At 39.2% G+C, this 144,179-nt stretch overlaps 3 protein-coding genes across 7 annotated transcripts in view; 2 read left to right on the top strand and 1 right to left on the bottom strand.

The window, feature by feature from the left end:
* LOC104653730 (histone H2A-Bbd type 2/3) overlaps positions 1-536 on the top strand; it is a 2,144-nt gene extending 1,608 nt beyond the window's left edge. Inside the window, exon 1 of one of the 2 annotated variants that reach the window (XM_010352811.2) lies at positions 1-536. This exon is cut by the window's left edge and continues 555 nt beyond it. In XM_010352811.2, the coding sequence (XP_010351113.1) occupies positions 15-362 (348 nt within the window). In that variant the 5' untranslated portion in view covers positions 1-14 and the 3' untranslated portion in view covers positions 363-536. The other variant, XM_030933741.1, reaches the window with a different exon arrangement.
* A 723-nt stretch (positions 537-1,259) lies between these two features.
* LOC115898657 (factor VIII intron 22 protein) lies at positions 1,260-3,090 on the top strand. Its single transcript, XM_030933740.1, has one exon. It carries the CDS (start codon positions 1,397-1,399, stop codon positions 2,513-2,515), a length of 1,119 nt encoding a protein of 372 aa, XP_030789600.1. The 5' UTR covers positions 1,260-1,396; the 3' UTR covers positions 2,516-3,090.
* A 26,924-nt stretch (positions 3,091-30,014) lies between these two features.
* TMLHE (trimethyllysine hydroxylase, epsilon) lies at positions 30,015-138,905 on the bottom strand. Of its 4 annotated transcripts, none has more exons than XM_030934097.1 (8): positions 138,736-138,905; positions 77,997-78,178; positions 56,775-56,951; positions 52,362-52,641; positions 50,518-50,637; positions 46,673-46,909; positions 33,359-33,497; positions 30,015-32,672 (listed from the first exon to the last, which is right to left on the bottom strand). In XM_030934097.1, exons 2-8 carry the CDS (start codon positions 78,175-78,177, stop codon positions 32,541-32,543), a joined length of 1,266 nt encoding a protein of 421 aa, XP_030789957.1. In that variant the 5' UTR covers position 78,178; positions 138,736-138,905; the 3' UTR covers positions 30,015-32,540. The 4 variants fall into 4 exon arrangements, with proteins under 4 accessions (XP_030789957.1, XP_030789958.1, XP_030789960.1 ...); XM_030934098.1 differs by lacking the exons at positions 77,997-78,178; positions 138,736-138,905 and adding exons at positions 65,290-65,291; positions 68,938-68,942; XM_030934100.1 differs by lacking the exon at positions 46,673-46,909.
* Between the last annotated feature and the right edge of the window lie 5,274 nt (positions 138,906-144,179).

Below are 144,179 nucleotides of genomic sequence, written 5' to 3'. Positions count from 1 at the left end.
CCTCAACACCCAGCATGTCGGGGAGGAGGAGCCATCGCCGGTCCTCCGGGGCTGGCGGCCGGGGGCGGACCTGCTCTCGCACCGTCCGAGTGGAGCTTTCGTTTTCGGTGAGCCAGGTGGAGCGCGGTCTACGGGAGGGCCACTACGCTCAGCGCCTGAGTCCCACGGCGCCGGTCTACCTCGCTGCGGTTATCGAGTACCTGACCGCCAAGGTCCTGGAGCTGGCGGGGAACGAGGCCCAGAACCACGGAGAGAGGAACATCACTCCACTGCTACTGGACATGGCGGTTCACAACGACAGCCTGCTGAGCACCCTCTTTGACACAACCACTATCTCTCAAGTGGCCCCCGGCGGGGACTAGCTTCTGACGCCCAGCCCCTGGGACCTGGCAGGTCCACTCGTCCACCCACCGAGCCCCAAACTCCCGGCCTCAAATCCCTCGGCCCGAACCCCCGGCCTTAAACACCCCCCACCACCCGGGCCCCAAAGTCTTGGGCCTTCATTAATTCTGCCAATAAAATGTTTAAAGGAACCCACCTGCCTGCTTCAGTCACTTTGCCTTGGGGTGGGGGTGGGGTGGGCGGTGACATGGGGTGGGGGGCTGGGCGGTGACATGGGGTGTATTGGGGGCATGGGCGGTGAGATGGGGTGGGGGGTTGTGAGACCTCCACAGCTGGAGGGATGGAGAGGTGGTGGGGGTCTGGGGTTGGGTGGGAGGCAGGGATGGCACAGAGGAGCGGTCCCTCCCCGTGACAGTGCAGGGGACTGGCCCTGGGTGGGAAGGGGACACCCCCGCTGGTTCTGAGCAAGTCAGGGCCTGCCCGGGAAAGTCCTCAGCATGATGGCGTTCGTTGGGGCGGGTGGGCCTCAAGACCATGACTGCAGCGTTGCGACAGGATGGACTCCTAAAGGCAACCGGGCTGGGGACGGAGAGGTGGACCCGGCGGTTGGCAAGGGGCCCTGGACAGGAAGATGGAGGAGTGAGCGGTGGGGGGAAAACAGTCGAGAAATGCACAGATACGGAATTAGGGTCACGAGTTTAGTTTGGGTCATGTTCAGATGGAGAGGCTGTGGGAGGCCTTGAGCAAGCGAGACCATCTGCATTGCAGCCGAGCTAGCAGCAGCTGGCGCCCGGCCAGGCCCCGAGTACCTTCCCAGGGTCTTGGCTCCGCATCCCCGAGACCCTGGATTTGCATGCGCCGCTCACAGCCCGGCCAGGCCCCGCCTCCGATCCCGCTCTTTGCACATCACCAGGGCAAGGGGCAGGCTCGGGCTGGGGAGCGGGCGCGGGCACGCCGGCAGCCCGCCAAGGGGGACGCAGGGCACGTCGCCCCGCCCCGCCCCGCCCGTCCGCCAGCTGCGGCAGCGCGTCCGGAAGTGCGTGGGGCGGCGAGCATGGCGGCAGCGGCGGCCGGCCTGGTCGGCGGCGCCGGCCCGGGACCCGAGGCCGGGGACTTCCTGGCCCGCTACCGGCTGGTATCGAACAAGCTGAAGAAGCGGTTCCTGCGGAAGCCGAACGTGGCGGAGGCCGGCGAGCAGTTCGGACAGCTGGGCCGGGAGCTGCGCGCCCAGGAGTGTCTGCCGTACGCGGCCTGGTGCCAGCTGGCGGTGGCGCGCTGCCAGCAGGCGCTCTTCCACGGGCCCGGGGAGGCGCTGGCCCTCACCGAGGCCGCCCGCCTCTTCCTGCGGCAGGAGCGCGACGCGCGCCAGCGCCTGGTCTGCCCCGCCGCCTACGGGGAGCCGCTGCAGGCCGCCGCCAGCGCCCTGGGCGCCGCGGTGCGTCTGCACCTCGAGCTGGGCCAGCCGGCCGCCGCCGCCGCCCTCTGCCTCGAGCTGGCCGCCGCCCTGCGCGACCTGGGCCAGCCGGCCGCCGCCGCCGGTCACTTCCAGCGCGCCGCCCAGCTCCAGCTGCCCCAGCTGCCCCTGGCCGCGCTGCAGGCGCTCGGCGAGGCCGCCTCCTGCCAGCTGCTGGCGCGCGACTACACCGGCGCCCTGGCGGTCTTCACGCGCATGCAGCGCCTGGCGCGGGAGCACGGCAGCCACCCGGTGCAGTCACTGCCGCCGCCCCCGCCGCCGGGGCCCCAGCCCGGGCCCGGGACCGGGGCGACGCCCGCCCTACCGGCCGCGCTGCTTCCTCCGAACTCCGGCTCGGCGGCGCCCTCTCCCGCCGCCCTGGGCGCCTTCTCGGACGTGCTGGTCCGCTGCGAGGTGTCCCGCGTGCTGCTGCTGCTCCTCCTGCAACCACCGCCGGCCAAGCTGCTGCCGGAGCACGCCCAGACCCTGGAGAAGTACTCCTGGGAGGCTTTTGACAGCCACGGGCAGGAGAGCAGCGGCCAGCTTCCCGAGGAGCTCTTTCTGCTGCTCCAGTCTTTGGTCATGGCTACCCACGAAAAGGACACGGAAGCCATCAAGTCGCTGCAGGTGGAGATGTGGCCACTGTTGACTGCTGAGCAGAACCACCTCCTTCACCTCGTTCTGCAAGAAACCATCTCCCCCTCAGGACAGGGAGTCTGATCCATCCCATTCACCCAGTGACTTTTTGCCCAGACCGGGAGGGGAGTCCCATCAGTCACGTGAACCAGATGACTTTGCCTGTTACCAAACCTCACGCATCCACATTTGCGTCTGGGGAGGAATAAAAAGACATCGTTCCCGCTTCTGCGTTTTGTTATTCCTATTGCCGCCATAGGAATTATTTCGTTGGCTGAACGTTACCTGCATCCCAAGAACACATTTTGATAGAATCAGAGTAGAGGACACGGCCGTCTTCTAAAAAGCCACGACATGAAAACGACAGTCCCTTTCGTCTCCTTCCTCTGCTGCTTCCACCCAACGCAGCCTCCTGCCTCCGCCTTTGTTTCATAGTGAGGATTTTATTTTGCACGGCACTCTCCCTCTAAATACCTACCCTAGGTGATTTCATCCTGCCCCTCATTTCTGAACGTATTTCTGTGTCTTTGTAATGGCCAAATTTCTCCTTCCACTCGTCCGCACAGTACGTCTTCGTGGCAGGGGAGTCATTTTATTCCTTACAGCTTCCTTGTAACCACAGCCCTAAATCCATGATAAAGCTACTCTTGCACTCCTCATGTGTGGTTTTGGTGTCCCTCGTCTATAAAATGTGACTCTTACCTACTTGTCAGGAAGCCAGAAGCAGAACCAGATAGCTCTTTGGGCTCCAGGATGTGTTCGTTCCTTTGAAATTTGCACTATGCCTGCCTCCTATGTGGGCAATGAACCTGCAGAGATCATCTGTGATGTGCTCCGTACTGGGGTGACTGCAATGCAAACATGTCCAGTGCAGCGGGTCCGATGCCGATGCATCAATTTGCATTGGAATTCACGGTTCCGGTTCTTTTCCCAGAGGTATATGCAGTGTGGATCACAACAGCTTTTATTTGTAATAGGGATTCCGCCCCCCCATCCCCGAGATGGAGTCTCACTCTGTCACCCAGGCTGGAGCACAGTGGCGTGATCTCGGCTCACTGCAACCTCCGCCTCCTGGGTTCAAGCGATTCTCCTACCTCAGCCTCCAGAGTACCTGGGATTACAGGCGCGCACCACCATGCTAGGCTAATTTTTGTATTTTTAATAGAGACGGGATCTCACCATGTTGGCCAAGCTGGTCTCCAACTCCTGACCTCAAATGAGCCACCCTCCTCGGCCTCCCAAAGTGCTGGGATTACAGGCATGAGCCACCACGCCTGGCCTGTAATAGGGATTTTGCTGCAACTTTGAGTTAAGTGGGTGAAATCAGAGTGCATGGCCGTTTGGTGGTGTGCGATCACGTGACTGCAAGGCGGCCTCCGTGTTCCCCAAAAGCAGGATGGCGTTCCATTTGAAAACACTGAAGTTTCCAAGGCTTTCTGGCTCAAATGGAGCATGCAACCCAACTAAGCTGTTTTCTTATTTATTGTGTCTTTGTAATCCTTTTGATGGGGACAACAAGAACTCTTCAGAATATAGCCTCTTTCTCAGACTTTCAACCCTGGGGAAATGCATCCTTTGGGCCGAAGTTGCACACAATACTGATCTTCAGGGCTGAGATAGAAGGGCACAGTTTGGAGTAGGTGTTTTTGTTATGCATAGTCTTTTTGCGGGGGAGAGGTGTGGAGGGTTGTCACTGTGAGTTGAGTGCCTCAAAATGGGTGGGACTTGTAGGGTGTTCTTTTCTGCTTCTATTTCTATTTCAACAGTGTGGAAGTAACGGGAAGCACCGTCATTCCTCTTTCTCTCACTTGGCTGCCAGGAAGGGTCCTACGGAGCCCTGAACGCCTAGCTCGAATTACTGTATAAGCGGTTGAAGGGCTCATGGTCCTTTGCTCTTTGGCTCTTTCCTGGTATGTTCCTCTTAACCCGGGCTGCAGACCTGGCCGGCTGGCTTATTGTCAGGTTTAGGAGTTACGGAGCATGACTGGTGACCAGTTTGGGATTTGGGCTTCAGGAGAAGCCCCCTTAGGCCTCTGGTCCAAACTCCTTGCATCAGGAAGGTGAAGGGAAGGATAACCAGACAGTCAGGTACTGGGTAGCTGAGCATAATTCTAGGAAACACTAAAACTCCTCGTTTTCCATTTGCCGTGGGCTCATTCATGTATGTCCCTCAGAAACTTAAGAGCAGTGATAACTGGGCCGAGGCCAGATTTCAGCATTTTTGAGAATTCCCTCGTAATGTACCACATCAATATCAAAAGTCAACACTGATTTCTAGCATGCCAAAAGCAAATACTTTCAGAGGACATGATTCGTTTGCTTTTTAACCTGAAAACAATTCCAGATTCACATTTAAAACAGTGTGAACCGTCGGAAATGGTGGCAGCGAAGCAGTGAACCCTTAAAGGGTGTTGGGGTTCCCCTTCTCCCCATTATGAGGTACTCCTAAAAGGAGAAGTGTTGCTTATGAAAGAATATTTTATACGCGAATAGTACAAAGACAAAGACGTTTGAGAACCGCTACGCCGGAGGAAGGTGATCAAGACTGAAATTAGTGTATTAGGCAAGATCTGGTTCCTAGGTGCTGAGGATTCTGGTGCCAAGGATTAATGTTAACCGTGTAGGCATCTCTACCACCGTTAGAGGAGATCAGCAGCCCACAGACTCTTTCTGTCAAGGGCCAGATAGAAATGTGTTAGTCTTTACAGACCACAGATGGTCTCTGTCGCACAGTCTTCTTTGTTTCTTTGTATGTTTGTCTTTGCAATCCTTTAAACGTGTAAAAACTATTCTTAATTCACAGTCCGTACAAAAGCAGGCTGTGGGCCAAATTCTGGGGCTATAGTTTGCCCACCCCTGAATTAGAGCCCAGAACGTAGTAGTTGCTCAATAACTGTTTAATTTTTTTTTTATTTCAATAACTTTTGGCTTACAAGTGGTTTTTGGTTAAATGGATGGATTATATAGTGGTAAATTCTGAGATTTTAGTGCACTCATCACCCGAGTAGTGTACATTGTACCCAATATGTAGTTTTTTTTATCCCATACCCTCACACTCTCCCCCTTCTGTGTTTCCAAAGTCCGTTATTTCACTCTGTGTGTCTTTGCATTCTCATAGCTTAGCTCCCACTTACGGGTGAGAACATAGGGTAATTTGGTCTTCCATTCCTGAGTTCCTTCACTTAGAATAATGGCCTCCAGCTCCATCCAAGTTGCTGCAAATGACATTATTCTGTTCCTCTTTATGGCTGAGTAGTTCTCCACGGTGTATACATACCACATTTTCTGTATCTACTCATTGGTTGGTTGGTGCTTAGGTTCATTCCATATCTTTGCAATTGTGAATTGTGCTGAAATAAACATATGTGTGCATATGTCTTTTTCATATAATGACTTTTTTTCCTTTGGGCAGATACCCAGTAGTGGGATTGCTGGATCGCGTGGTAGATCTACTTTTAGTTCTTTAAGGAATCTCCATACTGTTTTCCATAGAGGTTATACATTCCCACCTAGCAGTGTATGCACCATCCCTTTTCACCACATCCGCGCCAACGTCTATTGCTTTTTGACTTTTTAATAATGGCCATTCTTGCAGGAGTAAGGTGGTATCTCATTGTGGTTTTAATGTGCATTTCCCTGATGATTAGTGATGTTGAGTATTTTTTCATATGTTTTGTGGCCATTTGTATATCTGCTTCTGATGAATGTTTATTCATGTTATTTGCTTACTCTTTGATGGGATTATTTTCATTTTTTCTTGCTGATTTGTTGCGTTCATTATAGATTCTATATACTAGTCCTTTGTTGGCTGCATAATTTGCAAATATTTCCTCCCATTCTGTGGGTTATCAGTTTACTCTGATGATTATTTCTTTTGCTGTGCATAGTGTTTTAGTTTAATTAGGTCCCATTTATTTTTGTTTCTGTTGCATTTGCTTTTGGGGTTTTAGTCGTGAATTCTTTCTCTAGGCCAATATCCAGAGACATTTTTTAAGGTTATCTTTTATAATTTGTATGGTTTCAGGTCTTAAATTTAAGTCTTTGTTCCATCTTGAATTGATTTTTGTATAAGGTAAAAAATAGGGATCCAGTTTCATTCTTCTACATGTGGCTAGCCAGTTTTCCTAGCACCGTGTATTAAATAGAGTGTCCTTTCCCCAATTTATGTTTTTGTATGCTTTTTTGAGGATTAGTTCGTTGTAAATATTTGGCTTTATTTCTGGGTTCTCTATTCTGTCCCATTGTTCTATGTGCCTACTTTTATACCAGTTCCATGCTGTTTTAGTAACTATAGCCTTGTATTATAAATTGAAGTCCAGGAATGTCATGCCTCCATATTTTTATTTTTAATTATGATTGCTCTGGCTATTTGGGCTCTTTTTTGGTTCCATATGAATTTTAGGATTGTTTTTTTCTAAATCTTTGAAAAGCAATGTTAGCATTTTGATGGGAATTGCACTGAATCTCTAGATTCCTTCGGGCAGTATGGTCATTTTCACAATATTGATTCTTCAAATCCATGAGCATAGGATGTGTTTCCATTTGTTTGTGTCATCTGTGATTTCTTTCACCGGTGTTTTGTAATTCTCCTGGTAGAGATTTTTCACCTCTTTGGTTAAGTATATTCCTAGGTATTAAATGGTTAAGTATATTCATAGGTATTAAATGTTTTGCAGCTGTTGTAAAAGAGATTGAGTTTTCTATTTGATTTTCAGCTTGGTAATTGTTGGTGTATAGTAGTGCTACCAATTTGTGTACATTGATTTTGTAACCTGAGACTTTACTGAACTTGTTTATCAAATCTAGGTGTCTTTTGGAGGAGTCTTCTAGGTATATGGCCGTATCATTAAGAAACAGTGATAATTTGACTTTTTCTTTTTAAATTTGGATGACCTTTATTTATTTCTCTTGCTTGATTGCTCTGACTAGGACTTCCAGTACTATGTTGAATAGAAGTGGTGAAAGTGGGCATGTTCCAGTTCTCAGGGGGCATGTTTTCACCTTTTCCTATTCAGTTTGATATTGGCTATGGGTTTGTCATATATAGCTTTTTTTTTTTTTTTTTTTTTTTTAAGACAAATCCCTTCTATGCCTATTTTGCTGGGGGGTTTTATCATAAAGGGATGCTGGATTTCATCAAATGCTTTTTGTGCCTCTATTGAGATGATCATATGGTTTTTGTTTTTAATTCCGTTTATATTGTGTATCACATTTATTGACTTGTGTATGTTAAACCTTCCCTGCATCCTTGGGAAACCCAGTTGATCATGGTGTATTGTGTTTTTGATGTGCTGTTGGATTTGTTTAGCTGGTATTTTGTTGAGGATTTTTCCATCTGTGTTCATCAGGGATATTGGTCTGTAATTTTATTTTTTTGTTATGTTCTTTCCTGGTTTTGGTATTCGAATGATACTGACATCATAGAATAATTTAGGGAGGATCCCTTTTTCTCTATCTTTTGCAATATTTTCAGTGGGATTGGTACCAATTCTTTGAATGTCTGGTAAAATTCAGCTGTGAATCTATCTGGACCTGGGTGTTTTTGGTTGGCAATATATTTTTTATTACTGATTCAGTCTTTCTGCTTGTGATTGGTCTGTTCAGGGTTTCTATGTATTCCTTATTTTGAGACAGAGTTTCACTCTTGTTGCCCAGGCTGGAGTGCAATGGCACAATCTCAGCTCACTGCAACCTCCGTCTCCCAGGTTCAAACAATTCTCCTGCCTCAGCCTCCCAAGTAGCTGGGATTACAGGCACCTGCCACCATGCCTGGTTAATTTTTTTGTATTTTTAGTAGAGATGGGGTTTCACCATGTTGGCCAGGCTGGTCTTGATCTCCTGACCTCAGGTGATCTGCCCGCCTCGGCCTCCCAAAGTGCTGGGATTACAGGCATGAGCCACCGCTCCCATCCAGCTTCCAGTTTAATGGAATGGTTGTTGTGTCTCCTGGTGGCAGCATTCCTCCCTCTGGGACTAAGACTTCTAGGCCAGCAGAATGTAATGTTGTGGGAACAGGAAGCAAAAATTTTGCTTCACTAGGGGTGATGGTGAGTGGTGCCACTTCCACTTCCACCCCTTGATTCCTGGACCCGTGAATCCTGGCTATGGGAGAAACAGTACCATATATTGGATGCTGATTCAGAGCATACATGGCCTTCTGGAGAACTTTGCCCCAGCCCTACAAGGTATTGTCACCTAGTTGATGTTGTATTTTATTTTCATTTGTTTCAATGATTTTTAATTCCCATCTTAATTTCTTCACTGACCCAATGATCTTTCTGAAGCATGTTGTTTAATTTCCATGTATCATATGGTTTCCAAAGTTGTTTTCTATTGATTTCTAATTTTTTTTCCACTGTGATCTGACAAGATGCTTGATATGACTTAATTATTTTAAAGTTTAAGACTTGTTTTGTGTCCCAACATATTGCCTGTTCTATAGAATGTTTCATGTGCTTTTGAGAAGAATATGTATTCTACAACTATTGGATGACATATTTTGCAAATGTCCGTTAGATCCATTTAGTTTAAAGCCTGATTTAAATCCGGTGTTTCAGCCAGGCATGGTGGCTCACACCTGTAATCCCAGAACTTTGGGAGGCCAAGGCAGGTGGATAACTTGAGCCCAGGAGCTCAGTGCTAGCCTGGGCAAATGGTAAAACCCTGTCTCTACCAAAAATACAAAAATTTGCCAGTCTTATAACACGGCCTCAAAATAAATAAATATATAAATGCAGTGTTTTAGATGATCTGTCTACTAAGAGTAGGGTGTTGAAATCCCTCACTATTATTACATTGACCCATGCTCTTTAGATCTAGTAATATTTGCTTCATGAATCTGAGTTCTCTAATATTGGGTGCGTGTATGTTTATAATTGTTAATCCTCTCCATGGATTGATCTCTTTTTCATGATATAATAATATTGGGGTTTGTTTTCTGTTTGTTTTTCTTTGAATGGTCTAGCCAGTCTTCTGTAGGGCTGCCATTTGCTGGGGGTTCACTCCAGACCCTACTTGCCTCAGTTACTCCCATACCTGGAGGTGTCACCAGTGAAGACTGCAAAACGGCAAAGATGGCATCCTGCCCCTTTCTCTGGAAGCTCCATCCCAGAGGGCTACTGATTTATTGCTGGTTCCAACAGGCCTGTAGGAGGTGGCTGGAGGCCCCAGTTGGAAGTTCTCACCCAGTCAGGAGGAACAGGATCAGGGACCCAGTTAAAGAAGCAGTCTGGCTGCTTTGTGGTAGAGCAGCTGTGCTGTGTTGGGGATCCTTTCAGCCCCCGTCTGGTTTGGGCTTTCCAAGTCCCAGAAGCTGGACTGGCTGAGAAGCCCAAATGGCTCAAGTGGTAACCTGCCTTGCCCCTCAGGCACTCTGTCTCAGGGAGAATTTAGAGCTCTGTTGGCCCCATAGAACATGGGTGGGGATGGCCAGAGGCTCTGACTTGGAGGACCCTGCTGGGAGGATCTGCCCCATGAGGAGGAGTGGATCGGAGTCCCACTTAAAGAAGCAGTCTGACCACACCTCAACAGAACAGCTGTGTCATGGTGGGGAACCACCTCTGTCCCTGTTGGCTTGGACTCTCCAAAGCTTGCAGGCTGGAACGGCTGAATCATCCAACTAACCTAGGTGGCAGCCCTCCCCTCCTCAGGGCACTCCATCCTAGAGAGAGTTCAGAGCTCTGTTCATAATATGTGCAAGCAGGCATGGCCAGAAGTCCCAGCTGGGAGGTCCTGCCCAGTGAGGAGGAATGGATTGGGCCCACTTAAAGAAGCAGTTTGGCCACAACATGGCAATGGAGGGACCCTTCCTGTCTGGACCATTTGGACTCTCCAAAGCCCGGAGGCTGGAACAGCTGAGTTGACCAAACAGCAGAGATGGTGCCCGCCCCTGCCCACAGGGGGCTCTGTCCAGCCTCAGGCAGGCTTCACCCACCTTGTTGCTGGTAGCTGGCTGGAATTCCAAGCCAGTGGGTCTTATCTTGTGAGGTGCCATGAAAGTGTGGCCCACAGAACAATGCTGTTCAGCTCCCTGGGTTCCACCCCCTTCCTAGGGGTATGTGCAGTTCTCTTGCCCTGCATGAGTTGCAGACATGTATGCTGGGGATCCTGGGGCTGGAGTATGTAAAGCTACTGGGTCTCTTTGTGTTCCTGAGCATCTGTTCTGCCAAGACTCCACACAACTCTGTGTGTCAGCCCCAAGGCCCTGATGGGCTCACAAGGGGATCTCCTGATCAGCAGATTGCAAAGATACATGGGAAGAGCGTGGTTTCCAGGGGTTGCACAATCACTCACTGCTTCCATTGGCTGGGGGTGGGGGTTCCCTTGGCTCAGTGTCGCTCCTGAGTGAGCCATTTCCCCACCCTGCTTATCTTCGTGCTCCATGGGTCGAGTTGTCCTAATCAGTCCCACTGCAAGAACCTGGATATTTCAGATGAAGTTGCTGTATTCACTTGCTTCTTTCATTCCTCTCTCTGAGTGCTGCAGACCACAGCTGCCTCTAATTAGCCATCTTGGCCCCTCTGACAAAGGACTCTTAGTAAGAGGACCTCAGCAGGGGTTAAAAACATGTTGAACTATGTTTAAATAGTAGCTTTACTACTTACTCTCTAGTATCTTCACCTTTCTGATCCTCATTGCTTTTCTTTTGAAAAAATGTGGATAATAATTTTACTGAGCTCATAGGGTATTTTTGAGGATTAAATGAGATAAGTTTGGCAATAAGCTTAGAATAGTAGGCTGCCTATATACTTCCTCAGTCAGAATTGGATGAGAAATTTGGGTAGAATGGATTTTGCTAGTAGAAGTTCAGGAAGAGAGAGGAATATTAATAGATTCACTTGGAGGGAAGACAAGAGGCAGAAGCAAAAGATAAGGATTTATAGTAACTTTTGCGATATCATGGCATGCGAAAGGTAGATATCTGTGTCACATGGCTGTCCCTAGTTTAAAAAGAGCCTGAAAAAGCAAGTGTCTCAGCTGGGGTTGAGTACATTATTACCACAAACAAAATTAAGGCTCCTATTAGTAAGAAAGGTAGAAATAATAAATACTGGGTAGTCAATAAAGTGTCTGACACAGTCTCATAAGATAGGCAATAATAGTATAGTGTGCTTGTTTTCAAAGTAGAAGTAAAAGGTGACTTCCAGAAATCACATTGTTCTCTATTTCGTTCAGACTCTACTTGGTGTTGTTTCTAATACTTTAAGAAATTTATTGTCAAGCTAGACATGGTTCACATGAGATTTTAAAGTATGGTGACAAGTTTGGAAATTACTTAGGAAGTTTCTCAATTTAGGTTGAGAAAGGAACAGATTGGATATGTAACTACCAGGACAAGGTAAATAAAATAAAAATAAAGAAATTAGTCCTAGATGGTTTTCTTACACCATTTGGATTAGAATTTGATCTTAGTTACATGATCTTAATTTGGCCAATTTCTTTCCTCTCTTATAATAATAGCTGACATTTATTGAATAGCTAATATGTGCCAGGTACGTTGCTTGGCACAGCATAAGCATTCTAGCCATTAATCTACATAATAACTCTATGAAGTAGGTACTATTTTTTAAACCATTTTAAGGATGAGGAAATAGAATCAGGTGGGTGAACTGATTCTCCTATAGCTCCACAGCTAGTAAGTGACAGAGGTCATTAGTGACCTAGATGGGAGCTAGACTAAGGGATCTACCAGTTGGAAAGCTTTCTGACTGACCTATTATTTTGTCTTATTCTGTTTAAAAAAACACACTCTCCATCTTTACTTTCTCAATAGAAATTCACTCAGTCTTATTTCTGATACCACCAGCTTCACTGAGGTCATTAATGATCTCCATGTTGTTAAATCTGATGGACACTTTGATGTCATTATCTGACCTAACTCCTTAGGTTTATTTGACACAGCCTACCAGTTTACCTTTTTTTAAACACTCAATTCCCTTGGTTTCCATGTTACCATGCTCTCTTGATTGTCTTCTTGCCATTCAGTGTGCCCTCTCCCATTTTAATCAGCCACAAATATTATTGAGCTATGTGGTATTCCTAATCATTTCCAGAGCCAGAGTACTCAGCTTGTCCATATAGAAAAATCTTTAATTTCTGTAGTAATTGGATTTGAACATTGTTTTTTGCTTAACTTGTGCTGGGAATAACTATCTCCATGAAATACAAAGAAATAAAATTTTGTGGATATAATTTGTTAATAGTCATAGAGCAAGTAAATGACAGCTATAATTCACAGTTTTAATTTTCATGTCTGATCTGTCTAGCTATCATCTATCTGTCTATATCTTTTCAGTGTTCATTGAATAGAACTTCTAGATGTGTCAGAGTAAAAAGAAACATTTTATTGAAAAGTAATTGTAAAATTCAATGGTGGAAATGATAACATTGTTGTGCACATCACATTTTTATTTCATAATCTCTCTTCTCTTCTCTTCATAAGAAACTCATGGATGAGTGCCAGGACCAACGCTGGTATCTGATATCTGTGAATAGTTGAGTATTTGGACCAGATCCATGTCCTGAGACATATAAGTAGCTTCTTGTGTCTTATAAGTGTAGACCAGGCAAGTTTCACAGAGGTATTTAAAATTAAGAGGGGATTTATCAAAAAAGATTGTAGTCCTGCATAGTTTGTGGACTCATTTCTAAGTGCTATGTCTGTGTTTTCATGTTTAGTAATTTTTAAATCAATGCATAATACCTTAAGCTGTATAACCCACAGACACAAAATACTTCTTGGTTACAGAGATATTTTATATTTTATAATTAGAGAAAGATCTGAAATCTATCCAAAAGTAAGAGCCACTTTCACTGTAATATCTCATTTTGTAATTTTTGGATTATAATCCTTCTGAAAATTGATTTCTGCAAGTTCAACTGACTCTATATTTATCCTCATTTTAAGGAAATTTAAACTGTCAATGCTTCCAGACAGCTTAAAAATATACATGTTGGAATATAGAGTTGAATTTGAAAGGTAAGCTAAAGTATCAGCCTTGTTTCCTAGAGAACTACCAAATAAAGACAATGTGTGAGAATGGCACGCTGAGGCTTCAGTGCAGAAATACATCTGTCCTGGCAATTTTCTCTGCAAGTTATGGCAAATTCTTAGGGGAAAACAGAAATGTGATATAATGAATAAAAATGGACCAGTCACAGGTATGTTGGAAATGGGAGACATGCAAAACCTGCAATAAAGTTTTTCAAATTATTTGTTTAATGTTAGTGGTTTACTGAGCTTTAAATAATTGACTAATATTGTCCAGATCACTATGATACTCAATATATGGGCAATGTAATGGGACCAGCATTATTTTGGTGTATAATGATATATACATTCTTAACTGGTTAAAATTATATTCTGAGTAAGAATATAATCTTGATCAGCTAGTTCATGGCCAAATAAATGTTGTTTTTGAAAGCTACACCTGATACGTATTTCTGGGCTGTTTCCCAGGACAGTGTGAGTAGAAAATACTGCTTGGTTCTTAAGCGTGCAAACTCAGTAGCTTCTTCCCAGTCCAGCTTATCCTAAAGTGTGTTCCACAGAAAAAAATTAACATTCTTAAGAATTCCATTGGAAAACCCAGTTATATTGACTTATTTTCAATTAATAATGCAACACTATATCACAGCATTATTGCTGTAGTGTGCTTCAGCATTAGCTATCATATACAGGGTCTATATGGAATTCTCAGTGATGTAAGTTCTATCTGTGGCCTAAATCCTTCTCATTTTTGGCAATGCTGCCCTGTAATTGTTACTGCATTGTATTAGTTCCTGCTTCTGGTATATTCATGATCTGTAGGATACAAATCTCTTGAATGCTTAGGCCACAAAGTTTTGAATAACCCTTATTGATTTGCCTCAACCTCAGTATAAAGAGGAAATCTTCATAAATATTTTTCATAATGCACGGGATTTTGTAGCTTTACCTCTAGTCCAGTAGTTCTCAACCAGCAGTGATTTTATACACCCTCCCCAAGTCGTTGGCTATGTCTGGAGATATATGTGATTGTCACAACTGAGGGGTAGGGAATGCTATAGGCATCTAGCAGGTAGAGTCCAGAAATGACTCTAAACATCCTACAATGCACAGAACAACACCCTATAACTAAGAGTTATTGGCCCCAAATGGCCCCTGAGGTTGAGAAATTCTGTCCTAGTGATAAGAGCATAGCAGATACCTCCAATCTAGCTCCTTCACCTACATTTCAATTACTTCTTCCATAACCAACAGAAGGAATTAAGCACTAAAATTCAAAATATTTCTTTTTTATTTTAGTCATCGTATTTTTCAAAGTTGCTTGGTAGCACTAATATCTTTAATTGCTAAATACGTATGGTTACCGAAAATCTAAAACAACACATTTTAAACTCTATATTTAGAGCAGTAAAAAATTGAGCTATTAGGAACGTGGAGAAAATTGGCAATTAAAACATTCATAAATAAAAATTGTACTGTACTTTTTCAAGTACAAGAAACTGCGAGAACTTGTTTTACTCATTTCAGAAGACAAAAACCCAACACTCATCATTATTTGATATTTGCCAATAACCTTGGAGGTGCTGTGGCACTGCTTTCTAAGGAAGATAAATTATGATGCCAGTCTCTCTGCACCAAAAAATAATTCTCAACCTGGCATAGCACTAAAGCCTGGCAGGATGACATGGTAGAAAAAAAACAAAATTACTCTTTCCATTTCACAATCATGTGCATTTGTTGTTGCTGTCAGCATGTTTTTTTCTGTCATCCCCACACCCTCAATTTCTTTGTAGAGAATTATCTCCTTTGGATATGGTCTAAAGGAACCAGGCCCTCTCCTAGCCAAAGAGTGGGTGTGCTAGCCAAGTCAGGCCAATCCAGCACATATTTCTTCCATGATATTTGCATCTCAAGCAAAGTGACAAAAATGTTAACAATATCCTGATTCATTTGCTTCAGTGGTGGCAACCTGAATAGACTGTTTTTACTGCAAGATCCTCTTTTTAGTTCTATTTCCTTGAGACCTCAAAGTATTTTGCATCAGTTTCTTTTTTATCTCTCTCGAGCCTGCATTACAGAAATATCAGTTATCATTCTGCTATCTATTTTACCTCCCTTTCAAGTTCCCAACCCTCAAATTATTTTTGTTTGTTCAAATCATTACCAACAGAGTGCTTCGTTCCTGGTGCTCTACAAGGACTATTGAGGCAACGTCAAAAGAAATAAAATCGGTTTATATAATACACCATATTAATGGTTGGTTCAACATGTGAAAATCAATTTATATAATACGCCATATTATATCTCAGAGTGAGGGCAGGGCCAGAGGTAAATATTAGGAGCTGTATCAATTGGGGTTGTTAGGTGCAAGCAGTAGAGGCCAATCCTAGCTGACTGAACAGAAAGGGAGTTTATTAAAGGACAGTAGAGATCTCACAGAAGTTGTTTAAGGGAATGTAGAACCTGGCTCAGCTATACCTAAGAAAATGCCTCAATTCACACCTTAGAATTCTCTGATTAGATACAAAAATTAGCTGGGCATGGTGGCGCGTACCTGTACTACCAGCTACTCAGGAGGCTGAGGCAGGAGAATCACTTGAACCAGGGAGGCAGAGCTTGCAGTGAGCCGAGATCGCGCCACTGCACTCCAGCCTGGCAACAGAGCGAGACTCTGTCTCAAAAAAAAAAAAAGTCTGATTAGAAAAATGATTACACCACTGCCACCAGAAAGAGAAATCTTATATCTTTAGTTTCCAAGTCAGTCTGGCACAGACACATCTGATTGAGGGAGCTTAGGTTATGTGGCCACTCCCTAGCTGTAATGCAGATTAGGCAAGTTAGCATCTAGAATTTTCATCCCTTGTAGTAGGAGGTACATTTTGCTTCCCACCAAAACCCATGAGGTGGGGTAATTTTGCATTCATAGAAAGGGATTAATATTTTGGGCAGCCAAAACAGTTGGCAATATCCAAAATAATCTAAGCTGTGATGTCTCAATTTCAAAATACACCCTTCACTGACTTAAAATGTTAAAGTCCCACCTAACCCAACATAGCTATCCCTTACATTTTTTCCAGCATTATTGAGGTATAATTGACAAAATCATATATATCCAAGGTGTACAGATTTGATATATGTATACTTTGTGCAATAATTACCACAATCAAATTTATTAACATAGCTGTCGTCATCATGTTGTATATGCATGTGCTAAGTGCATTTAAGTGTGTAAGGACACTTATAATCTGTTCTCTTACCAAATTTCAAATATTAACTGCAGCCACCATGCTGTACATTAGATCATCAGAACTTATTCATCCTGTAACTGAAAGAGAAATACCATATGATCTCATGTGTGGCATCTCACCATTTGCCCCACTCTCCAGTCCCAGGCAAACACTATTCTATTCTCCGCTTCTATAAGTTCATCCTTTCTAGATTCCACATGTGAGATCATATGGTATTTCTCTTTCTGTGCCTGAATTACTCATTTAGCCTAGTGCCCTCTAGGTTCATCCATGTTGTCACAAAGAGCCATAAACTTGTGTCAACATTAAGGTGGTTTCCTTATTTTGGCTATTGTGAAAAATGAATCAAGGAACATGGGAATGTAGATATCTCCTTGAGATTCTGGTTTTATTTTCCTTGGATGTATACCCAGCAGTGGGATTGCTGGATCATATGGTAGTTCTGTTTTTAATATTTTGAGGAAACCCCTTACTGTTTTCCACAGAGACTATATCAATTTATGTTCCTATTAGCAATGTACAAGGACTCCCTTTTCTCTGCATCCTCACCAACACTTGTCTTTTGATAATAGTCATTGTAATGAGTATGATCTCATTGTGGTTTTAATTTGAGTTTTTCTGATGATTACTGATTTTGTGCATTTTTCATATACCTGTTGGCTATTTTACATCTTATTTGGAAAAATGTCTATTGAAGTCCTTTGCCCATTGTTTAATTGGGTTATTAGTTTTTTGTGGGTTTCTGTTATTGAGTTATGTGAGTTCCTTACATATTTTGGATATTAACCCCTTATCAGATACATAGTTCACAAATATTTTCTCCCATTCTGTAGGTTGCCTTTTAATTTTATTGATTTTTTTCCTTTGCTGTGCAGAAGCATTTTAGATATAGTCTCATTTGTTCATTTTTGCTTTTGTTACCTGTGCTTTTGATGTCAAATCTACCCTTAATATATCTTAAAATATGCTAACATTTGCCCTAAAAAGTAGATTATATTTATCCCACTAATATTCATAGAATAGGGGAAATCCCCAAACAATAGGTTGATATAGGATGGTGATAACTGTTGTGTTTAGTTGGAAAAGAAGAGGGAATAGGACAAAATCCTAAGGAATATTATCACTGAAGGGACTTGCAGAGAAAAAGAAACTTTCAAAGGGGACTAAGGAGAGATAAGTGAAGCAGGAAGAAAATGAGAAGAATGTGGTGTGATAGCATAGAGAAAGAAGACAATTATGTATTTAAATTATGGAGTTAATATAATAGCAGAGAGTCTAGGGTAATTCATTTAACCTTCATTAATCTTCTTTACTCAATCTCAAACAGCAAACTTTCTCCAACAATTTTTTATTGTATTTCATTTTTATACATTTTTAGAGATATAATTTTTGTACCCTAAAACACCAATTTTAAAATAAAAATTCCAGGGGGCGGTTCAAAGATGGCCGAATAGGAACAGCTCCAGGCTACAGCTCCCAGCATGAGTGACACAGAAGATGAGCGATTTCTGCATTTCCAACTGAGGTACCGGGTTCATCTCACTGGGGCAAGTCGGACAGTGGTTGCAGGACAGTGGGGGCAGCCCAGCAAGCCAGAGCTGAAGCAGTGTGAGGCATTGCCTCACCCAGGAAATGCAAGGGGTAAGGGAATTCCCTTTCCTAGCCAAGGGAAACCATGACACACAGCACCTGGAAAATCGGGTCACTCCCATCCTAATACTGTGCTTTTCCAAGGGTCTTAGCAAATGACACACAAGGAGATTATATCCCGTGCCTGGCTCGGAGGGTCCCATGCCCATAGGGCCTCCCTCATTGCTAGCACAGCAGTCTGAGTTCTAACTGCAAGGTGGAAGTGAGACTGGGGGAGGGGCACCCACCATTACTGAGGCTTGAGTAAGTAAACAAAGCGGCAGGGAAGCTCAAACTGGGTGGAGCCCACCACACCTCAAGGAGGCCTGCCTGCCTCTGTAGACTCCACCTCTGGGGACAGGGCATAGCCAAACAAAAGGCAGTAGAAACCTCTGCAGATGTAAATGTCCCTGTCTGACAGCTTTGAAGAGAGTAGTGGTTCTCCCAGCACAGAGTTTGAGATCTGAGAATGGACAGACTGCCTCCTCAAGTGGGTCCCTGACACCGAAGTAGCCTAACTGGGAGGCACCCCCCCATAGGGGCAGACTGACACCTCACATGGCCGGGTACCCCTCTGAGACGAAGCTTCCAGAGGAATAATCAGGCAGCAACATTTGCTGTTCAGCAATATTCACTCTTCTGCAGCCTCTGCTGCTGATACCCAGGCAAACAGGGTCTGGAGTGGACTTCCAATAAACTCCAACACACCTGCAGCTGAGGGTCCTGACTGTTAGAAGGAAAACTAACAAACAGAAAGGACATCCACACCAAAACCCCATCTGTACGTCACCACCATCAAAGACCAAAGGTAGATAAAACCACAGAGATGGGGAAAAAATAGAGCAGAAAAGCTCAAAATTCTAAAAATCGGAGTGCCTCTCCCCCTCCAAAGGAATGCAGCTCCTCACCAGCAATGGAACAAAACTGAATGGAGAATGATTTTGATGAGTTGAGAGAAGAAAGCCTCAGATGATCAAACTTCTCTGAGCTAAGGAGGAAGTTCAAACCCATCGCAAAGAAGCTAAAAACCTTGAAAAAAGATTAGACGAATGGCTAACTAGAATAAGCAATGCACAGAAGTCCTTAAATGACATGATACAGCTGAAAACCATGGCATGAGAACTACGTGACAAATGCACAAGCTTCAGTAAACGAGTCGATCAACTGGAAGAAAGAATATAAGTGATTGAAGATCAAATGAATGAAATGAAGTGAGAAGTTCAGAGAAAAGAGAGTAAAAAGAAATGAACAAAACCTCCAAGAAATATGGGATTATGTGAAAAGACCAAATCTATGTCTGATTGGTGTACCTGAAAGTGATGAGGAGAATGGAACCAAGTTGGAAAACACTCTGCAGGATATTATCCAGGAGAACTTCCCCAACCTAGCAAGGCAGGCCAACATTCAAACTCAGGAAATACAGAGAATGCCACAAAGATACTCCTCGAAAAGAGCAACTCCAAGACATGTAATTGTCAGATTCACCAAAGTTGAAATAAAGGAAAAAATGTTAAGGGCAGCCAGAGAGAAAGGTCGGGTTACCCACAAAGGGAAGCCCATCAGACTAACAGCAGATCTCTTCACAGAAACTCTACAAGCCAGAAGAGAGTGGGGGCCAATATTCAACATTCTTAAAGAAAAGAATTTTCAACCCAGAATTTCATATCCAGCCAAACTAAGTTTCATAAGTGAAGGAGAAATAAAATCCTTTACAGACAAGCAAATACTGAGAGATTTTGTCACCACCAGGCCTGCCCTACAAGAGCTCCTGAAGGAACCACTAAACATAGAAAGGAACAATCGGCACCAGCCACTGGAAAAACATGCCATATTGTAAAGACTATCAATGCTAGGAAGAAACTGCATCAACTGACGAGCAAAATAACCAGCTAACATCATAATGACAGGATCAGATTCACACATAACAATAATAACCTTAAAAGTAAATGGGCTAAATGATTCAATTAAAAGACACAGACTGGCAAATTGGATAAAGAGTCAAGACCCACCAATGTGCTGTATTCAGGAGGCCCATCTCACATGCAGAGACACAAATAGGCTCAAAATAAAGGGATGGATGAAGATCTACCAAGCAAATGGAAAACAAAAAAAGGCAAGGGTTGCAATCCTAGTCTCTGATAAAACAGACTTTAACAAAGATCAAAAGAGACAAAGAAGGCCATTACATAATGGTAAAGGAATCAACTCAACAAGAAGAGCTAACTACCCTAAATATATATGTACCCAATACAGGAGCACTCAGATTCATAAAGGAACTCCTTAGAGACCTGCAAAGAGACTTAGACTCCCACACAATAATAGTGGGAGACTTTAACACCCCACTGTCAACATTAGACAGATCAACGAGACAGAAAGTTAACAAGGATATCCAGGAATTGAACTCAGCTCTGCACCAAGCGGACCTAATAGACATCTACAGAACTCTCCACCCCAAATCAACAGAATATGCATTCTTCTCACCACCACATCGCACTTATTCCAAAATTGACCACATAATTGGAAGTAAAGCACTCCTCAGCAAATGTAAAAGAAAAGAACAGAAATTATAACAACCTGTCTCTCAGACCACAGTGCAATCAAACTAGAACTCAGGACTAAGAAACTCACTCAGAACTGCTCAACTACATGGAAACTGAACAACCTGCTCCTGATTGACTACTGGGTACATAACGAAATGAAGGCAGAAATAAAGATGTTCTTTGAAACCAATGAGAACAAAGATACAACATACCAGAATCTCTGGGACACATTTAAAGCAATGTGTAGAGGGAAATTTATAGCACTAAATGCCCACAAGAGAAAGCAGGAAAGACCTAAAATTGACACCCTAACATCACAATTAAAAGAACTAGAGAAGCAATAGCAAACACATTCAAAAGTTAGCAGAAGGCAAGAAATAACTAAGATCAGAGCAGAACTGAAGGAGTTAGAGACACAAAAAACCCTTCAAAAAAATCAATGAATCCAGGAGCTGGTTTTTTGAAAAGATCAACAAAATAGACTGCTAGCAAGACTAATAGAGAAGAAAAGAGAGAAGAATCAAATAGATGCAATAAAAAATGATAAAGGGGATATCACCACCGACCCCACAGAAATACAAACTACCTTCAGAGAATACTATAAACACCTCTATGCAAATAAACTAGAAAACCTAGAAGAAGTGGATAAATTCCTGGACACTTACACTCTCCCAAGACTAAACCAGGAAGAAGTTGAATCCCTGAATAGACCAGTAAGAGGCCATGAAATTGAGGCAATAATTGATAGCCTACCAACCAAAGAAAGTCCAGGGCCAGATGGATTCACAGCTGAATTCTACCAGAGGTACAAGGAGGAGCTGGTACCATTCCTTCTGAAACTATTCCAATCAATAGAAAAAGAGGGTATCCTCCTTAACTCATTTTATGAGGCCAACATCATCCTGATACCAAATCCTGGCAGAGACACACACAAAAAAAGAGAATTTTAGACCAATATCCCTGATGAACATCGATGCAAAAAGGGTTTTGAGCCTAACAACTGACTGGTATTTTGCAAGAGAAAAAAAAAGTACTGAATAGGTTAATTTCCTTCCATTCTTGGAAGAGGCAAAATTAGAAATGATGATTTTTTTTTTTTTTTTTTTTTTTTTTTTTTTTTTTTTTCCCCCGAGACATGGTCTTGCTCTGTTACCCAGACTGGAGTGCAGTGGCGTGATCATAGCTCACAGTAGCCTCGAACTTCTGGGCTCAAGAGAGCCTCCCACCTCAGCTTCCCGAGTAGCTGGGACGGCAGGCACTCGTGACTCCACCTAACTAAGTTTTCTTTTAATTCTACTTTTTGTAGAAACGGGGTCTCACTTTGCTGCCCAGGCTGGTTTCAAACTCCTGACCTCAAGCGATCCTCCTGCCTTGGCCTCCAAAAGTGCTGGGATTACAGGCGTGAGCCACGGCACCTGGCCAGATTTTGTTTTTAAGTTTGAAATGCTTCATTTAGAGTTTATTAACCACTAAATCTCTCTCTCTCTCTCTCTCTTTTTTTTTTTTTTTTAACTTTTAAGTTCAGGGGTACAAGTGCAGGTTTGTTACATAGGTAAACTTGTGTCATAGGGGATTTGTTGCATAGATGATTTCATCACCCAGGCATTAAGCTTAGTACCCATTAGTTGTTTTTCTTGATCCTCTCCCTCCTCCCACCCTCTGTCCTCCGAAAGGCCCCAGTGTGTGTTGTTCCCCTCTATGTGTCCATATGTTCTCATCATTTAGCTCTCACTTGTAAGTGAGAACATGCAGTATTTGGTTTTCTGTTCCTGTGTTAGTCTGCTAAGGATAATGGCCTCCAGCTCCATCCATGTCCCTGCAAAGGACATTATCTCATTTCTTTTTTATGGCTGCATAGTATTCCATGGTGTATATGTACCACATTATCTTTCTCCAGTCCGTCACTGATGGGGATTTTGGCTGATTCCATGTCTTTGCTATTGTGAATAGTGCTGCAATGAACATACACGTGCATGTGTCTTTGTAATAGAATGATTTTTAGTCCTTTGGGTGTAGACCCAGTAATGGGATTACTGGGTTGAATGGTATTTCCGACTTTAGGTCTTTGAGGAATCACCACACTGTCTTACTGTCTTCCACAGTGGCTGAACTTGTTTACAATCCCACAGTGTATAAGCATTCCTTTTTCTCCACAGCCTCGCCAGCATCTGTTATTTTTTGACTTTTTAATAATGGCCATTTTGGCTAATATTAGTTGGTATCTCATTGTAGTTTTGATTTGCATTTCTCTACTGATCAGTGATGTTGACCTTTTTTTCTTCATATGATTGTTGGCCACATGTATGTCTCCTTTTGAAAAGTGTCTGTTCATGTGCTTTTCCCACTTTTGTATGGGTTTGTTTGTTTTCCTGTAAATTTGTTTAAGTTCCTTATAGATGCTGGATGTTAGACCTTTGTCAGATGCGTAGTTTGCAAATATTTTCTCCCATTCTGTAGGTTGTCTGTTTACTCTGTTGATAGTTTCTTTCACTGTGCACAGCTCTTTAGTTTTATTAGACCCCCATCTGTCAATTTTTTGCTTTTGTTGCAATTGCTTTTGGCGTCTTCATCATGAAATCTTTGCCCATGCCTATGCCCTGAATGGTATTAGAGTTTTCATAGTTTGGGGTTTTACATTTCAGTCTTTAATCCATCTTGAGTTAATCTTTGTATCTAGTGTAAGCAAGGGAGCCGGTTTTAATCTTCTGTATATGACTAGCCAGCTATCCCAGCACCATTTATTGAACCGGGAATCCTTTCCCCATTGCTTGTTTTTGTCAGGTTTGTCGAAGATCAGATAGTTGTAGGTGTGTGGTCTCATTTCTGGGTTCTCTATTCTGTTCCCTTTGTCTATGTGTCTGTTCTTGTACCAGTACCATGCGGTTTGGGTTACTGTAGCCTTGTAGTATAGTTTGAAGTCAGGTAGCGTGATGCCTCCAGCTTTGTCCTTTTTGCTTAGGATTGCCTTTGCTATTCAGGCTTTTTTTGTTGTTGTTGTTCTGTATGAATTTTAAAATAGATTTTTTTTTTTGCTCGTTCTGTGAAGACTGTCAGTGGTAGTTTAATGGGAATAGCATTGAATCTATAAATTGCTTTGGGCAGTATGCCCATTTTAATACTGATTCTTCCTATCCATCAGCATGGAATGGTTTTCCATTTTTGTGTGTGTGTCATCTCTGATTTCTTTGAGCAGTGGTTTGTAGTTCTCCTTGTAGAGATCTTTCACCTCCCTAGTTAGCTGTATTCCTGGGTATTTTATTCTTTTTGTAGGAATTGTGAATGGGAGTTCATTCCTGATTTGGCTCTCGGCTTTACTGTTGCTGGTGTATAGGAATGCTAGTGATTTTTGCACATTGATTCTGTACCCTGAGAATTTGCTGAAGTTGTTTATCAGCTTAAGAAGCCTTTGGGCTGAGACAATGGAGTTTTCTAGATATAGGATCATGTCATCTGCAAGCAGGGATAGGTTGACTTCCTCTCTTCCAATTTGGATGCCGTTTATTTCTTTCTCTTGCCTGATTGCCCTGGCCAGAACTTCCAATATTACGTTGAATAGGAGTGGTGAGAGAGCATCCTTGTCTTGTGCTGGTTTTCAAGGGGAATGCTTCCAGCTGTTGTCCTTTCAGTATGATGTTGGCTGTGCATCTGTCACAGATGGCTCTTATTATTTCGAGGCATGGTCCTTCAATACCTAGTTTATTGGGAGTTTTTAACATGAAGGGATGTTGAATTTTATCAAAAGCCTTTTCTGCATCTATTGAGATAATCACGTGGGTTTTGTCTTTAGTTCTGTTTATGTGATGAGTCACATTTATTGATCCGCATATGTTGAACCAACCTTGCATCCCGGGGATGAAGCCAACTTGATCATGGTGGATAAGCTTTTTGATGTGCTGCCGGATTCAGTTTGCCAGCATTTTGTTGAGGATTTTTGCATTGATGTTCATGAAGGATACTGGCCTGAAGTTTTCTTCTGTTGTTGAATCTCTGCCAGGTTTTGGTTTCAGGATGATGCTGGCCTGGCCTCATAGAATGAGTTAGGGAGGAGTCCCTCCTTCTCAATTTTTTGCAATAGTTTCAGTAGGAATGCTACCAGTTCCTCTTTGTACATCTGGTAGAATTCAGCTGTGAATCCATCTGGTCCTGGGATGTTTTTGGTTGGTAGGCTATTTATTACTGCCTCAATTTCTGAACCCATTACTGGTCTGTTCAGGGATTCAGTTTCTTCCTGATTCAGCCTTGGGGAGGTGTATGTCTCTGGGGATTTGTCCATTTCTTCTAGACTTCCTAGTTTATGTGCACAGAGGTGCTCACAATATTCTCTGATGGTTGTTGGTATTTCTGTGGGGTCAGTGGTAAATATTCCCCTTATCATTTCTGATTGTGTTTATTCGAATCTTCTCTCTTTCCTTCTTTATTAGTCTAGCTAGTGGTCTGTCTATTTTATTACTTTTTTTCAAAGAAGAAAAACAGCTTCTGGATTCTTTCCTTTTTTGAAGAGTTTTTCATGTCTCTATCTCCTTCAGTTCAGCTCTGATTTTTGTTATTTCTTGTCTTCTGCTGGTTTTGGGATTTGTTTGCTCTTGCTCCTCTAGTTCTTTTAGTAGTGGTGTTAGGTTATTAACTTGAGATCTTTCTAACTTTTTGATGTGCGCATTTAGTGCTGTAAATTCCCTTTTTAACACTGCCTTCGCTGTGTCCCAGAGATTCTGGTACTTTGTATCTTTGTTCTCATTAGTTTCATAGAACTTCTTGATTTCTGCCTAAATTTCATTATTTACCCAAAAGTCATTCAGGAGCAGGTTATTCGGTTTCCATGTAATTGCATGGTTTTTAGTGAATTTCTTAGTCTTGACTTCAAATTTGATTCTTCTGTGGCCCAAGAGACTGTTTGTCATGATTTCAGTTCTTTTGCATTTGTTGAGGAGTGTTTTACTTCTGATTATGTGGTCGATTTTAGAGTAAGTGCCATGTGGTGATCAGAAGAATGTATATTCTGTTGTTTTGGGGTGGAGAGTTCTGTAGATATCCACCAGGTCCATTTGATCCAGTGCTGAGTTCAGGTCCTGAATATCTTTGTTAATTGTCTGTCTCAATGAGCTGTCTAATATTGTCAGTGGGGTGTTAAAAAGTCTCCCACTATCATTGCGTGGCAGTCTAAGTCTGTGTGAAGGCCTCTAAGAACTTGCTTTATAAATCTGGGTGCTCCTGTGTTGGGTCCATATGTATTTAGGATAGTTAGATTTTCTTGTTGAATTGAACCGTTTACCATTATATAATGCCCTTGTGTGTGTGTGTGTGTGTGTGTGTGTGTGTCTGTGTGTGTGTGTGTTTTAATCTTTGTTGATTTAAAGTCTGTTTTGTCAGAAACTAGGGTTGCAACTGCTGCTTTTTTATGTTTTCCGTTTGCTTGGTAGATTTTCCTCCATCTTTTTATTTTGAGCCTATGTGTGTCATTGCATGTGCGATGGTTCTCTTGAAGACAGCATACCATTGGATCTCAGTTCCTTATCCAGCTTGCTACTCTGTGTCTTTTAATTGGGGCATTTAGCCCATTTACATTTAAGGATAGTGTTGGTATGTTTGGATTTGATCCTTTCATCATGATGCTAGCTGGTTATTTTGCAGACTTGCTTACATGTTTGCTCTACAGTGTCACTGGTCTGAGTGCTTCAGTGTGTTTTTGAAGTGGCTGGTAACCATCTTTCCTTTCCACATTTAGTGCTTCCTTCAGGAGCTCTTGTAGGGCAGGTCTGGTGGTAACAAATTCCCTCGACATTTGCTTGTCTGAAAATGATCTTATTTCTTCTTCACTTATGAAGCTTACTTTGGCCTGATATGAAATTCTGGGTTGGAGTTTCTTTAAGAATGTTGAATATTGACCCCCAGTCTCTTCTGGCTTGTAGGTTTTCCACTGAGACATCCGCTGTTAGTCTGAAGGGCTTCCCTTTGTAGGTGACCTGGCCTTTCTCTCTAGCTGCCTTTAACATTTTTTCTTCCATTTCAACCTTGGAGAATCTGAGGATTATCTGTCTTGGGGATGTTCCTCTCGTGGAGTATCTTCCTGGAGTTCTCTGGATTTCCTGAATTTGAATGTTGGCCTCTCTAGCTAGGTTAGGGAATTTCTCATAGATGATATCCTGAAATACGTTTTCCAAATTGGTTCCATTTCCCCCATCTCTTTCAGGGGCACCAATCAGTCTTAGATTTGCTCTCTTTACATGAGCCCATATTTCTCGGACATTTTGTTCATTGCTTTTCATTCTGTTTTCTCTATTCTTGTCTGCCAGTCTTATTTCAGAAAGCCAGTCTTCAAGCTCTGAAATTCTTTCCTCTGCTTTGTCTATTCTGCTATTAGTACTTGTGATTGCATTATGAAATTCTTGTAGTGTGTTTTTTCAGTTCCATCAGGTTGGTTACATTCTTCTCTATATGGGCTATTTTGTCTGTCAGCTCCTGCAATGTTTTATCATGACTTTTAGCTTGCTTGCAATGGGTTACAATGTACTCTTTTAACTCAGTGAAGTTCATTCCTATCCATATTGTGAATTCTACTTATGTCATTTCAGCCATCTCAGCCTCAGCCCAATTCCAAACCCTTGCTAGAGAGGTGATGAAGTCATTTGGAGGAAACAGTGCACTCTGGCTTCTTGAGTTTTCAGCGTTCTTGCACTGATTCTTTCTTATCTTTGTGGGCTTATCTACCTTTTTTTCTTCTTCTTCTTTTAACAGTCTGGCCATGTTTCTGTAGGGCTGCTGTAGTTTGCTGGGCTTCTTCCCCAGTTCCTAGTCGCCTTGGATTTTCCAGTACCTGGAGCTATCACCAGTGAAGGCTGTGAAACAGCAAAGATGTCAGCCTGCCTCTTCCTCTGGGAGCTCCGACCCAGGGAGATACCGACCTGTTGCCAGCCCAAACGCACCTGTAGGATGAGGCTGGAGACCCTGGTTGGGAGGTCTCACCCAATCAGGAGGAATGGGATCAGGGAACTGCTTAAAGAAGCAGTCTGGCCATGCTTTTGCAGATCAGCTGTGCTGTGCTGGGGCACTGCTTCCACCCCTCGTCGGTGTGGGCTCTCCAAAGCCTGGAGGCTGGAACAGCTAAGTCGCCCAAACAGCAAAGACGGTGGCCCCTCCCTCCCTCCCGGAGCTCTGTCGCAGGGAGAATTCAAATCTCTGTCAGCCAGAGAACACCAGTAGGGGTTGCTGGAGGCCTTGGTTGAAAAGTCCCACCCAGTGAGGGGAAACAGATTGGGCACCTGCTTAAAGAAGCAGTCTGGCCATGCTTCTGAAGAGCAGCTGTGCTGTGCTGTTCTGGGGTACCACTTCTGGGAGCTCTGTCCCAGAGAGCAGCCTGCCCCTCCCCCTGGGACCTCTGTCCCAGGTAGGTGCAACACTGCTGCTGGTGGCTGGCTGGAACTCTAAACCAGTGGGTCTTATCCTGTGAGGTGCAGTGGAAGTGGGGCCCGCAGATCGTTGCTGCTTGGCCCCCTGGATTCAGCCTCTTTCCTAGGGGTATGTACAGGGGTCTAATCTCCCGCTTTGCAGGAGTTGCAGTTACTTTTGCTGGAGTATGTAATACAGCTCCTGGGTCTCTGCACGTGCTGAAGCGGCTGCTCTGCTGAGACTCCACGTATCTCTGTGTGTCAAGTCTGACACACAGGCCCTGGTGGATTGGGTTCACGAGGGGATCTCCTGACCCAAGGGTTGCAAGGATCCATGGGAGGAGCGTAGTTTCCCAGGATCGTACATTCACTCACTACTTCTCTGGGTGGGGGAGGTTCCTCTGTCTCCATGTTGCTCCTGGGTGGGCTGTCATCCTGCCTTGCTTTTCTTCATTCTCTGTGGATCGAGTTGTTTCCTTGATTAGACCCAATGCAGGTACCTGGATGTTTCAGTTGAAGGTGCTGTATTTACTTGCCCCTTTCCTTCCTCTCCGTGAGAACCACTCACCCTAGCTGCTTCTAGTCAGCCATCTTGGCCACTCCCTCCCCACGCCCCCTCCTTTTTTAAAAAAGTGCTTGAAAACTATTTGCAAAAGAAACCTAGAGATTCCCATGGTTCTTTTAAGATCTTGTTGGATGGACTGTGAAAGTGGGATTATTGTCTATGAATGGTCAGCTAGACTGTGTGTGTTTGGAAAGGGTGAGGGAATTAACATTTATTGAGCAAAAGGGCATGCTAGTTAAAATCATTGTTGTCTCTGGGGACAGATTTTTCTGGGTTTTAATCCAAACTCTGACATGTATTAGCCGTGTGACCTCTATTTTTCATTTGTAAAATGGAGATGGGATTGTCGCAGGGATTAAAAGCACTTAGAACAGTCCAGGATATACAAAGCACTGTGTAGGAGTTGGCTGTCATTATTAGTCATCAGTCATCTTACTTAATAATCACAAAATTGTTAGAAAATCCTGTGAGGTAGATATTTTCCTTACCATACCCATATGAGAAAACTTAAGCAATGAGAAGTCAAACAAAGTTACCAAAGTCGCACAATTACAGAGTGACAGAGCCTTTAGACGCTGCCTAGTCCAAGGCTTTCATTTCGCAGAAGAGAAAATTGAAGTTCAAAATAGGAGAGGTACATGCCTCAAGTCATTTAGTGAGCCAGTGCCAGAACTGGGCCTAGAACTCAGCAGCAGGACTCTTCCTGTCAGTAGTTCTCAAACTTTGTCATGTGTTAGAATCCTGCAGAGGGCTTGCTAAAACAAACTGCTGGTACCCCTGCCCAGAGTTTCTTACTTAGTAGGCGTGGGGTGAGCCTTGAAAATGTGCATTTCTAAGGAGTTCTCAAATGATGCCGCTGCTGGTGGTCTGGGGACCCTACTTTGGGAATCACAACACACCATAATTCGTACATCTTTTGTTCTTTTCATCACGGACTACACAGTCTGTGACCTACAAACACTTTCAAAGAAATGGGAACCAGTGATGAAAACCAAAGAAAACTACATAGCTAGCAGCAAGAAGGTACGGTGACTGACCAGCAGTCCTGGTTCGTGTGGGACTCTCCCTAGTTTTAAAATGGAAAATCCTGTAGTTCTGGGCACAAGAGGATGGTTGGTTACTCTAGATGAAAGTGAACAAAAGCCAGTGTCGGCTAAATGCCAAACAAAAAAGGACATACGTACAGAGAATGTGGTAACTTCTGGTGACTTTGTTTGAAAAGGACTCATTCATTTATTCTTCCAACACATCTGTATTATAAAACTACTGTCCATAAGGCACTGTGTTAGGTGGTGTGTTCCTGACCCTACAGATCCCATTCCACCATAGCAAAAGGTAAAAGTGACTCTACAGTGAGCTTGGTAGACATAGACCCATGCTTATATACTCAGGGACACCTGGAAGAGACGTAAAAAAAAGAAACATCTCACATAGGAAGTTTTCAATGCATCGTGATCAGGACTCAAATAATTCCCTTCTCTTTTTCTTCAATGTACCAAAGGGAGTACATTGTTGAGAAGGATTGGTTGCAAATTTCCAGAAAGGAGGGTAAAACAATTAATGAGTCAAGGTGTCAGGAGAGACAGAAGGTAAGGGGAGTCCTTCAGTAAGTGGGGAAATTGATTTGTTTTGTGTCCTCATCTCTCCAGGGCCATGATCATGTCCTTTGCTGGCCGTAAACCAATGCTGACCTCAGTTATAGTGTAATCTTCAAGGCTAATTTACGCAAAACTTCAAAAATGGTAAACATCCTCATGAAGACTAATGATGACATATTTTAGGAGTGCATAATAGTAGGTATAGAGAAAAAACTTCAGGGTAAAATGTTATTGCTGTTCTTATTGCTAAAGGGCATACTCCTTAAGAACCAAAGTTAATTATCAGTCCTTTGACCTATGAGGAAAACAAATTTCATGGACTCCCCTAAAGATTCCTATATAGTACAAATAAAATGCCGAAATATTTTGGGAACACATTTTGGAGCACTGGATGTGTCAATAAAATAATGTGTAAATTGCCAAATGTGATCTAGGAACTCCCTGCAAACATCAGATTAGGCTCTATTCTCTATCTGAATACTGACTTTGCTTTGATTTGTAACTCCTATCTTCACTAATAATGCCTTTTCCCCCCTCTTGTGTGCATCCTAGCCTATATTCTCTTTCATCATTCTACAGTGGTCAATGTGGTTATTGTACACCTTCACTTTCAATGAAAGCTGAGGGAAAAGAAGCCTCATAGCCTGCCCTCCCCCCATACATAAAAGAAGCCATTTAAAAAATAAAAGCAGCAAGCTACTAAATTTGACTCATTCAAATCTTGGTAATTAACATGTATAGTATTTTATGAGAGAGACAGAGAGAGAAAGAAAAAAATTAGCAGAAATGGAGGAAAACATATTACATCCTAAATACCACCAAATTGCCAAAATACACATTTGGGTAGTAATCTCCAGAGAACTCTCCGGAGGCACAGCATCTATCATGCTGATTTCCCTGAATAATATTACAGGATAGTCCTGTGTACTTCTCTTGGTGGTGGTGGTGGTGGTGGTGGTGGTGTGTGTGTGTGTGTGTAAAGAATTATCATATGGAACCTCACAAGTCTTTAAAACCTTTCTGCAATTATCCCTCATAGGATTACCACACTGATGAGTTTGTTCAACAGGAGCTGTTGTGACTTCCTAATTTAACTCCTATAGAGATGATTTGTATCAAAGATAAAACACTATATTTGAACTCAATTCCCACCTTATCCCTGAGCTTATGCTACCAAGCAATTCTTATAATGTTTGGAGTTCTATTAGGCTATAGAGAAAAATCTAGGGTTTCAGCTAAACCCTTTAATCCCCAGGCCTATGTAAAGGACTGTCTCAAGGTAGTCGCTAGCCCATGGGTTCTCAAAGTATGGTCTGAAGACCCCTGGAGGAGTCCCTGAGGCCCTTTTAGTGGGTCTGCAGATTAAAAATTATTTTGTATAATAACACCAAGATGAGTTACATTCAATTAAGCATTTTTCTTTTGAAATTAAGCAGACTTTGGAAACCCAGATGTGCATAGCCCTGTAGTAGGCTAAGTGGAAGTTACAAAGGCAATAGTAGCTTTTTTTCCCCCTCTCAGTATCTCGTGAGGAGACAGAGGACTTTTCCAGAGGCTACATGACATATGGTTATGCCATCTCTCTGACAGCTGAGGGATGTGTGCTTCTGTGTTCTTGGGTTTTAAATATTTCCCAGTCTTAATACCTAAAACAATTAGTATCAATAGATAGAACCCACACCCAAGAACTCCTTGGGGCCTTCAACAACTTTAAAGAGTGTTAAGGTGTCCTAAGACCAAAAATTTTGCAAATTGTTGCTTTATCAGGATTTCTGTTATTTCTAGAATGCATTTCTTTCTAACTGATCTACTTGGGAAAAAAAAAATCACTACCTCATGGCAATTATTGCTTTCCTATCAATATGGAGATTATATTTCTGAAGGAGATTGACCAAAATTATATTAAAAGGTTTAAATAAAACAAGTGGATCCATGTTATAACATGAGGAAGAGAGCTGCCCCACTAGAAGTCTGACATTAGATAGCTCAGAGTCCCCCCTCTCTAACAAGTCTCCCCTACTAGAGAAAGGGACAGCTTCTGTTTTGTGGGATGGGATAAGGAGACAATCTGAAGTAGAGTTTGACACAATATTATTCTGCCCATATGAAATTCTGGTAGCCGGGGTGCCAGGTGTATTCATAATCCCGATGCTGTCAATTTTAAGCCTGAAGCCCCAAGAGGCGAGCAGTGTTTAATACATCATCCCTTGTTAAATAGCAGCCACAGAGTTGGCGGTAGCCAGTGAAGCATTCCCTGCCATGTAGGACACGCCAGTTGTCTATAAATAGGACCTGTGAATGGGCAAAAAAGAAAAAAAAAAAAAAGAGAGAAAACACTATCAGAAGAAGGACAGACCAAGGGAACCCTAAGTCAGAAGAGATCATTTAAAAGACAAGCTTTAGGTTGTTCTCTGGTTACATTAAATGAGGTATTTTTCTTTTGAAATTAAACAAATGTTTGGAAACTAAGATGTGTATAGCCCTGTAGTAGGCTAAATGGAAGTTAACAGAGGCAACAGTAGGTAATAGGCCCTGCAGTGGAAGAGCTTCTGTTTCTCAAGTAATTGTTCTCTTATCAAAGCAAATCAGATAATTGGTTTCTTTCTTTTTCTTTAATTCTTATTCTACCCTTTCTCAAAGGGTTAAATTATCTCATGACATTTTATGCTAAGCTGAAGGTATTTTTCATCCAGAGGAAATACCAAAATAAAAACTACGGAATCATGAAGCTGGAAGGACCCTTGGGGGTCATCCAGTTAAACCCCCTCATCATACAAATAGAGTTACTGATGCCTTAGAGATGGGATGAGGCTTGCTTCCAGGGCATTCAGTGAGTGAGCCGCAGGACCATGACCAACACCAAGGACTCTTTCCTCTTTTTCCTTTGCAACATTGTGACTCACATATTAAGTAAGTACCCGTTCTTCACTGCTTCATTATTACAAGCTTGCTTGACATCTTTAGAGATTAGGACCCACCCTGCCAGGCTTTAGTTTGACCCAAAACTCATTCTCAGGTCTCCTCAACTCTATCGTTAGAGTCCGGTGTGCTGTATACCAGCGATGGACGACATCATAAGGAACGGTATTGATGACAGCCCGGTCATAGTTGTTGTACCTAACATGGAATCATGAGAAGAAAGATCTCAAACACATGTTAAAGACATCTTTTGTTTATTGAACAATTTTATATAAGGCTTCCCCTATGTTCAATACTTGTCCCAGAGACGAAGTGCAATAAGTCAATATTCTCTCAGGAATATCACATTGGAGTGAGGAGTTCCACTGCCTGTTGACCGTGTTTTGTTTTTCTTTGAATAATCGAAGGATACGGGATAGAAGTTAAGTTCCAGCTGGTTTCTCTCATCTTATGATATGATATTTTAAGTCTTTACTGGCCAAAGTTCATGGAAGCACTGGGGAAAGCTCTGAGCTTTCTCCTCACCAAACTGAGGTGGGGTGGACAAGAGAGGTTATACTAACAAAGCTTTCCTTTTAACAGGATGACTTACAACTTCTCAGGTGTCTCCCTTTGTGGGAGGAATCCCAGCTATAGCCTAGTGGACCATTCACCCAGGGATCTTCAATCATTCATTCAACCCTAACATTTATAGGCGCACCGGCTACATGTGGAGGAGGTAGCCAGGGGCTAGATCATGTATATATTGCCATGCAGGCCATGGTAAGGACTTTGGATTTTATTCTGAGTACCATGGGAAGCCACTGAAAAACCTTGCCTAAGATAATGGGTTTCTCTTTTGCCTAAGGCAAATTAACTTTTTACTGAAGTATACTATACATTACGGGAAAGTACACAAATCGTAAGCTTGATGAATTTTCATGATGTAATCGCATCCATATCACTAGCACCCAGGTCAATAAACAGATCATTACCAGAACCCCAGAACCCTTCCTTATGCCCCTTTCCAGTAATGCCGCTCCCCCCACCCAAGGGTAACTGCCATCCTGACTTCTATCACCAAAGATTAGTGTTGCCTGTTTATATAAAACTTTATATAAATGCAATCACAATATGTATTCATTTGTGTCTGGCTTCTTTTTCATTTAATATTATGTTTAGGAGTTTCATCATTGTTTAGCAATAGTTTATTGGTGCTATACAGAAGTTGATTGTGTGATCACACCACAATTTATTTATCCATTCTACCGTTGATGGACATATGAGTAATTTCCAGTTTGGAACTACTACAAACAGTGCTGTTATGAACATTCTATTACATGTCTTTGGTGAACAAATATATTCACTCCTGTTTGAAATAAACTTAAGAATGGAACTTATGGATCATAAGGTATGTGTATGCTCAGATTTACTAGATACTGCCAAATATATTCTTTCCAAAGATAAATTAACATCCAGTGGTGTCATTTTTGGACATCTCAGGCAATATTCCTTAGTGTTATATAGTACATGGCACAATCAGAGCCAATATTCTTAGTTTTGTTGCATATAAAATGAGCATAATAACATCTGCTTAGCTGATCTCACAGGGATACTGCAAGAATCAAATGAAAAAATAGGCCAGGTGTGATGGCTCACGCCTATAATCCCAGCACTTTGGGAGGCCGAAGCGGGCAGATCACCTCAGGTCAGGAGTTCAAGACCAGCCTGGCCAACATGGCGAAACCCCATCGCTACTAAAAATACCAAAAAAAAAAAAAAAAATTAGCCAGGCGCGGTGGCACGCGCCTATAGTCCCAGCTGCTTGGGAGACTGAGGCAGGAGAATCACTTGAACCCGGGTGGCGGAGGCTGCCGTGAGCCAAGATTGCGCCACTGCACTCCAGCCTGGGCAACAGAACGAGACTCTGTCTCAAAGGAAAACAAAACAAACAAACAAAAAAAAAAATAGAAAGAAAAAGAAAAAGAATATAATAGTCCATCCTCCCAGGCTTCAAGGGGCCATGCCTGGAGGGAGAATGGAGTGAGGACGCACAGTCTTCACCAGGTTATTGACACCCATTGTCATTTCCAGAAACTTCTAGTGCTGGGTTAGGCATTTGCAAAAATATTTTTAAATTTACTTATTTCATCATCCCAGAAGGAAAAGTGTTATTAACCTTCTTTTACATTTAAGGCAACTGAAACTTAGACACCTGCCACAAAGTTTATAAGTAGCAGAGAGGTTTTGAAATCTGGTCTCCCTAATTCTTTAACTCATTGTTTATGCCAGAGAACAGAAAAATGATCGTAATTCCTGTGTACGCTTGTTCATGAGAGCAACATTTTTACAGATCACACTTGTAATCTTTTGACTTCAAATTGAGATTTACAGTTTAGAAATGTTTCCATATACAGTATCTCATTGACCCTCTGTATGATAACCCCGTGAGGTAAGTAGTACAGCTGTTATTATCTTACTTTATAGATAAGGAAAATAATGATAAGGCCCTGTGATTTGTCCAAGTTTACATGGAATTTGGTATTCACTGTTTATATTAGATGGCGGTGTTTTCTAAAGCCAACAGAGAAAGTAGCAGGAAAAGTCTATTACACATAAGCAAAATGGTTGTGCAATATTCTTTGGATTAGAATAAGACTGTTTCTGGACTCTGGCACAAAGTGATGCCATCATATCATTGTGCAGTTTTTCCTTTCTTTCCTGCTTTGATATGAAGCAAGAGAGACCTGGGAGTAGGGGAAAGCAAATAAAGCAGGCATTTATCTGACAAGAAAAGCTGGGAAGATTTAACAAGGTTATCCTTCTTCTTAGCTGACAGAAGTATTTCCCAAGACAGCTCCATAATTGAGTGGACAATGCATTTGATGGATTTGTGTATTGTGGTGTAAGTGAAAGCTGATGGGCTTTCAGATAGGTAGATAAATGGGCTTTCAGATAGATCACCATTACAATCTCAGTTCAGATGTGTGATCTTGGAGGAGCTATAGAAATTATAAAAATGCTAGAAGAAAACCTCGGGATGACTCTCCAGGATAATGCTCTGGGAAAAGATTTTATTGCTAAGACCCCAAAAGCACAGGAAACAAAACCCAAAAATAGATAAATGAGACTGGATTAAACTAAAGAGTTTCTGTGAGGCAAGGGAAACACTCAACAGAGTGAAGAAACAACCCACAGTATGGGGATATGGCCATTGTAGAATGGCCATTGTAGAATACCAAAAATAACAGATGTTGGCAAGTATGTGGAGAGGAAAGAACTCTTATAGATTCAATAAACGGTGCTGGGAAAACTGGATGTCCGCATGCAGAAGAATGAAATTAGACCCTTTTCTTACAACATATACAAAAATCAACTAAAAATGGATTAAACACTTACATGTAAGACCTGACACCATAAATCTACTAGAAGAAAACATATGGTATAACTCTATGATACTCGTCTATACAATTACTTTTTGGATATGATCCAAAAGTACAAGCAACGGAAGAAAAAACAGGTAAATGAAATTACATCAAACTGAAAAGCTTCTGCACAGCAAAGGAAACAAAAGAATACAGAGACAACCCGCAGAATGGGAGAAAGTATTTGCAAACTATACGTCTGATAAGGGGTTAATATCTAAAATATTTGAGGAACTCAAACAACTCAATAGTAAGAAAGCAAATAACCTGATTTAAAAATGGGCAAAGGATCTGGATAGACATTTTTCAAAAGAAGACATACAAATGGCCAACAGGTATATGAAAAAGTGCTCAACATCACTAATAATCAGGTAAATTCAAATTAAAACCACCACGAGATATCACCTCATACTCCTTAGGATGGCTATTATTAAAAGGACAAAAGATAACAATGTTGATGAGGATGTGGAGATAAGTGAACCCTTGCACACTGTTGGTGGGAATGTAAATTAGTACAGCCATTATGGAAAACAATATGGAGGTTTCTAAAAAAAAAAAAAAAAAAGCTAAAAGCAGAACTACTACATCATCCGGCAATCTCACCACTGGGTGTATATCCAAAGGAAATGAAATCAGTATGTCTGAGAGATATCTTCCATGTTCTTTGCAGAAATATTCACAGTAGCCAAGATATAAAAAATCAATCTAGGCAGAATACATGGGAGAGTATATACAGAAAATGTGGTATGTATAAAAAGTGGAATACTATTCATCCTTGAAAAAGAAGAAAGTCCTGTCATTTGTGACAACATGGATGAACCTGGAGAACATTAAGTGGAAATAAGCCAGGCACCATTAAAAAGTCAGGAAACAACAGGTGCTGGAGAGGATGTGGAGAAATAGGAACACTTTTACACTGTTGGTGGGATTGTAAACTAGTTCAACCATTATGGAAAACAATATGGCGATTCCTCAAGGATCTAGAACTAGATGTACCATATGACCCAGCCATCCCACTACTGGGTATATACCCAAAGGATTATAAATCATGCTGCTATAAAGACACATGCACACGCATGTTTATTGCAGCACTATTCACAATAGCAAAGACTTGGAATCAACCCAAATGTCCATCTGTGACAGACTGGATTAAGAAAATGTGGCACATATGCACCATGGAATACTATGCAGCCATAAAAAAGGATGAGTTTGCGTCCTTTGTAGGGACATGGATGCAGCTGGAAACCATCATTCTTAGCAAACTATCACAAGAACAGAAAACCAAACACCGCATGTTCTCACTCATAGGTGGGAACTGAACAATGAGATCACTCGGACTCGGGAAGGGGAACATCACACACCGGGGCCTATCATGGGGAGGGGGGAGGGGGGAGGGATTGCATTGGGAGTTATACCTGATATAAATGATGAATTCATGGGTGCTGACGAGTTGATGGGTGCAGCACACCAACATGGCACAAGTATACATATGTAACAAACCTGCACGTTATGCACATGTACCCGAGAACTTAAAGTATAATAAAAAAAGAGAAAAAAGAAAAAAAAAGAAAAGAAGCCAGGCACAAAAATATCAGTACTGCATGATCTCACTCATATGTGTAATGAAAAAAAAAGTTGATATCATAGAAATAGAGAGCAGAATGGTGGGTACCAGAGGCTGGTGGGTTGTGGAGTAGTGGTTGGGGATATGCTGCTCAAAGGATACATAATTTTAGATCAGAGGAATAAGTTCAAGTGATCTATTTTTCAACATGGTGACTATAGTTAATAACAGTGTATTGTAATTTGAAAATGTCTAAGAAACAATCAATCAATGGAGTGAAGAGGTAACTCACAGAATGTGAGAAAATGTTTGCAAACTATGCATCTACAAGAGATTAATGCCCAGAATATATAAGGAGCTCAAACTCAATAACCAAAAAAGACATAATCCCTTAAAAATGGACAAAAGTTCTGAATAGACATTTCTCAAAAGAAGGCAGACAAATGGCAAATGGGTATATTTTTAAATGCTCCGTATCACTAATCATTAGGGAAATGCAAATCAAAACCACAATATCACCTCACCCCAGTTACAAAGGCTATCATTAAAAAGACAAAAAATAGGCTGAAAGTCAGGATGGTTAATATGTACAAACACAGAGAGAATGAATAAGATCTAGTATTTGGCAGCACAATAGGGCAACTATAGTTAACAATAACTTATTGTATATTTAAAAATAACTAAGAGAGTAGAATTGGAGTGTTCCCAACACAAAGAAATAATAAAGGCTTGAAATGATAGATACCCCAGTTATCCTGATTTGATCATTACATATTGTATGCCTGTATCAAAACATCACATGCACTCCATAAATATATACAACTATTATTTACCCATAATAATTGAAAATTTTAAAATTAAAATTCAATAAAATAAAATATAATAAAGTGATCTTAAAATAAATTTGCCCGTGGTTAGATATTACTTATTTGTTACACTTTAATTGATGATTTCTATTATAATTTCATAGTACTTAGAATATATATATATATATATATATATATATTAGAAAATATCATCTATAGGATTTTTGCTTTCATGAAGGTAATGATATTTTAAGCCTAAAACATGAGAATTTTCAATAATTTTCTCTAGTGTTTGGAAATTATTTTAACCCTCTGTTTAGTGCTCAAAAATGCTGTTCATTTGTGACTGATTAAACTTTCTAATAAAGTGATTTTATACTCTTTATGTTAAAGAAACAACAAATGCTGGTGAAGATGTGTAGAAGGGGAAACCTTATACATTGTTGATGGGAAAGTAAACTAGTATAGGCAATAGGACAACAGTACTGAGGTTCCTCAAAAAACTAAAAATAGAACTAGCATATGATCCAAAGCACTCACTACTGGGTATATTAAAAGGAAATGAAATCAGTATGCTGGAGAGATACCTGCACTCTCATTGTGATGGTTCAGTTTACGGGTCAGCTTGACTGGACTGAGGGATGCCAACATGGCTGTTGAAGCATTGTTCCCTGGGTGTGTCTGTGAGGGTGCTTCCAGGGGAGCTTGGTGTGTGAGACGGTGGACTGCAACACTTAAGATCCACTTTCTTTTTTTTTTAATTATACTTTAAGTTCTAGGGTACATGTGCATAACGTGCAGGTTTGTTACATATGTATACTTGTGCCATGTTGGTGTGCTGCACCCATCAACTCGTCAGCACCCATGAATTCATCATTTATATCAGGTATAACTCCCAATGCAATCCCTCCCCCCTCCCCCCTCCCCATGATAGGCCCCGGTGTGTGATGTTCCCCTTCCCGAGTCCAAGTGATCTCATTGTTCAGTTCCCACCTATGAGTGAGAACATGCGGTGTTTGGTTTTCTGTTCTTGTGATAGTTTGCTAAGAATGATGGTTTCCAGCTGCATCCATGTTCCCTAGGGCAGGCACTGTCCTATTAGCTGGGAGCCTGGCTGGGACAAATAGGCAGAAGAGGAAGAACTCTCTGTCTCTGCTCATTCTATCTTCCTTCTGGAGCCAGATGCCTTTCCTCCTCCTGCCCTTGGGCATCAGACTGCAGTTTCTTCCACTTTTGCACTCTGGGACTTGCATCAACAGCCTCCTGTGGGCTCTTAGGCCTTTGGCCTCAGACTGGGGTCTGTACTGTCAGCTTCCCTAGTTCTGAGGCTTCCAGACTTGGAGTGAATCATGCTACCAGCTTCTTCGGTTCTCCAGCTTGCAGATGGCCTATTGTGGGACTTCTCCACCTCTATAATCAGCTGAACCAATTACACCTCATAAATCCTCTCTCATATATCCTATCGGTTCTGTCTCTCTGGAGAACCTTGACTAACACACCCATGTTTACTGCAGCACTATTCACAATAGCCAAGATATGGAATCAACCTAAGTGTCCATCAACAGATGAATGGATAAAGAAAATGTGGTGCATATGCACAATGGAGTACTATTCAGCCATAAAAAATAATGAGATCCTGTCATGTGTGACAACATGGATAAGCCTGTAGGACATTACATTAGGGGAAATAAGCCAGGCACAGAAAGACAAACTTTGCATGTTCTCACTTGTTTGTGTGAGCTAAAAATTAAGTAATTGAAATGAAGATAGAGAGTAGAAGGGAGGCTGGGAAGGTTAGTGGGAATGTGGGGAGGAAATGGGGAAGGTTAATGGGTACAAAAAACAGAAAGAATGAATAAGGCCTAGTATTTGCTAGCACCACAGGGAGACTACAGTAAAAAAATAATTTAATCGTACTTCTGAAATAACCAAAAGAGCATAATTTGGTTGTTTGTAATACAATGATAAATGCTTGAGGTGATGGATACCCCATTTACCCTGATGTGATTATTACGTACTGCATACCTATATTAGAACATCTCGTGTAACCCATAAATATGTACACCTATTATGTAACCACAAAAATAAAAAAATAAAAATAAAATAAATATAAATTTAAAAGCTGATGTTATAGAGGTAGAAATTAGAACAGTGGTTACCAGAGGCAGGGGAGGGGAGGAGGGAAGGAGAGATGGAAAGAGGTTGGTCACTGGGTACAAAGTTACAGTTATAGTTAGATAGGAGGAGGGTGACAATAGTCAACAATAATATGCTGTATAGTTCAAAATAGCTAGAAGAGATGATTTTGAATGTTCTCACTAAAAGAATAAGAGGGGGAATACTACAATCAATCTATGCCTATATATTTGATAGCTTATATGAACCAATTTCTTAAACACACATGATAAAAAAACTAATTCAAAGAAAAGTAGATAATCTGAATAGCCTGACATCTATTAAAGAAACTGAATCTGTAATTTAAAACTTTTCAAAAAAGAGAACTCCAGGCCAGACAATTTCACTCATGAATTCTATCCAACATTTATGTAAGATGTAATATAAATTTTACAGTCTCTTTCAGAAAATTAAGGAGAGAAAATGACCCCACTCATATTATGAGGATAGCATCATCCTAATACCAAACTCAGACAAAGATATTACAAGAAAAAAACTAAATAGCAATATCTCACATAAACATAGGTACAAATATTCTTACTAAGACATTAGCCAATCACCTCTAGCAATGTATAAAAAAGATAATAATACATCAAGATCAAGTGGAGTTTATCCCAGGTATTCAAAGGTGGTTCAACATTCAAAAATCAACCAATGTATTTTATTATATTGTCATACTAAATAAGAAACATCAGATGATCATATAAATAAATGCAGAAAAGGCATTCAATAAAATTCAATATTAATTAATGATAAAATTCCCAGCATGTTAGGAATAGAAGGAAATTTCCTTATTCTAAAAAAGGATATCCATGGAAAACCTACAGTGAACCACTGATTAATTTTCCCCTAAAATCAGAAATAAGTCAAGGATGTCCTTTCTCACCACTACTATTCACTGTTAGTCCTAGAAGTCCCAGCTAGTGCAATAACACGTGCACACACGCGCGCGCGCAAGCAGAGGGAGAGAGAAGTGAAAGGCATACATATTATAAGGGAGGCAAAATACCCCATTATGTTGAAAACCCCAAATAATGTACAATAAAACTCCTAAAGACCCTTCCAGAAGACTCCTAGACTTGATAAAGAACTTCAGTAAAGTTTCAGGATACAAAATCAATGTACAAAACACAGTAGCATTTCTCTACACCAATATCATTCAAGCTAAGAACCAAATGAAGAACCCATTTACAATAGCCACAAAAAATAAAACACCTAGGAATACATTTAATTGAGGAGGTGAAAGATCTCTACAAGAGGAACTACAAAACACTGATGAAAAGATTGTGTATGACACAAATAAATGAAAAAGCATCCCATGCTCATGGATCAAAAGAATCGATATTATTAAAATGACCACACCGCTCCAAGCAATTTACAGATTTAATGCAATCTCTATCAAATTACCAACACATTTTTTCACATAATTAAAAAAACTTAAAATTCATATGAAACCCAAAGAAGAGACTGAATAGCCAAACCAATCCTAAGCAAAAAGAACAAAGCTTGAAGTATTACATTCTGACTTTGAATTATACTACAAGGCTATAGCAACCAAAACATCATGATATTGGTATAAAAATAGACATATAGACCAATGGAACAGAATAGTGAACCCAGAAATAAAAGTACCTATTAACAACTGATCTTCTGCAACATCAACGAAATTAAACATTAGGGAAAGAATACCCTATTCAATATATGGTGCTAGGAAAACGGGCTAGCCATATGTAGAAGAATGAAACTGGACCCCTATCTCTCACCATATACATAAATTAACTCGAGATGGATTAAAGATTTATATTTTAGACATGAAACTGTAAAAATCCTGTAAGAAAATGTAGGAAAAATTCTTCTGGACATTGGCCTGGCTTAGGCAAAGAATTTATGACCAAGTCCTCCAAAGCAAATGCAACACAAACAAAAATAAACAGATGGGACTCAGTTAAGCTAAAAACCTTCCACACAGCAAAAAAAACAATCAACAGAGTAAACCTACCTAATGAGAAAAAATAGTTCCAAATTATGTATCTAACAAAGGCTAATATCCAGAATCTGCAAGAAACTCCAACAACTCAACAAGAAAAAAAAGAAAAAACAAACAAACAAGTAACGCCATTAAAAAGTAGGCAAAGGGCCATGAATGGGTGTTTTTTGAAAGACATACAAGTGGCCAACAAACATGTAAAAGATGCTCAATATCACTAATTATCAGAGAAATGCAAATTAAAACCACACAATACTATCTTACACCAGTCAGAATAGCTATTATTTAAAAATCAAAAAACAACAGATGTTGGTGAGGATGTGGAGAAAAAAGTAAAGCTTATGCACTGTTAGTGGGAATGTAAATTATCACAACATTTATGGAAAAAAGTATGGAGATTTCTCAAAGAACTAAAAATAGAACTACCATTTGATCCAGCAATCTCACTACTGCACATCTACCCATCTACATTTTACATATACATGGAATACTATGCAGCCACAAAAAATAATGAAGTCATGTGTTTCACAGTAACATGAGTGGAACTGGAGTACATTATCTTAAGTAAAATGATTCAGAAACAGAAAGTCAAATATCACGTATTCTCACTTGTAAGTGAGAGCTTAACAATGGGTACACATGGACATATAGAATAATAGACATTGGAGACTACAAAAGGTGGAGGGTGGGAAGTTGACAAGGGTTGAAAAATTACCTATTGGGTGCAGTGTTCACTATTCAGGTGAATGGTACACTAAAAGCCCAGACTCCACTACGATGCAATATATGCATGTAAGAAATCTGCACTTGTACCCTCTAAATCCATTTTTAAAATGGAAAAAAAAATCACCGTAGGATACCACTTCATAGCCGCTGGAATGACTATTATAAGCAAACAAAGCAAAGAGCAAGCAAGTTTTCGTAGGGCCCTGGTGGGAGGTGTTTTCATCATGGGGGCAGGTCCCTCATGGGTGGCTTGGTGCCACTCTCATAGTAATGAGTGAGTTCTCCCTCTGAATTCATGCAAGAGCTGGTTGTTTAAAAGAGTGTGGCATGTCCTTTGAGCAGCTACAATTCATACATTGTTGATGATGGTGTAAAATGGTACAACTACTTTGGTAAAACTTGTTGCAGTTGTTTATGAAACTAAGCACTCACCTACTCTATGACCCAGCAGTTCCACTCCTAGGTATCTACTTTAGTGAAATGAAAATGAAAACATACCGAAAAAAAAACACTTTTACATGAATGTTCATAGCAACTTTATTCATAATAACCTGAAACTGGAAAGAGTCCAGGTGTCTATTCATAAAAGAATAAATAAACAGAACAGGCAAAAATCTAATCTATAGTGTTAAAAAAATAATTCAAACTATGGGTTCCTCTGAGATGTATGTGCAGGAGTATAAGAGTACTTCCTGTAGTGATAGTAATATTTTATATCTTGATAAGGGTTTGGGTTACATAGGTATATGTATTTGTCAAAACTCAGTGAGTGTATATTTAATATTTTAAACATCAGTACATATACATTGTAACTTTAAAAAAGCTGTAAGCAAATATTGTACTCTACTTAATGATACAAATGTTGAAGTATTTTAGGGAGCTATGTACTGATACCTTCAATGTATTATACTTTAAAATTCACTGAAAATAAGATTAACTGATGAATGGATAGATGGGAAGATAGGTGATAAAGCAAGTATAGAAATATCTTAATGGTAGAATCTAGATGTAAGTCTATGGGTTTTCTGTGTTAAATGTTTTCAACTTTTCTATATATTTAGAAATATTCATAATAAAATGTTGGGAAAATATTGAGTTACTACTCATTGTTTTAGGCACTTAGATATATGAGAGATAACAGAGCGAGAGTTTCCCAGAGGAACTTATCCGAGGGAAGTAAATTAATATTTACACAGTTCCTACTACAAGCCAGGGGTAAAGGTAAGGATAACAATTAATTTTTATCTTCACAACAAGTGGGCACAGAAGGTATTATTACTGTAACTGGAAACTCATGACTAGCAGGTTAAATGACTTGTCCAAGGCCAAAATCAATAAATGGCAGTCAGGATTTCACACTGAACTCCTTCTGATTACAAAGCCTGTACTCTTTGTAGTATGTCATGTTTTACTGCTATCTTCACCCTGCCTCTTCACCCCATATCTCCTTCCTTGCTCTTTTGTTTTTCCCTAGTACTTATCACCATTTGATATATTATATATTTGCGTATTTATTTTTAATTATTCTCTCTTGTCACTATAATGAGAATTCCAAGAGGGCCAGGAATTTTTGTCTGTCGTGCTTACAGTTTCATCTCCAGTGTCAAGAACAGAGCATCACTCTTGGTAGATGCTCATGGAATATTTGCTGAGTAAACTGAATTAATGCACAGTAACAGTTTGCTTGGAATAAGCAGAAGCAGGAGGGGTAATCCATCTGCAAAAAAAAAGCATAGTAAAAAGCTTGGCTGCAAGATGCAAAATAATTGGCTCCAGAAACCCAAAGTAGTTTGGTATAGCTAGGGCAGAATGTATGGAAAACATGAATCATATGCTAGAAGAGGAAGAAGGGATCAGATCATACAGAACCTTAAAAGCCATAAGGAAGGACTCTAGTCTTTCTCTGAAAGACACTGGGGAGGTTTAGAAGGATCTTAAAATGGGAGCAAAAGATAAGACTTGTATTTCAGAAAGAATGTTCTAGCTACAGCATGAGAAATGAATAGAAGAGGGCTCATGGTGGAAGCAAGGACATCAGTTATAACTTTAGCCATGGGACAGAAGAGTAGTCTCACTGCAAGAAGAGGCATTGTAGATAGAAAGCAGGGGATAGTTGGAGAAAAATATAGGAGGTTGAGTTGATAAGACTGGTTATGTAATATAAGGGAGAGGGAAAAATTAAATATGATGTTTATGGCTTGGGAAACTTAGCGGATGGTGGTGCCATTCAATGAAAATGGGAAAACAAGTGGAGAAGTAGGTTTAAAATGAGTAGAAGTGATGAGTTCAGGTTTGAATATGATATGTTTTATATTCTACAAAATATGCAAGTTGTGATATCAGTAGTCAATTGAATACACTGGTGAAGAGCTTTGCATAAATCTGGGCTAGAGACATAAATGTTGTTGGGTAACCTAGCTGGTCACTGAGGATAATTTAATAACTGTTTTTCATTTTAATAATGTTTCATTTAAAAAATACTACCTCTAATATTTGACCCCACCTCCAAAATAAACCTAGTATTCTTTGGTTGATGGCTATTTATTATTCCATGGGAATTATAAGAAGAATACAAACTGTTTGATAATAAAAAGCTATGGAATAGCAAGATTAAAATGTAGCAGATATAAGAATCTTAGGGATTTTTTTTACATTAGAAGGCTAACCTTTGGCAAACATATTACAATTGGGGATAGTTCTCTGATACTTACCTGATCAAATACAGCTCTTTATTCCATGGGTAGATATTTAACACTGGCCCAACCCCAATCATGTGGTTGTGACATTCTCCAACATCTTCAATATATTCATGCTTCAATGGCACTTTACTGAGGAGTTCAAATTCCTCAGGTGCCTTTTGAAGTACCTGTTCTGCTGCATAGAATCCATCTACTAGCAGTGTCCTGCCACCAGTTCCCTCATGTTTAAGACAATGAAACACTTGAATGCTAAAGAGAGAAAAGAAAATTCTTCTGTTCAGTGGAAGAGAGAACATATCAAAATTCTAGAAATTATATATAAAAGGTTTACTGAATCTACTTATCCTTTTCTTTTCATTTCCTAATTGGAAATCTCATTTCCTAATTGTTTTCCCCTCATAGGCAGTTGTACTTTTTTGTGTTTTGAAATATTAATGCCACTAGAGGTTTCTTCTAAACATATCTAACATATATTGAAGCTTATATGTGCTGGGCCCTGGGAATACAGGCATGAATAATACATAACCTATATTTTCAAGAAGCTCATAGTCTAGTAAGAAGAGATAAAGTAAATAAATACCAAATAAAATATGATAGGTACTATAATAAAGTTGCATACAAGATATAGTGGGGTCATAAACAAAGGAGCGATCTGTTCTAGTGGAGTGTTGTATAAAGAAATGTTTTGGAGAATGGAAATTGTTTTGACTAATCTTAAAGAATGAGCAAGAATTGGAGAAGAAGGAGATTGAGATGAGGAGAAGGCATTCTAGGCAGAGAGAAAGCATGACCAAAGATACCAATGTAAAACAAGGTATATTTAAGGAAGAGAGTAAGAAGTTCCTATTGGCATAGCACAGAGTACCACAAAATGATTTTAAACTGTGAAACTCTATGACCATATCAATATTTTAAAGAGTCCATTATGTTGATAGTGTGGAACATGGACTGGTAAGAAGCAGTGTGACAAAAAAACTTGGAAGACAACTTGAATAACTGAAATAGTAAAGAAAAATATTGAGAGCTTGAACTCAGAAAGGGGCATTATAGAGAAGAAGACACGCCTGAGAGATACTGAGGTAGAAGTAGCAGAATTTGATAACTGAAGGACAGGCAAGAATCTAGAATAACTCCAGGTTTCTCACTTGGGCACCTGAAAAATGATAATGTTGTTCACTAAGACCGAGATTACAGGCAAATATGCTATTGAATGATAATGAGGAAGTATGAGAGGTTGAGGAAGGAGTCCAGTTTAGAGGCATGTTAGAACAGCTAATCATATATGTCTGAATATGTTAACAGGGAAAGGTAAGGTGACTATTAATTGACCAGAAAACTAAGGTAGAATTTTCAAATTAATGAGGGGAAATAAAATTAATAGTAATTTAGTCAAATAAGCAAAACTAATAAAAAGTAAACAGCAAATTAAAATAAGAAATAAAAAGATGGAGTAAAATCAAGGACAATCTAATATAATATAAATACAATTAAAAAGAGAAAGGTAAGCCTGGCTATATTGAAATTTCTGTGAAACTTCTAGGTCAGGGTTTTTTAGTTACCAGTTAAGATGTTTAAGGAAGAGAGGTGGATTTTGTTACAAGTGATAGCTAAAGCCAAGAGCATGGAAGAGGTCATTTGGGGAGATCATTTCAGGTAAGAAAAGAGGGATAAGGAGAAAACCTTGAGGAAGGATAATATTTAGGAAATAGACAAAACAAGTCAGCAAAGGAGGCTGAGGAAAAATGGTCAGATATATAGGAAGGAAACTAGGAAAGAAGGAATATTTAAGAAACTTAGTAGTGGTTAAGAGTATGTCTCAGGGGTCAAGTAAGATGATAGTACACACTGGATATCACAATTAGTTGCTGGTGATGTTAGAGAGAGTAACTTTAATTGTGGTAAGGGGTGGGTTGGGAAAACTAGATGCCTATGGGTTTGAGTAAATGGGAAGTGAGAATGAAAATATATTGAATGTAGTTATTATTCTTTTAATAATCTTAGCCATAAAGTGGAAGAGAAAAATATGGCTGTAGCTAGACAGAGGTAGAGTCCAAGGAAGTACAAAAATAGAGAATTAAGATATGGGAGGCTGATAGGAAGGAGTCAATAGGTATGGAAAGGCTGAAGATAGAGGAGAGAGAAATCCCCAGGAAGCTGGAAAGGATGAGATCCAGAGCAAAGGTAGCTTTAGAGAGAGCAAAGCATATAACAATGAAGATGGTGATTAAAATGAATAAAATAATGAAAATTATACCTAATATTTATTAAACACTTAGTTTGTGTCAGGCAGTATGATCATATAATTTAATTCCTTAGCAATGCTAATGGATAGGTTTTATTACTAGTCCCATTTTACAGATGAGGAAACTGAAGCACAGAGAAATTAAGTTACTTGTCCAAGATCACAAATTTAATACATGTTTAGGCTGGGATGCAAATCTGGGTCTGGCTGATGACATAGTCTGAACTCTTAACTGCTATTACCACACTGCTAATCTACTTGGTCCTTGCCATTGATTACAAACAATTAAATTGAAGCCACCGACAGTTGTTTATCTCTGGTGTTGGTCATAAAGGGAAGAGCTAGTCAGTATTTGAACCTCAACCCCTGTACAGCTGCTTCTTATCCCATTTCCTCTTTTTTCCTTCTGTATCCACTAGAATAAGGATGCAGGGCTGTTGATCTCTCCATATATTGATAACATTCTTAAGTTACAAACCCTTAAAGAAAATCAGTGTAACCATGAGCAATTGCATATTATCATCCTCATATAGTCTCCATAAATCTATGTGCACTCATTTTACTCATATCTTTGTGTCTCAGGCTTATCATCTATATGCAGAAGTGAGATCAACAACAACAGAATAACCACAGAGGTGCCTCTACTGAGGAGCAAATGGTAGGAAAATTGAGTATAGTATGTATCATCTTTGGCTCAAAAGCATCTTATTCCATGTGAAAAAGTTATTCTTCCATCATTCCTCCTCTCCAACTTCTTATAAATCAGATTCAAATTCTTCTTAATGCCATACTCAAAGCAGCATACTCAAAGTGTTTGCATGACGACACTTTTCCAATATGTTAATAACTAAATGCAAGAAATCTGTACAAATTTCAAAACTAATGGTTAGGCAATACTTTTTTGGGGGATAACTTATAATTACTTTGAAAAATGTAAAATTACATTTTAATAATTAACAAAATTAGGACTCCATTTATATAGTAAGATGAATTTTCAATCAGTTAAAAATATTTTATTCCTAGGAGTCTGATATAGTTTGGATATTTATCCCCACCAAAATCTCATGTTGAATTGTAATCTCCAATGCTGGAAGTAGGGCCTGGTGGGAAGTGTTTGGGTCATAGAGGTGGATCCCTCATGGCTTGGTGCTGTCTTCAGATAGTGAGTGAGTTCCTGTGACAGCTGGCTGTTTTAAAGTGTGTGGTACCTCCTCCATGACTCTCTCTCACTTGCTCCTGTTTTTGTCATGTGAACTGTTTGCTCCCCACTCACTTTCCACCATGATTGGAAGTTCCCTGAGGCCTTCCCAGAAGAAGATGCTGTTATGCTTTCTGTATAGCTTGCAGAACCATGAGACAATTAAATCTCTTTTTTAAATAAATTACCCAGTCTCGGGTATTTATTTATAGCAATGCAAGAATGGCCTAATACAGAATCTAAAAACTGAGTTAAGGTATTTCAAAATGATCATGTTTCTAGGGGAAGAGAAAGAAAGTCATACAAATCCCCAGCAGCAGATATGATCTTGGTTCAAATAGAATGGAAAATAATTAAGAAACCACTCAAGACTATCACATATAAAGACCTTACACTGTAAAAATCTAATCCACCTACCCACAGGGCTCTTGAAAATAGGTAGTGTCAGTGTGCCGATCCAGAGCTAGCTTGGTGTATGCAGTGTCGCCTCTGGAGAAGTCTGAAGTGAAATACCACATCCTCCCATAAATGGTTTCTCTGTTAGATGAAATAAAGAAAGACCTGTTAGCTATTTGAAATGTTCATTCTTGTCTTTCAAAACTCTTTCCAATACCTTCTTTAGTTACTCACAAATAACAATAGATTTTTTTGGTTCCAGAATTTCATCCATAAGGTGAAAATAACAGTTGAACATGCTAGTCTTGACAATTCTCTCACTTATTAACATTCTAGAAAATTGGGGAGAAAACTGTGGAAGTATAATATTGTATTATGAAAGCTTAGAGAATTATCCCACTCTGATTATGTGCCCAGTTTTCATAGCCTTCATAAATTCAAGGTTCTTTTCTATGCTCACCTTTCTTTCACAGTAAAAGATGATGTAGCTGCTTCTAGAAGTGATTTTTTTAACTTTATTTACTATTTTTATAGCTGTTGTCTTTCATTAGTACCATTGTTTCAATAATGGTGGTCATTTCCTAGTATTTTGTATAATCCAATTTGCAAGGATGATTGGAGAGTTCTCATATTCTTTATAAGACACAGAAGTGATTAATGTAGATCCTCACTCATCTTTTGGACATGGAGGAATTAAGGAAAAGAGAACAGTATAGTTTCTGTTAGCAAGTATTTGGTGAGACTTGCTGTACCATTGTTGTTGTGCCTCTCCTTGAAGTATACATCATATATTTTGATTTTGTAATTATTTTCCTGGTGGGCTCAAATCTGACTAAAGGTCACTTTAATTCTTTAGCTTTCAAAGTTCATCTTATTTTCTGAACCCTTGAAATTCAAATAGGAAATGCTCTTCCTTTTGAACTATCATCCCTAAAGCTGTCTCAATTTATTGCTTACCAGCACAGTTTCTTTCACTTGAAAATTCTCAAACTGAGGCACCTGAGGGCTCACAGATGCTGTTAATTATGCTCTACCAGCACAGGGCAGAAGATCCAGCATGCTATCTACTACAAAATGAGCTATATCTGGATCTTATTAAGTAAAAGGAAAGTACCAATTATAATAAAGTAGGTTGACATCACACTTAATACTATAGAAGATTAATCTATATACCACCCAGAAGTGTGGAATGGTAATGAAAAGAACAATGTATTTAAGATTAGGAAACCTGGGCTATTTGAATTCAAGTTCTATTGTTTACTAGTAGAGCACTCCTGGGCAAGACACTTGGTATATTTGAGTGTCAGTGCCTCATCAGCAAAACGGGGACAAAACACACTGATCAGGATTACTAATAATGCATGGGAATGTGCTGGCTGAATGCTATATAGCCTTCTAAGGCAGTATTATTAACAATCAGTCTCTGAATCAAGCCATAGGAATCACAGAAGGTCAAATTGAACAGATGAGAAAATAGAGGACAGTGGGGGTCGGGTGTGTGTGTGTGTAATGGACATGCCTATGGTCACACAACTACTTGATGGTAGAACTCAGACTACTATCCAGTTCTCCTTACAGTCAGTGTTTTTTTCCAGTGTACAATAATACCTGTCACTTGGGATCACTGGGTTAGAAACATATTACCAACGACTGTGTAGTCATCATTATATTTTACACATAAGTGTATTTAGAGATTAGAAATCCAGACTTCAAATAAAGCACTGCAAGTGGGAGTCCCCTTATTCATGCTACAAAATATTCTGGATTGAAAATGAGGGTGACCATACCTGTTACATTTATTTATTGGTGCTCATGCTCTGGAAATTAATTATAGTACTGTGGATTTTAGGAAAGAAATGAATTACCTGATTAAGCTGATCCTTTCTGCCAACTTCTCTGTGTGCTCTTGAGTGGGAGGGACATTTTCTACAAATGCAATTCCATAGAGCAGAAAGTTTTGCAGAAACTTCTTCAGTCCCTCGTTGGTTTCTAAGAAGCTCTGGCAATCCACATATGGAACTTGGGCTTGCTGGTAGATTTCAGCATTCCATAGTATTCTAGGCTGGATGACTTTTTGTTTCTGCCCTTCATAGCTGTTTTTCACCAGCCAATTCAAATCATATTTAGTCACATGACCATCTGGCCCTTTTAAGGGGAAAAATAAAAGGCACTAAAATAATAATTATAAATAATGTCAATATTTGTAATTGGTTACAAATTATAATTGGTTACAACTAGTTAAGAATCTTTTTCTTAGCAATCAGTTATCCAGTACTATATTGTTTATGAAACCAAATTAAAATGAGTGCCTAGAATGTTTCTGAGACAGAAATATGTGTGGTTTGAGTGGTATGCATGAATAAATGAATGAACAAGTAAATCTTCCCAGAGGCTAAATAAATTTACAGAATTATAGTTACATAGTAAAAGACCTTCTGGAAAATTCATCAAGTCATCAAAGAATGATAATCCGAGTAGGCTTTTACAAACCTACTTGGCACTCTCTCCCCTTGCCCCCATCCCTGTCTTCCATCTATATAGGAACTCAGAATGTTTGAGGTAGAAGGGGCTAATCTTTATTTTACAGATGGAGAAAAAGTCAGTGACTCACTCAAGATCACACAACTAAGTACTATAGGTGGTACTAGAAACCCAACTTCTTGCTGCTAGAAGTTCAGTACTGCCTTCCTCTTCTACATGATATAGGACATTGCTGTCTAATTATATGACATCAACACAATACAGTAAAGTGACTTTGTAAGTGGCTTCACCTGCTGTGCACCCCTACCCTAAAAAAGTTGAAAACCAACCCCAAAATGCTTTAGAAAATCTTCAGGATAAGCAAAGGAAGCAGCAGAAGGAGTGAAAGGCTATGTTGACAACTTGTCTCTCCTTTTTACTTCTCTCTCTCTTTTCCTCCCTCCCCTTGATAAAAAAAAGTATCACACTTTGGATAATTTGGAAAGCATAAAAAAGTATGAGGAAATTAAAAGTCACCATGTTTATCGTTCTATCACCCAGATGAAACTATGATTGACATCCTAGCATCATTCCTTCCAGTTTTTCTATATATTCTCCTATTTTATGTAGTTTATATATATATAAATATAGTTTATGTAATTTACATATATATAAAATTTGGGACTCTGCCATTGTCGCTTAACATTTTAACAATTTTTAAAATTAAATTTTATCATTTTAAAAATTCAACCTTCATTAAAATTAATTTTTAAAGCTTACAAAATGTACACTACCAAGATTTACCTAACCGATCTATTCTTCTGCGTATGTAATTTATTTTAAAAATTTTCCTATTATTTATTAGTGATGATCTTTAACCATATTTCTAATAATTTAGAAATAGGATGTGTATTACATTTCTTAAAAGTTTGTATCTTTGTATTTAGAAATTTCAAAGATATAAACTTTTAAGAGTTCTGATACACATAATCAAATTACTTTCTAGCAAGTCTACTTATCTTCATTCCTTCCAACAGCACATATTGTGTCCATCAAAATATACTTAAAATATATTTTTTTCTAATTTGGTAACTAAAGTAGAACTGCTATCTTGTAATAATTTTAACTTATTTGCTTACTAATAAGGCTAATAAGAATACTTTTTATATTTGTTAGACATCTATGTTTCTTTAATGCAGGGGCTACCAAACTATGGTTTATGAGTCAAATCTGGTGCTTGGTTTTGTAATGCCTGTTTCAGAACACATCTGTCCATTTTGTTACATATTGTTTATAGTTCCATTCACTCACATAGCCCACAAAGTTTAAAAATATTTACCATCTGGCTCTTTACAGAAAATGTTTGCTGACTCCTGCTTTAATGATTTGTCCGTTCAGTCCTTTCTCACATTTTTCTATTGGAATATACTTGTACTTTTCTTACAATTTAGCAATAGCACCTTACATATTAAGGATTTTTAGTCTTTGGCATACAGTTTGCTAATATTTTGCCTGTTTTTAAATAAACCTTTCTATGGCATTTTTTTCTATTGTACATAAATTAGTAGTCAATGCATGCATTGTAGGCATGTTTTTCCTCCAATGCTTTTTCTTTTAACTTTTTTTTTGGAGATAATAGATTCATAGGATGTTGAAAAGAAATGTGTAGGAAAGTCCCATGAGCTCTTCTCCAAGCCTTCCTTGATGTTAACATGTTATATAGCCACACTACAATACCCAAACCAAGAAAGTGGTATTGGTACAATCCATTGGGCTTATTCAGATTTAACCAGTTAAACATATGTTCATTTGTGTGCATAATTCTTTGCAGTGTAATTACATGTGTAACTTTGTGTAACCACCACCACAATCAAGATACTCCACCATGACTCCTTCGTGTTACCCTTTTATAGCTACATCTGCCACCTCCTACCCCCGCATCTCTAACTCCTGGCAACCAATCATCTGTTCTCTATAATTATGTTATTTCATGACTGTTACATAAATGAAATCATGCAGATTGGCTTTTTCACTTCAGTATAATTTAACTGAGGTTCTTCCAAGTTATGTGTCATTAGTTCGTTCCTTTTCATTGCTGAGTAGCATTTTATTATATGGATGGTTTGTTTAACCATTCAACCATTGGGTAGTTTCCAGTTATTGGTTGTTACAAATAAGGCTGATGTGAACATTAATGTACAGGGTTTTATGTGAACATAAGTTTTCATTTCTTTGGGATAAATGCCCAGAAATGTGATTTCTGGGTTGCATGTTTGGTTTTTTTGTAAGAAATTACCAAACTGTTTTCTAGAGTGTACCATTTTACATTCCTATAAGCAATGTATGAGTGATAGAATTTCTCTGCATCTTCTCTAGTATTTGGTGTAGTTGCTGTTTTTTAATTTAGTCATTCTGATAGGTATGTAGTGCAATCTCATTGTGATATTAACTTTCATTTCTCTAACAGCTAATAATGTTGAACATCTTTTCATGCGTTTATTTGCCATCTGTATATCCTATTCAGGAAAATGTCTGAGCATATCTTTTATCCATTTTTAAATTGTATTGCTTGTTTTCTATGCTGAGTTTTAAGAGTTTAGTCCTAGTGCAAGTCAGGACCTTAAGATGTTCTCATATGTTCTTTTCTTGAAGTTTTATAGGTTTATGTTTTACATTTACATCCACAATCTACTATGAGTTGGTTTTTATATAAGGTGTGAGACTTGGGTTGAGGTTCTTTTATTTTTTCATTATGGACATCCAATTGCTCCGGCACCAATTATTGAAAAGACTATCTTTCCTCCATTGAATGGCTTTTGCACTTTTGCCAAAGATAAGTTGACTATATTTCTGTGGATCTATTTCTGGGTTCTCTATTCTATTCCATTGATCTATGTATCTGTCCCTCCACCAATACCACATTGTCTTGATTACTGCAGTCTTAACATCAGGAAGTGATTTCTTCCCACTTAATTCTTCATTTTAAAAATTGTGTTGGCTTTCCTAGGGCCTGTATATTTCCATTTAAATTTTAGAGCAAGCTTGTTTATAATTATTAAAAAATCTTGCTTATATTTTGACAGGAATTACATTAAAACTATAGATCAATTTGGAGAAAACTGACATCATTACTATGTTGAGTCTTCCAATCCATGAACATGATTTGCTTCTCCATGTATTTATGTCTTCTTTAATTTCTTTCATCAGCATTTAATAATTTTTATAATATAGATCCTATACATATTTTGTTAGATTATACCTAAATATTTAAATTTATTTGAAGCTACTGAAATGGTCATTTTTCATTTCAGTTTCTGCATGTTTAAGTATATAGAAATATGATTGATTTTTGTCTGTTGATCTTGTGTCCTGTGACCTTACTGAACTTATTTATTAGTTTTCATGGTTTTATTACAGATTACTTGAGGTAGTCTATGTTAGGCTATCATGTATCTGCAAATAAAGAGTTTTGTGTACAGATTTTATTAATTTTTCTTGACTTACTGTAATATAATTTCCAGTACTATGATAAATAAGAGTGGTGAGAGTGGATGTTAAATAATAGTGGTAAGAGTGGGCATCCTTGCCATGTTCCCTGTCTTAGAGGGAAAGCATTCAGTCTCACCATTAAGTATAATGTTAGCTGTGGATTGTAACACTTTTATATGAAGAAAAAAAGTTTCAAAAAATCCTTCCAAAACAAGAAAAAAAGAAAAATAACTATTAACCTATTTTTGAAAGGAACAAACCATTTTCCACAAAATAATTGTCCTTCAGAAGAGTACCCCCAAAGAAGATCAAGTCTCCTGTCCACTCACAAGTAAAGAAGAGTGTGGTCTCATCCAGACGAATGTTCTTTGGCTTGATACATAAATCCACACTGGCAGTATCCAGGCTGCGCTGGTGAGTCTTAGAGTTGTAGCACGATGCTGAGCGGCAGTGGTCTCGAAGCCAGACATAATCAAAGCGCATCACGGTATTAGCATATTTCAGCTCTAGGGAAAAGATCACGTTCATCAGAAATCAGCATCCAGAAAACTTCCTTCTAAAAGTCTTCTACCAAGAAATAAGCAAGAGCAATAAGGGTTGAGGGGAGGGACTTGCCCCTTACCAGATATTAAAATATACTGTAGAACTTCTATAATTAAAATGGTGTAATGTTGTATTTAAATAGATAAAATGATGGAAGAGTATAAAAAGCCCAGAAATATACCCAAATGCATATGGAAATCTGATATCTAATAAAGTGACAGCAAAAGTCATTGACGAAAAGATGAATTTTTAAATAAATGGTATTGGGACAACTAGATAGAACTGGGGAAAAGATAAATTTGTGTCTATATGTCATGTTGTCAGAAGGTCATCAAGATAAACTCAAAATATGTAAGTACTAAATTTAGAATATGAAACCATTCAAGTATCAAAAGAAGGAAGCATAGGTGTGTAGAGGATATATAGGAGGTGATATGGTTTGGCTCTGTGTCCCCCCCCCAAATCTTATGTTGAATTATAATTCCCAATGTTAGGGGAGGGACCTAGTGGGAGGTGATCGGATCATGGGGGCGAATTCCCCTTTGCTGTTCTCCTGAAAGTGACTGAGCTCTCACAAGATCTGGTGGTTTAAAAGTGTGTAGCACTTCCACCTTCACTTTCTCCTGCTTTGCCATGGTAAGATGTGCTTGCTTCCCCTCACCTTCCACCATGATTGTAAGTTTCCTGAGGCCTCCCAGCCATGCTTCCTGTACAGCCTGCAGAACTGTGAGTCAATTAAACCTCTTTTCTTCATAAAGTACCCAGTTTCAGGTAGTTCTTTACAGCCATGTGAGAACAAACAAACACAGAAAATTGTTACCAGAGAAGTGGGGCATTGCTATAAAGATACATGAAAATGTGGAAGCCACTTTGGAACTGGGTAACAGGCAGAGATTGGAACAGTTTGGAGGGCTCAGAAGAAGACAGAAAGGTGAGGGAAAGTTAGGAACTTCCTAGAGACTTCTTGAATAGTTTTGACCAAAATGCTGATAGCGATGTGAACAGTGAAGTCCATACTGAGGTGGTCTTAGATGGAGATGAGGAACTTATTGGGAACTGGAGTAATGGTCACTCTCGCTATGCTTTATCAGAGACTGGCAGCATTGTGGCCCTGCTCTAGGGATTTGTGGAACTTTCAACTTAAGAGAGATGATTTAGTGTATCTGGCAGAAGAAATGTCTAATCAGCAAAGTGTTCAAGATGTGGCCTGGCTGCTTCTAACAGTGTATGCTCATATGCATTTGCAAAGAGATGGTCTGAAATCAGAACTTATAGTTAAAAGGAAAACAGTATAAAAGGTTGGAAAATTTGCAGTGAGACCATGTGGTGGGAAACAAACCATTTTCTGGAAGGAATTCAAGGCTGCAGAAATTCCCATAAGCAAAGAGAAGCCAAATGTTAATATCCAAGACAATGGGGGGGAAATGTCTCCAGGGCATGTCAGAGACCTTTGCAGCAGCCCCTCCCATTACAGGCCCTGAGGCCAAGAGGGAAAAAAGAGTTTTGTGGGCCAGGCCTAGGGCCCTACTGCTCCATGTAGCCTTGGGACACGGCCCCCATGTCCCTTGGCTCTATGTCTCAGCTGCTTCAGCTCTAGCCATGGCTAAAAGGGACCAAGGAACAGCTTGGGCCATTGCTTCAGAGGATGCAAGCCCCAAGCCTTGGTGGCTTCCATGTGTTATTGGGCCTATGGGTGCCCAGAAGACACGAGTTGAGGCTTGGGAGCCTCTGCATAGATTTCAGAGGATGGATGGAAATGCCTGGATATCCAGGCAGAAGTCTACTGCAGGGGCAGAGCCCTCATGAAGAACCTCTCCTAGGGCAGTGTGGAGGAGAAATGTGGGGTTGGAGGCCCCACACAGAGTCCCCACTAGGGCACTGCCTAGTGGAACTATGAGAAGAGGGCCACTGTCCTCCAGACCCCAGAATGGTAGATCCACCAATAACTTGCACTGTGCACCTGGAAAAGCCACAGCCACTCAATGCCAGCCTGTGAAAGCACTCCCAGACGCTGTACCCTGCAAAGCCAGAGGGGCATAGCTGCCCAAGGCCACGGGAGCCCACCCCTTGAATCAGCATGCCCTGGATGTGAGACATGGTATCAAAGGAGATTATTTTGGAGCTTTAAGATTTAATGACTGCCCTGTTGGGTTTTGAACTTTCATGGGGCCTGTAGCCCCTTGGCTTTGGCCAATTTCTCCCATTTGGAATGGGAGCATTTACCCAATGCCTGTACCCCCATTGTATCTTGGAAGTAACAAACTTGTTTTTGATTTTACAAGCTCATAGGTGGAAGAGACTTGCCTTGTCTCAGATGAGACTTTGAACTTGAACTTCTGAGTTAGTACTGGAGTGAGTTAAGACTTTAGGAGACTGTTGGAAGGTGTGATTGGTTTTTAAATGTGAAAAGACATAAGATTTGGGAGGGGCTAGGAGTGAAATGGTGGAATGATATGGTTTGTCTCTGTGTCCCCACCCAAATCTCATGTTGAATTGTAATCCCCAATGTTGGGGGAGGGACCTGGTAGGAGGTGATTGGATCATCGGGGCAAATTCCCCCCTTGCTGCTTTCATGATAGTGAGTTCTCATGAGATCTGGTTGTTTAAAAGTGTGTAGCACTTCCCCCTTTGCTGTCTCTCTCCCCTGCTCCACCATGGTAAGACATGCTTGCTTCCCCTTTACCTTCTACCAAGATTTTAAGTTTCCTGAGGCCTCCTAGCCATGCTTCCTGTACAGCCTATGGAACTGTGAGTTAATTAAAATTCTTTTCTTCATAAATTAACCATTCTCTGGGAGTTCTTTATGGCAGTGTGAGAACAGACTAATACAGGAAGTCCTTGTACTATTTTAGCAACTAACCTTCTGTTAATTTGAAGTTATAGCAAAATAAAAAAATTACAAAAAAAACAAAGACTTTCTATACATTAGATTACTCATTTAGAAAAGGTAAATAAAAGTGTGTGACCCAATTTACAAAAGAAAAGAAAAAATAAGTTATGTCTTCATATAATTAAAAAAAATAAATTTCTGATAGATTAAAGTACAAAAAATTAAAACTGTGAAACATTAAATGTTGACAACCTTGAGGTAAGAAAGGTTGTTTTAATATGACACAAAAGGCATAGAGATAAATTTGTCTATATTAAAATAAATACCTTCTGTTCTGCAAACAATATAAAAGCAAAGTTAAAAGACAAGTAACAGGAAAAAAATATTTGTAACATAAAAGGATTAATATCCAGCATATAGAATAAACCTCTGAGATCATTAAAGATAAAAACCCAACAGAAAAATAGGTGAAGGATATCAATAAGGAAAGTCACCAGAAGTGACCGGTATACATATGAACTGCCCCCAGCCTTGTTAATAATAAAAGAAATGGGTATTTAAACCAAAATGTGATACCATTTTATACCAATCAGAGCAACAAAAATTTTAAAGGCTGATTAAAATGTGTTTTAAAGGATGTGGGGAAAAATGCACACTTGCAAACATTGGTAGTAGGAGTAAATATTGTTAAAGTTATACTATATGGCAATCAGCAAGTTTCTATGAAAATAATTTAAAATGTGCATATTTGATCTAGAAATTCACCTCTCAGTATTTATCTTTTTTACTCTTGTACTTTATTTATTTTATCTTTTAATATATTTTTTTATTTCAATAGCTTCTGGGGCTCAAGTGGTTTTTGGTTACATGGATGAACTGTATATTGGCGAAGTCAGAGATTTCAGTGCACCCATCACCTGAGTAGTAGTGTACACTGAAACTGATATGTAGTTTTTTATTCCTTATCCCCCTCCTTCCCTCTCCCCTTCTGAGTCTCCAATGTCCATTATACCACTCTGTATGCCTTTGCATAACATAGCTTAGCTCCCACTTATAAGTAAGAACATACTGTATTTGGTTTTTTATTCCTGAGTTACTTCACTTAGAATGATGGTCTCAAGCTCCATCCAAGTTGCTGCAAAATACATTATTTCATTCTTTTTTTATGGCTGAGTAGTATTCCATGGTGTATATATACATTTTCTTTATCCACTTATTGGTTGATGGGTACTGAGGTCGGTTCCATATCTTTGCCATTGTAAATTGTGCTGTGATGAACATACACATACAGGTGTCTTTTTGATATAATGACTTCTTTTCCTTTGGGCAAATAGTAGTTCACCTCGCAGTATTTATCTTATAGAAAGTGTCACACATGTGGAACAGCATATAAGGATATTCATAATAGTGATGGTTATAATAGTAAAAATAATTAGAAAAAAGATTAAATGTCTATCAGTGGGGAAGTGGAAGAATCGCTGAATAAACTGTAGTTTATCCACATTTTAAGATATTAGGCAACAGTTTTTAAAAACTGCTATACCTGTACCTCTCACATTCACTTTCATTGGTATTATCATTCTCATTTTAAGGAAAACTAATTAAAGCTCAGAGATGCTAAGTAACTTTGTAAGAATATAATCATTAGGTGGTAAAGCTAGGACATGAACCCAAGTTGTGCAACCCCACAGCCTAGAACACTAATGTGTCTCAAAGTACAGCCTTGGGAGTCTGGAGGTGAGACTTCTTTTAGAAAAACACAATGAGGAGCTTGGCAAATTCTCTCCCCCAAAAGTATTGATAAAACTGGCCAAAATTTAAAAAGAACCATTTTAAGACTCTGGAAATTGTCCAAAGGTATACAGCAAATTGAGAAGTATTTATTCTATTTTTATTTATTTTTTTTTTTTGAGACGGAGTCTCGCTCTGTCACCCAGGCTGGAGTGCAGTGGCCGGATCTCAGCTCACTGCAAGCTCCGCCTCCCGGGTTCACGCCATTCTCCTGCCTCAGCCTCCCGAGTAGCTGGGACTACAGGCGCCCGCCAGGTCGCCCGGCTAGTTTTTTGTATTTTTAGTAGAGACAGGGTTTCACCATGTTAGCCAGGATGGTCTTGATCTCCTGACCTCGTGATCCGCCCGTCTCGGCCTCCCAAAGTGCTGGGATTACAGGCTTGAGCCACCGCGCCCGGCTATTCTATTTTTAATTTCTTTAGTAACCTTCATACTGTTTCCCATAATTGCTACACCAATCTACATTCCCACCAACAATGTACAAAAGTTCCTTTTTCTCCACACCCTTGCCAACACCTGTTATCTCTTGTCTTTTTGATAATAGGTATTCTAATGGGTGTCAGGTGGTAGTTTTGATTTGTATTTCTCTTATAATTAGTGATGTTGAGCATCTTATCATATAGGTGTTGGTCATTTGTATGTCTTCTTTGGGGAAATGTCTATTCAGATTCATTGACCATTTTTTAATTGGGTTATGTGTTCTGTTGCTATTGAGTTGTATGAATTCTTTATAAATTTTTGGATATTAATCCCTTATCACAAATACAGTTTGCAAATATTTTTTCCTAATCCCCAGGATATCTTTTCATTTTTTTTGATTGTTTTCCTTTGCTGTGCATAAGCTGGTTAGTTTGATGTTGTCTCATTTATTTATTTTGGTTTTTGTAGCCTAAGCAGTTGGTGTGATACCCAAAAAAATAATTGCCAAGGCCAATGTCAAGGAGCTTTATAACGTGTTTTCTTCTAGGAGTTTTATGGTTTCAGGTCTTATTCTTGTTTAAGTCTTTATCCATTTTGAGCTGATTTGTGTGTAGGATGATAAAGGTCCAATTTCATTCTTTTGCCTTCTGAGTATATGCCCAAAGGAAATGAAAGTACTACCTCATAAAGATACCTGCACGTCCATGTTCATTGCAGCATTATTCATGAAAGCCAAGATATGGAAACAACCTAAATGTCTGTTGATGGATGAATGTAAAAAAAACTGTGGTATATATAGACAATGGAATGTCATTCAGCTTTTTAAAAAGGAGATCTTGCCATTTGTCATAATATGGATGAACCTGGAGGACATTATGCTAAGTGAAATAAACCAGATACAGAAAAAAAAAAAATTTGCATGATCTCATTTGTATCTGGAATCTTAAAAAAAAAGTCAATTAAATATATATAGAGAATAAAACAATGGTTACCAGGGCCAAGGGTAGGGGCATGGGTGAGGAAATGGGAGATGTATGGCTAAGGACACAAAGTAGCAGATATGTAGAATGAACAGATCTAGATGTCTGTTACACAACAACATGAAGACTATAGTTTATAATAGTGCATTGTGTTTTGGATTTTTGCTAAATGAGTCAATTGTAGCTGTTTTTGTCACAAAAAATGGGTAACTATGTGAGATGATTGATATGTTAATTGCTTCATTATAGTAACAGTTTTACTATCTATATGTATCTCATAATATCATGTCATATATTTTAAACATACACAATGCAATTTCTTTTAAAAAGGAAGTATTTATTTTCAAAAAAACTACTGAACCTTGGGTAAAAATAGTGGGAATCTGTGGTGTATTTTAGCATGGGGTGCTCCCACTCCTATTCCTCCACCCCTAGCTCCAATCAGCAGTAGTTCCATGAAAGTGGGCTAAACCAAGAAAACCGGCAGCTTTGCTGTCAAAGATGACTAATGTGATTTGGAGCAGAGCATGCATAAAACCCCTATGCACCTGGGTGTTATCAAAAACAATTACGGAAGCCATACTGGTTGGAGCAAGCAACAGACCCGAAGAACAGCCAGAAATCTAACCAGGCTATATAGGGAGTGAGAAAGCTATAATAGGTCTTGAAAAGCTCCCACACATCCCTAGTATTTGGAAGGTTGCATATGCATGCACTGCTGTATGCACACTGAAGAGAGACTGGAAATGGCCCTAGTTATTTACATGTCTCTGGATGAAAATGAGGGTTTTTGTAGGAGACATGAGAATGACAGAAAGTAAAAACCAGGACAAACTTCTTGGGTTAGTCTGTTTGCATCATTATAGAGAAGTATCTGGGGCTAGGTAAGTTGTAAAGAAAAGAGGTTTATTTGGCTCATGGTTCTGCAGGTTGTACAGAAAGCATAGTGCTGGCATCTGCTTCTGGTGAGGGCCTCAGGAAGCTCATAATCATGGCAGAAGGTGAAGGGGAGCTAGCATGACACATAGTGAGAGAGGGAGCGAGAAAGAGGGAAGAAGTACCAGGCTCTTTTAAACAATTGGATCTTGTCTGAACTCATTACTGAGGGGCAGGCACCAAGACATTCATGAGGGATTTGCCCTCCTGACCCAAATAACTCCCATCAGGCCCCATTTCCAACATTGGAGATCACATTTCAACATGAGATTTGGAGGAGACAAATAGCTCAAACTTTGAGTGTATGCCTCAAACAACACACAGATCCTCTGGCAAAGAATGGAAGCCTTATTAGATTAAGTTTTTTAAGCATAACCTCTGATCAATAGTTGGCTGGCCTCTAAACTATATCAGGAATTCTCAACCTGATGCTTCAAGTAGGCCTATGGACATCTGGGCCAGATAGTCTTTTTGTCACCAGGTGGCAGCAGCGTCTTCCTCTCCAGTTGTGACAACAAAAAATGTCTCCATACAATGCCAAAGGTCCCCTGGGGGGCAAAATAGACCCCAATTGAGAGCCACTGGGCTATGGTGACCCCAGTGCAATGCTTAGGAAACCACAGTTAAAAATAAAAATAAGATGTAAAAATAAAACCTGAGCAGAGACATCAGTGGCTACACACTGCAGGGGACAAAGACTCCACAGAATTACCACAGACAACAAACAAATACACAAAACAAACAAATACACAAAATACAAACAAATACACAAAAATATGCAACAATTACTCTGGGGACATCAGAACTCAGTTTCCACAAAATGTTATCTAAAATGTTCCAGATTTTCAACAACAAGAAAAGATCATGAGATATGTATAGAAACAGAAGGGTTACCTACACACAGAAAAAAACCCTCCGAGAATATTACAGAAAATCCTATTGCCTAAGTCAAACATGCAGATAGAAGGCAACTTATCTTCTGCAGAAAATGTCTTTCCCTTCTAATAGTCTTGAGCTTTACAGGAGAGAAGCAGAATGGACTATTGGGGTGTCACTTCCATGTACCTATATTATTTCCTCATTATAAGCCAACACTTGTACAAGTGCTTTCAAAGTATACCCCAACTGGATGCTTGAAAATCCATAGCTAATGAACTTAACTGAAAGACTGTCTGATACAACTGATACTCTGAAATTTGGTGGTGCCCAACAGTTGGAGTTCTTGTCCTAGGGTGTGTGGAATAATATGCAAAATGTGTGTGTGTGTGTGTGTGTAGAATTTCTCTAGGGTCTATAACCTAAAAACATTGAGAACCCTTTCCTTACAGTGACAGAAGTGAGTACCACTAACCCTTATTCAGTTTGGTCATTGCAGTGAGATGATGCACAGTTCAACAAACTATAGCTTGTGGGTCAAATATAGTGTGTGACCTATTTTGTTTGGCTTGCAAGATAAAAAATGGATTTTACACTTTAAAAGTGTAATAAAACAAAAACAAAACAAAGAAAATCACTGTAATGGTTAACTCTATGTGTCAATTTGACTGGACCATGGGTTGCCCAGATAAGGGGCTAAACGTTAATTCTGGGTGTATCTGTGAGAGTGTTTCTTGAAGAAATTAGCTTTTAAATCAACAAACTGAGTAGAGTACATTGCCTTCTGCAATGCGGGGATAATTCTGTCTGCCTGCTTGAGCTGGGATATTGGTCTTTTCCTGTTCTTGGACTGAAATTCACATCATCAACCTTCCATTTTAGGCCTTTGAACTTCGAGTAGAACTTAGATTGGTTCTCCTGGTTCTTTTTTTAAAAATATTTTTATTATACTTTAAGTTCTAGGGTACATGTGCACAACGTGCAGGTTTGTTACATCTGTATACATGTGCCATGTTGTTTCTCTGGAGAATACTGACTAATATAGATATTGGTACTGAGAAGTAGGGTACTGCTGTAACAAATACCTAAAATTGTGGAAGTAGCTTTGGAAATGAGTAATGGGGGAGATGCTGTAAGAGTTTTGAGGTACATGCTAGAAAAAAGCCTAGATTACTGTGAAGGGATTGCTAATGGTATTTCTGGTAAGAGGTCAGAAAAAAAAGAGGACAGCTGGAGAGAAAGCCTCCATGTTCCTAGAGAATATAAATAATTGTAAACAGAATGCTGGTAGAAATATGAATGGTAAAGGCCATTCTGATGAGGTCTCAGATGGAAAAGAGGAACATGCTACTGGACAATGGAAAAAAAAGTGACACTTTTTATAAAGTGGCAAAAAACTTAGCTGCAAAGTGATGAGAGAGCAGTTGGTTCCTTCTGACTGCTTATAATAAAATGTGAGAAGAGATAAATGAATTGAAGAAGGAACTGTTAAACAAAAAGGAACCAGGACTTAAGAGATTTAGAAAACTCTCAGTTTATCCATATTGCCAAGAACGAGAAAGTATGTTTGAAAGGGAATACTAAGGGTGTGGCTGATCCACATTTGATAAGGAGATAAGTGTGTGCATGAACCATGGTCCTAGTCAGCCATCTCAACAGAAGCCATAAACAGAGATGGGATTATACCAGCAGAAAAACTGCCAGCTGGGACCAAAAAGAACAGAGAAAATGGGACAAAATTGAGAGAGTTGTGCATATGCTATTTATTCCTCAAGAAAAGGGAAGAGTGAGGCTAAAGGCAATTTAGAGATCATCAGGGCGCCATTCCCACCACAGGCCCAAGGGGCAGGGCTAGTTCTTCCTCAGTTTCAAAAGGCGCAGTCACCTCAAAGAGTCTCAAGGGCAGGGCTGCTGCTAAATTTTGGGCTTAGCTGGGACCCATCACTTTTTCCTACCTTCTCATTTCTCCCCCGTCCCTGCCCTTTTTTTTTTTTTTTGAGACAGAGCCTAGGCTAGAGTGCAGTGGTATGATCTCAGTTTACTGCAGCCTCCGCCTCCTGGGTTCAAGTGATTCTCCTGCCTCCACCTCCCTGGTAGCTAGGACTACAGGTGTCCACCACCACGCCCAGCTAATTTTTGTATTTTTAGTAGAAATGAGGTTTTGCTGTGTTGGTCAGGCTGGTCTTGAACTCCTGACCTCAAGTGATCTGCCTGCCTCAGCCATCCAAAGTGCTGGTATTACAGACATGAGCCACCTGGCACCCGGCCTTATTTCTCTCTTTTTGGAATGGGAATGTCTCTATTGTGCCTGTCCCACCATCCTATTTTGGAAGCACATACTTATCTGGTTTCACAGGAGAAGAAATTTTGCCTCAGGATAAATTGTACCTCAAGTCTCACCCATATCTAATTTAGATGAGATTTAGTTGAGACTTTGGAATTTTCATCTTTAGAGTGGATGCTGGAATGAGTTAAGACTTGGGGTTGTTGGGATGGAATGTATGTATTTTATGTGAGAAGAATATGAATTTGGGGAATCTAGGGGTGGAATGTAATAGACTGAATTGAGTCTCCCCTAAGTCCATATGTTAAAGCTCTAATCCCCAATGTGATGGTATCTGGAGATGGAGACTTTAGGAGATAATTAGGCCATGAGGGTAGATTCCTAATGATGGTATTACTGCTCTTATAACAAGGGACAAGATGGAGCCCTTTATCTCTCCACCATGTGAAGATACAGCAAGAAGGCAGAAGGCAGCCATCTGGAAGCCAGGAAGAGAGTCCTCACCAGAACTTGACTATGCTGGTGCCCTGATGTTGGATTTCATAGCCTCCAGAACTGTGAGAAATAAATGTCTGTTGTTTAAGCCACCTAGGCTATGGTATTTTATTAAAGCAGCCTGAGCCAACTAAGACAACCATGGGACAGAGATTGTACATGGCCCCAGAAAAGCCTAAAATATTTACTATCTGGCTGTGTTAGTCAGTTCAGGCTGCTATAACAAAATTACAATAGACTGGGTAGCTTAAACAACAGATATTTATTTCTCACTGTCTGGAAGCTAAGATGAGGGTTCCAGGCCATTTGGTTCCTGGTGAGGGCCTTCTTCTCAGTTTGCAGATGGCTACCTTGTTGCTATATCCTCAAATGATAGAGAGAAAATGTGCTCTCTCTTATAATGGCACTAATTCCATCATGAGGACTCCACCCTAATAACCTAATTAGCTCCCAAAGGTTCCATCTTCAAGTACCATCACACTGGGAATTAGGGCTTCAACATATAAATTTGTAGAAAACACATTCAGTCCATAGCACCGGTCCTTTACAGATAAAAAGTCTGCTGACCTCTGAGAAATCTGTAGCAGAAACTCCTTTGTTCATCCTCTCCTCCACTTCTAGTGAGTTGGCAAGAGTAGCTAATACTACCTACCACCTTAATAGCATTTGAAACCTAACTAACACCTGTCTCCATTTAAGCACCCTACATCAGTCAAAATACTCTTTCCAATGAAATTTAGCTTAGAATCTCTTAAGTAGTTCCCCATTACAATAGGGTAAAGACCAATCTCCTCAAGATTGCCTACAAGGGTCTGTCTGCACAATGTGGCCCCAGCTAACCTCTGTAGCCTCTTTTATCAACCCTTCTTTGCACTTGACATAGCAGTCCATGTAGGCCAATATGACATATTCTCCATAGCCCAACTCTTGTACATATAGTTCCCTCTAACTGAAACATTCTTATTCATTGCCTCACCCCTCTTCCCCTGCCTAGTTCATATTCAATACTCATGACTTAGCTTAGTAGTTGTGCCCTGCAGGCAGTCATTCATAACTCTCCAGGTTGGATTAAGTACCTTTCCTCTTTGTTCTTACAGCACCCTATGCATTGCCTAAAAGAATTTCTCATGTTGTCTTATGCTTGTTTATCATTGCGACAAGACTGTGAGTATCTTGAGGATAGGGAATGTGTCTTCTTCATCTCTGCATGCTTTGCACTTAGGACAATGTCTGAATCCTGGTAGGTATACATTAAATGTTTATTGAATAAATCAATGGTAAATCAAGCAGTGGTGCAGCTGCCTTACTGGTAACTCCAATACAGGCCACATATCTACAAATGATCTTCTCCTGCTCTACTAGATACCTAGTAATCCTGACTATATGCTATATTCCATTTTCAGGTTAAGAGTTGCTAGTTATCTAAGCAGTATAGTAGTGGAATAAACTACTGTGTGGCTAGACTTGCCTTTTAGTAGGCTTCAATATATCCCTTCATTTTAGTTAAGTTGGTATGCTTACTGTCCTTTTGCTGACTGGAGTCCATTCTTGCCTTTTCACTTGTAATTTTTCTCCTTGAAATCACAGGAGAAATTAATTAAAGGACCATCTGATTAAATGACTACCTTCTCCTTCAAAATATAGCTAAAAATTCATTTATTCAAGGCAGCTTCTTTGAATAATCTATTTCCTCTTTGAAATTAAATATTTGGTAGGTATCAACTCAATTTACATTTGTGTCTGGCATAAGCTAATTATGCTTCTCATATTTATTTACTTATTTTATTCGTTTCAGGGACTCTACATCTTACACTAAGAAAGGGAATCTTCCATCTTTGGTTCTCTAACAGTTCTCAGCTCAGTTAATAAAATTAACACTCAGTAAATGCTTATTAATTAGATCTTATCAAAATTTTAATACAGAAAAGAAACTTGAAACTCACCTTGATTCATCTTTTTTATAACCCACATTTAATCAATCACCAAGGTCTGTTGATTCCACTTCCTAAATCTTTCTGAAATACATATAACCTCTCCATTTACACTCCTTTCTCCTGACACATTCAGGTATTCATCATCTATAGACAGTGGGATTCTATAAAAGGATTTTAAAAATCAAGGTAGTAAAATCAGATTGTAGTTTAGAAAGAGCACTCTAGTTTCAGGATGGATAATGGATCATCAGGAGAGCAAGACAAGGCTGCAGTAATCCTGTTAAGATAGTTACCTCCTTGCTTCTCAATGTTGTTTTTGGACCACTTTTTCTACCTCCTTCCTCTAAAACCCAAGCTTCTTTGAAGATCATGCTTTCTTAATTATTCTAATCAAATACCTCTTGAGTCACTGTCCATTTTTAATGAAGACCAGTTTACTGTTGTCCACTTTACCCTTTCCCTGTCATCCTTGGCAACTTCATCATCATTAATTACAGTACTCCCAACATTTTCATTTAAAACATTCCATACTCTAGCCACCCCTTATTACCATTCCAGTTCAATTATTCTGGCACTCCTCACTACAATAATCCTTCCACCCCTTAAAGAGCTCCAATCCATTGACCCTAAGCTCCTTTTCACTCTCTGTCATCCTGTTTCCTTTAATGTCCTCACTTACCTCCTTACAGAGCCCATATTCCATGGTCCATCATTTTAATCAATTCCTTGCAAACAGTCTTAACTTCCTTGTCCCCTCTCTCTGTGCCATACTTCCCTGACAAAGCCCCAACCATGATAAACTCAAATTCCTACTTCCTATGCAGCCAAGCAGCTCAACATTGCTGGAGAAAAATTTTTCTTTTATGTTTTATTTTTTTAATTGACGAATAATGTGTGTTGTTATCTTGTAAACATGATGTTTTAAAGTATATATACATTTTGGAATGGCTAAATCTAACCAATTAATAAATGGAACACTTCACATAGTTATTATTTTTGTGGTGCTAATATGTAACGTCAACTCTGTTTTTTTTTTTTTTTTAATTATACTTTAAGTTCTAGGGTACATATGCACAACGTGCAGGTTTGTTACATATGTATACTTGTGCCATGTTGGTGTGCTGCACCCAAGAATACAGTATCATCATTAACTATAGTCATTTTGCAATAAGATAGATCTCTTGAAATTTATTCCTCCTACCTAACTCTAATTATGTATCCTCTGACCAACATGTCTCCATCTTCCCTCCCCGTAATCACCCTAGCTTCTGATAACCACCATTCTACTCACTTCTATGAGATCAAATTTTTTAGATTCCACATATGAGTGAGATAATGCAGTATTTGTCTTCCTGTGCCTGGCTTATTTCCTTTAACATAAATTCCTCCAGGCTCATTCATGTTGCTGTAAATGACAGGATTTGATTCTTTTTATGGCTGAGTAGTATTACATTGTGTATGTATACTTCACTTTCTTCATCCATTCATCCATTGATGGACACTTACGATGGAGAAAATTTTAAAAACTGCACTATCTAGTATCATTTTAAACTCATCATGAAAAATCTCAAATTAGTACTCAATACAGCCAAACAATTCTTGCATAATTTCCTAGTAAAATCACTCACTCTCTAAGAAGACTGTGTCATACCATCTCCCCTATCCTCAAACACCAACACCTCCTCACCCTTCACACTTTCAACTGACGACCTTGCTTCTTCCTTCAAAGAAAATGTAGAAGCAGTAAGAGAATCTTCACAAACTGATGCCCCATATCCAATCACTTACCTGCATCTGTGCCCATATATCCCACCTTTCTTTCTGTTACAATCATTGAAATAATTTGTGTATATATTCAAGGTCAATACTACCATTTATGAACTAGATTCTATCTCTTCTTTCCTACTCAGGGACTATGCTCCTGAAGCAGTTCTATTCCTCTCTTTTGCATCACCAAATTTTCCTTCCCTATTGGATCATCCTCATTTAGCAAACATGTAATATCTCCCATATTAAAATAATATTCCAGGAGTGCCATCAGCAAGGTGGTGAATAGAAAACAAAAGACCCTCCTTCCCCCATGGATTGAATAACAATTTATGGAACAATTGCCTTTATGACAAATTCAGAAATGAGTTAAAAGGTTGCTGCACTCCAAGCAAGTGCAAAGTCAACCTCACCAAAACCCAGTAGGAAAATTCATGGCATTTCTTCACCAGAGACACTTCTCCCAGCTTGGTACATTGTAACTGAGAGGAAACCCCTACCTCCTGACTTACCCTAGTGGGGAAAAGAAGCTGAATGTCCAACATTCTAACTTTTCAGGGTGTTATCTAAAAGACTGGTTTCTGTCTTGCCTGAATCTAAGAACTGACAGCAATGGGATGCCAGTTTGGGGGCTTGCTGAGAACAAAAGTGATCTATGTGGCTTGGCTTGGCACCAGAGTCTGTATACCATAGACAGACATTATGTGGAGCTCCAATACCCTAGTTTACTATAGAAACAGAGAGATGGCAGTATCAAGGGGAACTCCTGAATAGACTGATAAATCTCTTCAATTAGATGTTTATATGCACAATCCCAGGAAAGGATTAGGAGGTCTCTAGAGTCTTTAACTGGGCTAATTGGAGAATGTCCTCCTTGTATGCAACCAGACCCCAAAGACCGAGAAAGGGAGCTGAGCTTTCAAATGTTAGTCTCAACAACATATAATAAGACATATGAAGAAACAAAGAAATATGGACTATTCAAAGGAATAATTTAAACCTCCAGAAAGCACCCCTAAAGACATATATAAATTACTAGACAAAAACTCAAAATAAGCATCACCAGAATAATTGAAGAATTAAAAAAGAACACAGATAGGCAACTAAACAAAATTAGGAAACCGACATATAAATGAAATGAGAATATCAACAAATAAATAAAACTATAAAAATGAATCAAACAGAAATTCTGGAACTGAAGTATCTAATAATTGAATTGGAGAAATTCACTGGAGGGATTCAATAGCAGAATTGACCAGGCAGAAAAAAGAATTAGTAAACTCAATGATAGGACTTTGAAATTATTGAGAAAGAGAAGAAAAAAAAAAACAAAGATTGAAGAAAAATTAGGAGAACCTAAGGGATTTATGGGGCACCAACAAGCAGAACAACATAGGCATGATGGAAATCACAAAAGGAGAAAAGAGAAATGAGTAGAGAGCTTATCTGAAGAAATGATGGCTGAAAACTCTCCAAATTTGATGAGAGAAAAGGACACACAAATTCAATAAACAACTCCAGTTGGAATAAATCTAAAGAGACCTACACTGAGACCCATCAAAATCAAACTGTCAAAAGTCACACAGACAGAATCTTGAAAGTGGCAGGAAAAAATGACTCATCACATACAAGGGAGCTTCTATTAAACTATCAGCTGGTTTCTTAGCAAAACCTTGCAGGCTAGAAAGGAGTGAAATAATACATTCAATTACTGAAGAACAAAACGTGCCCACGAAGAACATTATATTTTATAAAACTGTCCTTCTAAAATGAAGGAGAGATTAAGACTTCCCAGATAAACAAAAGGAGAGGAAGTTGATCACCACTCAATCTGCCCCACAAGAAATGCAGAAGGGATCCTTCAACTTGAAGAAAAAGGATGATAAATAGCAACACAAAACCATATGAAAATATAAACCTTCTGGTAAAGGTTTATTGTGTAGTATTGTAATATAAGTATAAATAAATCACTTTTAAATATGGTATAAATTTTAAACACAAAAGTAACAAATAATTATAGATCTATGTTAATGGATGCACACTATAAGGAAGATGCCCACCCTCAATATTACTATTGTTGAAGTACTGGGATTCCTAGCTAGAAAAATTAGACAAGAAAGAGAAGTAACAGAAATCTAAACTGGAAAAGATGAAGTAAAATTGTCTCTATTCACAGATGACATGATCTTATATGTAGAAAACCCTAAAGATTCCATATGCAATAAAAAGTATTATAACTAATAAATAATGTCAGAAAATTTGCAGGATTTCCAAAAGCAATACATAAAATCCATTGCATTTCTATATATTAATGGTGACCAATCTAAGAAGAAAAATTAAGAAAAAAATTCCATTTATTTATTTTATTTTATATTATACTTTAAGTTCTGGGATACATGTGCAGAACATGCAGGTTTGTTACATAGGTATACATGTGCCATGGTGGTTTGCTAAACCCATCAACCTGTCATCTACATTAGGTATTTCTCCTAATGCTATCCCTCCCCTAGACTCCACTCCCTGACAGGCCCTGGTGTGTGATATTACCCTCCCTGTGTCCATGTGTCCTCATTGTTCAACTCCCACTTATGAGTGAGAACATGCGGTGTTTCGTTTTCTATTCGTGTGTTAGTTTGCTGAGAATGATGATCTCCAGCATCATCCATGTCCCTGCAAAGGACATGAACTCATCCTTTTTTATGGCTGCATAGTATTACATGGTATATATGTGCCACATTTTATTTATCCAGTCTATTATTCATTGGCATTTGGGTTGTTTCCAAGTCTTTGCTATTGTGAAGTGCTGCAATAAACATATGTGTGCATGTATCTTTATAGTAGAATGATTTATAATCCTCTGGGTATATACCCAGTAATGGGATGGCTGGGTCAAATGGTATTTCTAGTTCTAGATCCTTGAGGAATTGCCACACTGTCTTCCACAATGCTTGAACTAATTTACACTCCCACCAACAGTGTAAAAGCATTACTATTTCTCCACATCCTCTCCAGCATCTGTTGTTTCCTGACTTCTTAATGATTGACATTCTAATTGGTGTGAGATGCCATCTCATTATGATTTTGATTTGCATTTCTCTGATGACCAGTGACGATGAGCTTTTTTCATATGTTTGTTGCCTGCATAAATGTCTTCTTTTGAGAAGTGTCTGTTCATATCCTTTGCCCACTTTTTGATGGGGTTGTTTGTTTTGTTTTCATGTAAATTTGTTTAAGTTCTTTGTAGATTCTGAATATTAGCCCTTTGTCAGATGGATAGATTGCAAAAATTTTCTCCCACTCTGTAGGTTGCCTGTTCACTCTGATGGTAGTTTCTTTTGCTGTGGAGAAGCTATTTAGTTTAATCAGATCCCGTTTCTCTATTTTGGCTTTTGTTGCCATTGCTTTTGGTGTTTTAGTCATGAAGTGTTTGCTCATGCCTATGTCCTGAATGGTATTGCCTAGGTTTTCTTCTAGGGTTTTTATGGTTTTAGGTCTTATGTTTAAGTCTTTAATCTATCTTGAGTTAATTTTTGTATCAGGTGTAAGGAAGGGATCCAGTTTCAGCTTTCTGCATCTGGCATCAAAAAGGATGAAATACTTAGGAATAAACTTAACCAAGTTAGAGAAACACTTTTACAGTGAAAACTACAAAATGTCGCTAAGAGAAATCAAAGAAAGGTACAAATAAATGAAAAGGCATCTCATGCTCATGGATTGGAAGGCTTAGTGTTGTTAAAATGCCCACACTACCCAATGTGATCTACAGATTAAATGCAATACCTATCAAAACTCCAATGGAATTTGTTGTAGAAACAGAAAAAACCGGCCAGGCGCGGTGGCTCAAGCCTGTAATCCCAGCACTTTGGGAGGCCGAGACGGGCGGATCACGAGGTCAGGAGATCGAGACCATCCTGGCTAACACGGTGAAACCCCGTCTCTACTAAAAAATACAAAAAACTAGCCAGGCGAGGTGGCGGGCGCCTGTAGTCCCAGCTACTCGGGAGGAGAATGGCGTAAACCCAGGAGGCGGAGCTTGCAGTGAGCTGAGATCCGGCCACTGCACTCCATCCCGGGTGACAGAGCGAGATTCCGTCTCAAAAAAAAAAAAAAAAGAAACAGAAAAAAACCTTTCCTAAAAGTCATAGGGAATCTCAAGGGACCCTGAATAGTCAAAATAATCTTGAAAAACGAGAACAAAATTGGAGGTCTTACAAAGCGACAGTAATCAAAATAGTATTGATGTATGAAAAAGTCTTTATCTTTCACTTCTGAAGGATCATTTTGCTGGATATATAATTCTACATTGGTAGTTTTCCCCCCTTTATCACTTAAGTTTGTCATTCCATTGTGTTCTTGCTTGCACAGTTCCTGATGAGAAGTCCACTGCAATTCTTATCTTTGTTTCTCTGTAGGTAAGGTGTTTTTCTCCCCACTAGGCTGCCTCCAAGAATGTTTCTTTGTCTTTGGTTTTCTGCAGTTTTAATATAATATGCCTACGTGTGAGGTCTTGCTTGTTTATTTTAAGATGTGTGTGTGTGTGTTTATTTATAATGAATTTGTTAATGGGTCTATTTTTATGCCAGTACTATATTGTTTTGATTACTATTGCTTTGTAATATATTTTGAAATCGCATAGTATGATGCCTCCAGCTTTGTTCTTTTTGCTCAAGATTGCTTTAGCCATTCGGTGTCTTAAGTTGAAAACTTTTCCTTTCAGATCAGGAACAAGACAATGATGCTTACTCTTCCTACTCTTACTCCACATAGTACTGAAAGTCATAGCCAGAGTAATTAGGCAAGGGAAAAAAAATAAAAGACATGCAAATAGGAAAGAAAGAGATGAATTTGTGTCTGTTCACTGATGAAATAATCTTATATATAGAAAACCCTAAAGAGACCACCAAAAACTGTTATAGACTTAATGAATTCAGTAAAACCAACATACAAAAATCAGTAATGCTTCTATACCCTAACAATGAACTAACCGAAAAAGAAATCAAGAAAACAATCCTATTTATAATAGTTGCAAAAAATACTTAGGAATAAATTTAACCAAGGAGATTAATAATCTCTACACTCAAAACTATAAAACATTGATTAAATAAATTGGAGAACACATAAATAAATGAAAAAATATTCTATCTTCATGGATTGGAAGAATTAATATTGTTAAAATATCTATACTATTCAAAGTGATCTATAGATTCAATGCAGCTCCTGTCAAAATTTCAATTACATTTTTCACAGAAATATAAAAAAGTCCTAAAATGCTGACTGATAATTTCAACACCTGTGTCATATATAAGTCTGGTTCTGATATTGCTTTGCCTCTTCAAATTGTGTTATTTCTTGCCTTAGCAAGTTTTGTAATTCTGTTATTGTTAAAAGTCAGATATCTTGTATAGAGCAATAGCTACTGAGGTAAATAGGATTTTATCATGAATATCTATATTACTCTGGCCCGGAGTTAGGTTGTGTTTGATGTTTATTGTCTCTGTGGGTAACAGAAGCATATTACATTTCTCTAGTGATTTTGCTTTTGTCTTCTCTCTTGGCCTTGGCCCTTCCCTTTGTGCTGTACCTCAGAGACAGGTTGGCTCTTGCAGCTCTTTCAGCTGTAATCCATTGTCATTTTAACTGGAGGCTTATTAGCTTGTTGTAGGGTGTGGGGGGATGAGGGCATTCTACAATCTTCAGATTCTCAGTCTTTGGAGTGCATAGTGGGCCTGTGTCTTGGAAGTGTGACTTTCACAGTTGTTTTTGTTTCTCTTCCAGGGTGTGGTAGATTGAACTGTAACCCCTAAAAAGATATGTTGAAGTCCTAATCCCTGGTACCTGTGAATGTGACCTTATTTAGAAAGCGTCTTTGCAGATGTAATCAAGTTAAAATGAGGTCACACTGGATTAGGGTGGGCTCTAAATCCAATGACTGCTATCTTTATAAAGAGAGAAATATTTGAAGACAGAGATTAGACATTGTGAAGAAGGCCCTGTGAATACAAAAGCAGAGATTGGAGTAATGCTGGCACATGCAAAGTAATGCCAAGGATTGCCAGCAACCATAAGAAACTAGAAAAGGCAAGGAAAAACTCTCTCCCAAAGCCTTTGGAGGGAGCATGGCCTTACCAACCCTCCAAGACTATGAGAAAATAAACTGTTGTTTTAAACCACCTAGTTTGTGTAATTTGTTATGGCAGCCTTAGAAGACTCATACACATAGGTAAAGTATTCCCTCCTGCCAACTAATACTTTCTGTGGTTGTAACATTCCTAGTCTATGTCTTTGAAACCCTCTCCCTTGTATATTAAGGCTTTCTTTTCTTTCTTTTTTTTTCCCTTAGGTAAGACAGGGAGATGGAGTGGGGCTGGAACAAGCTGAGTTGCCTTCCCCTAGTTGAGAAGGGATTTTGCTATTGCCCTCTGTTATTTTTGTCTTTCTCCCAACTTGTAGGCTAATCTTAAAAATAAATGGCTAGAGGTCCTGTCAACTCCACAAAAAGTATTTTCAGACCACACAGAAGGTATTTATCATTGCATAACAATGTGAATTGTACACTTAAAATGGTTAAGATAATAAATTTTATACTGTGTTTTCTTACCACAATTTTATCATTCCAATTTTTGATATATGTGCTGCCAAAGCAAATATTTCTTACCACAAGTTTTAAAAAGTATCTGTCTTCACACATCTCTTACCAAAATGATCTTCATGTTGCTGCCAAGCACAAGTCAGAGACTTGGAGACTGTATGGTGCCAATGGACAGCTAAAGGAAGTAAGCTTTTGAAGTTGGGCTGTGGAAGGGCTGGATATATGACTCCTCCCTTCAGCAAGTCCTGAAGCCTGCTTTGTAGGTGGGACAATCTGTGGTACCACATCCTAGAAGATTGGATAATAACAAGTTAGTAGTAATATAAAACAACTTTTATGAGGCTGTAGGAATAACAAGGAATAACACTACAGATATAATTATGTAAAATGATAGATTTAATGATCTCAATACAGAGGATTAAACAAAGGAGAAATTGTGAAAAGCTAAGCATAAGTGATCTGTAACCATTACTTACATTTTCTCATTAGCCACTCTTATTGTATGTCATACAGTATTCAGTACAGTCACATGCTATGCAGGTTTGTAGCCTAGGAGCAACAGGCTATATATATCATATAGCCTAGACGTGTAGTAGGCTATACCATCTGGGTTTGTTTATACTCTAAGATGTTCATACAACCATGAAATTGCTGAATGAGGCATTTCTCAGAATGTATCCATCGTTATCCTGTCAACTGACCCATAATTGTAAAAGGATTATTTTTCATGTCTCATCCTTCTGGGTCTCTCTGCTCGTGATACTATTAATCACCCCTGTTCCGACTATGTGAAACTTTCTTCTCCGCTGTTGGCAAGTTACTTAAACCCTCAGTGACTCCATTTCTTCCTTTGTAAAATGAAGTTGATAATAGTATTTATCTCATGGCTTTCCTGTGAGGACTAAAATACTTAGAATTATATGTTCCATACTAAGCCCTACATATGTATTGCTGCTATTATTATCATTATTATGGCTGTTAGGAATAAACTGTATCTGTTGGGAAAATGCCTGGATAAACCTGCTTGGAGTTGGTGATGCTGAGTAGCATAGTTTTAGAAAAATTAATAAAACAACACCATTTGCATAAGGTCTTAAGAGGAATTAATTTGTCCTGTGGTGGAAGACTGAGAGAGCTATGTGATTGCAGATAGGCTGTGTGGTTCTCAATGTGAACCTTCTCAATTACACCCTCAAATACGCAGTAATGTAACTAAATCCACAAAATGCTTATATTGAGTGAACTAGTGAGTCCCTGTGTGTGTGTGTGTGCACATGCATATGTGTGGGTATGTGAGTTGTAAGCTGATGAAAGGACTGAACTTCATGTTGATATGGGATGAAAGCAATCATATACACTAAAGCCACAGCTAGAGATATAGTAGAAGTTACTAATCACTAGGGAGCAGTCTGTAATTACAGGATAGAGAATGGAAGGCTAAAGTCAACTTTATTGAGATTTTGTGGCTGAGGGCAAAGAGGAGAGCACAGAAAGTCCTCTGCTGATATCTGGGTTACATTTATTTCTTCACTGTCTCTTGTTTCCAACCTCCTACCTATAGGTACTGTCTAAAACAGGGGTTGGCAATCTGTGACCCACAAACTGAAATGGATTTTGTATTTTTTAAGGAGTTGTAAAGAAAAACAAAGATGAGTATAAGACCAAGACTCCAGACCAAAACCAGACTAGAATTTCTCATTTGTAGTCTATGAAGTCTACAATACATGCTATCTGGATCTTGAAAGAAAAAAAATTTCCAACTCCTAGTCAAATATTCAATTCTTAATCAAATAGTCTTCTCCCACTACATCGAATAATCTCCCCAAAATCTGCTTAATCAAGTATATTCACTCACTTTATGATTTCACAAAATAAATATTACTAAGCAGGTTTATTATAGGTACTTTATTTTTTTTGTGTTGTTTTGTTTTGAGACAGAGTCTCTCTGCGGCCCAGGCTGGAGTGCAGTGGCGTGATCTCAGCTCACTGCAAGCTCCGCCTCCCGGGTTCATGCCATTCTCCTGCCTCAGCCTCCTGAGTAGCTGGGACTACAGGTGCCCGCCACCACGACCGGCTGATTTTTTTTGTATTTTTAGTAGAGATGGGGTTTCACCGTGTTAGCCAGGATGGTCTTGATCTCCTGACCTCGTGATCCGCCCGTCTCGGCCTCCCAAAGTGCTGGGATTACAGGCTTGAGACACCACGCCCGGCTATAATAGGTACTTAAGTACTAAGATACAAACATAAATAAATCAGCAATCCTAGCCACCATTCAAGAAGTTAACAATCTAGTGGGGAAGAAAGACAAGTACAGGGTGATAACTACTACTATTTATAATAGTTTTAAGCATGCAACACAATGAAAGGAGAAAAGGAGCAAGAGGTTAACCATGCCTGAGGAAAGTGGTGGAACTCCACATGACTAGTGTTCTTTGAAGAAGGTTTCGTTGTTTTATATTTACTTAAAAATAAAACTCATTGTAAACAAAAAAAGATGGGGGGATTGTTGGGGGTGTTGGAAATAATCCATACAACCCTGAAATACATAAAATAATAAGTAAAAGCCTCTTTCATTATTTACCATTCCCATTCTTTCAAGGAAACTGTTGATGAGGTTTGACATATACAATGACACATAATTAAAATCTCCACACCTGCTATACACACATACAGAAATACATATGTATTTAAACCATAAAGAATGGTAGAAAACAAAGTCTCTTCTCCCCAATTTTCCATAATCTCACTACTCAAATGTTACCAGTTTTAATTTTTAAAAATCAGCCTAAGCAAAACTAGATATCCATATGTGGAAGAATGAGACCCCTATCTCTCGCCATATACAAAAAATACAATCTAAGTGAATTAAAGACTTAAATCTAAGACCGCAAACTATGAAACTACTACAAGAAAACATTGAGGAAACATACCAGGACGTTGGTGTGGGCAAAGACTTCCTGAGTAAGACTTCAAAAGCACAGGCAAGCTAAGCAAAAATGGACAAATGGGATCACATCAAGTTAAAAAGCTACTGTACACCAAAGGATACAACCAACAAAGTGAAGAGACAACCTGGAGAATGGGAAAAAATATTTGCCAATCACCCATCTAACAAGGGATTAATAATCAAGCAATTTGCAAACTGGCAGCAGGTATCTGAAATTCATACAACTGACAAAGTATTAATATCAAGAATATTTAAAGACATCCTACAGGCTGGGCATGGTGGCTCACGCCTGAAATCCCAGCACTTTGGGAGGCCGAGGCGAGTGGATCACAAGGTCAGGAGTTTGAGACCAGCCTTACCAACATGGTGAAACCCCCATCTCTACTCAAAAATACAAAAATTAGCCGGGTGTGGTGGCACGCACCTGTAATCCCAGCTACTCAGGAGGCTGAGGCAAGAGAATCACTTGAACCCAGGAGGCGAAGGTTGCAGTGAGCTGAGATTGTGCCACTGCACTCCAGTCTGGGCGACAGAGTGAGACTCTGTCTCAGAAAAAAAAAAAAGGACATCCTACAAATCAATAGGAAAAGCAAACAATATGTGAGCAAATAGTATGAACAGACATTTCTAAGAGAAAACACATATGGTCAATATGGTCAATAAATTCATGAAGAGATGTTCAACATCATTAATGATTAGGGAATTGTAATCTAGCCACAGTGAGATATGATATAACCATTCGATCGGCAAAAATGAAGATGTCTGACAATAGCAAGTATAGAGGTCTTGCACATCTTTCATTGAATTCATTCCTAAGTGATTTATTGTGCTATTACAAGCAGCATTTTAAAATTTCAATTTGCAATTGCTAACAGTATACACAATGCAACTGATCTTTATATTCTGACCTGGAATGTTGTAATCTTATTAAAAACAATTATTACTTCCAGTAAGTGTTTTGGAAATTTCTCAGGATTTTTTGCTGCATTGCACTCACTAGTTAGGAGTGAGCACGGACAACCTTGCTCTGTTCCCAATCTTAGGAGAAAACATTCTAGTTTCATGATTAAGTATGTTGTTAGCCATGTTTTTTGATTTTTTTGTTACTGTTATTAATGGCCTTTTTCTGGTTGGGCAGGTTTCCTTCAATTCCTAGTTTTCTGAGAGTATTTATCAGGAATATGAGTTGAATTTTAGTAAATGTACTTTCTACATCTATTGAGATTATTTTATGGCTTGTTGCTTTATTCTAGTAAAGTGGTTAATTATTCTGATTGACTTCCTATGTCAAAACAACCTTGCATTTCTGGAATAAACCCCATTTGATTATGTGATATATTATCCTTTTCATACATTGTTGGATTCAATATGCTGAAATTTTGTTACAGTACTTTGCATCTAGATACATGAGAAATACATGGTCTGGTGTGTGTAGGTGTGTGTGACATCTTTATCAGGTATTTGATTTATGCTGGGTTTTTTAAATTGTATTTTAAGTTCTGGGATACATGTGCAGAACGTGCAGGTTTGTTACATATGTATACATGTGCCATGTTGCTTTGCTGCACCCATCAACTCATCGTTTACATTAGGTATTTCTCTTAATGCTATCCCTCCCCCAGCCTCCCACCCCACGACAGGCCCCAGTGTGTGATGTTCCCCTTCTTGTGTACAAGTGTTCTCATTGTTCAATTCCCACCTGAGTGAGAACGTGCGGTGTTGGTTTTCTGTCCTTTTGATAGTTTGCTGAGAATGATGATTTCCAGCTTCATCCATGTCCCTGCAAAGGACATGAACTCATCCTTTTTAATGGCTGCATAGTATTCCATGGTGTATATGTGCCACATTTTCTTCATCCTGTCTGTCATTGATGGACATTTGGGTTGGTTCCAAGTCTTTGCTACTGTGAATGATTCCACAATAAACACGTATGCATGTGTCTTTATAGCAGCATGATTTATAATCCTCTGGGTATATACCCAGTAATGGGATTGCTGGGTCAAATGGTAATTCTAGTTCTAGATCCTTGAGGAATTGCCACACTGTCTTTCACAATGGTTGAACGAATTTATACTCCCACCAACAGTGTAAAAGCATTCCTATCTCTCCACGTCCTCTCCAGCATCTGTTGCTTCCTGTCTTTTTAATGATTGCCATTCTAACTGGCATGAGATGGTATCTCATTATGGTTTTGATTTGCATTTCTCTGATGACCAGTGATGATGAGCATTTTTCACAGGTCTGTTGGCTGCATAAATGTCTTCTTTTGAGAAGTGTCTGTTATATCCTTTGCCCACTTTTTGATGGGGTTGTTTTTTTCTTGTAAATTTGTTTAAGTTATTTGTAGATTCTGGATATCAGCCCTTTGTCAGATGGGTAGATTGCAAAAATTTTTTCCCATTCTGTAGGTTGCCTGTTCACTCTGATGGTAGTTTCTTTTTGCTGTGCAGAAGCTCTTTAGTTTAATTAGATCCCATTTGTCAATTTTGGCTTTTGTTGCCATTGCTTTTGGTGTTTTAGTCATGAAGTCCTTGCCCATACCTTAGTCCTGAATGGTATTGCCTAGGTTTTCTTCTAGGGTTTTTATGGTTTTAGGTCTAACATTTAAATCTTTAATCCATATTGAATTGGTCTCTTCTTAGTGAAAGAGACTCGAAGCAAGAAAGGGAGTTGATGCCAGAAAGATTTTTCATTGGCTTTGAAGATGGAGATAACTACGTGACAAGTAAGGCAGGCAGTCTCTAGAAGATGAGAGTGAGTCACAGCTGACATGTGGCAATGAAACAGGGACTTCAGTCCTATGGCTACAAGGAGCTGAATTCAGCCAACCTGAATGAGGCTGCATGTGGATTGTTAGCCATAGCTTCCAGAAAGGAATGCAGCCTGGCCAACATTGTGATTTCAGCCTTTAATACCGTGACCAGAGAACTCTGTCATGCCATACCTGGACTTCTGATCTACAGAACTGTTAGCTAATAAATGGATGTTGTTTTAAACCACTAAGTTTGTGGTAATTTGATATGCAGCTATAGAAAAATAATGCAAAGCTTTTATTACTTTTCAAAAATTCCTCATCATCATATCTTCAAATATTGCTTCTGTACCATTCTCTCTCCTTTTGTTCTAGGACTCCTATTGCAAATATATCAGACCATTATACATACTAGGTGCCAAACACTGTTAAAGGTGCTGAAAATATATCAGCAATCAAAAATATTCCTATCCTTATGAAGCACCTTTTAATGACATCCTGATCTCCCCTACACCTAAACTGTCTCCTCCTACAGAGTTCCTCCTCACAGTAAATTCTAGTCTCATTCAACCAGTTGAGTAACTCAAAAATCAGTGCTTCAAACTCGATACCTCATTAAAAAAAGTTTTCCCCCCTAGCCAGTTATCAAGTCATGATAACTTTTATCCCCTAAATGATTCTCAAACTTCACCCACCATAGTGTATCTCTACTTGCCAACATGCCTGTCCAGGCCCATCATTATTTCTCACTTAAAGACTGCAACAGCCTTCTAATTGACCTATCTACTCTTGCCCTCCCTTCAAACTTTTTGCACATGGTAGGAAGAGTTAACTAAAATGTGTCAGTTTGTCACTCCATTTGAATGTCTCCCTAGGCTTTTCAATGTAAAATCCATTGTCCTTAATGTAATGCCTTCTACTACCTGATTCTGAGCTACCTCTCAGCCTAACTTCCTGCTACTTGCTTCCTTGTACATTATTGACTGGGTCAATCCAAAGGTAGCGTATACAACAGATCATCAAAAAATTCATCCTTTGCCAATGATCTGTTAATCAGCACTCTTTGAATATGGTGATTTAATTAATACATAATTATATTACTTGTATAACCCATATTATCTTGTCCAGAAGGTTATCATAAATGACTTGTTAGTCTTGCTGAAATTTCATTCATTCATTTAAGATATGTAATTATGTCTGCCATATTTCCATAAATTACCTCTAATAGCCTTGTCAGAAATAAGAACCAGGTTTCTGTTGAATGGCTTTGTTGACAACTGTAATTTTTTAAGTACTCACTTATTTGGAAATTTGTTTTAGAAGCTAACGAGACATTTAGCTCACTGATTAGAAGATTGAAGAGACCCCCTTTTTCTTTGTTAGACTCAGTAATATATTCATATAAATCCAATCTTAAAGCACCTTTCCTATTTTCCTTAATGCCTTTGATTACTGAGAGTAGTTTAGTAATATCAAGTGAGTTATAATTTACCCATTCCAGGACACATGTACTTTTTCTTTCTGAGAGTAAAGTTAAAATATTGTTCTTGATGTCTTTACAAATATGCATTTCTACAAGCCTGAGGTAATTTTGGACCTTATCCTTCCAAATACTAACCCTTTAGGCACGTGTCACCAGTTATATTTATCCTTGCGTATGTGCCCTTTTTCCTATTTCTTATATATTATCTTTTTAAAAAAATAAAGTATGAGCTCATTGTAAAACTTCCTACATGGCCCGATGGTTTTCCTCTTTTCTCCTTTAATAGAATAATTTGCTGTTTCATAGTCAAAATTATGTTTTTGAGAGCTTCCCAACCTTTAGAGTCTGAAGCCATCGTAATGTAAATTAAGGTCCAACAAGTATCAATCATAATAGCAGAAACTTTTGGAGAACAGCCATAGCTAGACATTCTAGTCAGAGTAGGCAATTACATAATAGGTCAATCTGAATCTTTTCATGGTTATTACTAAGGAAGAAGCATTACCTCCTGAAAGGCTTAAAGCCAAGAGTGCATTTAGCTCCTGTCAATTTTTCCTTCCAAATGTCTTTCAGATTTGTCCTTCTCTTTCCATTCCTATAGATTCCTTCATCACCTCATACCTGGCCTATTGCCATAGACTAGATGGTTTCCTTGCCTTCAGTCCATCCATATTCCAATCCATTGTCCATACTATTGCCAGATTAATCTTCTTAAAACACTTTCATCATGCCACTCTCCTGCCTGAGACTTAGCTCAAATGTCACCTTCTTTGTAAAATATTCCCAGCTCCCTTAGGAAGAGTTAGTAACTGCCTACTCAGTGTTTTCACAGGTCTCTGTGCATAACCTTATTAGTGCACTTAAAACATGTATGACAATCATTTCTTTAATTATTTTTCTTACCTCACTTGCTATGAGCTCCTTGAGAGGAGGCAAAGATTTGAGCAGTCTCTTTACAATTGTACTCAGAGTGTTACATAATCTCTCTTGCCCCACCCACATCAGGAGCATCACATATATTGCCTTCTCTGCTTACCATGCTCTCCCCTTTGTTCTTCCTGCTCATTCCTTGGGTCTCAGATTAAAAATCAATTCATTGAGAAACCTTCACTCACACTCTTATTAACTAATTAATTAGTTAATCATTTGAACAAATATTTGTCAGGTATCTACTTTGTGCCAGACATTGTTTTAGGCACTAGGTATATACCAGTGAACAAAGAAGACAAAAAGTCTTGCTTTCAAGTTTATCTTCTAGTGGGAGAAGGTAGATAACTAAACATAATAAGTTATATATAGTAAGCTATAAAAAATAGCAGGATAAAGCAGTGTGCTGGAAGTTGGACTTTGAAACATGGTGGTCAGGGTAGGCCTCATTAAGAAAGATGACATTTGATCAAAGTAGGAGTTAGTCATAAGGATATCTGGGGTAAAGTAGGCTAGGCAGAGGGGATAGCCAATGCAAAGGCTCTAAGTTGTGATTATATCTGTTGTGGCCAAAAGAAAAAAAAGCAGCAAAAAAAAAAAGAAAAGAAAAGAAAAAAAACATTGCAGCTGGAGTTCACTAAGCAAGAAGTAAAATAATAGGAGATGAAGTGAGACAGGTAGGAATAAATAGATCAGGTCAAATCATGTGGGGCCTTATAAGCTAATATATAAAAACTTTAGTTTTTAGTCTGATAGAAATGATGAACCATTGTAGGATTTTAAAACTAATAGGTAACATGATGACACATTTTAAATGAACTGTTCTGGCTTCTGTATTGAGAATAAACTGTAAATGGGCCAAGGAAAGGAGGGACACCTGTTAGTAGGCTATTACAGTACTGGATTTATTGAAGTAATCCAGGAAGAAATGATTGTGACTTAGACTAAGGAGGTAGCAGTGAAGGTGGTGAAAAAGGGTCAGAGTCTGTTTTTTTGAAGGCACAAACAACAGATTTGCTGATGAATTGAATATGGGGTGTGAGATAAACAGGAATGTATTAGTCCATTTTCACACTGCTATAAAGGACTACCTGAAACTGGGTAATTTATAAAGAAAAGACATTTAATTGACTCACAGTTCTGCATGGTTGGAGAGGCCTCAGGAATGTTACAATCATAGCAGAAGGTGAAGGGAAAGCAAGGCACGTCTTACATGATGGCAGGAGTTGGGGGGAACTGCCACACTTTTAAACCATCAGATCTCATGAGAACTCACTCACAATAATGAGAACAGCAAGGGGGAAATCCACCACCATGATTCAATCACTTCCCACCAGGCCCCTCCTCCAACATTGGGGATTACAATTAAACATGAGATTTGGGTGGGGACACAGAGCCAAACCATATTATTCCACCCCTGGTCCCTCACAAATCTCATGTCCTTTTCACATTTCAAACCCAATCATGCCTTCCCAACAGCCCCCAAAGTCTTAACTCATTTCAGCACTAACTAAAAAGTCCAAGTCCAAAGTCTTATCTGACACAAGGCAAGTTCCTCCTGCTATGATCTCATAAAATCAAAAGCAAGTTAGTTACTTCCAAGATACAATGGGGGTAAAGGCATTGGATAAATGCTCCCATTCCAAATGGGAGAAATTGGCCAAAATGAAGGGGCTACAGGCCCCACATACGTTCAAAACCCAACAGGGGAGCCATTAAATCTTAAAACTCCAAAATAATCTCCTTTGACTCCACTTCTCATATCCACAGCATGCTGATGCAAGGGATGGGCTCCCACAGCTTTGAGCAGTTCTGCCCCTGTGGCTCAGCAGGGTACAGCCACTGAGGCTGTATTCACAAGCTGGCATTGAGTGCCTGTGGCTTTTCCAGGTGCACAGTGCAAGCTGTTAGTGGATATACCATTCTGGGGACTGGAGGATGGTGACCCTCTTCTCATGGCTCCACTAGGCAGTACCCCAGTGTGGACTCTGTGTGGGGCCTCTAATACCACATTTCCCCTCTGCATTGCCCTAGTACAGGTTCTCCATGAGGGTTCTGCCCCTGCAACAGACTTCTGCCTGGACATCCAGGTGTTTCCACACATCCTCTGAAATCTAGGCAGAGATTCCCAAACCTCAATTCTTGCCTTCTGTGCACCCACAGGCCCAACACCACATGGAAGCTACCAAGGCTTGGGGCTTACATCCTCTGAAGCAATGTACCATGGCCCCTTTAAGCCACAGTTGGAGCTGGAGTGTCTGGGATGCAGGGCACCATTTCCCAAGGCTGCACAGAGCAGGGAGGCCCTGAGCCTGGCCCATGAAACCTTTTTTTTTTCTCCTAGGCCTCTGGGCCTGTGGTGGGAGGGGCTGCCGCAAAGGTCTCAGACATGCCCTGGAGACATTTTCTCCATTGTTTTGTCTATTAACATTTGGCTTCTCTTTACTTATGCAAATTTCTGCAGCAGGCTTAAATTTCTCCCCAGAAAATGGGTTTTTTGGTTTTTTCTTTTCTATCACATATTCAGGCTGCAAATTTGCCAAACTTCTATGCTCTGCTTCCCTTTTACATATAAGTTCCAATTTCAGACCATTTCTTTGTGAATGCACATGACAGTATGCTGTTAGGAACAGTCAGATTACTTCTTGAACACTTTGCTGCTTAGAAATTTCTTCCACCAGATACCCTAAATCATCTCTCAAGTTCAAAGTTCCACAGACCTCTAGGGCAGGAGCACAATGCTGCCAGTCTCTTTGCTAAAGCATAGCAAGAGTGGCCTTTACTCCAGTTCCCATTAAGTTCCTCAGTTTCATCTGAGATCATCTCAGCCTGGATTTCATTGTCCAAATCACTATCAGCATTTTGGTCGAAACCCTTCAACAAGTCTCTAGGAAGTTCCAAACTTTCACTTTCCCACATCTTCCTGTCTGTTTCTGAACCCTCTAAACTGTTCCAACCTCTGCCCATTAGCCAGTTTCAAAGTCACTTCCACATTTTCAGTTATCTTTATAGCAATGCCCCACTCAACTGGTACCAATTTTCTGTATTAGTCCATTTTCACACTGCTATAAAGAACTACCTGAGACTGGGTGATTTGTAAAACAAAGAGGTTTAATTGACTCACAGTTCTGCATGGCTGCAAGGCCTCATGAAACTTAAAATTATGGCAGAAGGTAAAGGGGAAGCAATGCACACCTTACGTGGTAGCAGAAGACAGAGCAAAAGGGGAAGTTCCACACTTTTAGGCCATCAGATCTCCTGAGAATTCACTCACAATCATGAGAACAGCAATCCATGACTCAATCACTTTCCATCAGGCCCCTCCACTGACACGTGGGGATTACAATTCGAGATGAGATTGCAGGAGGGGGAAACAGAGCCAAACTACATCAAGGAATGAATGATAACCCAAGGTATTTGAACTGAAAAACTGAAAGGATACGGAAGACTGCTGGAGGATGTTTGGAAAAAGAGATTAGAACTTTAGTTTTGGATCTGTTAAATTTGAAATGTCTGTTAGATTTTTAGGTGGAAGTATCAGAGAGGCAGCTGGATACATGAGTCTTGAGTTCAGGGGAGAGATATGAGCTGGAGATACAAATTTGGTAGTTGTTCCAAAGTTGGTTTTTAAAGTCAAGAGACTGGATGAGACTACCAAAGGAACTGGTGTAGTCACAGAAAGGAAGATTAACATTTGTTAGTTTCTTATAGATCCTTTTATTCTTCAGTGCACTTATTACAACTTGTAATTATTTGTTTATTTGTTTTTATTTCTGTGATTGTTTGGCTAATGTCTGGTTGCCTTATTACAAGAAAAAGTTCCAATGAGAGCAGGGTCTATACCATTTTCTCCATCACAATCAGCAAAATAATATGTTGGACTGCATGAATTAAAAGAATGTCTCTTTTTTTCAAGGACTCAAAATTAAATGCTCACAAGGGCTAGGCAAGTAACATAAATACGTCAAGCATAAGAGACAATGTGTTGTAGAGATAGGGGTGAACTGAAGTGTCCAAAAATCATAGCCACTACTTAGTTCCAGCTGATTATGGACAGATAGGCCTAGTGTTGTAATCTTCAGAATTTTTGAAATGAGCCAGATATACAGATTATATATGAAATCTCCCAAATTGTAATACCAACAACTGTATCAATTCAGGTCTTCTAAAAAAGCAGATGGCATGATAAAAATAGATGTGCAAGTAATTTACTGGGGAAAATACATGTGAGGGGAAGTGGGAAGAGTGTCTAAACTTGGAGGGTCATCAGACCATGGTACAGGTCCTATTCCTGTGGAAGACAGAAGGAAGGAAGTGCAGTCTCAGACTGCAATGCAGATCGAAGAAAGTTTCAGGAAGGCTACTGGGGAATACTCAAGCCAAAGGTGGCCATTAAAGGAGTCTGGGTCTCCAAGGAATGGGCTTTCATCAGTATTCTTGCCATGGTCATTCAGTAGTTTGGAACAGTGTATGGGAAGTGTAGCCTTGGCAGAAAGAAACAATGATGGATGATAGAACACAGCAGCTGGACCCTCAGTAGGTGATACGAGTGGCACATTGTGGTGGGCATCACAATGACTAAATTCAACAATGCCACAACAGTATGAGCCAAAAACACATCTTCAAGCCATATTCATCCCCAATGTGGACAGTTGTCAACCTCTGCTCTAGTCACTAACATATACTTCACCGTCAATAGGCTACTTATGTATAGATCCTAACACAGGCCAAAATGGATTGCCAATCGCATCTAGGTAGTAGAGTTTAAGGTACCAGGTGAGAACATGAAAAGCATTAGCCAAGGTGGGTTTAAAATGTGCTGCCAGAATAGAGGTAGTTACAGAGTATGGAGGAGCAAAAACTACAATCCAAAAGGAAAAGGTATGAGTTAAAGCAAAGTGTCTACAAGAATTATAGGAACATAAACAGTGAAGAAAAAAAGCAGAAATAGTTTATAATAATTGACCAAGCAGAGCATTTCAGACCTTTTGTATGTGAAAGGAGAATAAGCACTGTTATATGTATTTAGTGTCAACAGTATGCTGTGAGAGGAAAGGGAAGACCTTAAAGAATTTGGAGTCTGAAAGGCAGTGACAACTGTGGCCTTTGGTGAGAGACAATAATATCAGGCAGAGCACAGCCAATTACTTCAGTGTATCTACCATAATGGGTGTGGCTTGTGGTACTGAAAAGCAGGGCAGGACAAGGTTGAGGTAAAGTTTATGACAAACAAGAGTGGTCTAGGGTCAAGAGTAGGTGAAACTATCCCTTGGGTTTCCTGGTACGTCCTTCGTTCCAGTGCATGGACTTCATGTTTCCATTTACCACAAGACATTATGTCAGATGCACTGCCATGAAAGGTCTTAAAAGGACTTCTAGGGGCCGCAGAGGCATGGGGTGGCATTATAATATGGGCAGAAGAGTAGGGCTTGGTCTTAGCCCATCAAGACTTACAAATGGTGGTGAAAGTTCAGTTCCTCCAATCCATAGTCACACACACACCTCATTCACACATTTCTTTGCCAGGTGCTAAGTAAGGTTTTTCTGAATGTCCACCATGCTCTGCTGAGCACAAGTGTTGGTATGCTGTTGCTTCTGAATGAAATCTATTGACTCTACTGCTAGGTGGAAGAGGTGCCTCGATACTCTGGAGATACTGACTTGAAAATGGGGACCACCAACTTGCCCTTTGTGGGTAGCCTTTGGCTGCTGTGAGTTTGTAGTAAAAGTATGGGCAGGGCACCCCATCATCCCTGTGGGGGTCTCCTGCATTGCTCTGTTGGAGAAGTCCCTTTCTCAGATGCATAGATGATGTGGGATAAGATATGGTATAAATGAAGAGACCCCTGAATGCCTTTGGTTGCTTTGAAAACCTAGGGACCATTATGAATCTGAGACACTATGATGAATAGCTAGAAAAAAAAATGTTCCAACAGAAGCAATGCTGTATGGTTAACACCTTTAAAGTAAAGCCTGAACCAAGGCTATGTGCATGTGTGTGTTTTCCAGGGAGAGTAGATGGAGCAAAGTGACTTCAAGGTTAGTGATTATACTCCTGGATTCTGTTATCTGGCCAGTTAGCATTCTTAATTTGAAGAAATACAGTTTCTTTTCTCTGGGCCATACTTTCCAGCTATATTGTCTACTGGGGCACCATTATCTCCTCCAAGGGTATACTATGTTGCCACTAGAATCATTGTGTCAAGGATATATTTTTCTAACAGGCAGATGTCACAATCCAAGAAGGATTTCTTCCAGTCTAAGCAGGAAGGTTGTGAGCAATGCTAAAACCAGGAAATAAACCATCAAGGACTGTCCAAGGATGACCTACTAACATGGCAATATAAGATTGTAGTCAGGAGGAACAGAAGGTAATAATGAGTGTTCAACATGAAGGATAAGGCAGATATACAGCAGAAGAACAGATGGCAAAGTTGGTTTCTGGGAGAGTCAAGTAAGAGATGGGCCAATGTTACATTGAATGGTTCATGATTTCCCTGTGAATGGCCACTTAAGGTACCACAACTCCCTTTTTATGGGTTGAGGTACACGCTGAGAGAGTAGGTATATGTGACTAAAAGAGAAACACTAACCTAGTCAGGAGATGTCAATGGTCCTGATCATGTTGTTGCTCATAATACTTCAACCTGGGATCCTCTCTTCACTCTTGGTGGGACTGTAAACTAGTTCAGCTATTGTGGAAAACAGTATGGCGATGCCTCAAGGATCTAGAACTACAAATACCATTTGACCCAGCCATCCCATTACTGGGTATATACCCAAAGGATTATAAATCATGCTGCTATAAAGACACATGCACATGTATGTTTACTGCGGCACTATTCACAATAGCAAAGACTTGGAATCAACCCAAATGTCCATCTGTGACAGACTGGATTAAGAAAATGTGGCACATATACACCATGGAATACTATGCAGCCATAAAAAAGGATGAGTTTGTGTCTTTTGTAGGGACATGGATGCAGCTGGAAACCATCATTCTCAGCAAACTATCACAAGAAGAGAAAACCAAACACCGCGTGTTCTCACTCATAGGTGGGAACTGAACAATGAGATCACTTGGACTCGGGAAGGGGAACATCACACACCAGGGCCTATCATGGGGAGGGGGGAGGGGGGAGGGATTGCATTGGGAGTTATACCTGATGTAAATGATGAGTTGATGGGTGCTGATGAGTTGATGGGTGCAGCACACCAACATGGCACATGTATACATATGTAACAAACCTGCACGTTGTGCACATGTACCCTGTGCACATGTACCCTAGAACTTAAAGTATAATAAAAAAAAAAAAAAACATAAAAAAACTCTTCATTCTTCAAAGACCATTTCAAAATCTCTTCATTCAAATAACTCTTCCTCACTTCCTTTGGATTACACAGATTTCTATCTTTCCTGATGGCCAGTGATGCATACTACTTGAACCAAACGTGCTGGTGTTGTCTTGATTTTAACTGTCCTCCTAATTGATTCATCAAGTATGTAATCTTTGATTCTCTAGCTAGGCTGCAAATCCCATGAATTTAGAGAATAAATTTACTTGTAACCTCCACAGTGTCAAACATATACTAAGGACTTAATACACTTTTATGTGAATTAACAAATCAAGATCCAACAATCTTTAGTTGCAGAATAATCAGAAATGTCTGGGGAATGGCCGCAGTTAGAAATTCTAGTCAGAGCAGCAACTGCATATGGGCCAACTTCGATATCTTTATGGTTACTACAAAGAAAGAAACAGCATCTCGTGAAAGGCTGCAAGCCAACAGCTAGGGCATTTTACTTCCTGAATGACTGGCAGTTACATCTGAACATAATGACTGCATTAGGAATTGAAATAAAAACAATTTTTCCTATACTTTTTGTGCAGTACAAGAATCAATCTAAGAACTTGAAATTCCAAATGTCTATTTCTCTCAAATTACAAAATAAAACAAAACAAGCTATCCAACTGGAAAAAATAAATCACCCATAATAGATGCCTAAAATAAATACAGGGGACACAAGAATACCTGAGTGAGGAGTTCAGTAAAGTTATTTAAAATGCAAAAATAAACTGGACAAAGTTGTCAAAAACAACCACATCATGACTCTGGAAACCGACAAAAATCATACAACAAATTGAGAAGTATTAATTCAAGAAAAACTATTGAATCTTGAGTATGAATGGTAGAAATCTATGGCATTTTAGCCTGGGGTCATTCCCATTCCTTCCACCAGTTCTGCGGCATTGTCACTTTAAATGTGCTCTGGAAGCCCTAAGAACTGAAAGCTCCACTGATGGAGGGTGCTGCCATCATTTGTAGAAAATCACAATAAAACCCATATCCAGTGGCATTGATGAAAACAACAGCAAAATAAGTGGCAAGCAATCAAGGAAGGCCAATATCACAGCTAGCCTAAAGCCTCCATAATAGTTGTAGAGAGACACAGTCCAGAAGGCTGGCCAGCAAGAAATTTAATAGGGATATCCACGTAATGAGATAGCCAAAGTAGGCCTTGAAAAGTTCTCACATATCACTGGGGGTTTGGCAGACTATGTATATTTACAAACTGCACACTTGCTTACGAAAGGTCAAAGTGGATCCTAGATATGCACTTGTCCCTGGGAGAACATGAGTCCTTGTCCACACAGAAAGTAAGAGGCTTGTAAACAGCCTGAACTTTGAATTTGTTTTCCATCCCACATGCAGATCTGCTTTTCAAAGGGTAGAAACTTAGCCTTACTGGTTAAAGATTTTAACTGCAATCGCGACCAACCATTAACTGACCACAAAGCTATGCTGATACAGAGGTAATATTATCTAAAATGTCCAATTTTCCTTAAAAAAATTAGACATGAGAATAGAAAAGAATGTGTAATCCATACATGGGGTGAAAATAGCAGTCAACAAAAACCATTTCTAGGGGCTCAGATGTTGCACACGGCAGACAAGGACAAAAAAATATGCTCAAAGAACAAAAGAACAAAATAAACATTTTTTAATGAATTAAAGGAAATTAGGAGAACAATTACTTAGCACACAGAACATCAAAGAAGAGACAGAAATTATATTAAAAAAAATCAAGTGGAAACTCTGGAATTGTAAGGTATAATAACTAAAATGAAAAATTCACTAGGGAGACCACACAGCTTGATCTGACAGAAGACGGAATCAACACGCTTCAAGATAGATTAATAGAGATGACTTGATCTGTAGAACAGAAAGAAAAAAACTAAGAAAAATTAACAGAGCTACAGAGACCGGGGGATAGCACCGAACACAACAACCTGTATTAGTTTACTAAGGCCACCATAACAAAGTGCCACAAACTGGGTGGCTTAACCATCAGAAACATATAATCTCATAGTTCTGGAGGCCAGAAGTCTGAGACCATGCGTTGGTAATGTTGGTTCCTTCTAAGGGCTATGAGGGAAAGATATGTTCCACACCTCTTCTCCCTGTGTCTTCACATCATTTCCCCTCTGCATGTATCTGTCTCCAAATTTTCCCTTTTTATAAGAATATAAGTTAAATAATCTCATTTTAATTTGATTACCTCTGTAAAGACCTTATCTTCAAATAAGGTTACATTCTCAGATATAGAGGGTTATGACTTCAACGTATGAATTTTGGAGGGACAAAATTCAATGCATATTATAACATATAAGTCATTGGAGTCCAAGAAAAAGCAGAGAGACAAAAAGGGACAGACAAAATATTTGAAAATATGATTATCAGAAATTTCCCAAACTTGATGAAAAATATTAACCTACACATCCAAGGATCTCAAAGAACCCCAAGTATGATAAACACAAAGAAATCTACATACTGAAAAATCACAATAGGCTGTTGAAAGCCAAAGAAAATAAGCAAGTTTCAAAGAAACAAAAGAAAAAATGAGCAAACCAAATCCAGCAGCACAATAAAAAGCTAATCCACTGCAATCAAATAGACTTTAACCCTGGGATGCAAGTTTGGTTCAATATATGCAAATCAATAAATGTGATTCATCACATAAACAGAACTAAAAACAAAAACGACACGATCATTTCCATAGAAGCAGAAAAGGCTTTTGATAAAATTCACCATCTGTTCATGTTAAAACAAACTAGGCACTGGAGGAACATGCCTCAAAATAGTTAACAGCCATCTATGACAAACCCACAGCCAACATCATACTGAATGAGCAAAAGCTGGAAGCATTCCCCTTAAGAACCAGAACAAGACAAGGATGTCCAGTCTCACCACTCCTATTCAATATAGTACTGGGAGTCTTGGCCAGAGCAGTGAGGCAAGAGTAAGAGATAAAAGGCATCCAAATAGGAAGAGAGGAAGTCAAACTATCTCTGTTTGCAGATTATATAATTCTATACCTAGAAAACCCCATAGTCTCTGCCAAAACCTCCTAGATCTGATTTTAAAAAATCAGTACTTCAGCAAAGTTTCGGGATACAAAACTCAATGCACAAAAATCAGTAGCATTCCTATACACCAACAACATCTAAGCTGAGAGCCAAATCAAGAGTGCAATCCCACTCACAATAGCCATAAGAATACAATACCTGGGAATACAGCTAGCCAGGAAAGTAAAAAATATCTACAATGAGAATTACAAAACACTGCTCAAAGAAATCATAGATGACACCAACAAATGGGAAAACATTCCATGTTCATGGATAAGAAGAGTCAATATTGTTAAAATGGCCATACTACCCAAAGCATTTTACAGATTCAATGCTATTCCTATCAAAATACCAATGACATTCTTCACATAAGTAGAAAAAAAATCTAAACTGCATATGAAACCAAAAAGTAGCCTGACTAGCCAAAACAATCATAAGGAAAAAGATCAAAGCTGGAGGAATCACATTAATTGACTTTATACTACAAGGCTACTGTAAGCAAAGGAGCATGGTACTGGTACAAAAACAGAGATATAGACCAATGGAACAGAATGGAGAGCCCAGAAATAAAGTTGTGCACCTACAACCATCTCATCTTCAATGAAGTTGACAAAAACAAGCAATGGAGAAAGGATTCCCTATTCAATAAATGGTGCTGGGATAACTGCTAGCCATATGCAGAAGATTAAAACTGGACCCCTTCCTCATACCATATACAAAAATCAACTCAAGATGGTTTCAAGGCTTATAAATATAAAGCCTAAAACTAAAAAAACCCCTGGAAGATAACCTAAGAAACACCATTCTGGACACAAGCCCAGTGAAATATTTCATAACGAAGACATCAAAAGCAATTGCAATGACAACAAAAATTGACAAATGGGACCTAATTAAACTAAAGAGCTTTTGCACAGCAAAAGAAACTATCAACAGAGTAAACAGACAACACACAGAATGGGAGCAAATATTTGCAAGCTATGCATCTGACAAAGGTCTAATATCCGGAAGCTATAAGGCACTTAAATTAACAAGCAAAAACCAAACAACCCCATTAAAGAGTGGGCAAAAGACATGAACAGACACTTTTCAAAAGAAGACATACACGTGGCCAACAAGCACATTAAAAAATGCTAAAGATCACCAAATCATTAGAAAAATGTAAATTAAGGCCGGGCGCAGTGGCTCACACCTGTAATCCTAGCACTTACGGGAGAACGAGGCGGGTGGATTGCCTGAGCTCAGGAGTTTGAGACCAGGCTGGGCAATATGGTGAAACCCCGTCTCTACTAAAAATAAAAAAAAATTAGTTGGCCATGGTGGTGTGCACCTGTAGTCCCAGATACTCAGGGAGGCTGAGGCATAAGAGTTGCTTAAACCAAGGAGGCAGAGACTGCAGTGAGCTGAGATCGCACCACGGTGCTCCAACCTGGGCAACAAAGCGAGACTCTGTCTCAAAAAGAAAAATGACTCAACATATATTAAAAAACTACAATAAGATTAAAATTTTACTTCTCATCAGAAACAATGGAGGCCAGAGGCCGTGGAATAGTATAACCAAAATGCTGAAATAAAAATAAACTGTCAGGTTGAGTGCTGGCTGCTGAGAACTGGGTTCATAACGGCTTAGATGTAGCTAGTATATGCACCTTCCATGGAGAGGAACCAAAACAGCAAGTAGATTGTCTAAGAGAGAACATTGGGATTCAACCAAGAAGTGACGGGAAGCACCAAAAGCAATTAACAAGATGGAAACGAGGCAACCTGCTTGGCCAGGATCAGCTGGAAGCCAGGAGAAGCTCCCAGACATGAGGGAAAGGTAAGTGAGAGACCCCAAGAGACCCACCATAGACTTTTAAAATCCTAGCCACAGGAGAGCTCTCTGACCCTTGCAAGCCTTGAGACTAACATAGGGAGCTGCCTAAAGACTGTGCAGAATCATTGCTTCAGAGAGGGAGCACATGCTGACTCATAGGCTCCTGAGCCATGAACAGTTACAGCATGGCATAATACTGACAGCCCAGCTCTCAAAGAATTATCAGGTTGGTGCAAAAGTAATTGCAGTTTTTGCCTTAACACATCCAGCCCTGGTGCCACTGCCACTGATGCCACCACTGGCCAAGGAGGGAAAGAAGAGATCAGGCACTTTCACACACCCCGAGGACAAATCCCATTCCTGCTGCTGCTGCAGGCTGCTGTGAAATTAAAGCGCAAGAAAACCATGTACCACACAGGTGCCTGCCTATGTTGCTCCCACTGATAGTGGTCCCACCCTATAAGGTGACAGAACTACAGCTAGCACCATTGAGAGTCCAGCCCCCAAAGAACTGCACCCTGCCCTGGGGCTAATGCTGCCACTGCCACCGTCAGGCCCAGGAGGGAGATGGGGGAGGCCTGGCACTTTTACATGCCCCCAAGGAAAAGTTCTACTGCTGCTGCTGTAGACCTCTTCCCAGGGTCTGAAGTTGGGCTGACCCAACATAACAATACCACCACTGCTGGCAAACACCAACACACATCACCTGTGTGCCAGGGGATTGGCCCACCCAACCCATTGCTGCCATGGCAAAGATGAGTTTCAACCACTTAGTTGTAGGAGGATGCCCCATCAATGCTATTGCCATTGCCCATATCATGCCCACTGCACAGGGGCCTGCCTACAAACCCGGCACAACATTGTCACTGCTAACTTCTGAACAAGCCACCCAGAGGCCCAAGAACTGGCCTGCCTTCACCTGTTAATACCAGAGCCAGAATACATGGCTCTGGGGTTCAAGGACAGGCAAGCTCAGCCTACTGCTGCCACCACTGGGGCCCCAAAATGGGCACACTTCACATCCCAGCCCCAGAAAAACTTCACCCTAGAAAACTCTAAAGACTTTCTCCAAAAAAACTTGTAGATTTGATTTCAGTAAACTTTCAGGAAACAAAATCATTATAAATAAATTAGTAGCATTTCTATGTGCCAATAATGATCCAGTTGAGAAACAAATTAAGAAGGAAATCCCATTTACAATAGCTACAAAAAATAAAATACTAAGGAATATATTTAACCAAGAATCTCTACAAGGAAAACTACAAAACACTGGTGAAAGAAATTGTAGATGAAACAAATAGAAAAACATCCCATACTCATGGGTCGAAAGAATCAATATTTTTAAAATGACCATACTGCTCAAAGCAACCTACAGATTAATTGCAATCCCTATCAAGATACCCATATCATTTTTCACAGAATTAGAAAAAAAATTATAAAATTCATATGTAAACAAAAAAGAGCCTGAATAGCCAAAGGAATCCTAAGCAAAAAGAACAAAGATGGAGGTATTTCATTACCTGACTTCAAATTATACTACGAAGCTGTAGGAACCAAACAGCATGATACTGGTATAAAAACAGGCACACAAATCAATGGAACAGAATAGAGAACCCAGAAATAAAACCACATATCTACAACCAACTGGTTCTTTACAAAGGTGACAAAAAAACACAATGGGGAAAAGACACCCTTTTTTTTCTTTTTCAACTTTCGTTTTAGAATCAGGGGTTACACGTGCAGGCTTGTTACAAAGGTACATTACATAATGCTGAAGTTTGGGGTATGACTAAATCTGTCACTCTGGTAGTGAATATAGTACCCAATAGGTAGTTTTTCAGCATTTAGCCCCCTCTTTCTCTCCCACTTCTAGCAGTCCCCAGTGTCTGTCTATTGTTCCCATCTTTATAGGATATCATTTTCAATAAATGGTCTTGGGAAAATTGGATTGTCACATGCAGAAGAATGAAACTGGACTCCTATCTCTCACCACATAAAAAAATCAACTTAAGATGGAGTAAATACTTCAATGTAAAACCGGAAACTATACAAATACTAGCAGAAAACCTAGGGAAACGGCTGGATATTGGTCTAGGCAAAGAATTTATAACTAAGATCTCACAATCACAAGCAAAAATACAAAAATAGAAAAATGGGACTTCATTAAAAAGCTATTATACAGCAAAGTAATTAATCAACCAAGTGAACAGACAAACTGCAGAATGGGGGAAAATATTTGCAAACTATGCATTCAACATGAACCTAGTTCTCAGCAGCCAGCACTCAAATTCACAAGGAACATGAACAACTCAACAACAACAAAGAAAACAAATAACTCCATTAAAAAATGGGTGAAGAACATAGACATTTTTCAAAAAAGACATACAAATGACCAATAGACATATGGAAAAATGCTCAGCATCACTAATCACTGGAGAAATGAAAATTAAAACCACAATGAGATATCATCTTACACCAGTCAGAATGGCTATTATTAAAAAGTAAAAAAATAAGAGATGTTGGTGAGGACGCTAAAAGGGAATGCTTATACACTGTTGATGGGAATGTAAATTAATATAACCTCTATGGAAAATAGTATGGAGATTTCTCAAATAAGAAAAAATAGAACTACCATTTGATCCAGCAATCCCACTAATGGTTATCTACCCAAAAGTAAAAAAGCCATTATATAAAAAGTATACATGTACTTGTATGTTTATTGCAGCTCTATATTAGTCCGTTTTCACACTGCTGATAAAGACATACCTGAGACTGGACAATTTACAAAAGAAATAGGTTTAATGGACTCACAGTTCCACATGGCTGGGGAAGTCTCACAATAATAGCAGAAGGTGAAAGGCACATCTCACGTGACAGCAGACAAGAGAAGAGGGCTTGTGCAGGGAAACTACTCTTTATAAAACCATCAGCTCTCCTGGTACAATTCCTTCTGAAACTATTCCAAACAACAGAAAAAGATGGAATCCTCCCTAACTCATTTTATGAGGCCAGCATCATCCTGATACCAAAGCCTGGCAGAGACACAACAAAAAAAGAGAATTCTAGACCAATATCCCTGATGAACATCGACGCAAAAATCCTCAATAAAATACTGGCAAACCAAATCCAGCAGCACATCAAGAAGCTTATCCACCACGATCAAGTGGGCTTCACCCCTGGGATGAAAGCCTGGTTCAACATATGCAAATCAATAAACATAATCAATCATATAAACAGAACCAAAGACAAAAACCACATGATTATCTCAATAGATGCAGAAAAGGCCTTTGACAAAATTCAACAGCCCTTCATGCTAAAAACTCTCAATAAACTAGGTATTGATGGGACATATCTCAAAATAATAAGAGCTATTTATGACAAACCCACAGCCAATATCATACTGAATGGGCAAAAACTGGAAGCATTCCCTTTGAAAACTGGCACAAGACAGGGATGCCCTCTCTCACCACTCCTATTCAACATAGTGTTGGAAGTTCTGGCTAGGGCAATCAGGCAGGAGAAAGAAATAAAGGGTATTCAATTAGGAAAAGAGGAAGTCAAATTGTCCCTGTTTGCAGATGACATGATTGTGTATTTAGAAAACCCCATCGTCTCAGCCCCAAATCTCCTTAAGCTGATAAGCAACTTCAGCAAAGTCTCAATATACAAAATCAATGTACAAAAATCACAAGCATTCTTATACGCCAGTAACAGACCAACAGAGAGCCAAATCATGAATGAACTTCCATTCACAATTGCTTCAAAGAGAATAAAATACCTAGGAATCCAACTTACAAGGGATGTAAAGGACCTCTTCAAGGAGAACTACATAGTGTTTTGTGATCTCTTCCTTCTTTCATTCCTTCCTGTCTTCAAAAGGTGAACTACAAACCACTGCTCAGTGAAATAAAAGAGGACACTAACAAATGGAAGAACATGCTCATGGATAGGAAGAATCAATATCGTGAAAATGGCCATACTGCCCAAGGTTATTTATAGATTCAGTGCCATCCCCATCAAGCCACCAATAACTTGAAGTCTGAAGAAAACCTAGGCAATACCATTCAAGGTATAGGCATAGGGAAAGTCTTCATGTTTAAAATATCAAAAGCAATGGCAACAAAAGCCAAACAAAACAAAACAAACAACCCCATCAAAAAGTGGGTGAAGGATATGAACAGACACTTCTCAAAGAAGACATTTATGCAGCCAACAGACACATGAAAAAATGCTCATCACTCGCCATCAGAGAAATGCAAATCAAAACCACAATGAGGTACCATCTCATGCCAGTTAGAATGGCAATCATTAAAAAGTCAGGAAACAACAGATGCTGGAGAGGATGTGGAGAAATAGGAATGCTTTTACACTGTTGGTGTGAGTGTAAATTATTTCAACCATTGTGGAAGACAGTGTGGCGATTCCTCAAGGATCTAGAACTAGAAATACCATTTGAACCAGTCATCCCATTACTGGGTATATACTCAAAGGATTATAAATCATGCTGCTATAAAGACACATGTACACGTATGTTTATTGTGGAACTATTCACAATAGCAAAGACTTGGAACCAACCCAAATGTCCATCAATGACAGACTGGATGAAGAAAATGTGGCACATATACACCATGGAATACTTTGCAGCCATAAAAAAGAATGAGTTCATATACTTTGTGGGGACATGGATGCAGCTGGAAACCATCATTCTCAGCAAACTATCGCAAGGACAGAAAACCAAACACCGTATGTTCTCACTCATAGGTGGGAATTGAACAATGAGAACACTTGGCCACAGGGTGGGGAACATCACACACTGGGGCCTGTCATGGGGTTGGGGGAGGGGCAGGATAGCATTAGGAGATATACCTAAAGTAAATGATGAGTTACTGGGTGCAGCACACCAACATGGCACATGTATACATATGTAACAAACCTGCATGTTGTGCACAAGTACCCTAGGACTTAAAGCACAATAAAAAAAGAATGTTTGCCGGGCGTGGTGGCTCACGCCTGTAATCCCAGCACTTTGGGAGGCCGAGGCAGGTGGATTGCGAGGTCAGGAGATCGAGACCATCCTGGCTAACAAGGTGAAACCCCGTCTCTACTAAAAATACAAAACATTAGCCAGGCATGGTGGCGCATGCCTGTACTCCCAGCTGCTCGGGAGGCTGAGGCAGGAGAATGGCATGAACCTGGGAGGCGGAGGTTGCAGTGAGCTGAGATCGGGTGCCACTGCACTCCAGCCTGGGGGACAGAGTGTGAGACTCCGTCTAAAGAAAAAAAAAGAAAGAAAGAAAATAAAAGAAGAAAGACCATCAAATAAATAAGTAAATAAATAAAACCATCAGCTCTCCTCAGACTTCTTCACTATCATGACAACAGCATGGGAAAGACCCACCCCCATGATTCAATTACCTCCCACCAGGTTCCTCCCACCCTCCCACCACATGTAGGAATTCAAGATGAGATTTGGATGGGGACACAGCCAAACCATATCAAGCACATTCACAAAGGCAAAGATACGGAATTAACCTGAATGTCCATTAAAGGATGACTAAAGAAAATGTAGTACATATGCAAAATGGAATACTATTCAGCCATAAAAAATAATAAAATTGTCTTTTGCAGCAACATGGATGTAGCTGAATACCATTATCTTAAGTGAAACAACACAGAAACGGAAAAGAAAATGCCACACGTTCTCACTTATAAGTGGGAACTAAGTAATGGACATAGAGTGAAGAATGATAAATATTAGAGACTTGGAAGGGTAGGAGGGGTGTGAGGGATGAGAAATTATTTAATGAATACAACACACATTATTCAGGTGATGGTTACCCTAAAATCCCAGACTTCATTACTAGGCAATATATCCACGTAACAAAACTACACTTGTACCCCATAAATTTATACAAATAAAAAGAGGGAAAGAAAAAAATTCACAATGACTTCCCAGCAACAGATCCCAATCAAAAAGATATTCACAAAATCCCAGATAACAAATTGAAAACACAAATTTTAAAGAAGCTCGGCAAGATAAATGAGAAATCTGAAAAACAAAAATAAATCAGAAAAACAATTCAAGATATGAATTAGAAATTTTCCAAATAGATAATTTTTTAATAAAAGAACCAAACAAAAATTCTGAAACAGAAGAATTCATTGAATAAAATACAGAGCACATTTGAAAGCTACAACAATAGATTAGGTCAAGCAGAAGGAAGAATTTCAGAACTTGAAGACAGGTCTTTTGAAATAATCCAGTCAGAAAAAATAAATAAATAAAAATGAATTAAAAAGAATGAGCAAAGCCTTCATGACATTTGGGACACCATAAAGTGATGAAATCTTTGAATTATTAGTGTTCTCAACACTGAAGAGAGAACAAAATGATAGAAACCTGTTTAATGAAATAATAGGTAAAAACTTCCCAACTCTAGCAAGAGACTTAGACATCCATATGTCTATATGGGGGCTCAAACATCCCCAGAAATACAATGCATAAAGGTTTTCTCCCCACCACATTATAGTCAGTCTCTCTAAAGTCAAAGATAAAACAGGATTCTAAATATAGCAAGAGAAAAACGTCTTGCCACCAATAAAGAACTCTCATCAGACTAACAGCAGATTTCTCAGCAGAGATCTTACAGGACAGGAAAGAATGAGATGATGAATTCAATGTCCTGAAAGAAAAAAACCTGCCAGCCAAGGGTACTATCCCCAGCAACGTTTTCCCTGACAAATGAAGGAAAATTTATGATTTCCCTCATAAATGAAGTATTTTTCAGAGAAGCAAATGCTGAGAGAATTTTCGCCATTAGATGAGTCCTACAAGAAATGCTCGAGTCTTAAACCTGAAAGCAAAATGACAGTATTTACCATCATGAAAACAAACAAAAGTATAAAACTCACTAGTAAACCCTACACACAAAAGAGGAAGAGAGCAGATTCAAATGATACCACTACAGAAAATCACCACACCAAAATAACAAACGATAAGAGAAAACAAAAGGAACAAAAAATATACAAAACAACCAGAAAACAATTAACAATATGATAATAACAAAACCTCACATATCAGTGATAACCTTAAATGCAAATGGACTAAATTCTCCTCTTAAACATACAGACTGGCTGAATGAATTTTAAAAATATGGTCCAACTGTATGCTGCCTCCAGGAAGAGCACTTTACCTGCAAGGATACATGTAGACAAAGTAAAGGGGGATAATAAAGACATTATATGCAAATGGAAACTGAAAGTAAACAGGAGTAGCTATACTTAGATAAAACAGACTTTAGGTGAAAAACAGTAAAAAGACAAGGTCATTACACAAGGGTAAATTAATCAATCTAGCAAGAGGATGTAAATTATACACACACACACACACACACACATATATATATATGCTTTATGAATCTGTGTGTTCCATGAAAATAAACAAAATTTTTTGTATGTTTGGAGTGCATACATGCACTCAATCCTGGAGCACAGATTTGTAAAGCAAATATTACTAGATATAAAGGGAGAGAAAGATTCCAACACAATAATAATGGGGAACTTTAACACCCCACTCAGCATTAGACAGATCATCTAGACAGAAATTCAACACAGAAACATTGAATTTAAACTGGTAAACTGGTCCTTAGAGCAAATAGACCTAACAGATATTAAAGAATATTTCATCCAACAGTTACAGAATGCACATTCTTCCCACAGGCACATGAGACACTCTTCAGGATAGACCATATGCTGGCTACAAAACAAGTCTCAACAACTTTTTAAAAACTGAAGTCATATCAAGTATCATTTCAGACCAAAATGGAATAAAACTAGAAATCAATAGCAAGAAAAACTTCAGAAACTATAAAAATCCATCGTTATTGGGCCAGGCACAGTGGCACACACCTGTAATCCCAGCACTTTGGGAGGTTGAGGTGGGCGGTTCACCTAAGTTTGCGAGTTCAAGACCAGCCTGACCAACATGGAGAAACCCCGTCTCTACTAAAAATACAAAACAATTAGCCGAGCATGGTGGCGCATGCCTTTAATCCCAGCTACTCGGGAGGCTGAGGCAGAAGAATCGCTTGAACCTGGGAGGCGGAGGTTGCAGTGAGTGAGATTATGCCATTGCACTCCAGCCTGGGCAACAAGAACGAAACTTTGTCTCAAAAAAAAAAAAAAAAAAAAAAAAAAAAAAAAAAAAAAAAAATCCATAGTTATTAAACAGAAAGCTCCTAGATGGCATTGAGTCAACAAATAAATTAGGGAGAGCAAAAAATTTCTTGAAACAAGTGAAAATGAAAACAACACATACACAAAACTACAGGATACAGCAAAAGCAGTGCTAAGAGGAAAGTTTATAGCAATAAATGGCTACATGAAGAAAGTACAAATATTTCAAATAAGCAACATAACAATGCACTTCAAGGAACTAGAAAAATATGAACAAAACCCAAAATTAGCAGAAAGAGAAAAAATAATAAAGATAAGAGCAGAATTAAACAAAATAGAGACTCAAAAAATACAAAGATCAACAAAATGAAAATTTGGTTTTTTTGAAAAGATAAACAAGTTTTATAAACAACTCACTAAGCAAATCAAAAAAGAGAGAATACCCAAATAAACAAAATTAGAAATGAAAAAGGAAATATTACAACTGATGATACCAAACAGAAATACAAAAGATCATCAGAGACTATTACGAACATCTATACACTAACAAACTGGAGAACCTACAGGAAATGGATAAATCCCTTGACATATACAATGTGTCAAAGTTGAATCAGGAGGAAATAGAAAAGTTGAACAAATCAATAACAAGTAGTGAGATTGAACCAGTAATAAACAGTCTCCCAAAGAAGAAAGCTCAGGACCAGATGGATTCACAGATGAATTCTATCAAGTGTATAAAGAACCACTAACATTAACCCTCCTGAAACTATTCTAAAAAATTGAAGAGGAGAGCACTATCCCTAACTCATTTAATGAGGCCAGAATTACCTTGATACCAAAATCTGGCAAAGACACAACAGAAAAAGAAAAGTAAAAGCTGATATTCCTGATGAACACAGATGAAAAAATCCTCAACAAAATACTAGCAAACGAAATCCAACATCATATCAAAAAGATAATACACCAAATCAAGTGAGATTTATCCCAGGGATGGAAGGATGGTTCAACATATGTAAACCAATATACGTGATACAACCCATCAATAGAATGAAGGACAAAAATTATATGGCCATGTTAATAGATGCAGAAAAATAATTTGATAAAATTCAACATCCTTTCATGATAAAAACTCTGAACAAACTAGTATAGAAGGAATATATCTCAAAAACATAAAGGTCATATATAATAAACCCACAGTTAACATTATACCAAATGGAGAAAAGCTAAAAGCCTTACCTCTACGGAATGGAAAAAGACAAGGATGCCCACTTTCACCACTCCTAGTCAACATAATACTGGAAGTGCTAGCCAGAGCAACCAAGCAAGAGAAAGAAAGAAAACGCATCCAAATTGGAAACAAGGAAGTCAAATCACCCTCTTTGCTGATTATACGATCTTACATCTAAAAAAAATCTAGAGACTCTAATAAAAAACTCCTACATTTGATAAATAAAGTAACATTTTAGGATACAAAGTCAACATACAAAAATCAGTAGTGTTTATATATGCCAACAATGATCTAGTCAAGAAAGAAAGCAGGCAATCCCATTGACAATAGCTACAAAAAATAAAATACTTGGGAATCAATTTAATCTCTACAGAAAAACTAAAAAATACTGACAAAAGAAATTTAAGAGAACAGAACAACTGGAAAAATATCCCATGCTTAAGTATTGAAAGAATTAAGAAATAGAAATAATTTTTTAAAAATAAAAATCTTAGAGATGAAGAACTCAGTGAATGAACTGAAAAATTCAATAGAATGTATCAGTAGCAGGCTCTATAAATTGAAAAAAAGGAATCAGTGAGCTCAAAGACAGAGCATCTGAAATAATGCAGTCAGACAGCAAAAAGAAAAAAGAATGCAGAAAGCCTATGAGAATTATGGAATACCATGAAGAGACTTAACATTTGTATAATAATAATACATGAAGAAGAACAGAGAGAAAGGCTATTTAAGGAAATAATGGCTAAAACCTTTCCAAATCTGGGGAAAGATGCCAAAAGCCTGGCAAAGGAAGCATACAGACCTGCAATCAAATTAAACCCAAAGAGGAGCTCACCAAGACACAATAATCAAACTGTCAAAATTCAAAGACAAATAAAAAGTTCTGAAAGCATCAAGATATAAGAAACACATCACATACAAGGGAATATCAATATGGCTATCAGCATATCAGATGTTTTAGCAGAAACTCTGCAGGTCAGGAGAAAATGGGATGATAAATTTAACGTGCCAAAGTGGGGAGGGGGAAACCCAGCAACCAAGATTACTTTAACTGGCAAAGCTGTCCTTCAAAAATGAGGAAGAAATTTTTTAAAAAAAGAAAAAAATGAGGGAGAAGGAAAAGCTTTTCATACAAAAGCTTAGAGAGTTCATCACCATTAGGCCCGCCCTAAAGGAATTACTAAAGGGAGTTATTCAAGCTAAAACAAAAGGCCACTAATTAATAACATAAAACATATGAAAATGCAAAACTTAATGGTATAAGTAATACAGTTACATATAGAATACTTTAGGAGTATAATGATGGTGTGTAAAGCAATTTTACCTCAAGTACAATGGCTAAAAGTCAAAACTATGAAAAATAACCATAATTAAAATAAATTATCAAGGGATATAAATTGCAAAACGCTGTAAATTTTGACACCAAAACCAAAATGTGTGTGTTCAAGGGAATAAAAGTGTAGAGTTGTATGTGATAAAAATTAAGTTGTTATCAGCTTAAATTAACCTATTATAAGATGTTTTAAGTAAGCCTAATGATAACAACAAAGCGAAAAATCTATAGTACAGTTGACTCTTGAGCAACATGGTTTGAAATGCATGGGTCCACTTAGAATTTTTTCAACATATTTGAAAAATTTTTTGAAATTTGCAGCAATCTGCAAAAACTTACAAACCATGTGGCCTAGAAATATAAAAAATTTAAGAAAAGGGTATGTCAGGAATGCATAAAGTATACTTAGATGATAGTCCATTTTATGATTTACTACCATAAAATATGTACAAATATATTATAAAAAGTTAAAATTTGTCAAAATGTACACACACGGACTGTACATGATGCCATTCATGGTCAAGATAAATGTAAACAAATATAAAGATGCAGTATTAAATCATAACTGCATAAAATTATTTACTGTAGTTATACTACTGTAATGATTTCATAGATACCTCTTGTTGCCACTGTGGGTGGGCTCAGGTATTATGAGTATCTACTTAGAAAACTATGTGATGCTAATCATCTCCACAAGAGCAGTTCATGTCTGCAGTAAATTGTATATCATAGTAAGAAGTGATCTGTCATGATTCTCACATATTTTTGTATTCAGTGCAATGCCATAAACCGTAAACACCATGGGATCCATACAAAGTGCCACTAGTGATGTTGGAAGTGCTCCCAAGAAGCAGAGAAAAGTCATGATATTACAAGGAAATGTTTAATTACTTCATATGTACTGTAGATTGAGGTCTGCAACTGTGGTTGTCCACCATTTCAAGATAAAACCAGTTAAGGACCATTGTAAATAAAGAAAATTCATGAAACTGTGGCTGCAGCTATGCCAGCAGGCACAAAAACCTTGTACCTTTTGTGAAATACCTTTTTATCTCATATTGAAAATGCAGTTTTTATATGGGTACAGGATTTCTATAAGAAAGGCATACCTATAGATTCTAATATGATTTGAGGAAAATTGAAGTGATTATATGACAAGAAATAGCAAACGAAAGGTGAAGGATCTAAAGCTGGAAAATTTAATGCCAGCAAAGGATGGTTCGACAATTTCAGAAAGGTATGGCATTAAAAATGTTAAGAGAAGCAGCTTCTACTGACTAAGAGGCAGCGGAAGATTTCTGAGATACCATTAAGAAAATCACTGAGGAGAAAGGCTATCTACAGGAAGAGGGTTTTAATGTAAATAAATGTGCCCTATACTGGAAAAAAAATATCACGAAGGACATTTATTAGTAAGCAAGAGAAGTGAGTATCAAGATTTAAGGCAGGAATGGATAGGCTAACTCTACTGGTTTGTGCAAATGCAGTCAGGTTTATGATCAGGATTTTCCCTATCTATAAAGCTGCTAATCTCCGAGCTTTGAAGGGAAAAGATAAACACCAGTTGTGAGTATTTTGACTGTACAACAAAGCCTGGACAACAAGAAACCTTTTTCTGGATTCGTGCCATTGATGCTTTGTCCTTGCAGTCAGAAAGTACCTTGTCAGTAAGATACTGACTTTTACAGTTCTTTTGATATTGGACAATGTTCCTGGACACCCAGAACCCCATGAGTTCAACACCAAAGGCGTTTAAGGGGTCTACTTGCCTCCAAATACAATGTCTGTAATTCAGTCCCTAGATCAGAGGGTCATAAGGGCCTTTAAGGCTCATTACACCCAGTACTCTATAGAAAGAATTGTCAATGCTATGAAAGAGAACCCCAACAAAGAGAACATCATGAAAGTCTGGAAGGATTACACCATTAAAGAATTCCCCCATTTGTATCAAAAGAAAGAAATGAGGCTATTTTGACATGACTTATTCTTAGGAACTTCAGTCAGTTGCCCAATATACTGTCCCCTAAATGCTAACATTATCTAATACTTTCAAGGGTTGTTGTCCAACTTCTCAGAATTGACTCTTCAAAATATATGTTTGTCAATTCCCCAATCTTTTGGTGCCTCTTATGTTTTCCGTAGTTCCCCTAATTCCTGACAGTGACTATAATCAGGAATACATAGATTCTACATATATGAACTCATTGAAATAGGCTGTGTTTCTTTTTTTTATATATATATTTTAATGTTTAGGGTACATGTGCACAACGTGCAGGTTTGTTACATATGTGTACATGTGCCATGTTGGTGTACTGCACCCATTAACTTGTCATTTAAATTAGGTATATCTCCTAATGCTATCCCACCCCCCTCCTCCCTCCCCACAGTAGGCCCCGATGTGTGATGTTCCCCATCCTGTGTCCAAGTGATCTCATTGTTCAGTTCCCACCTATGAGTGAGGACATACGGTGTTTGGTTTTCTGTTCTTCTGATAGTTTACTAAGAATGATGGTTTCCAGCTGCATCCATGTCTCTACAAAGGACACGAACTCATCCCTTTTTATGGCTGCATAGTATTCCATGGTGTATATCTGTCACATTTTCTTAATCCAGTATGTCACTGATGGACATTTGGGTTGATTCCAAGTCTTCGCTATTGTGAAGAGTGCCGCAATAAATATATGTGTGCATGTGTCTTTATAGCAGCATGATTTATAATCCTTTGGGTATATACCTAGTAATGGGATGGCTGGGTCAAATGATATTTCTGGTTCTAGATCCTTGAGGAATTGCCACACTGTTTTCCACAATGGTTGAACTAGTTCACAGTCCCACCAACAGTGCAAAAGTGTTCCTATTTCTCCACATCCTCACCAGCACCCACTGTTTCCTGACTTTTTAATGATTGCCATTCTAACTGGTGTGAGATGGTATCCCATTGTGGTTTTGATTTGCATTTCTCTGATGGCAAGTGATGATGAGCATTTTTTCATGTGTCTGTTGGCTGTATGAATGTCTTCTTTTGAGAACTGTCTGTTCATAACCTTTGCCCACATTTTGATGGGGTTGTGTTTTTCTTGTAAATTTGCTTGAGTTCTTTGTAGGTTCTGGACATTAACCCTTTGTCCGATGAGTAGATAGCAAAAATTTTCTCCCATTCTATGGGTTGCCTGTTCACTCTGATGGTAGTTTCTTTTGCTGTGCAGAAGCTCTTTGGTTTAATTAGATCTGATTTGCCAATTTTGGCTTCTGTTGCCATTGCCTTTGGTGTTTTAGACATGAAGTCCTTGACCATGCCTATGTCCTGAATGGTATTACCTAGGTTTTCTTCTAGGGTTTTTATGGTATTAGGTCTAACATTTAAGTCTCTAATCCATCTTGAATTAATTTTCGTATAAGGAGTAAGGAAAGGATCCAGTTTCAGCTTTCTACTTATGGCTAGCCAATTTTCCCAGCACCATATATTAAATAGGGAATCCTTTCCCCATTTCTTGTTTTTGTCAGGTTTGTCAAAGATCAGATGGCTGTAGATGTGTGGTATTATTTCTGAGGGCTCTGTTCTGTTCCATTGGTCTATATCTCTGTTTTGGTACCAGTACCATGCTGTTTTGGTTACTGTAGTCTTGTAGTGTAGTTTGAAGTCAGGTAGCGTGATGCCTCCAGCTTTATTCTTTTGGCTTAGGATTGTCTTGGCAATGCGGACTCTTTTTTGGTTCCATATGAACTTTAAAGCAGTTTTTTCCAATTCTGTGAAGAAAGTCGTTGGTAGCTCGATGGGGATGACATTGAATCTATAAATTACCTTGGGCAGTATGGCCATTTTCACAATATTGATTCTTCCTATCCATGAGCATGGTATGTTCTTCCATTTGTTTGTGTCCTCTTTGATTTCACTGAGCAGTGGTTTGTAGTTCTCCTTGAAGAGGTCCTTCACATCCCCTGTAAGTTGGATTCCTAGGTATTTTATTCTATGTGAAGCAATTGCGAATGGGAGTTCACTCATGATTTGGCTCTCTGTTTGTCTGTTATTGGTGTATAAGAATGCTTGTGATTTTTGCACATTGATTTTTGTATCCTGAGACTTTGCTGAAGTTGATTATCAGCTTAAGGAGATTTTGGGCTGAGACAATGGGGTTTTCTAAATATGCAATCACGTCATCTGCAAACAGGTACAATTTGACTTCTTCTTTTCCTAATTGAATACCCTTTATTTCTTTCTCTTGCCTCATTGCCCTAGCCAGAACTTCCAACACTATGTTGAATAGGAGTGGTGAGAGAGGGCATCCCTGTCTTGTGCCAGTTTTCAAAGGGAATGCTTCCAGTTTTTGCCCATTCAGTATGATATTGGCTGTGGGTTTGTCATAAATAGCTCTTAGTATTTTGAGATACGTTCCATCAATACTGAATATATTGAGAGTTTTTAGCATGAAGGGCTGTTGAATTTTGTCAAAGGCCTTTTCTGCATCTGTTGAGATAATCATGTGGTTTTTGTCTTTGGTTCTGCTTATATGCTGGATTACGTTTATTGATTTGCGTATGTTGAACCAGCCTTGCATCCCAGAGGTGAAGCTCACTTGGTCGTGATGGATAAGCTTTTTGATGTGCTGCTGGATTTGCCTTGCCAGTATTTTATTGAGGATTTTTGCATCGATGTTCATTAGGGATATTGGTCTAAAATTCTCTTTTTTTGTTGTTGTCTCTCTGCCAGGCTTTGGTATCAGGATGATGTTGGCCTCATAAAATGAGTTAGGGAGGACTCCTTCTTTTTCTATTGATTGAAATAGTTTCAGAAGGAATGGTACCAGCTCCTCCTTTTACCTCTGGTAGAATCTGGCTGTGAATCCCTCTGGTCCTAGAGTTTTTTTGGTTGGTAGGCTATTAATTATTGCCTCAATTTCAGTGCCTGCTATTGGTCTATTCAGAGATTCAACTTCTTCCTAGTTTAGTCTTGGGAGAGTGTAAGTGTCTAGGAAATTATCCATTTCTTCTAGGTTTTCTAGTTTATTTGTGTAGAGGTGTTTATAGTATTCTCTGAGGGTAGTTTTTATTTCTGTGGGGTCGGTGGTGATATCCCCTTTATCATTTTTTATTGAGTCTATTTGATTCTTCTCTCTTTTCTTCTTTATTAATCTTGCTAGCAGTCTATCAATTTTGCTGATCTTTTCAAAAAACCAGCTCCTGGATTCGTTGATTTTTTGGAGAGATTTTTGTGTCTCTATCTCCTTCAGTTCTGCTCTGATCTTAGTTATTTCTTGCCTTCTGCTAGCTTTTGAATGTGTTTAATCTTGCTTCTCTAGTTCTTTTAATTGTGATATTACGGTGTCAATTTTAGATCTTTCCTATTCCTCTTTTGGGCATTTAGTGCTATAAATTTCCCTCTACACACTGCTTTAAATGTGTCCCAGAGATTCTGGTATGTTGTATCTTTGTTCTCATTGGTTTCAAAGAACATCTTTATTTCTGCCTTCATTTCGTTATGTACCCAGTAGTCATTCAGGAGCAGGTTGTTCAGTTTCCATGTAGTTGAGCATTTTTGAATGAGTTTCTTAGTTCTGACTTCTAGTTTGATTGCACTGTGGTCTGAGAGACAGTTTGTTATAATTTCTGTTCTTTTACATTTGCTGAGGAGTGCTTTACTTCCAACTATGTGGTCAATTTTGGAATAAGTGTGACGTGGTGCTGAGAAGAATGTATATTCTGTTGATTTGGGGTGGAGAGTTCTGTAGATGTCTATTAGGTTCACTTGGTGCAGAGTTGAGTTCAATTCCTGGATATCCTTGTTAACTTTCTGTCTCGTTGATGTGTCTAATGTTATTGTTGTTATTTCTTTCTCTTGCTTCATTGCCCTAGCCAGAACTTCCAACACTATGTTGAATAGAAGTGATGAGAGAGGGCATCCCTGTCTTGTTCCAGTTTTCAAAGGGAATGCTTCCAGTTTTTGCCCATTCAGTATGATATTGGCTGTGGGTTTGTCATAAACAGTGGGGTGTTAAAGTCTCCCATTATTATTGTATGAGAGTCTAAGTCTCTTTGTAAGTCTCTAAGGACTTGGTTTATAAATCTGGGTGCTCCTGTATTGACTGCATATATATTTAGGATAGTTAGCTCCTCCTGTTGAATTGATCCCCTTACCATTACATAATGGCCTTCTTTGTCTCTTTTGATCTTTGTTAGTTTAAAGTCTGTTTTATCAGAGAGTAGGATTGCAACCTCTGCCTTTTTCTGTTTTCCATTTGCTTGGAAGATCTTCCTCCATCCCTTTAATTTGAGCCTATGTGTGTCTCTGCATGTGAGATGGGTCTCCTGAATACAGCAAACTGATGAGTCTTGACTCTTTATCCAATTTGCCAGTCTGTGTCTTTTAATTGGACCATTTAGTCCATTTACAATTAAGGTTAATATTGTTATGTGTGAACTTGATCCTGTCATTGTGATATTAGCTGGTTATTTTGCTCATTAGTTGATGCAGTTTCTTCCTAGCATCGATGGTCTTTACATTTTGGCATGTTTTTGCAATGGCTGGTATCGGTTGTTCCTTTCCATGTTCAGGGCTTCCTTCAGGGTCTCTTGTAAGGCAGGCCTGGTGGTGACAAAATCTCTAAGCATTTGCTTATCTGTAAAGGATTTTATTTCTCCTTCACTTATGAAACTTAGTTTGGCTGGATATGAAATTCTGGGTTTAAAATTCTTCTCTTTAAGAACGTTGAATATTGGCCCCCACTCTCTTCTGGCTTGTAGAGTTTCTGCCGAGAGATCTGCTGTTAGTCTGATGGGTTTCCCTTTGTGGGTAACCCGACCTTTCTCTCTGGCTGCCCTTGACATTTTTTCCTTCATTTCAACTTTGGTGAATCTGCAATTATGTGTCTTAGAGCTGCTCTTCTCAAGGAGTATCTTTGTGGCATTCTCTGTATTTCCTGAATTTGCATGTTGGCCTGCCTTGCTAGGTTGGGGAAGTTCTCCTGGATAATATCCTGCAGAGTGTTTTCCAACTTGATTCCATTCTCCCCGTCACTTTCAGGCACATCAATCAGACATAGATTTGGTCTTTTCACATAATCCCATACTTCTTGGAGGCTTTGTTCATTTCCTTTTACTCTTTTTTCTCTAAACTTCTCTTCTTGCTTCATTTCATTCATCTGATCTTCAATCACTGATAATCTTTTTTCCAGTTGATCGAGTCGGTTACTGAAGCTTGTGCATTTGTCACGTAGTTCTCGTGTCATGGTTTTCATCTCTATCCATTCGTTTATGGACTTCTCTGCATTGCTTATTCTAGTTATCCATTCTTCCATTCTTTTTTCAAGGTTTTTAGTTTCTTTGTGCTGGGTACGTAGTTCCTCCTTTAGCTCTGAGAAGTTTGATCGACTGAAGCCTTCTTCTCTCAACTCATCAAAGTCATTCTCCGTCCAGCTTTGTTCTGTTGCTGGCGATGAGCTGCATTCCTTTGGAGGGAGAGATGTGCTCTGATTTTTTGAATTTCCAGCTTTTCTGCACTGCTTTTTCCCCATCTTTGTGGTTTTATCTGCCTTTGGTCTTTCATGATGGTGATGTACTGATAGGATTTTGGTGTGGGTGTCCTTTCTGTTTGTTAGTTTTCCTTCTAACATTCAGGACCCTCAGCTGCAGGTCTGTTGGAGTTTGCTTGAGGTCCGCTCCAGACCCTGTTTCCCTGGGTATCAGCAGTGGAGGTTGCAGAAGATAGAATATTGCTGAACAGCAAGTGTTGCTGTATGATTCTTGTTCTGGAAGCTTTGTCTCAGAGGTGTACCCAGCCGTGCAAGGTGTGAGGTGTCAGTCTGCACCTAGTGGGGGATGTCTCCCAGTTAGGCTACTCAGGGGTCAGGGACCCACTTGAGCAGGCAGTCTGTCCCTTCTCAGATCTCCACCTCCGTGCTGGGAGCATCACTACTCTCTTCAAAGCTGTCAGACAGGGACATTTACATCTGCAGAGGTTTCTGCTGCTTTTTGTTTAGCTATGCCCTGTCCCCAAAGGTGGAGTCTACAGAGGCAGGCAGGCCTTCTTGAGCTGTGGTAGGCCCCACTCAGTTCGAGCTTCTGGGTGGCTTTGTTTACCTACTTAAGCCTCAGCAACAATGCATGCCCCTCCCCCAGCCTCGCTTCCGCCTTGCAGTTAGATCTCAGATTGCTGTGCTAGCAATGAGGGAGGCTCAGTGGGTGTGGGACCCTCTGGGCCAGGAGTAGGATATAATCTCCTGGTGGGCCGTTTGCTAAGACCCTTGGTAAAGCGTAGTATTAGGGTGGGAGTTACCTGATTTTCCAAGTGTTGTGTGTTTCAGTTTCCCTTGGCTAGGAAAAGGAATTCCCTTCCCCCTTGCACTTCCCAGGTGAGGAGATGCCTCACCCTGCTTCAGCTCTTGCTGGTTAGGCTGTACCCACTGACCAGCACCGACTGTCTGACACACCCCAGTGAGATGAACCCGGTACCTCAGTTGAAAATACAGCAATCACCCGTCTTCTGTGTCACTCATGCTGGGACCTGGAGGCTGGAGCTATTCCTATTTGGCCATTTTGGGCACCCCCGGCTCAGTGTTTCTTAAGCATTTTTTACCTAAGCTAATACAAGTTGAGTATCCCAAATTCAAAAATCCAAAATCTGAAACCTTTTGAGCACTGACATGATGCTCAAAGGACATACTCACTGGAGAATTTTAGATTTTGGATTTTGGGATTAAAGATGCTCAACTGGTAAGTATGTAATGCAAATATTCCAAAAAAACTATCTGAAACACTTCTGGTGCCAAGCATTTCAGATTAGGAATACTCAACCTGTACATTCTTCAAAATAAAATCCTTTTCAAAAAAAAAAAAAAAAGATGCTATCATTGTTATAAAAAAAGGCATGAAAGCCATAAGGCCCCAAACAATAAATTTCTGTTGGAGAAAATTGTGTCCAGATGTTGTACATGACTTCATAGACTTATGACAGAGCCAATCAAGTTAATCATGAAATAGATTGCACATATGGCAAAAACAGGTGGAAGAGTCAAGGGTTTCAAGACAGGAATATTGGAAAAGTCAAAGAACTAATAGATACCATGCCACAGGAATTTTAAAATTTTAAAATGACAACTTGATGGAGATGAGTGCTTCCGAAACAGTGCCAGATGATGAGGAAGAAGATGTAGATGAAGCAGTGCCAGAAAAGAAATTGACACTAGACAGTACGGAAGAAGGGTTCTGATTATTCAAGACTGCTTTTTTACTTTTTACAATATGGACTTTTCTATGATATGGGCACTGAAACTAAAGCAAATGGTAGAAGAATTGGTACCATATAGGAACATTTTTAGAGAAATGATAAACAAAAAAGACAGACAGAAATTATGATGTTTTTCTGTAGTTACAATGAGTGTTCCTGTCTCTCCTGCCTCCCGTTCCACCTCCTCCACCCCTCCCACCTCTGTCACTCCTAAGACAGCGAGGTCAACTCCTCCTAGTCCTCCTTCTCAGCCTTCTCATCTTCACATGAGAATACAGTATGTAATACGTATAACATAAAAGCATGTGTTAATTGACTGTTTATGTTATCAGTGAGGCTTCCAGTCAATAGTAGGCTATTAGTAGTTAAGTTTGGGGGAATAAAAAATTACACATGGATTTTCGACTGTGCAAGAGTCAGAAATCCTAACCCCCACATTGTTCAAGAGTTAACTGTACTTCCATATTATACAAACTCTTCCTGAGAACAAATAAAGAGAAAACACTCCCATACTCATGTTTAAGGCAAGTATAATCTTTATATCAAAATCAAACCAAGACAACACACTTACAGATCAATCTTACTCACAAACATGCTTGTCAAGAACACAAACAAAATATATTAGCAGAGCAAATCCAAGAAAAAAATTAAAGACACGAATCATCATGTTCAAGGTTGCTTAAATTTTAGAAAATATATTATAGAATTCAACAAATTAATAGGTGATAGAGGCAAAATACACTAACTTCAATATGTTCAGAAAAAAATAGATAATATATCCATTCACAATATTTAAAAAGTCTCTTAGTAAATTAGGGATAGAATGGAACTTCCTTAGCCTGTTAAGGGGTATGGAAACATAACAAACATACTTAACAATAAGATATAAAAGCATTTCCATTTATATACTGACAGTGAGATAAAAATTGATACAACCATGTTGAAAATGAGTTTGACTTTTTTTTATCTAGTAGAGTTGAGGATATGCATATACTTTATCCTAAAGTAGTGGTTTTCAACAGGTATCTTGCCACCATCAACAGGCATCTTGCCATGTCTAGGGAGTGTGTTGGAAATGTGTATGGGGCAGGTTGGTTATCACAATGATTAGAGGGGAATTATTGACATTGACATTTTGTGGCATCAGAGATATTAGGCATCCTGAAGTGTTCAGGATAGTCCCAGGCAATAGAGAATCCTGCCTAAACTTTTTAATATTAACCTTGACATGCCTACAAATGAAAAACCTGTTTATAATTACCAGAGGCCAGAACCTACCCCCTTTTGTTACATATAAACATTGTATTTTTGCATGAATTTACTATATACTGAATTTTCTAGGAGTAAATCTACCAAGTAAATTGAGAGAATAGTATATTTTCTTTTGTTCAGAAATTTATCCAAGATTATTGTTTTAGAAAATCGTGTCACCAATGATAATTACACTTTGTGGTATTATATTTGTAGCTGTCACATTCATGGCAATCAATGTATAGATGTAAATATTTGGCCTCTTCAGGTAGTCATGTTTCAGCATTTACATATTTAAATACATCATTATAAATCACTTGCATTTAATTTTTCCTTTAAATTCCAGTTAGGACATTGTGCTCATATTTTAAATATGTGTATAGGTAGGTTATGTTATCTATGAATTTCACTTCTGGTTAATAAATAAATTGGTACAAAATATTTGTTACAAAAAGGGAACTGGTAGAGTTTTTCAAGATGGCTGACTAGAGGCACAAGACACTTGACTCCACCACAAAGAAGAACTTATCAACTGGGAACGACCAACATCACAGCTGACAAAAGTTGCAATACTGGTTGAAGCAAATGAGAGACCAGCCTAAAATTTAACAGAGTAATCTACTGCATGAGACAGCTATACTGGGCTTTAAATAAGGTCCTACATATCCCTGGGGGTCTCCAAGTCTGTACACATGCTCAGGAGAAACTGAAGAGTGCCTCACTTATCTACCAGACTTTGCCTAAATGTGAGGTGTTTTACAGTAGGAAGTAATAGCGAAGGTAGATTTCTAAACTGTGTGAATCTGGAATGCATGCCCCAGCCCACACATAGATACTTTTAGCAAACTGTGGAACCCTCCTCATTGGCAGAAGGTGTTTAAGCATAACATATGAAGAATCATTGGATGACCACTAAAATATGGCCCAGCAGTTACCCCATGGAAGCTAGCATAATAACAACAACAACCAAAAAAACTGAGTAAAAGCATCAGAGGCCACACCCTGTGGGGGAGGGAGGCCAGAAGGCAGTGGAATAGCAAAATGCTGAAAGAAAAAAACTCCAAATTTTTCAACTAAGAATTCTATATCCAGCAAAATTATCCTTCAAAAATGAATGCGAAATAAAGAAATTCCACAATACACAAAGACAGAGAATTCATTGCTAAGAGACCTACCCTACAAAAAATACTAAAGTAAGTCCTTGAGCTAAAAGGAAATGACACCAGATGGTAATTTGAATCCATAGGAAGAAATAAAGAGGATTAGTAAAGGTAATTATATAAGTAAACATAAAAGAGAAAATACATACTTTTCTTACTTTCTTTTAAAGGAAAACTACATAAAACAATATTTTTAAAACTGTGTTGTTTTGCTTATAACATATTAAGATGTAAAATATACTGTATTAATAGCACAAAGAATAGGTGGAGAAAACTTCCCTGTGTTGCTGAAATTAAATTATTATTAATCTAAAGTAGGTTATTTCAAGTTGACATACATATTGTAATCCCCAGAGCATTCAATAAAAAAGCTCTAGAAATTACAGTAAAAACATCAAAAAAGGATTTAAATGGTACACAAGAAATTAGCTATATAACATAAAAGAAGGTAATAACGGAGAAACAGAGGAACGAAGAAGTCAAGAAACATTAATGAAATAAATGAATAAAGCCAGATGTGCATCTATAAGTATAAATGGGTTAAACAGTCCAATCAAAACATAAACATTGTGAGACTGGATGAAAAACACACTCCAAGGATATGCCAACTACAATAATGGAAAGACACACTTTAAATGTGAAGACATAAATAGGTTAAAAGAATGAAAAAATCATATAAAACAAAGAGCAACCATAAAAGAGCTGCAGTGGTTAGACTGGTATCTAATATCAGACAAAATAGACTTTAAGAAAAAAATTCTAGGGGGCGGAGCAAGATGGCCGAATAGGAACAACTCCAGTCTCCAACTCCCAGCGCGAGCGACACAGAAGACCGGTGATTTCTGCATTTTCAACTGAGGTACTGGGGTCATCTCACTAGGGAGTGCCGGACAATCGGTGCTGGTCAGCTGCTGCAGCCTGACCAGCGAGAGCTGAAGCAGGGCGAGGCATCGCCTCACCTGGAAGCGCAAGGGGGAAGGGGATCCGTTTTCCTAGCCAGGGGAACTGAGACACACAACACCTGGAAAATCGGGTAACTCCCACCCCAATACTGCGCTGTAAGCATACAGGCATTCCAGGAGAATATATCCCACACCTGGCCGGGAGGGTCCCACGCCCACGAAGCCTCCCTCACTGCTAACACAGCAGTCTGCCGCGATCTATCCGCAAGGCAGCAGCGAGGCTGGGGGAGGGGCACCCGCCATTGCTGAGGCTTAAGTAGGTAAACAAAGCCGCTGGGAAGCTCGAACTGGGTGGAGCTCACAGCAGCTCAAGGAAGCCTGCCTGTCTCTGTAGTCTCCACCTCTGGGGACAGCGCACAGCTGAAGACCAACAGGGGAAGTAGCGGGAGCCGGTGCAGACGCGAACGACTCTGTCTGACAGCTTTGGGGAGAGCCGCGGATCTCCCAACGCGGAGGTTGAGATCTGAGAACGGACAGACTGCCTACTCAGGTGTGTCCCTGACCCCTGAGTAGCCTAGCTGGGAGAAATCCCCCACTAGGGGCAGTCTGACACCCCACACCTCACAGGGTGGAGTACACCCCTGAGAGGACACTTCCAAAGGAAGAATCAGACAGGTACACTCGCTGTTCAGCAATATTCTATCTTCGGCAACCTCTGCTGCTGATACCCAGGCAAACAGGGTCTGGAGTGGACCTCAAGCAATCTCCAACAGACCAACAGAGAGTCCTTCTGACTGTCAGAAGGAAAACTATCAAACAGGAAGGACACCTATACCAAAACCCCATCAGTTCGTCACCACCATCAAAGACCAGAGACAGATAAAACCACAAAGATGGGGAAGAAGCAGGGCAGAAAAGCTGGAAATTCAAAAAATAAGAGCGCATCTCCCCCTGCAAAGGAGCGCAGCCCATCACCAGCAACGGATCAAAGCTGGTCAGAGAATGACTTGGACGAGAGGAGAGAAGAAGGCTTCAGTCCATCAAACTTATCAGAGCTAAAGGAGGAATTACGTACCCAGCGCAAAGAAACTAAAAATCTTGAAAAAAGAGTGGAAGAATTGACAGCTAGACTCATTAATGCAGAGAAGATCATAAACGAAATGACAGAGATGAAAACCATGACACGAGAAATACGTGACAAATGCACAAGCTTCAGTAACCGACTCGATCAACTGGAAGAAAGAGTATCAGCGATTGAAGATCAAATGAATGAAATGAAGCGAGAAGAGAAACCAAAAGAAAAAAGAAGAAAAAGAAATGAGCAAAGCCTGCAAGAAGTATGGGATTACGTAAAAAGACCAAATCTACGTCTGATTGGGGTGCCTGAAAGTGAGGGGGAAAATGGAACCAAGTTGGAAAACACTCTTCAGGATATCATCCAGGAGAACTTCCCCAACCTAGTAGGGCAGGCCAACATTCAAATTCAGGAAATACAGAGAACGCCACAAAGATACTCCTCCAGAAGAGCAACTCCAAGACACATAATTGCCAGATTCACCAAAGTTGAAATGAAGGAAAAAATCTTAAGGGCAGCCAGAGAGAAAGGTCGGGTCACCCACAAAGGGAAGCCCATCAGACTAACAGCAGATCTCTCGGCAGAAACTCTACAAGCCAGAAGAGAGTGGGGGCCAATATTCAACGTTCTTAAAGAAAAGAATTTTAAACCCAGAATTTCATATCCAGCCAAACTAAGTTTCATAAGTGAAGGAGAAATAAAATCCTTTACAGATAAGCAAATGCTTAGAGATTTTGTCACCACCAGGCCTGCCTTACAAGAGACCCTGAAGGAAGCCCTAAACATGGAAAGGAACAACCGGTACCAGCCATTGCAAAAACTTGGCAAAATGTAAAGACCATCGAGGCTAGGAAGAAACTGCATCAACTAACGAGCAAAATAACCAGTTAATATCATAATGGCAGGATCAAGTTCACACATAACAATATTAACCTTAAATGTTAATGGACTAAATGCTCCAATTAAAAGACACAGACTGGCAAACTGGATAAAGAGTCAAGACCCATCAGTCTGCTGTATTCAGGAGACCCATCTCACATGCAGAGACATACATAGGCTCAAAATAAAGGGATGGAGGAAGATCTACCAAGCAAATGGAGAACAAAAAAAAGCAGGGGTTGCAATCCTAGTCTCTGATAAAACAGACTTTAAACCATCAAAGATCAAAAGAGACAAAGAAGGCCATTACATAATGGTAAAGGGATCAATTCAACAGGAAGAGCTAACTCTCCTAAATATATATGCACCCAATACAGGAGCACCCAGATTCATAAAGCAAGTCCTTAGAGACTTACAAAGAGACTTAGACTCCCATACAATAATAATGGGGGACTTCAACACTCCGCTGTCAACATTAGACAGATCAACGAGACAGAAAGTTAACAAGGATATCCAGGAATTGAACTCATCTCTGCACCAAGCGGACCTAATAGACATCTATAGAACTCTCCACCCCAAATCAACAGAATATACATTCTTCTCAGCACCACATCGCACTTATTCCAAAATTGACCACATAATTGGAAGTAAAGTACTCCTCAGCAAATGTAAAAGAACAGAAATTATAACAAACTGTCTCTCAGACCACAGTGCAATCAAACTAGAACTCAGGACTAAGAAACTCAATCAAAACCGCTCAACTACATGGAAACTGAACAACCTGCTCCTGAATGACTACTGGGTACATAACGAAATGAAAGCGGAAATAAAGATGTTCTTTGAAACCAATGAGAACAAAGATACAACATACCAGAATCTCTGGGACACATTTAAAGCAGTGTGTAGAGGGAAATTTATAGCACTAAATGCCCACAAGAGAAAGCAGGAAAGATCTAAAATTGACACTCTAACATCACAATTAAAAGAACTAGAGAGGCAAGAGCAATCACATTCAAAAGCTAGCAGAAGGCAAGAAATAACTAAGATCAGAGCAGAACTGAAGGAGATAGAGACACAAAAAACCCTCCAAAAAATCAATGAATCCAGGAGTTGGTTTTTTGAAAAGATCAACAAAATTGACAGACCGCTAGCAAGGCTAATAAAGAAAAAAAGAGAGAGGAATCAAATAGATGCAATAAAAAATGATAAAGGGGATATCACCACTGACCCCACAGAAATACAAACTACCATCAGAGAATACTATAAACGCCTCTACGCAAATCAACTAGAAAATCTAGAAGAAATGGATAATTTCCTGGACACTTACACTCTCCCAAGGCTAAACCAGGAAGAAGTTGAATCCCTGAATAGACCAATAGCAGGCTCTGAAATTGAGGCAACAATTAATAGCCTACCCACCAAAAAAAGTCCAGGACCAGATGGATTCACAGCTGAATTCTACCAGAGGTACAAGGAGGAGCTGGTACCATTCCTTCTGAAACTATTCCAATCAATAGAAAAAGAGGGAATCCTCCCTAACTCATTTTATGAGGCCAACATCATCCTGATACCAAAGCCTGGCAGAGACACAACAAAAAAAGAGAATTTTAGACCAATATCCCTGATGAACATTGATGCAAAAATCCTCAATAAAATACTGGCAAACCGGATTCAGCAGCACATCAAAAAGCTTATCCACCATGATCAAGTGGGCTTCATCCCTGGGATGCAAGGCTGGTTCAACATTCGCAAATCAATAAACGTAATCCAGCATATAAACAGAACCAAAGACAAGAACCACATGATTGTCTCAATAGATGCAGAAAAGGCTTTTGACAAAATTCAACAGCCCTTCATGCTAAAAACGCTCAATAAATTCGGTATTGATGGAACGTACCTCAAAATAATAAGAGCTATTTATGACAAACCCACAGCCAATATCATACTGAATGGGCAAAAACTGGAAAAATTCCCTTTGAAAACTGGCACAAGACAGGGATGCCCTCTCTCACCACTCCTATTCAACATAGTGTTGGAAGTTCTGGCTAGGGCAATCAGGCAAGAGAAAGAAATCAAGGGTATCCAGTTAGGAAAAGAAGAAGTCAAATTGTCCCTGTTTGCAGATGACATGATTGTATATTTAGAAAACCCCATCGTCTCAGCCCAAAATCTCCTTAAGCTGATAAGCAACTTCAGCAAAGTCTCAGGATACAAAATTAATGTGCAAAAATCACAAGCATTCTTATACACCAGCAACAGACAAGCAGAGAGCCAAATCAGGAATGAACTTCCATTCACAATTGCTTCAAAGAGAATAAAATACCTAGGAATCCAGCTTACAAGGGATGTAAAGGATCTCTTCAAGGAGAACTACAAACCACTGCTCAGTGAAATCAAAGAGGACACAAACAAATGGAAGAACATACCATGCTCATGGATAGGAAGAATCAATATCGTGAAAATGGCCATACTCCCCAAGGTTATTTATAGATTCAATGCCATCCCCATCAAGCTACCAATGACTTTCTTCACGGAATTGGAAAAAACTGCTTTAAAGTTCATATGGAACCAAAAAAGAGCCCGCATTGCCAAGACAATCCTAAGTCAAAAGGACAAAGCTGGAGGCGTCACGCTACCTGACTTCAAACTATACTACAAGGCTACAGTAACCAAAACAGCATGGTACTGGTACCAAAACAGAGATATAGACCAATGGAACAGAACAGAGTCCTCAGAAATAATACCGCACATCTACAGCCATCTGATCTTTGACAAACCTGAGAGAAACAAGAAATGGGGAAAGGATTCCCTATTTAATAAATGGTGCTGGGAAAATTGGCTAGCCATAAGTAGAAAGCTGAAACTGGATCCTTTCCTTACCCCTTATACGAAGATTAATTCAAGATGGATTAGAGACTTAAATGTTAGACCTAATACCATAAAAACCCTAGAAGAAAATCTAGGTAGTACCATTCAGGACATAGGCATGGGCAAGGACTTCATGTCTAAAACACCAAAAGCAACGGCAGCAAAAGCCAAAATTGACAAATGGGATCTAATTAAACTAAAGAGCTTTTGCACAGCAAAAGAAACTACCATCAGAGTGAACAGGCAACCTACAGAATGGGAGAAAATTTTTGCAACCTACTCATCTGACAAAGGGCTAATATCCAGAATCTACAAAGAACTCAAACAAATATACGAGAAAAAAACAAACAACCCCATCAAAAAGTGGGGAAAGGATATGAACAGACATTTCTCAAAAGAAGATATTCATACAGCCAACAGACACATGAAAAAATGCTCATCATCACTGGCCATCAGAGAAATGCAAATCAAAACCACAATGAGATACCATCTCACACCAGTTAGAATGGCAATCATTAAGAAGTCAGGAAACAACAGGTGTTGGAGAGGATGTGGAGAAATAGGAACACTTTTACACTGTTGGTGGGATTGTAAACTAGTTCAACCATTATGGAAAACAGTATGGCAATTCCTCAAGGATCTAGAACTAGATGTACCATATGACCCAGCCATCCCATTACTGGGTATATACCCAAAGGATTATAAATTAGTCTACTACAAAGACACATGTACACGTATGTTTATTGCGGCACTATTCACAATAGCAAAGACTTGGCATCAACCCAAATGTCCATCTGTGACAGACTGGATTAAGAAAATGTGGCACATATACACCATGGAATACTATGCAGCCATAAAAAAGGATGAGTTTGCGTCCTTTGTAGGGACATGGATGCAGCTGGAAACCATCATTCTTAGCAAACTATCACAAGAAGAGAAAACCAAACACCGCATGTTCTCACTCATAGGTGGGAACTGAACAATGAGATCACTTGGACTCGGGAAGGGGAACATCAGACACTGGGGTCTATCATGGGGAGGGGGGAGGGGGGAGGAGGGAGGGATTGCATTGGGGAGTTATACATGATATAAATGATGAATTGATGGGTGCTGACGAGTTGATGGGTGCAGCGCACCAACATGGCATAAGTATACATATGTAACAAACCTGCACGTTATGCACATGTACCCTAGAACTTAAAGTATAATAAAAAAAAAATTAAAAAAAAAAAAAAAAAAAAAAAAAAAAAGAAAAAAATTCTATAGAAAAAGATGGACATTTTATAATGATGAAAGGGTCTATTCATCAGGAAGATATATAATTATAAACATACACACATCTGACAACAAAATTCTCCCCAACTAATTCTCTGACATCAAACAAAACAAATACATTATAAGAAAAGAAGCCTACAATTCAACTTCCCTTATGAATACAAATGCAAAATTCCTTAACAAGATGTTAGCAAATCAAATTCACCAGTATTTCAAAAAGGATTGTATATCATGACAAAAAGAGATTTATTCCAGGAAGGCAAGTTTCGTTTAACACCCCCAAATTAAGGTAATTCTCTATGTTACATTAGTTTATAATGTATCGTGTAGAATAAAGGACAAAAACCACATGATCATTTCTATAGATGCAGATAAACCATATGACAAAATCTAACACTCATTCATGATCAAACATAAAAACTCAACCAATGAGTAAAACTTCCTCAACCTGATAAAGAACATCTACAAAAAATGCACAGCTAACATCACATTTAGTGATGAAGGACTGAATATTTCCCCTAAGACCAGAAAAAAAACAAAGATGTTCACTCCTGTCATTCCTATTCAACATTATACTGGTGATGCTAGCCAGGGGAATTAGGCAAGGAAAAGAAGTAAAAGGTATCCAGGCTGGGGAAAAAAAGTAAAACTGTCCTTGACATAATCCTGAATGAGAAAACCCTAAGGAATATACCCACACACTCACACGCACACATACACATGGACATGCACACACACAATTTTTTTTTTTTTTTTTTTTTTTTGAGACGGAGTCTCACTCTGTTGCCCAGGCTGGAGTGCAGTGGCCGGATCTCAGCTCACTGCAAGCTCCACCTCCCGGGTTCACGCCATTCTCCTGCCTCAGCCTCCCAAGTAGTTGGGACTACAGGCACCCGCCACCTCTCCCGGCTAGTTTTTTGTATTTTTTTGTAGAGACGGGGTTTCACCGTGTTAGCCAGGATGGTCTCGATCTCCTGACCTCGTGATCCGCCCGTCTTGGCCTCCCAAAGTGCTGGGATTACAGGCTTGAGCCAATGCGCCCGGCCACACACACAATATTAAAACTAATAATTCTACTCAAAGTCACAGGATACCAAATCAATATGTACAAAGGTAATTTGTATTTCTATACACTTGCAAAAAATCATAAAGTGATATTATAAAAAATAATTCACAACAGTACCAAAAATTAAAATATTTGGGAATAAATTTAACAAAAAAAGTGAAAGATTTTTACACTGAAAACTACAAAACATTGTTGAGGAAAATTAAAGAAGATCTGAATAAATTGAGAGGTATTTCAAGTTCATGGATTGAAAAATCCAATACTGTTAGTTGGCAGTTCACCCCAAATTGATGTATAGATTCAGTGCAATCTCTACCAAAATCAAAGCAGAGGCTGGGCATGATGGTTCATGCCTATAATCCTAGTGTTTTGGGAGGCCAAGGCAGGAGGATGGCTTAAGCCCAGGAGTTTGAGACCAGCCTAGGCAAAATAGGGAGACCACATCTCTACAAAAATATTGTTAAAATAGCGAGGCATAGTGGTGCACACCTGTAGTCCCAGGTACTCAGGAGACTGAGGTGGGAGGATCATTTGAACCTGGGAGGTTGAGGCTGCAATGAGCTGCAATTGTGTCATTGCACTCCAGCCTGAGCAACAGAGCAAGACCCCGTCTAAGAAGGAAGGAAGGAAGGAAGAAGGGGGGGAGGGAGGGAGGGAGGGAGGAAGGAAGGAAGGAAGGAAGGAAGGAAGGAAGGAAGGAAGGAAGGAAGGAAGGAAGGAAGGAAGGAAGGAATTGACAAGATGATCCTCATATTTATATGGAAATGGAAACAAATCAGAATACCCAAAACAATGTTGAAAAAGAAGAACAGAATTTGAGGATTCACCTTTCTCAATTTAAATACATATTACCATGCCACAATAGTCAAGACAGTAGGGACTGGCATAAGAACAGAAATATAAACTAATGGAACACAATTGAGAGTTCAGCTATAAACCCTTAATTTATGGTCGATTGGTTTTCAAAAAAGGTTCCAAGGCAATTCAACAGGAAAAGGTTAGTTTTTCAACAAATGATGATAGTACAACTGGATATCCATATGCAAAAAGATTAATGAAGACCTTCACCTTACACCCATATACAAAATAACTCATAATGAATCAAAGACATAAATGAAAGAGGTAAAACTATAAAACTTTTAGAAATATAGGAAAACCTTCATGATATTGGGTTAGGCAAAGAATTATTAGATACACCACCAAAAAACACAATTGACAAAAGAAAAAAGATAACTTGGACTTTATCAAAAATAAAGAACTGACAGCCCCTCTGCCACTGCCATTGCAGCAGCTCTGTCCTTGCTGCCCTCAGACTGGGGAAGGAATAAAGAGCCTGAGGGATTTACTTGCACCTCCAACATGCCACAGCTGCCATACAGAATAGAGCCAAGTCTCTCATCTCTGTGAGCCTCCAACCCCCTGGTCTTCACCAAGCAGGGTCCCTGGCTTGGGCCTACAGAATAACTGCCCTACCTGCTGGCTGAACATTCCCATTGTCAGTGGTTCTGTGTTGCTCTGGGGTGGAGCTCCCAGAGGCAAATGAAATGCCCTCTGAGAATGCCACTGCAGTGGTACTGCCCTTGCTGCCCTTGGATTGGGGAAGGAACAAACACCCTGAGTGTTGTACTCATACCTCCATCATGCCACAGCCAACTGAAGGAGAAGAGGCTAGTCTGTCTTCCCTGTGAGCTCCCTTCTCCCCCTCCCCATTCATCACCAGGCAGGGCCCCCTGGCTCAGGCCCACAATGCAGCCACTCCACCCCAGGATGAATGCTCCAAATGATAGTATCTCTGCATTTCTCTGGAGTGGAGACCCAAAAGACAAGTGAAAGGCTCTCTGCAATTGCTACTGCCAAGTTCCCTGCCCCTGCTTCTCCCAAGCTGGGGAGGGAACACAAAGTCTGAGTTCCCCCAAAGGCTGCATGTGAAGCCCAAGAGTGTCAAGCCAAGCTCTGCAGCCAGCACTCAAGTGGGAGAGGAGCCCACACCCTCAGAGCACTAAGAGGGAGCATGGCCGCAAACACAAGGAAATAGAGGAGTCACGTGGCTGAGCAAGAGCCTAATGGCCATTACACTTAAGCACCATCTACTGGATCACAGCCCAAATTTTGACACTAAAAATACTTAGTTAATATATCCCTCTGTGAAACCAAGGACAAGAATTCAGCTACAAATAAAGACCCACACAAAGCACCAGCACTCTGATAATGTCCGGAAATGAGATCAACTAACTATACTCAAATTACACCACAGTTAAAGAAACATTAGCCCACACAGAGGAGAAAGAACCAGCACAAGAACGCTGACAACTCACAAAGCCAGAGTGTCTTTTTTCCTCCAAACAACACTAGTTCCCCAGCAAGGATTCTTAACCAGGCTGAAATGGCTAAAATGGCAGATATAGAATTCAGAATGTGGATAGCAATTAAGATCATTTGAGATCCATGAGAAAGTGGAAACTGAATCCAAGGAATTTAAGGATTACAAAAACACAATACAGGAGCTGAAAGATGAAATGGTCATTTTAAGAAAGAACCAAACTCATATGATAGAGCTGAAAAACATACTACTATCCAAGAAAATTTCCCAAACCTCACTAGAAAGGCCAACATTCAAATTAAGGAAATTCAGAGAACCACCGCAATAACTATACAAGAGGACCATCCCCAAGACACATAGTCATCAGATGCTCCATCAGGCTAACAGCAGACCTTTCAGCAGAAATCTTGCAAGTCAAGAGAGATTGGGGGCCTAGATTCAGTATTCTTAAAGAAAAGAAACTACAACCAAGAATTTCATATCCAGCCAAACTAAGCTTCATAAGTAAAGGAGAAATAAGATCTTTTTTTAGACAAGCAAATGCTAAGGGAAGTCATTACCATCAGACCTGCCTTACAAGAGGTCCTTAAGGAAGTGCTAAATATGGAAACAAAAGACCATTACTGGCCACCACAAAAACACACTTAAATACATAGACCACTGACACTATAAAGCAACCACACGATCAAGTGTACATAATAACTAGCTAACAACATGATGCCAGGATCAAATCTGCACATATCAATATTAATCTTAAGTGTAAATGGCTAAATGCCAAAATTAAAAGGTATCTAAGTGGCAAGTTGGATAAAGAAGCAAGACCCAGTAGTATGCTGTCTTCAAGAGTCCCATCTCACACACAATGACACCCACAGGCTCAAAGTAAATGGATGGAGAAAAACCTACAAAGCAAACAAAGAACAAAAAAAAGCAGGGATACTATTTTAATTTCAGACAAAATAGACATTAAACCAACAATGACGAAAAAAGGCAAAGAAGGACATTACAGATGGTAAAGAGTCAACAAGAAGACTTAACTATCCTAAATATATATGCAGCCAACACAGGAGCACCCAGATTCATAAAACCAGTTTTCAGAGACCTATGAAGAAACTTAGATAACTATAAAATAATAGTGGGAGATTTCAATACCCCACTGACAGTATTAGACAGATTCTCGAGGCAGAAAACTAACAAAGATATTTGGGACCTGAACTCAATATTTGATCAAGTGGAGCTAACAGACATCTACACAACAATCCACCCGAAAACAACAGACTATACATTCTTCTCATCTGCAAATAGCACATACTTTATCGACCACACAGTCAGGCATAAGACAATTATCAGCAAATTAAAATCAACAACAACAAAAATCATACCAGCCACATTCTCTGACCATAGCACAATAAAAATAGAAATCTATACCAAGATTGGTCAAAACTGTAAAATTACACGGAAATTAAACAACCTGGTCCTGAATGACTTTTGAGTAAACAATGAAATTAAGTCAGATATCAATAAATTCTTGGAAACTAATGACAACAAAGATACAACATATCAGAATCTCTGAGACACAGCTAAAACAGTGTCAAGAGGAAAGATTATAGCATTCAATGATTTTAAAAAATCAATGAAATCAATGATACTGGTTTCTTTTAAAAATAAATAAGATGGACTGCTAGCTAGACTAACAAAGAAAAAAGAGAAGACATAAGTAATCAAAACCGAAAATGATAAAGGGGACATCATCACCAATGCCACAGAAATACAAAAAAAAAAAAAACCCCATCAGAGACTATTATGAACACCTTTCTGCACACAAACTAGAAAACCTAGAATAAACTGATAAATTACTGGAACATACAACCTCCTAAGACTGAACCAGGAAGAAATTCAAACCCTGAGCAGATCACTAACAAGTTCCAAAATTGAATCAGTAATGAAAAGCCTACAAACCAGAAAAAAACGCATGTCCAGAAGGATTCATAGCTGAATTCTACCAGACATATAAAGAAGAGCTGGTACCATTCCTATTGAAACTATTCCAAAGAATTGAGGAGGGACTCCTTCCTAACTCCTTCTTTGAGGCCAGTAGCATGCTGACACTAAAACCTGGCAAAGACACAACAACAAAGGAAAACTTCAGGCCAATATCCGTGAAGAATGTAGCATGCCAAAGAGCTAATTCACCAAGATCAAGCAGGGTTTATCCCTGGGATGTAAGGTTGGTTCAATGTTTGCAAATCAGTAAATGTTATTAATCACATAAACGAAACTAAAAACAAAAACCACATGTTCATTTCAACAGATGCAGAAAAGGCTTTTGATAAATTTCAGTATCCATTCATATTAAAAACCCTCAACAAACTAGGCACTGAAGGAACATACCTCAAAATAATAAGAGCTATCTATGACAAACCCACAGCCAACATATACTGAATGAGCAAAACTGGAAGCATTCTCCCTGAGAACTGGAACAAGACAAGGATGCCCACTGTCAACATACTATGGGAAGTCTTGGCCAGAGCAATCAGGCAAAAGAAAGAAATAAAAGGCACTCAAATAGGAAGAAAGGAAGTCAAACTATCTCTGTTTGCAGACAATATGATTTTATGCATAGAAAACCCCATAGTCTCTGACAAAAATCTCCTAGATCATATCAACAACTTCAGCAAAGTTTCAGGCTACAAAATCAATGTACAAAAATCAGTAGCATTTCTATACATCAATAATGTCCAAGCTGAGAACCAAATAAAGAATGCAATCCCATTCACAATAGCCATAAAAAGAATAAAATACCTGAGAATACAGCTAACCTGGGAGATGAAAGATATCTGCAATGAGAATTACAAAACACTGCTGAAAGAAATCAGAGATGATACAAACAAATGAAAAATAATTCCATGCTAGTGGATAGGAAGAATCAATATTGTTAAAATAGCCATACTGCTCAAAGCATTTTATAGATTCAATGCTATTCTTATCAAACTACCAATGACATTCTTCACATAATTAAAATAATATTATTCTAAAATTCATATGGAACCAAAAAGGAGCCCAAATAGCCAAAGAAATCTTAAGCAAAAATACATACCTGGAAGCATCACACTACTTGACTTCAAACTATACAAGGCTACAGTAACCAAAAGAGCATGGTACTGGTACAAAAACAGACATATAGACCAATGGAACAAAACGGAGAGCCCAGAAATAAAGTTGTGTGCCTACAGCCATCTGATCTTTGACACTGACAAAAACAAGTAATGGGGTAAATACTCCCTATTCAACAAATGGTGCTAGGATTGCCGGTTGTTGTGTGTAGAGGATAGAAACCAGACCCCTTCTTTACACCACATACAAAAATCAACCCAAAATGGATTAGACTTAAATGTAACAACTAAAACCATAAAAACCCTTGAAGAAGACCTAGGCAATACCATTCTAGACATGGGCCCTGTCAAATATTTCATGACAAAGACATCAAAAGCAATGGCAACAATAACAAAAATTGATAAATAGCACCTAGTTAAACTGAAGAACTTCTGTACAGAAAAAGAAACTATCAATAGAGTAAATAGACAACACACAGAATGGGAGAAAATATTTGCAAACAAGGCATCTGACAAAGTGCTAATATCTAGAATCTATAAAGCACTTAAATTAACAAGCAAAAACCAAACAACCTCATTAAAAAGTGGGCAAAGGATACGAACAGACACTTTTCAAAAGAAGACATACATGTGGTCAACAAGCATATGTAAAAATGCTCAACATCACTAATCAATGAAAACCACAATGAAATACCATCTTACACCAGTCAGGATGACTATTATTAAAAAGTCAAAAATAACAGATGTTGAATGTTGCAAAGAAAAGGGAACACCTATACACTGCTGCTGGGAATGTCAGTTAGTTCAGCCACTGTGGGAAGCAGTATGACAATTCCTCAAAGAACTTAAGACAGAACTACCATTTGACCCAGCCATCCATTATTGGGTATATACCCAAATAAATATAAATCATTCTGCCATAAAGACACATGCATGCATATGTTCCTCACAGCACTACTGACAACAGCAACATGGAGTCAACCTAAATGCCCATCAATGGTATATGGGATAAAGAAAATTTGGTACATATACACCATGAAACACTATGCAGCCATAAAAAGAATGAGATCATGTCCTTGGCAGCAACATGGATGGAGTTGGAGGCCATTATTCTAAGCAAAGTAACACAGGAACAGAAAAGCAAACACTGCATGTTCTCATTTATAAATGGGAGCTAATATTGAGTACACATGGACACAAAGAAGGGGACAACAGACACTGGGGTCTACTTGAGGATGGAGGTTAGGAGGAGGATGAGGATCAAAAAACTATCTATTGGGTACTATGCTTATTGCCTGTGTGATGAAATAATATGTACGCCACACCCCTGTGACACACAATTTATCTATAGAACCAACTGGCCCTGTACTTCTGAAACTAAAATAAAAGTAAAATAAGTAAAAACCTTTGTTCTTCAACATACGATAGTAAGAAAATGAAAAGACAAACCATAGACTTGGAGAAAATATTTTCAAACTACATATCTGATAAAGGACTTGTATATAAGCAACTCTTACCTCTCAATAGTAAGGAAACAACCTAATCAGAAATGGGCAATATATGTGAGGAGACATTTCTCCAAAGAACATATACAAATATCTAACAATCAAATAAAAAGATGCTCAATTAGCCATTAGGGAAATGCAAATCTAAATCACAATGAGATACTACTCCACACCCACAAGAATAGCTACACATTGGGAAAAAAAAAAAAAAAAAACGGGGAAATAACAAATGTGGTGATGATGTGAAGAAATACATTGCTGGTGGTTCATATAAATCTAATAACTGTAAAATAGTACAGCCCCTTGGGAAAACAGTTTGGCAGAAAATTAAACATACAGTTATAATATGACCAAGTAATTCCACTCATAGGTGTTTAATCAAGAGAACTGAAAATGAATGTCCACCCAAAAACTTGTACACAAATGTTTATAGCAGCTTTATTCACAATAGCCAAAAGATAGAAACAATCCAAGTGTCCATCAACTGATGACTAGATAGACAAAATGTAGTATACTGATGCAATGGAATATCACTCAGCTATAAAAATGTATGAAGTATTTATATATGCCATAACATTAATAAACTTTGGAGACATTATTTAGATGAAATTTTCAGGATAGGCAAATCCATAGGCACAGAAAGTAGATTACTGGTCGTCTGATGCTGGGAGTGGTAATGAAGACTGACTGCAAATGGGCAAGGAAGATGTCACTGACGTGATGCAAATGTTCTAAAATTAGATTGTAGTGATGGTTGCACCACCCAATAAATTTATAAAATCACTTTAAATACATGAATTTTAGGGCACGTTAATTATCCTAAACATGTTTTTAAACACATTCAGCATCAAGAAAAAAAAGAGAACATTCATCTCTTTACTTTGCCTATTTATTAGGGATCACACAGAGGTCTTTAGGCTGTTGTTGTTGCTGTGGTGGTGGTGGTGGTGACAGTAAGGGTTGTGGTTTTCTCATGAGCGTCAAAGGTCAAGCAACCATTTGGTCTTTTAAAATAAAAATTTTAAAATCAATTAAAAAAGAATGTTGCTGGCTTGAAATCTGGAGTAGCCATAGGGGCAAAGAGAAGCAGATGGATTTTTTAAATATTCAAGATGTAGAAGTGACAAGATTTTGTAGTGGTTAGATATAGGGAGTGGGGAAAGGTGAGGAGGCCTCAGACTGAGTATGCTTAAAGTTGAATTCCTGTTGTCCTCCCGAACTGGCTGTCCTCCCGTGCTGCCAATCTCAGTGAATGGATCAGCATCCTGGCACAGAGTTGACATTCATTGATTGCCTTTGGAGTGAACGAACAGAGTATGATGAATAGAGTAAAAATATGGCTAAACGAGGCAGACATCAGATCCTGCCAAATAGCCAGTGCAAAACTCACCCTTAAGGTTGGCTCAGTAGATGTCCAGCACAATTTTCTTCTCACTTTTCAAACCATTTGGGGAATCATGAGGTCTTTCCCTCATCCAGAAGAACACTCACCTACATATCAGTCACTCCTTCCCTAGAACCTACAGGTATGGAGCAGGCTGAGTTCTTTCAAGAGTTTCTTATCCTGTAAATCTTCACACAGGGCAATGGCAGGTGCATGTACAGCCCATATGAGCATGGGGGATGCTTAGTGTTCTAGAAAGGGGACCACAGTGGTGCCCAACTGATGGATCTGCGTTCTGTTTTGCGCCAAGCAGGAAGAGACTCTTCCCACCAAAGAGGTTTACTAATCTAGGGGTCCCCCTCCCACCTCCTGGAGGCAGAAAACACAGCTGTCAGAAACATTGTAAACACCGAGTGATCTGCTTGGCTGGTTTTACTATTGTTCCCAGGGTTGACAAGCAGAAATACAGAACAAATGGTGGTTCCTGAAACAGACGCCAAAACAAGGAAGTGATCTGTTCCAGTCCAAGCTTCCAAGAAATAAAGAACTAGGTGGGGCACACTAAACAAGTCCCCATACTCAGCCACCGCAGTAAACATTCCGTTCATCACACTGTTTATGAGATAAAGTATAAGATTTTTAAGCCTTATGATAAATAACCATACTTAACATCTTGGGGTGGTTGTGAAAATTACAGTATTTTGCATACTATATGGTCACCATTATCATTATCACCAGTTCCTCAATGAGGAGAAACCAGAAGTTGACACCAAAATGTTGATCCATAATGTTTATAGGCCTTTATCTTTATAGTTAACTTAATGTAAAATAAAGTGTATGTAATTTTTACTACAGTGTGTCCTGAAAGGGCAAACCAAGCTACAAGCAACACTAAAACACTACTGTATGGGAGTGGATTATGAAAGTGTTTCTTAAATATGAGAGCTCAAGTTTTTCTTTCAGCGACTGAGTTAAAGCACCCAACTCGTTTATCATGAGACTTTTGCTAGGCAGTGTACTATGTCCACTCAACAGACATCATTTTAGGCAATCATCTGGTTAAAATGTTTAATAGTATGGCATTCAGAAACACATTCTTTAGAGTTGACATTCAATTAATGGTTTGAATGTCGTTTCCAGGGTAGTCAGGAGTATTTAAAGGCTTTTCCATTGTTTTCGGGAGAGAAAGAAAACTTCCTAGCCTAACTTACCCAGTGCCTTGCTCCAGAGGGGCAGACAAAGGGTAAAATCTGGGCAGAGAACATTAGTTGATATGGGAACGAAAGAAAGTGCTGCAAGATCTTGTAGACAGCTGAGTTCCACCTTCCACTCTACTGCCGAACAAAGTGAGGCAGGGAGAGGGTAGGGACTCGCTGAAAGCTAAACACCAAGTCAGTGACAGATCCAGGGCTGTAAAGTTCGACCGAGATTGAAACAATGTACACTGGGCGTCAGTCCCAACGCCAGCTTGCTCCAGCTCTTCCAGCTCTTCCTGAGCGCTAGGCCCATCTGGCCTCACGCTGATCTCCGGGCAGACTCTGTAGCGCAACTGGCACAGATCGTGACGACAGCCCTGCGGCAAGGCAGGAGTGGCCTTCTCCTCCGCCAGGGTTAAGGTGAGTACCACCGCCCTTGGGCCCAGCAATCCGGGTGAGAGCCTCCGCCGCCCACTGCGACAGGCCTGAAAGCGAGCGCCTGGGCAAACCCACCCGTAGCACCCATCGGGACACCCCTTCCCTGACCCACGGGACGGAACCCACCTGTGCTGGAGGTCGTGACTCCTAAGTTCGCAGAGTGGGCAGAATTCCAAGCAAGGAGAGCCTCGGGAGGCAGCCTTTCACCCGCCTTTTGCCTTTTCACCCCCAAAACCGTCGGCCCGACGCTCCCCTCCCCCAGCCCGCTCGGGCCCAGCGGAGAGCCTCTAGGCCCCGCCCCACTCCTTCCGGCTGTGCGGGGTGGGTGCCTCTGGCGCCCCGGACTTCGCCCGGTGCTAGGGCGTCACTCTCCCATTCTGAAGGATTGGGCCGGGGCAGTCAATCGCCTTTATTAAACAGATTTGAAGCCATAGGTGCAGGGACGAGAAAAAACAGGCCCATAAAGCTATAAAACCTGGATCCCCTGCCTGCCATTTCAGTGCTCCTCCGGAGTCCCCCCACTACGCTTCTATTTATGGTGGTTTATCAAGGTTTACTAGAACTAAAATTTTACTACCTTTCCACCACTTTCTTGACTTTATGGACGTCATATACCGCTCATTACTCCCATCGATTCAGCTGAGCATCTTGAACCCAGGGTCCAGATACAGTGCTATGTACAGTGAGCACTAGAAGGGAATACCCATTAGGAACGAACACCTTATGCAGGTAAAAATTTAAGAACAATACATATTACAAAGAAGGACCAAAAAGTATGCTGAAATAGTATGTGCAATGGAAATCCAAGGCAGATTAAAAAATGAGAATAAGAACAAAAAAATGCATATATACTAAAAATGGGAAATTGTGCAGGATTATATTTATTCGAGATTAAAAGTGTTAATCTAATGTCAAAAAAGCAATAAAGGAATTGGTTTGTAGAAGTCAGGATCAACAAAAGAGGAAAAAGCCTCTACCCCTTTGCCCTGGAATTCCTTCTGCCATGAATGCTCTTACCCCGCACTTGTTTATTTGGAAAACGGCTACTCGTTATTTTTGACTCAATTTAGATAGTACCTCCTCTGTGAAGCCTTCCCTATCTTTCCCAAATAAGTTTGTATTCCTCTTTTCCCTGGGTCCAGTATACTCAATGGATCTCCTATAGGCCTCATGAGTACCACTTATTCTAGATTATGATTTCTCTTTCTGCATGTCATTGTCCTCTAATGAATAAGTAGCTTCTTGAGAGTAGAAAACTTGTATTTTTCATATTTGTTCTCCAAGCACAGAGTCTAAAATGTCTATATATTTAATAAATATTTGTTGAAAAATTTCTGGAACCAGGGTGTAAGCAAAAGGACATATTCAGAGTATGAATGTAACATAAAGAGGAAAAACTAAATACAATGAGAATCTATATTTAGTCTGACTGGTATTCATTCATGCAATAAACATTAATGAGTGCCTACTGTATGCCAGGCACTGCACTAAGCTCTGGGTGTAAAATGATAAACAAAGTCCAGATATAGTCCATGCCCTTATGCCCTTATGTTTAAAGAACAAATTGGAGTTGGCCAGGCAAATGGGAAAACGAAAAAAGTTTTAGGCAGAAAGAACAGCATGATCCAATGTCCTGTAATAGGAAGATCATAATTGTAGCAATTAGAGTGAATGAGCTCACTAAAGGTAAGCTGAAATCAACACAAAGTACTCAGAAAAGGCAAGAGTTTGATAGACAACACCTGTTTGTTTGAGTCAGTAAAAGAAGCAAGTTTCCTTAATAATAGTAACCAACATTTATAAAATGTGCACTATATGTTAAACACTGGGCTAAGTGTTTTATATCAAACACTTAAGGTAGATGATATTATTTCTACTTTAAGGATAAGGCAACTGAAGCACAGATAGGTTAAGCAATTTTCACCAGGATCACATGGCAGTTAAATTTTAGAGCTGAGATTCAAACCTAGGTAATCTGGTTCCAGACTCTAGGGAGCCTGGATATTTTACTTTTAATAAAATATAAATTTTGCTTGTAATAAAATAAAAGTCAGATATTTTACTGTTTCCTCTGTGTGTGTGTGTGTGTGTGTGTGTGTGTGTGTGTGTGTAGCAGGTCACATGGTGTATGGCACAGAGTGGAACTTCTTAATATTTTTGGAATGAATGAATAGCTGAATAAAAGCAATAGGTACAAATGTGCTAGAAAACAAAATAGAAAAAAACAATAGTATCTGGGTCTTTTTATGTTCCCGCCACACCAGCTATTCCTAGAACACACCAAACTTGTTCTTGTTCTGCTTCCAAAATATAATCTGCTCGTGCATTTGTCCCTCACTGTACTGCTAACATTCAGGACCAGAGTTTGGCTTTTTTTTTTTTCTGTGAAGGGTCAGCTGGTAAATATTTTAGGCTTTTTGAGTCACATACAGTCTCTGTCTCCAAGTATTAAATTCTGCTTTCATAGAGTGAAAGAAGTCACAGACAATACCTAAATGAATGAATGTAGGTATGTTCCAATAAAAGTTTATTTACAAAAACAGGCAAGAGGCAGGATTTGCCCTGTGGACAATGATTTTTAGACCCTTGCTCTAGGCCAAATTATCACCATCTCTTGCATAGACTACTGTATTAAATGATGTCTGAGAGCCATCATCTTTGACTAACATCTACACCTTGGTTTTATCAGCATCTCAATGAAGCTTTAATGATCTCTAATCATATTCATAACCTTGAGTTCTTGAAATGTGGTTAAAACTATGTGTTAATTGTGATTTTGAACTTTGATTTATTGAAGATGGTCTTTAAAAGAACTAACTACTAGTGATCTTTGAAAGAGTTAAAAAATAAGGAAGATTTATAATGAAAGTAGTGACTTTTAGCCAGAAAATAAATATTCTGGACACAGTGCAATGTTGAATTTGGCTGAAGCTTTGGTCTATGACAAGAATTCTGCTATGTACCCTATACAGAAACAAATAAATGCTAAAACTTTTCAGAAATCATCTAGACCATACAAAATTTTCCTCACTTCCTCATGGACAAAAATTTGGTAAAGCTGAAGGGTATATTAATTTGTCTCTGGGGTTATGAACATTTCTGACTCTGGGGATATGAACATTTCTGACTCTCAACAGTAATGTGATTCAGCATAAACTTAGTAACCTATATAATTAATTTTGCAGTGAAGAAGTATTAGTTACAACTCACTAGTTAAAAGTTATCAAAACCTACCTGAAACTAACAAGCCAAAGAGAGAAATTTATGGGAAGATAATAAGGTGTTTCACAGAACTCAAGAAGGATTGGAACAATCAAAACTTTTAAAAAGGCAAGGTATAGTTAGGTCTCAAGAATTGTCAAAAACAAGGATTCCAATGACATTGACTCTATCATTCTTTTACCCCTATTCTTCCCTGCACATTTATCTGCTTTCTCTCTCTCTCTCTCTCTCTCTCTCTCTCTCTCTCTCTCTCTCTCTCTCGCCCTCGCTCCCTCCCTTGCTTTCCTCCCCACTCCTCTCAAGCTCTTTTTGTTTCCCAAGTCCATGTAACAGTAGATATGGTTACGGACACCTTCCTAGATTTTCATATTACAGATTCAACCACTGAAGAGAGACACTAAGCCAGATCAGGTCCTCTGAAAAGCAGATGCCGAGATGGAGTTACAAATCTAGAGATCTATCGTGGGTAATGGCTGGCAAGATAAAGAGGAGATTACAGTACAGCTCTATGGAAGTCTCAACCACCCCAACAGAGACTGCTAATTAGAGGAATCCTGCGTTAGACAGAAACAGCCCTAGTGCACTTCTTGTGCTCAGAGATTGGCTGGAGATGCCTGGGAAGGGAATGACCTTGGATCAAATGATGCAAAAATATCCCAAAAGTGCTCCAGCTGGAGACTGTTAGCTGACTCCACTCCTCATAGTAGGTTTTCCCTTGAAAGATCTGAGAGGCACTTCCTGGTTGCCATAGACCTTTATGGTCCTATCTCCATAAATCTGTGAGGGATTTATTGGCCAAGTTTGAGTCTGGTGGCCACCCAAAACCAATCAACTGTAGCTAGGTGAGCGATGTCACATATACCAAAGGATAATTTTTTCAGTTTTCCTGGGGCCGAGGAATTCCCTGTAATGTGCTAAAACCACAACAGTCCAGGGCAAACTAGGATGGTTAGTTATTTTAGTAGTACCCATGTTGATAGGGGTGGGAAAGTTAAAACCGTCGGATAATATCCTACTATATAAACAATTGTACTTTACTGCATTTATGGAGGAAATTCTATGTATAGTGGTTTTATTGGATTAGGAGAATTTATAAAGGTCTCAGAAGAATCCCCTTGAAGATGACAAAAGTTTCATACTTTATTTCTTGCATGCTGATTCTCTTGTGCATTTATACATTCTTCCTCCATCTAGAATGCGCCTCTGACTGCAGCCTCCCTCCCCTCACCCTTGTCCTCACTGTTAGAAATGCTTCTTGCCCATTTCTCTGGTTTCCACATGGAATTATTTCTCTAAATTAAGATTAAATCACATAATAAATGCCAAGCACCTATCATAGGACATGGCATAAAATAGGGGCTTGTATCAGCCAAGGTTCTTAGTTGCATGCAACAAAAGCTGAATCTGACTGATTTAAGCAGGAAAAAAAGTTATGTTGGGAATGACACTAGACCAGCACTCCTGCCGTTAGAAAAATCATAAAACTGCATAAAATATGCAAGGAAACTGTTTAAAGATATTGAGCAATAGTCAGCACATGATTATGATCCCCAGGAAAAGAGAAACTCACAAATTAAGCCCCAAGACTGCCTCAGCTCTTTGCCTGGTGACTATTTTCTGATCCCAGCATCAAGAGCTAGATTCCAAGCTGAGCTTGCAGTCTCATTGAATGAAGGAGGTAAAGATCAGAGTTCAGGGTAGTGGAAGCAGCTGAAATCTATGGAGCAAGGCATTAGAGAAGATAATCTGTGCAGATGTTGGGATGAGTAAACATACATCTTAGGGTTTCCAGCAAAACTTTAAAAAGAGGGGGAGTTATAGAACTTCTTGGTTTCAAGACTTACTATGAAACTACACTTATCAAAACAGTGTGGTACTAGAGTAAGAAATAACAAATAAGTCAATAAAATAGCTCAGAATCCAGTAATAAACCTACATATATTATGGTCATATATTTCTTTGGTTTTAACCTTCTATTTTGAAATAATTATCAATTCACAGGAAGTTTCCAAAAAAATACAGGGAGACCTCGTGTACCCTTTACACAATTTCCTCCAATGGTAAAATCTTGCCTAACTCTGATACAATATCAATCCAGGAAACCGACATTGGTAAAATCCACAGAGCATATTTGAATTTTACCAGTTACACATGCATATGTGTGTGTGTAGTTCTACAAAATATTATCATATGTGTAACTTTGTATAATGACCACCACAATTAAAATATACAACATTTCCATTGCCACAAGCTTTCTCAATGTTGCCCTTTTATAGCCACACTCACTTCCCTTTCCCCTTCTCAATACCTGGCAACCATTAATATGTTCTCCATCTCTATAACTTTGT

This window comes from Rhinopithecus roxellana, chromosome 7, assembly GCF_007565055.1.
Source record: "Rhinopithecus roxellana isolate Shanxi Qingling chromosome 7, ASM756505v1, whole genome shotgun sequence".
In the NCBI taxonomy this organism is placed as follows: Eukaryota; Metazoa; Chordata; class Mammalia; order Primates; family Cercopithecidae; genus Rhinopithecus; species Rhinopithecus roxellana.
This window is presented reverse-complemented; position numbering and strand designations above follow the sequence as displayed.

Excerpts from the sequence above, each read along its gene's own strand:
- TMLHE (XM_030934097.1), bottom strand. The coding sequence starts at position 78,177 with ATGTGGTACCACAGATTGTCCCACCTACAAAGCAGGCTTCAGGACTTG. Across the intron at positions 56,952-77,996 it reads GCAACATGAAGATCATTTTG|AGCTGAAATATGCTAATACC; the intron begins GTAAGAGATGTG and ends TCTTTTCCCTAG. Across the intron at positions 52,642-56,774 it reads GACCACACTCTTCTTTACTT|GGCCAGATGGTCATGTGACT; the intron begins GTGAGTGGACAG and ends TCCCCTTAAAAG.
- LOC115898657 (XM_030933740.1), top strand. The coding sequence starts at position 1,397 with ATGGCGGCAGCGGCGGCCGGCCTGGTCGGCGGCGCCGGCCCGGGACCC.